Source organism: Sorex fumeus, unplaced genomic scaffold, assembly GCF_029834395.1.
Source record: "Sorex fumeus unplaced genomic scaffold, SorFum_2.1 ptg000064l, whole genome shotgun sequence".
Taxonomy (NCBI): Eukaryota; Metazoa; Chordata; class Mammalia; order Eulipotyphla; family Soricidae; genus Sorex; species Sorex fumeus.
In genome coordinates this window covers 2,548,889-2,688,927 of record NW_026606121.1, presented here as the reverse complement: position 1 = coordinate 2,688,927, position 140,039 = coordinate 2,548,889, and the positions used below count along the sequence as shown (strand labels likewise).

General features: G+C 54.8%; 3 protein-coding genes across 5 annotated transcripts; 2 read left to right on the top strand and 1 right to left on the bottom strand.

Annotated features, from left to right (window-relative positions):
* Positions 1-3,431: 3,431 nt before the first annotated feature.
* Positions 3,432-11,323, top strand: LOC130036654 (small integral membrane protein 10-like protein 2A). Its single transcript, XM_056128553.1, has 2 exons — positions 3,432-3,736; positions 9,905-11,323. Exons 1-2 carry the CDS (start codon positions 3,551-3,553, stop codon positions 9,923-9,925), a joined length of 207 nt encoding a protein of 68 aa, XP_055984528.1. The 5' UTR covers positions 3,432-3,550; the 3' UTR covers positions 9,926-11,323.
* Positions 11,324-41,550: 30,227 nt separating this feature from the next.
* Positions 41,551-74,123, top strand: CYTH3 (cytohesin 3). Of its 2 annotated transcripts, XM_056128527.1 has the most exons (13): positions 41,551-41,599; positions 63,351-63,433; positions 64,412-64,476; positions 64,599-64,665; positions 68,351-68,469; positions 69,377-69,457; positions 69,572-69,684; positions 69,766-69,914; positions 70,028-70,139; positions 71,452-71,528; positions 71,608-71,679; positions 71,787-71,941; positions 72,237-74,123. In XM_056128527.1, exons 1-13 carry the CDS (start codon positions 41,566-41,568, stop codon positions 72,307-72,309), a joined length of 1,200 nt encoding a protein of 399 aa, XP_055984502.1. In that variant the 5' UTR covers positions 41,551-41,565; the 3' UTR covers positions 72,310-74,123. The 2 variants fall into 2 exon arrangements, with proteins under 2 accessions (XP_055984502.1, XP_055984503.1); XM_056128528.1 differs by lacking the exon at positions 41,551-41,599 and having other exon boundaries at positions 63,358-63,433; positions 64,414-64,476.
* Positions 74,124-74,182: 59 nt separating this feature from the next.
* USP42 (ubiquitin specific peptidase 42) lies at positions 74,183-115,606 on the bottom strand. 2 transcript variants are annotated; one of them, XM_056128494.1, is made up of 19 exons: positions 115,481-115,606; positions 114,218-114,307; positions 110,970-111,219; positions 105,140-105,340; positions 94,964-95,074; positions 91,727-91,829; positions 90,768-90,835; positions 90,105-90,175; positions 88,214-88,296; positions 85,995-86,106; positions 85,221-85,361; positions 84,959-85,059; positions 84,180-84,333; positions 82,429-83,127; positions 82,244-82,338; positions 77,592-78,938; positions 76,101-76,381; positions 75,423-75,465; positions 74,183-75,167 (listed from the first exon to the last, which is right to left on the bottom strand). In XM_056128494.1, exons 3-18 carry the CDS (start codon positions 111,208-111,210, stop codon positions 75,458-75,460), a joined length of 3,816 nt encoding a protein of 1,271 aa, XP_055984469.1. In that variant the 5' UTR covers positions 111,211-111,219; positions 114,218-114,307; positions 115,481-115,606; the 3' UTR covers positions 74,183-75,167; positions 75,423-75,457. The 2 variants fall into 2 exon arrangements, with proteins under 2 accessions (XP_055984469.1, XP_055984470.1); XM_056128495.1 differs by lacking the exon at positions 114,218-114,307.
* Positions 115,607-140,039: the final 24,433 nt, after the last annotated feature.

The window sequence follows — 140,039 nt, the reverse complement described above, 5'->3', positions numbered from 1 at the left end:
CTGCCCAGGGCTGCCCCTCTGCCCCTCTTCCGCCTCTGGGAGCCTCCCCCCCTTCCCCCACCGCCTTTCACCCTGACAGTCACTTCTGTCTGTTTGTTTGAAGAGTGATAACTAGAGCAAGATGCCTTCCCTGAGCGGTGGCTGGGGAACTGGGACTGAGTTCAACTCTTGTTATTATTATCTTCTTTTTGAAATTTTTGAGCTGCACCCAAAGGTGTTCAAGGCTTACTCCTGGTTTGCACTCAGGAATTACTCCTGGCGGTACTTGGGGGACTCTATGGGATGCCGGGGCTCAAACCCAGGCCAACTGCATGCAAGGCAAGTGCCCAGCCCAGTGTCCTATTGCTCCTGTCCCAGCTGTCCCACAGTGAGCCGCACTGACCACCTAGCTCCGATGCTTTCAGCTTCTTTCCCCTGAGGCAGATGATGCCTTTGAGCACCAGCACCTCCCTAAGCGCCCTCCAGGCCTCCTGGAGTCTCACTGCAATAGACGTTCTGCTCAGTGCAATTCTGTGCTGATTCAGTTGGTGATTGATTATGGCAACCAGAGAGCTTGTGTAATTGCAATTGGCCTCAATGGCATTTAGAAACAAAGCTATGAGTAACCAGGGAGGGGACGGGCCTGCACAGACACACACACACACACACACACACACACGCACACACACATGCACACACATGCACACACACACACACATATGCGCATGCCTCGAGGGACCATCTGGTCTTTCCGAAGAGTTCTAAGCAACAGGACTGCCAATTCTCCACCAGTGAAAATCCTTCCAAGCCTAAGAATAAATTCAGTGGCTCTACAAATCTGTTCACACGCTGTCAACTAGATTTTGGGTAAAATCTCCATAGACGGTTCTAGCCTTTCCAAGCTCTGTTTTCTGAAATAATGCATCAGGAAGTGTTCCTTTCGCTCTTTAGGGAGCATGGCCTGAAAATCAGTGACAACTAGGGAGTGCTTGTTTGTGCTGCAGAAACAGCATCCGCTGCCAGGCAAAAATTAGTTTCCCCCCAAAAGGAGAAGTGGTAGAGGCTGGAGAGAGGGATACTACAGCAGGTATGGGGCTTGCTTTGCACGCAGGCCACCTGTATTGGATCCCCGGCATCCCATATGGTTCCCCTAGAACCACCAGGAGTAACCCCCTGAGCTTCACTAGGTGTATCCCAAAAATAAACAAAAAGGGGCCAGAGAAACAGTATAGTGGGTAGAGCACTTGTCTTGGGTGCGACCAACCCATGTTCAATCCTAGGCATACCAGATGGTCCCCTGAGCACCGCTAGGAGTAACCCCTGAGCACTGCCAGGTGTGACCTAAACACAAACAAAAAAAGTATGTTGATAATGTGAAATAATAAGTATGCATAGCCCCTAAGCACTTCTGGGCATGACTCAGAAAGAAACAAGCAAAATATTTTGAATGTGAATTCAGTTTGTGGCGAAGAATTTCGACACAGGGTGCTGGAGAGATAACAAACACAGGGGTTAAGGTGCCTGCCTTACAGACTGCCGACCCCACTTGCTCCCTGGGCACTGTTGGAGGTGACCCCAATTCTCCTCCTCCAATAATTTTTTACACTTAGATCCCAAGTTTAGCTCTGCAGATTTCTCAGTGGCACGGCACCTGCTTTGCGAGCGCGAGGCTGTACGTTCCATTCTCAGCAGCATCCCACATGCTCCAAGCTTAGCTCAGGCAGCTCTGCCGTCTGGGACCCCCGAACCCACGGGACAAAGTGTGTAGTGTCTGGGGGCGCCAATCCCTGCTGTCCCAGGCTGCAAGCGAGTGTGAGGACAAGACCCCACCACCATGGGGAGGGAAGGGAACTAAGAATTTAAACAATTCGGGGCCAAAGTCGGGTCAATCCCTGGCGCCCATATGGTCTAGGAGTCATCCCTGAGCACAGAACCAGAAGGAGACCCTGAGCATCACAGGTGTGGCCAAAACCTAAAAACAACAAAGCGGGGGGGGGGGGGGGGGGGGGATGGGGGGGAAGGGAGGGAGAAGCCCAATTATTTTATGAAAAATTTGTATTTATACATTTTTATGAGACTGGTGGGATACCTCCTGCTATATTGACTTTTGAATTATTTTTGATTACCTTGATTTATAGTTACAAAGTTATTTACTACTCCCTTTCAGGCATAAGATGTTCCCAGAGGGGCTGGGGTGATAGCACAGCTGGTAGGGCGTTTTCCTTGCACATGGCCAACCTGGGTTCGATTCTCAGCATCCCATATGGTTCCCTGAGCACCGCCAGGGGTAATTCTTGAGTGTAGAGCCAGGAATAACCCCTGTGCATCGCCAGGTGTGACCCAAAAAGCAAAAAAATAAAGATGTTCCCAGATCTCTCCCATTGCCAGTGTGCACTCCTCAGTCTTCTTCCCTCCCTCAATGTCTCCACTTTCAGCCCCCCAGCCTGCCTCTGAGGTGCCCCAGCTCCTGGGTAGCCTTCCCTAACTGCACCTCCCTCTGTGCCCAGTGCCAGGTCTCTTGCAGAGGAACACTTCTGCTCTTTCTGCTATTGCCCTGGGGGCTTTGCTATTCCCTTAGGAAGCTCTCTTTGTCCCAGAAAGAAAGCGCATTCTGCTTGTCCCTCTTCTCCAGAAACTACTTTTTCCTTTCTTTTTTGCTTTCAGGCCACACCCTGGAGTGCTCGCAGCTTATTTCTGGCTATGTGCTCAGGGGTCACTCCCGGAGGGATCGAGGTCTGGGGGGCGGGTCCGGGATTCAAACTCAGGCCGACCACGTGCAAAACGACCACGTGCAAAACCCGCGGACGATCTTCCAGGCTCACCAGAAACTTCAATTTTTTTAAATGATTGTTTTAAATCAAATCACCAAGAGATACAAAGTCACAAAGCTTTGTATCTTTGTATACAATCGTGTAAAGCTGGGGCCGGAGTGATAGCACAGTGGAAGAGGGCGTTTGCCTTGCAAGCAGCCAACCTGGGTTCAATCCCCGGCATCTCCTGGGGTCCCCTGAGCACCGCCAAGGGTAATTCCTGAGTGCAGAGTCAGGAGCAACCCCTGAGCATCGCCGGGTGTGACCCAAAAAAGCAAAAGAAGAGAAAAACAATCGTGAAAAGCTCCCGTCGTACGATGTTCCCGCCCCCCATCCCTCCAACAGGGTCAAGGTCCCCTCACCCACGTGGCGGGCGGTCCCCGAGCCTAGGGCGCCCCACCTGCCTCCCTCCCAGCGCGCCCCCCGCCCCGCGGGCAAAGTGACCAAGCTCCCCGCTAGGGGGCGGGCGCGCACGGCACCGCGGGCCGCGGCCCACGCACGCGCACAGGCGGCGGCGGCAGCGGCGGCGGCGGCGGCGGCGGGCGCCGGGGCGGGGCCTGCGCGCGCAGGCGCGGCTCGGGCTTTGTGACGTCAGCGGCGCGGCGCGGCCGGAGCGGCGGCGGCTCGCCCAGCGCTGCCCGAGCGTGAGCGCGACTGCCCTGGCCGCGGCGCCCGGCGCCCGCCGGCCTCCCTCGCTCCTGACGCCGGCGCGGGCCGGGGGCGCCGCGACGCGGGCGGGCGGGCGGCGGGCGCCGGGCTATATGGCGGCGGCTCTGTCGGGCCTGGCTGTCCGGCTGTCGCGCTCGGCCGCCGCGCGCTCCTATGGGGTCTTCTGCAAGGGGCTGACCCGCACGCTGCTCATCTTCTTCGACCTGGCCTGGCGGCTGCGCATCAACTTCCCCTACCTCTACATCGTGGCCTCCATGATGCTCAACGTCCGCCTGCAGGTGGGTGCGCGCCCGGCGGGCCGGGCCGGGCGGGGCGCGGGCCCTGCAGCGGGGCGCGGCGCGGGGGCTCCCCGCCGGCGGGGCCACATCGCCTTCGCGTCGGCCCCTGCTGGACAGGGCTGCGGGGGGCTGCGTCCGCACCTGGCGTCCAGGGATCGCTCCTGGCCCGCGCCCTATGCCCCCTGCCCCGTCCCTTCTCAGCGTCAGCATTGGGGGATGCCCGTGGGATGGGGGTCGGAGCGCGAAGGACAGCGGGGGAGGGCGTTTGCCTTGCATGCGGCCGATCCAGGTTCCATCCTCGGCCTCGCATAGGGTCCCCCAAGCACGACCAGGAGCAATTCCTGAGCGCAGAGTCAGGAGGAACCTCTGAGCGTCTAAAAAAAAGGAAGCGGGGGCGCTTCCGCCTGGACCTCGGTGTGCGCTGTCTGTGGTGATGAAGCTCACGCGGACTGTTGGTCCGAATTGCGTGGACGACAGCCAGAACTCCAGGCCGCAGCTGATGTGGATGGGGAGGGTGGGGTGTGGGGAGGCTGTGCCACATCTGGTGGTGTTGGGGACTCCTCTTATCTCCGAGTTTGGGGGTCACCCCTGGAGGGGATCGGGGTCTGGACCTGAGTCTCTGGCCTTGGAGGTTTCTCTTGCCCCGCCCCCTCCCCATCTGCAGATTCTGTCATTTGGGCTGGCAGGTGCCCGCTGGGGTCAGCAGGTGTGAGCACTCGTGTCCTGCCGCATCAGATCTCCTAACCCTTATCTGCCTGGGCTCCATGTGTGTTTTCGGGGTTCCCTTTCTCCTCTCTGCCGGCCCCAGCACTGCCCCCCCCCCCCCAGTCTCTGGGCTGCCAGCAGGGTGTGGACGCCTGTCCCCAAGCCGGTCGGTGGGGAGATGGAGAAGGGGCATTGTGGGTCAGTTCAGGGGTGACGGGCACACACGAGGTGGTGCCCTGGGGGAGGTGGATTTGGGGGATATCTGCGCTGCCGTATCAACACCCCTCCCATGTTTTTGGCTGTGCTTGGGGCCACCCCACCCCCCCAGCCCCTGTCCCTGGCTTTCAACCCCTGCCGCTCTAGTTTCCGCTCACTGGTGCCATATCCAGGACTCATCTGCTTTTTTTATTTATTTTTCTGGGTTTTTGAGCCATATCTAGCGATGCTCAGGGGATATTCCTGGCTCCGCACTCAGGATTCACTCCTGGCAGTGCTCGGGGGACCAGATGGGGTGTCAGAGATGGAACCTGGGTCGACGGCGTGCAAGGCAAGTGCTCTCCCCGTGTGCTAGCACTCTGGCCCCACAGCTGCTTTTTTTTGGGGGGGGGCCACACCGCTATGGTCAGGGGTTACTCCTAATTCTGCACTCTGGAATCTCTCCTGGCAGTCCTCTGGGGTGCCGGGGGTCGAGCCCGTGTTAGGCTCAGTGCCAGGCACACCCCCCTCCCCGCTGTACCCCTGCTGCGGCCCCGCCTCACATTCAGAGTCAGAGACTCCTAGGTCTGAGGCGTGAATACTGGAGAAAAGGGCAGAAAGGCCTTCGCCAAGCGGTTCTGACAGAAACGGTTGTGACGAGAATCGGTCCCAGCAGCCTGTGTCTGAGACTTATTTACTTAACAGCTTTCTGGACCACAGTGCTCAGGGGTTACTCCTGGCTCTGCACTCAGGAATTACTCCTGGTGGTGCTCGGGGGACCATATGGGATGCCAGGGATCGAACTGGGGTTGGCCGCGTGCAAGGCAAACGCCCTCCACGCCACATTACTGCTCCAGCCCCTGCATCTAGTCTGCGGCATCCTGTGGTCTGCGCTCGTCCTGCAGGAGTGTCCATGCTGAGGGGCCCAGATGAGGGGGACCCGAGAAGGGCAGGCAAGGCTCTGAGACCCCAAGGGCCCACCTGTCAGTGGAGACAACCCCCCCTTCCCTGGGCATAGGGGTGCGGGGGAGGGGCTAGCTGGGAGTAGCAGTTTTGTGTGTGACCCCTAAAAAACAAAGGAAGAGACCAGATTGGTATGGACCTGGACAAGGGCCTCTGAGTGGGTGTGGGGAGTGAGGCTCAGGGGGCAGCGCAGGGGACAGAGCGTACGTGGCTGTTTGTCTGTGTCCCCCAATTTACTTCTTTTGGGGGGGTCTGGGCTACGTGCGAGGTAAGAGCTTGGCCTCTGTCCTATCTATAGCCTGATTGACTTCTGAAGCATCATTTTTTTTTTTTACTGAACTATTTTTGTTGTTGTTGTTGTTGAATCACCGTGAGAACAGTCACAAAGCCTTTCAGTTCAAGTCTCAGTCGGTCATACAGTGATCAAACCCCTGTCCCTTCACCAGTGCACATTTTCCACTACCAAGAACCTCAGTATACCCACCCCCCACTCACCCCCGACCTGTGTGGCAGATTTCCACTTTACTCTCTCTCTCTAGGTTGATCACATTCAATATTACGACAAAAGACCCATCATTGTTATTTGGAATTTTCCCCAACATTGACTTGCCACAAAGACATCATTAGAAAATTTGTTTTCTATTGTTGATTATGAAGAGCATATGATGTCATGTGGCCACAATAGCGGCCACACAAATTTGGATTTCTCATATTTTAGAAATACACCCAGAGGGATTACTGCCAGAAGCCCCTGGGTTCCAAGATTGGTATGTGTGCCTCTGGGTTCATGGTAGGTCAGAAGCCAGAGGAGGCATTTGAGGGAAGCAACCCAGAGCATTGTCATGACAGGGAGCAGGACCGATTCCACCCCCTCATCACATGCAGCCCCATGTACCTCGTCAATGCAGTCTCATACCTGGCAAGCATCATTTCTTAAGAAGTGTGCTGATGGGGGGCTGGAGCAATAGCACAGTGGGGAGGGTGTTAGCCTTGCATGCAGCCGACCCGGGTTCGATTCCCAGCATCCCATATGGTCCCCTGAGCACTGCCAGGAGTAATTCCTGAGTGCATGAGCCAGGAGTAACTCCTGTGCATAGCTGGGTGTGACCCAAAAAAAAGCAAAAAAAAAAAAGTCTGCTCATGGGAATATCAAAATACACAAAATAATCGAGGGGTGTGATGAGCCCTCCTCAGTAGGAGCAGTTTTCGCGTGTCTTCTCTCTCTTTCTGGCCCCAGGACTGTTTCAGACTAACCCTAACCGTAAGCGGTCACTTTGTCCTTATACTTTTCACTATTGGGCTGGGGTGAACTTTGGTCCTGGGGCCACGCTGGCGCTTGGGGTACCAGGGACTGACTCAGGGTCCGCCACAGGCAAGGCAAGTGCTTCCTGCCCAGACCCTTCACTTTGCATCATCGGAGCAACAGAAATGTCACAAAACAGGTCCTGAGTGCTGTCCCTCCTCACTGTCCTCTGTCCTCTGTGTGACCTCTCGGGGCCATGACCCCAGCGGAGCCAGGGAAAGTGGCTCAGCAGGGTCCCTGCTGTCTGCCAGCCCCTCAGGTGGCCCTTGGCACTGAGCCCTTTGTAGCCCGCTCTGCTGCGTGGCCTGCAGGTGGGTCTGAGAGGGACCCAGGCCGGCTTGGATGGCCCTGCTGAGCCCTTGTGGGGGCCTGTTGTAGGTGGGGGGCGCGGGGCAGGAGGGCCGGTCCCCCGCCTGGGCTGACTTGTGCTCAGGCTCTGAGAGGAAGATCACCTGGTCCCGGTTGGTTCTTGCATCACTCCGACCTGGGTTGGTCAACCTGCATCATTGGTTCCAGGTTTGGCCACATGCACGCGTGTGCACGCACACACACACGCACGCACGCACACACACACACACACACACAAACACACACACACATCAGGACTGATAGTTCTAAGGGCTGGTGTGCTGAGACCCTGGTTTGATTCTTACATCACATGGTCCCCCCGAACACTGCCAGAGGTGGTCCTGGAGGCCCCAGCGTGGCCGGCTCCTAGCAGCAGTTGGGTGGACTCCCAGGCGCCTGGACACTGCTCTGGAGACAACCCCCCCCAGACGGTCACTTCAGCGCCATTGGGGACACAGCATCTCTACGGTAGCCGAGTCCTCGCCCAAGGACACAGCGGGGGTCGGAGACTGAGCTCCTGCCTTGGCCGTGCGCGTGACCCGGTTTCCTTAGGAATTTCCCTAGAGCCTGCGTGAACGCATATTAGAAGATGCTCAGAGGTGCTATTTCAGGCTAGTGTTCATCACGTTTCCGCAAGTGTCGGTCTGAGCCCGCGCTGCAGTGGGAGCCCCTGAGAGACGTTATTTCGGTCTGGCCTGGTGACCTCCGAAAGGGCTTGTTCGTGCTATCAGCTCCAACGCCAGTGGCACCAGCTGCGGTTTAGGCGGCCGTGTGGGCGAACACGTGGTTCTGCTGATGAGACAGGCGTTCTCTTGAGTGTGGGGGGCGTGGGTGGCTGCTTCTGGCAGTGTGGGGACCACACTGGGAGCGCCAGGTACACCCGCCTTGGGACCCCAGCCTGCTGGCCAGAGGCTCCTGCGGGGCCTGGGGTCCTGCCTGGGGTGTCCTGTGTGCACCCACTCATTGGGCCTTCACCGCCGGCCTCTCCTGCGTTCTCCTGAGCTCGAGACCCACCAGGTCCAGGGGTCCTAGCCCAACTCCTGCCCTTGCTTCTGACACCTTTTGTAGCCCAGAATGGAGTTAGGAAGTGCCCACACTAGTTTCCTGCTGGGGACAGGACCCCCGCCTGCCCCCGCCCCCGTGAGCTCACTGGCTGGTCATTTCCTCCCCAGGTTCTTGCCTTAGTCAGAACTCTGCACCATTGCATGACCTGGCCTCCCTGGACTTGTTGGGAGCATCCCTTGGGCCTCGCCCGTGTCCCAGCGCCCGCCATGAGGTCACTTCCTCCTTGAAACTGCTGTGTCCTTGCATCATGTTCTTGCAGCTGGACTGTATTTTTGCCACACCTGGTGGTGCTCAGGGCTCACTCCTGGCTCTGTTCAGGCATCACCCCTTGTGGTGTGGGAGATTGGACCTGAGTCGGCCACAGGCAAAACAATTGCCCTACCCGCTGTGCTTTCTCTCTGGCCTCAACTTTTTCTTTTGTTTCTGTTTTTGAGACACACCTGGTGATGCTCAGGAGTTACTCCAGGCTCTGTACTCAGGAATCACTTCTGGCGGTGCTCGGGGGATCATATGGGATGCTGGGAATCGAACCCGGGTCGGCCACGTGCATGGCAAACGCCCTCCCTGCTGTGCTGTTGTTCCAGCCCCACTGACTCTCCAGGGTTTGGCTTGTGTGCATGGTGCCAGGGTCTCCGGGTGTGAGGCCAGTGCTTGCCCGTGGGGCCATCACCCGGGCCTGGTCTTAGTGTCCAGGCTCTGTCTTCGCCTTGGTGCCCGCATGTCCACCCTGTCCTCCCGCAGTGGACGCAATGGAGGCTGCAGCTGCAGGGAAGATCACTGAGCACCACGTTACCACTGTCCTGGGCTCACAGCCGTTTCTGTTTCTGGCTTTTGGTGTCTGGGTCTCACTGGGCAGTGCAGCTTCTGGGACTTTGGGCACCAGTGACCAGACTGAGGCGTGCCGTGTGCAAAGCCGGTGCCCAGCCGGCCAGCTCTCTCGAGCCTGGGGTTTGGGTTTGTTTGGTTCTGGGGCCATCCTGCCCGTGTAGTGACGGTGCCTGGGCTGTCCCTCCGGCATGTACCTGGCAGCTGCCTCTGGCCACCCGTGCGTGTCAGGAGGGGCCAGCAGGAGAGGAGTGCATTAGAGGATTCAGCCGCACCCTCTCTGCAGGGGCAGTAGCCAGCACAAGCGTCTGGACTATGGGGGAGCGGGGGGATTGGGGGGGTTATCTCCAGAAGCTCTGGGGGCTGATGCAAGCAAGAGACCGGGCCCATCCCTGCACTCCACTGAAATGACTCCCAAACACTGTTCTAGGTTGTAGTCCCCACGTTCCGCCGTGTGCAGCCCAAGACCAGAGAGAGAAGGAGCGAGTGGAAAGCTGGGCACCTCCGGCGAGGCCTTGCATCCCCGCTGCTGGGGATGTGTGTAGCAAGGGCCGGTCAGTTGCTGCCCGCCCAGCCCAGTCCAGTGGGGGGCCCCCTGAGCCCTCCTGGGGCGTGTCCTGGCTGGCCCACGACCCCACAGCCTGAGAATGAGTCTGAGTCTGGCCACGCTTTGGGGATCGTGTGCCCGTCGCTGCCCTGCTGTTGCCCCACTGCGGTGTGCGCTGCCTCCACGTCCCGGCACGCTAACGGATGCTCTTTTCCAGGTCCACATTGAGATCCACTGAAGGCTCCACCCACCGACCAACCGACAGACAGACAGACACCGCGCTCGGCCCCGCCCAATGCTGCGGACACACGACATGAGGGACGGACACCGGGGAGTGTGGCCCCGGGAGGAGCTGTTGCCGGGAGCGGCCACTGCCCCGCGGGAGCCCGGCCACCAGGCGGCGAGACACTGGGCGGGCACCGCGCCCCACTGCGAGACTCGGGGTCCGGCCTCCGTGCTGGCCGAAGAGAGACTGGCAGGGGTGTCTCGGGGGGCCGGAGACCCCGTGGGGAGGGGCCGGCCGGGAGGAGGCCACCGGGGACCGGGCCCTTCTGGACAACCGTGGGGCTGGGGGTCGCCTTCCGACGCGGGCTTTGCCCAGGCCCCCTTCCCGGCGGCCCCTGCGGAGGGGGGTGGCCCCACACCCTGCACCCTGCCCTCGCTGAGGCGCGGGCACCCTGAGGTGTCCCCAAAGGCGGTGGCGCCCGAAAGCACTGCTGGCCTCGCCCAGCCCGTGGGTGCAGAGCAGACTGTGACTTTGCAGGGTGCTCCCGGGGGCTGGGGAAGGGGCACCCCCCACCCAGCCACAGTGCACGCAGAGAATAAACACAGATTCCTTCCGAGCCGCCCGTGGCCCTGGTCTCTTCCCGCTGCTCCGGCCCGTGGACAGTGACTCGAGTGGACAGAGGTGCGGGCTTGGCAGGAGGCCATGGGTCGCGCGCACACGCGCACGGCAGAACCAGTTCCACCAGGCCCAAAGGAGTGGCCGGCCGGCGGGGCCGTGGGAGGAGCTGCCCGTCACTGTCAGAATGTGGACGTGCTCGGGCCCAGGCCTCTCCCCGAGCTGGATGAAGTGGAAGTGGACACGGGGCTTCCCGCCCTGCTGGCCTAGCGGGGAGCTGCGGCCGCCCAGCGTGGCTAGGGCGCCTTCGGTCTGTAGCAAAACTGTTTCTTTTCTCCTTTCCTGCTGCTTGAAATGCAACCGAAAGGCACGCCTGGTGGCGGAAGTTGCAATATCAGACTTACCCGTAGGACCACCCTTTCTTAAACTAGGAACCCTGGCACATTGCAGAGAGGAGTGAAGACAGCTTGGCCCTTGGCGTGGCTTGAGAGGGCCGAGCAGGCGTTTCAGGAGAAAGTCTCTGGGAATGAGAGATGGAGAGATCTTTTACACCGAATTTTTTTTTCCCCTGAGGTATAAACCCCTTTTGTCGTTTGTTTTTGATAATTTTGATAAAGGTTCCTTCAGAGCTTCAGCTAAAGCTGTCCCAAATTAAGACTTAGGCAATTTCAGGATCATTAATTGGGAATATCAGTTTACATTGTGTGCTAAATCACTCTGCCGTGTGCTTATTTTAGTGTTTTGGGAAACTGAAAAATAAAACTCTTCTTTAGCATAATAAATGTCTTACTGGCGCGTGTGGGCTCTTTCTCCTGTTCTTGGGGAGGCTGATTCCACTCCTGGGAGTGGATCTTGGCAAAATGAGAGTGATGCTGTGTGACCCCCGAGTCTCCTTCCTCCGGGACCCAGGAGAGAGCGTCCCCTCATCCTGGGAGGGTGCACCTGAGAGGAAGCATGGTGTGCAGGGGCCTTTCCTTGCACATGGCCTTTGTGATCCCAGTTTGATCCCCAGCACCCCACAGGACCTCCCAAATACGACCAAGAGTGATCCCTTGAACACCACCTGTTCTGCCAAAAATGCCAAATAGAATAAGGCTGCTGCCATATGGAAAGGCCCTTTGGGTAGGGGACCCACCATTTGGGGCCAGCGATGGGCTGTGGGTGAGAGATACTATATTTGTTTTGACAGTGCTCAGGCCCGAATTCACAAGTCACTCCTAGTGGTATCTGGGGAGAGTCGTGGGGTGCTGGGCTGACACCCAGTTTGGCCACCCGCAAGGCATGTGCTCTGTCTGCCCCAGGGGGAGATGTTGGAAGGTTTGAAAACAGGAATTTTTCTTTCCTCTCATACCCCTGACCTTTTGGTTTTAAACCAAGTCCAGGGGCTGGAGCAATAGCACAGCGGGTAGGGCGTTTGCCTGGCACGCAGCCAACATGGCCGACACAGGTTCGATTCCCAGCATCCCATATGGTCCCCCGAGCACCGCCAGGGGTAATTCCTGAGTGCAGAGCCAGGAGTGACCCCTGTGCATCGCCGGGTGTGACCCAAAAAGAAAAAAAAATTAAACCAAGTCCAGACCTTTGGGATATCAACTAGTCAACTGGGGTTTGGGGGCCACTCTGGACAGTGCTAGGAGAAGCATTTGGTGCCAGGGATTAAATTGGGACCTTTGCCCTCTGGGCCACCCCCTATTCTCTGAGCCCCCTCCCGCCCCCTGCCCTGAGCAGATCCCTGCCCTCTGTGCTCCCCACACCCCCCCCCCCCGCCGTTTTGTAACTGCAAGTAGGAACTTTGCCAACCAACTGCAAAGAACAAGTGCAGAATTCCCCTTGTACCAAATGCCACACCAACCAATCTGAAATGTTTGCATGTGATGAGATGAGGGTGTATTCTTTCTAAAGAAGCTTTGGGGGGGTCAGAGTGATAGTATAGCACAGCGGGGCCTTGCACGTGACCAACCCAGGTTTGATCTCCGACATCCCATATGATCCCCTGAACATCTCCAGACTTGGGTCAGGGAGGTTGTACAGCGATAGGCACTTTAGGGCCTCACATATGTGTAACATATATGCTTTGCCACGGAGCCATGGCCCTACTCAGTGGCCCCACTCCATAGTGTCTTTTTTTTTTTTTTCCTTTTTGGGTCACACCTAGCGATGCACAGGGGTTACTCCTGGCTCTGCACTCAGGAATTACCCCTAGTGGTGCTGATGTGGCCATATGGGATGCTGGGAATCGAACCTGGGTTGGCTGCATGCAAGGCAAATGCCCTACCCACTGTGCTATTGCTCCAGCCCCCACAGTGGCTTTTTATATGTATGAACTTGGCCGAAAGTGTTCCCTCGGGTGCCAGGTTGCGTGCCTTCACAGTGTGCAGCTGGCCTGCCCCAGCAGAGTTCAAAAATGGAGGTAATGACTGTTTAGTCCTGAGCGGCTGAATTCGAACCTTTGAATTCCACCTTTGATTTTTATTTTTTTTTGCTTTTTGGGTCAAACCTGGCGATGCACAGGGGTTTACTCCTGACTCTGCACTCAGGAGTTAGTCCTGGCAGTGCTCAGGGGACCATATGGGATGCTGGGAGTGCGTGCAAGGCAAACGCCCTACCCACTGTGTTATCTCTCCAGCCTCTCCACCTTTATGATTTTGCTTCGGGGCCAAACCTGGCTTTGCTCAGGGATCACTCCTGGCAGTGCTCAGGAACAAACAAGGTGCTAGGGATTGAACTGGGCTTGGCCAAATGCAGGCAAGTGCCGTATCCACTAGACAATCTGCAGCCCCTGGTCTTAAGTGTCGCTCAGGAGGCCCTGCGACCCCCACCTGATTCTCAGCCTGTGGGGTCCAAAGATGTGCTGCTGGAACCCTTGGAGCAGGAGTGACCCCAGCCCCTTGGCAGTGCCCCTGAGACATGGTGCTGAAACTCTAGCCGTGGTGCGGCCTCCCAGCCTCTGACTTAATTTTTCCTTCTGTTTTCAGGCCACACCTGAGTGGTGCTCAGGATTTGCCCCAGAGATGCTGGGGATCATACCGTACTAGGGACTGAGCTTCAGACTGCAGCCTCAAAGCACTCACTTAGCCCTTTCCCTGGCCTGTGACAATTAGATTTTTTGGTGTGTGTGTGTGTGTGTGTGTGGGTGTGTGTATTTTTATTGTAGCACTGACCTCCCGTTGTTCATTGATTTGCTCGAGTGGGCCCAGTAACATCTCCATTGTGAGACTTGTTACTGTGTTTGGCATATTGAATATGACACAGGTAGCTTGCCAGGCTCTGCCATGCGAGCGAGATATTCTCAGTAGCTTGCCGGGCTCTCCGAGAGGGGCGGAGGAATCGAACCCGGATCGGCCGGGCCAGCTGCGTGCAAAGCAAACGCTCTACCGCTGTGCTATCGCTCCAGCGATATTATTTATTAATAAATAAATATGGTCACGGTCACGGCCCTCCCGTTGTTCATCGATTTGCTCGAGCGGGCCCAGTAACGTCTCCATTGGAGACTTTGTTGTTACTGTGTCTGGCATATCGAATACGTCACGGGGAGCTTGCCAGGCTCTGCCATGCGGGCGAGATACTCTCGGTAGCTTGCCGGGCTCTCCGAGAGGGGCGGAGGAATCGAACTCGGGTCGGCCATGTTGGCCGCTTGTAAGGCAAACACCCTACCGCTGTGCTATCGCTCCAGCCCAAATAAATATGAGTTATTTTTAATGTAGGAGTATTGCTATTTATTCAGCCACTGATTAGGCTTATTGAATTGGGCATGAATGCCACGATTTTTGCTTTTTGTTTTTTGTTTTCGTTTTGGGCCACACTTGGCTGTGCAAGGCAAGCGCCTTACCTACTAAACTCTCTCTCCAGCCTGACTGTTGGTTTTGTTTGGGGCCATAGCTGGTGGTGCTCAGGGCTTACTGCACTCAGGGATCGCTCCTGACTGAACTTGTTTTGCTGGGGATTGAAGCCGGTCAGCCGTGTGCAAGGCAGAGGCTTCATCCACTATACTCTCTCTGGCCTGGCTGTTGGTTTTACAAATAGGAAACAATGACTCTGGAACAAGCTGTCAATCTGCTGGATTCTGGAGCTGATACAGACCTTTCACTGCACGCATTTTGCAGCATGACACATGCTTCTCGAATGCATTCTGTTCGATGGGCTCACCCTCTCACACAGAGAATTCACTCAGTGTCTAACAATGTGAGCTCGGCCTGGCTTTTCAACACCCATCAGGTGGCACTATGTACAGTGGAAAGTTTTGAATTTAGAGACATAGATTTTTATAGGACTGTTGCTATTTATTTTTTATTTGGGGGCCACACCTGGTTGTGCTGGGGGGAACCATGAGGTGCTAGGGTGGGTCCTCTCTGACACACCAATTTTATTTTGTTTTATTTTTTGGTAAAGGGGCTGGAGCGATAGCACAGCGGTAGGGTGTTTGCCTTGCATGCAGCCAACATGGCCGACCCGAGTTCGATTCCTCTGCCCCTCTCGGAGAGCCCGGCAAGCTACCGAGAGTATCTCGCCCACATGGCAGAGCCTGGCAAGCTCCCCGTGACGTATTCGATATGCCAGACACAGTAACAACAAAGTCTCCAATGCAGACGTTACTGGGCCCGCTCGAGCAAATCGATGAACAACGGGAGGGCCTTTATCTTTTTACCTTTATCTTATTTTTTGGTTTTTGGGCCATACTCGGCGGTGTTCAGAGCTTACTCCTGGCTCTGTGCTCAGGAATCACTCATGGCGGTGCTCGGGGGGATCCTATGGGATGCTGGGGATGGAACTCAGGTTGGCTGCGTGCAAGGCAGACGTCCTCCCCACTATGCTATCGCTCCAACCCCTGTTTTGTGTCTTTTAGGTCACACTTGGCTGTGATTCCCTGGCTCTGAGCTCAGGGCCCAGCTGGTGCCAGAGATGGGCAGGGCCAGCTGTGGCCAGGGCGTCGAACCCCTGTACGATCTCCCGGCCCAGGAAGAGATTTCTTAGTCACCTTTTATGCATCTGGGGCCAACTTCGAGGGGTGCCCCAGGCTGCACAATGATCGTCAGGGCGATTGATGAACAGACCTGGTCCATGGGGAGAGGAGCCCCGCCCCCCCCTCACCTCTGACCTGTGACGCTCACTCCTGCCACAAGAGGGAGCCACTCGCCCACTTAGGTTGCGCTGGCAGAGCCGGGAATTAGAGTTTCTGCTCATGAACGTTTTTGTGTTTTGTGTTTTTTGTGTTGTTTGTTTTTGTTCTTTTCGTCCACACTTGGCAGTGCTTGGGATGGGCATCTCCCAGCTCTGTGCTCAGGCAGTGAGTGGGCGGAAGACGGGGATTGCCAAGCTCTCAGCTCCTGAGTCCAGTGCTCTCTTACAAACCCTCCCAGGGAATGAACAATGCAGGCTGGGCCTGACGCAGGAGGCTGATGTATAGCAGGGCCAGGGGCTGGGCTCAGGGCTGCAGCGCGGTGACCGCCACCACCCGGGTCCTGGGCGCCACTGGGACCAGTTCCCCAAGGAGAACCTCACGACGGAACCAGAACCCTGGGCCTTTCTTTCATTTTTAGTTTTGGGGCCACACCCGGTGTGCTCAGAGCTTATTCTTTTTTTTTTTTTCATTTTGGGTCACACCCAGCGATGCACAGGAGTCACTCCTGGCTCGTGCATTCAGGAATTAACTCCTGGCAGTGCTGGGGGGGGGGGGGGGGGACCATATAGGATGCTGGGAATCTGGGAATTGAACCCAGGTCAACTTCGTGCAGGGCAAACGCTCTACCTGCTGTGCTATCGCTCCAGCCCCTCAGGGCTTATTCTTGCCTCTGCTCAGGACTGTATTTGGTGCTGGGAATCAGAGTCAGGGTGGCGGCATGCAAGGCAAGCGCCCTTCACACCATGCTTTTGCCAATGTGTGTGTGTGTGTGTGTGTGTGTGTGTGTGTGTGTGTGTGTGCCATGCCCTGAAGTGCTCAGGGCCTACTCCCCACCCTGCACTCAGGGATCACCCTGGCAGGCTGGCACAGATGCTGGAGCACTGTTCCTGCTGTCTCTGGCTCTGGGCTCCAGATGGCCTTTTGGGCAGGGAGACGTGTGAGGGAGGCCTGGATGGGCCATTCTCCTTCCATGGGAGACTGACCTCCGTGTGGAAGCTCAGCCGCGGTCCAGCCCATAACAGATGGCGGCTGGGGGCAGGAAATGGCCTGAAAGGCTCCAACACCCCCCAAAGTTAAATTTTTTGGTTTCTGGGTCACACCCATTGGGGCTCGAATTTCTCCTGGCTCTGAACTCAGGGATCACTCCTTGGGGTGCTCAGGGGACCCATATGGGGTGTCGGGGATTAACCCAGGTCAGCCACGTGCAAGGCAAGTGCCCTCCCCACACTCTGCCCCCCAACCCAAAAAGTTTAGTTAAAATAAAATGCCAGGTTCTACCCTTGCGGGGTACAGCAGCTCTTGGGCCAGGACTGCTTCCAGCTAGGACAGGGCTGAGGCTGGCCCGCGGGTGCTGGGGGGGGGGGGTGCTGTTCGTGACTCTCCTCTTCCCGTCACAGCCTCGCTTGGGCCCCGCGATCTGGGCGATAAGGGGTGTGTGACTTTCTGCTTCTATCTCCCCATTATGGTCAGACAAAGACGCCTTTCTCCGGGTGGGAGGCGGGGGTCACGAGCGCACCCCGGCTCTTGGGGTTCCCCCCCTCACACCATTGGGCTCAGCTGAAACCGAGCCAGGAGGGGCCCTGAGAACAGAGCCTCAGGCTGGGGGTGGAGGGCCCAGGCCGCCCCGCTTTGGAGGCCCAAATGCCCGCCCTCTGCCCGCGGCTGGGACTGCGTGCAGGCTTGATGGGTGGGTGCCCGGCTCCCGGCCCTGCCCCCACTCCTGTCCGGTCCTCTGACCCCTGACTCTGCCCCCCTCCCACCCCTTGTCCCTGTCACCCTCCCTCCCCTGCCCCCATCCCAACCCTGCCCCTGTCCCCTGTCCCCTATCCCAGCCCAGCCGGCAGTCGATGGCCCCAGCTCAGGACCAGGATGCTGCCTCCTGTCTCCTTTGTTCTTCCCCTGGGTGTCCGGGCAGAGCAGGGCACAGAGGAATCGGGCTGTCCCCTCTTGTCCTGGAGCCAGGCCCAGTGTGTCTGAGAGGCTCCTGCAGCTCAGTGTTCGGGTGGGGCCGAAGCTGCATCTGTTTGCTTTGTGGGCCTGGCGGGTGTTTTTTTGGGTGGGGTGGGGAGACTCCGGCAGCTGGCTCTGCTGACCTGGTAATGTCGAACCTGCTCGAACCTTTGGAGCCAGGATTAGAACTCAGGTCTCTCTCTGCTCTTGAAAGCTTGGGCCTGGCCCTGAGCCTCTCCCGGCCCCAACACACTAGTTCCGTACGGACCTGGTGCCGGTCCACCCTCCCCTGGGTGCCCACGCATGGATACTTGAGGGGACAGACAGATGGCACGTGACACACAGTGCCCTCTCAGGAAGTGTCTCCCTGTCCTGGACGGGGGAACCACCCTCAGCAGTTTGCCTGTTTCATATTTGTGCCTTTCAGGTAGCAACCAACATTGTTAATTCTTTATGGGTTTTTTTTTTTCTTTTTTGAGTCGCACCCAGCGGCGATGCTCAGAGGTTACTCCTTGTGGGCTCAGGGATTAGGCCCTGCACCAGGTTCTGCCATCCTCCTGCCACTCAGGGATCACTGGTATTTTTTTGTTTGCTTTTTTGGGTCACACCCAGCGATGCTCAAGAGGTTAGTCCTGGCTCTGCACTCAGGAATCACTCAGGACCATATGGGATTCCGGGGATTGAACCCGGGTTGACTGCGTGCAAGGCAAAGGCCCTCCCTGCTTACTATCGCTCTGGCCCCTCAGGGATCACTCTTAGCAAGTTTCAGGGGACCATGTGGGATGCCAAGGATGGAACCTGGGCTGGCCAGGTGCAAGGCAAGCGCCCACCCACCATACTATCTCTTTGCATCTATTTTGTTTTTGTTTGGGGGTCACACCCGGCTGTGCTCAGGGCTTCCTCCTGGCAGCTTAGAGGACCCCATGGGTGCTAGTGCTCAACCCAGGTTGCTTGTGTACATACAGGACAAGTACCTAACCCGCTAGTTCTGCTCACACTTACTTTGTATTTTGGTTTGGGGGCCACACCCAGCAGTGCTGAGGGCTGACTCCTGACTCTGTGCTCAGGGGTCACTCCTGGAGGTGTTCAGGGGACCAGATGTGGTGCTGGGGGTTGAACCCAGGTCGGCCATGTGCAAGGCTAGTGCCTTCCCCACTGTACGAGCACCCCAGCCTCAGCACTTTATTAATTTAATTTAATTTTTTGATTTTTGATTTTTTTGCTTTTTGGGTCATACCCAGTGATGCACAGGGGTTACTCCTGGCTCTGCACTCAGGAGTTACTCCTGGCGGTGCTCGGGGGACCATATGGGATGCTGGGAATCGAACCTGGGTTGGCCGCATGCAAGGCAAACGCCCTACCCGCTGTGCTATTTTTCCAGCCCATTTATTAATTTGGGGTTTTTTTTTTTTTTTTTGCTTTTTTGGATCACACCCGGCAACACACAGGAGTTACTCCTGGTTCATGCACTCAGGAATTACTCCTGGTGGTGCTCGGGGGACCATATGGGATGCTGGGAATCGAACCCAGATCGGCCACATGCAAGGCAAACGCCCTACCCACTGTGCTATTACTCCAGCCCTGCATTTGTTAATTTTAATTCAAACTTTTTTGGTGGGGAGTGACTGCGTGTTCCAGTGCTGGGGCCACTCCTGGCAGTATGGGGCAGGGGTGGACGCCCGGTACAGGGCCTGATCCAGGACCCCTGGATTTACTCCAACCTGTGTGCCCCCCAACAGATGCTGTAAACAGCCCTGGGTCTCTCCAACAAATCCCAAACCCTTTGCAGTTCAGCAGGCAACTAATTGGTTGCTAAATCTCAGACTTTTGCCTTCTGGAAACCAGCCTCTCTCCTCCACTGGGGCCCCAGCGTGTAGCTGGATGGGACAGAGAGGGTAGTGGGACCTTCTGCGTGCCCCCAAGGAAGCACTCATTCAGGTTGAAGCTTGGCGTGGCTCTGGCGACGGATGGTTCGTGAAACTCCTCATGATTCATGAGAACATCCTGTTCCGCCCCCCCATCGCTGCTGGAGCCATGAGGGGCCCGCGCTCCTGCGAACCGTGGCAGGGTTGGAGGCGTCCAGAAGCTCAGGGGACCTTCCAGCTGGAGGCTGGACTTGGCCGTTGCTGATGCTCCCAAAAATAGAACTTGGAGCTTGTGCGCCATGTGACATGACGTGCTCCTGGCCGGCCCGGGCAGGAAGAGATGCTTTCCGGCCTGGCCGCAGTGTCCAGGGGTGCCGGGCGGGGGAGGAAATTCCTCCTTCTGGGGCACCAGGGAGAGTGGGTGCGCCTGCAGCTGGGGCTCTGGCCGGTGGTCCTGGGCGTTGGGGTGTTGGGGCTGCAGAAAGCGTCTGGTCTGTGGGTGACGCCCTCCCCACCCTGGAGACAGGCCCCATCCACTGGGTGTGGACGAGAGCCGGGTGAGAAAGAGCCGGGGATGCCTCCCCCCCGGAAGCAGGGAGCCCCGTCGTCCCTGCATGCCGCGACAGAGAAGGTGGTAACCCGGTGCCGACTCGGGGCGCCTCTGCCTGGCCCTCTGGCTCCTGAGGCTTGACTGGCAGCTGGTCAGCTTGCCAGACCCATCCTAGAGTTGGTGCAGTTCCCAGGGCACAAGCAGATTCATGCCAGGGCACAGGGCAAGAAGGGAGGAGCTGGTGCTGCCATAGGGCCCAGGACCCCCACCCCCACCCCGGCTGTACTTAGGAGTGCCAGGGCCACTTCTGGTGGTGCCCATGGTGCTTCTGGGCATCTGCATATTGTGCTGGGATGAAGCTGAGAGGGCACAAATCCAAGGCTTAGATGGTCTCCTGGTCCCCAAGAGCTGTGTTTGTGTTTGGGTCACATCCAGCGATGCTCAGAGGTTACTACTGGCTCTATGCTCAGGAATCCCTCCTGGTGGACTCTGGAGTCCATATGGGATGCCAGGGATGGAATCCTGGTCAGCTGCGTGCAAGGCCAGTGCCCTCTTGCTGGGCTTCGGCCCCCGTGCCCTGTGTTTTGCATTTTTTTAGGGGGGTCCCACCCAGTGATGCACAGGGCACAGGGGTTACTCCTGGCTCATGCGCTCAGGAATTACTCCTGGCGGTGCTCAGGGGACCATATGGGATGCTGGGAATCGACCCAGGTCAGCTGCGTGCAAGACAAGCGCCCTCACCGTTGTGCTATTCCAGCCCCACACCCTGTGAGGTGGGTCCTGACCTGGGGAATGTGTCTCCACCTTCCTCCAGTCTGGCAGATGCTGCAGGACCCTGCTTGTCCCTCCAGTTCGTAAAGGTCCAGAGCCCCCGTCTCAGACAGACCCCACCATTCAGACACTCTGTTTGAGAGACACAGGCAGCACTCTGTTTGAGAGACACAGGCAGGTGGACAAACGGGCCCTTCCTGTCCTGGTAGCCGCGTGGCATCACCCAGCTTGCCCTCCTCCTCCCTCCCCACTACAAGTTGGTTAAACACACGCGGCGCCGTCGCGGCAAACGCGCCTGCTCGAGCAAGAGACAGAGAGAGAGAGTTGGGTCCCCAGAGCCGCCCAGGGTAGAGAGGAGTCCAGGAGCCCCTTTGGTGTTTGGGACCCCCAGCACTGCCACTGAATTGTGCGGCCCTAAAGAGCGCCACGGCCGAGGGTGAGATCAGCACAGGCAAGCGGCCGCCGCCCTGGATGTCACAGCGGCAGCCCAGAGATGGGAAGGGCAGGGGGAGAGCGGAGCGGGCGGGGACCAAGCCAGCGCTGCTCTGCTGCTGGCTCAGGTTCCTCGTGAGCAAATGGGAGCAGAGCCCCAGTTTCTTAAGATGACAAACAGGGACAAGCTGCTTAATTGGACGTGCTATTAAGTGGGTGTGTTGCCGCCAAATCCTAGAGCAAATTGCCGGGAGGGCTCGAGAGAAGGAAGCTCTCTGAGCCCCGCTTCCGCTGCAGCCCCCTACTTGGCTGCAGGTCTCGGGGCCCTGCTGTTCCCGGGACGCAGGCGCCCCTCCCCACCCCATCCCACCTCCAGCCTGGTCTCTCCCCGCCTGGGCTGGTTGCTGAGTTCTCCATCGGGCACCAAGTGCTCGATTGATGGGGTGAGCGTGGGGGAAGGGGTGGGTGCAGGTCTGGGGGGTTCTACGCACCGGTTAAGATGGTTTTCCTTAGAGGAGAATGAGGGGCCGGAAAGAGAGCAGCCTCAGGGACTGACTGCTATGCCTGTACCCAGAGGGACCCAGGGCTCAGCTCCGACCCCAAATAAAGAAAGAAATAGGAGAACAAGCAGGGGCTAGAGAGTGTGGGGGTTCAGGTGCCCGCCCTGTAGCCCCCTGGGGTCAATCCCCAGCACAACTCCCCAGGTTCACCAGGTGCAGTCCCAAACACCGCCCAGGGAGCCCAGGCTGCCCCAGCGCATCAGTCTCTGGCCTGGCATCGATTGAAATTTTATTGGGGCCACACTCACCCCAGTGACAGCCCCAAGCCTCTGCCTGTTGCTGGGGGACCTGGGGGAGGTTAGTTGTTCGGTGGTAGCGTGAGGTTGGCTTTCTTGTTTGTGGTGTTGGTCTTTGGGGTGTTATTTGTATTGGTGGTGTTTTTGTTGCTGTTGTTTGATTTTTGTGTTGGTGGCAGTGTGGGGGCTGTTGTTTGTGGTGGTGGTGGTGTATGGGCTGTTTGTGTTGGTGTGTGTATGGGTTGTTACTTGTGTGTTGTTGGTGTGAGAGCTGTTGTTTGAGTTGGTGTTTGGTGGTATGTGGGGTGTAGTTTGATGTTTGGATTGGGTTTTTGGTGGTTGTCGGTGTTGGTGTCTGGTGGTGTGTGGGCTGTTGTTGGTATTATGTGGGGCGTTGTTGGTGTTGTAAGGGTGTTGGTGGTATTGGTGGTGTTTGTTGTTTTCTGTGTTGGTGTTTGTTGGGGTGTGGGGTGTTGTTTGATGTTTGTGTTTTGTTGTTGTCTGTGTTGCTTCCATGGGCTGCACAGCCCCCTGTCCCTGTGACAGCCCCTCATTCCATCTTTATGTCCATCGGGGTGCCCAGCTGGCCTCGTCGGCTGTGGTGAAGGAAGAGGCCCTGAGATGGGGACTCTTCTGGCTCCCCTGTCCCTGGGTCTAGGCTCTGGAGGCAGGTGGTCTTCTGGGAAGGTTTGGAGCCCTCCCCCCACCCCATGCTCTTCATTCAGGACTGCACCCATTTTGCATCCCCAGCCCTGAGCACAGCCCTGTCTGGCGGGCACTGCATGGGGGCTCGGCCTTCCCCGGAACTTCACTCCCCATCGGCCCCCAATTTCCATAGATCCTTTGCATTTTGCCGGTTGAGCTGGGTGGGTCCTTATCTGGTCGGGATGTCAAAGCCTTATCACACCCTTGATTTGCAAAGGCCCTCCCTCCCCTCTGCCTCTCAGTTCCTTTTGTGTGTGGGGAGGTGTCTCTGTGGCACTGTGCCCTGGGGCCCCAGGGATCACCTGGGTGCTGGTGTGGGCATAGTGGCCATGCGTGTTGGGGTCCATCTGGAACTCCCCATCCCGCAGAGCCAAGCGCCGCACACCCAACACCTACCCCTCCCCTCCAGGGCGCACGCCCCCCCTTCAGCCTGCCTCACCCATTTGTTTCTGTTGTTTTTTGGCGATGCTCAGGGCTGACTCCTAGTTGTGCTCAGGGATCGCTTCTGGAAGCTCTGGGGACCATGTGGGGTGGCAGGGATTAAACCTGGGTGAGCCACATGCAAGGTGAGAGCCCTCCCCCCTGTTCTATCACTCCGTCCCAGCCTGGGGGTTCAGAACCTCTCTGCCAGCCAGACCCATCCGGACGCCTGTCTCTGGGGCTTTCCGCAGTATGATTCCCCCTTTTCTTCCTTTCTGTAACTGTGACTATTTTCAACGGAGTCTGTTCGGAGGCAGAAACATTTCCTTTTTAAGAGGCCGTTCTGCTGGCGGTTACAGACACTAATCCAAAAGATTAGTAAAAATAGCCCTTGGTGAAATGGCTTGAAAATGGGGATCCAGACGCCACTTCCGCCCCCACCCAAGTGTCTTGGTGAGAGGAGAGGGCGGGGAGAGCACATCCTCCCCCCCCCCCCCCCCCCCGCCAGCAGACTCACCCCATCCAGAAGGCTTCGCCCCCCACCCGACCCACACACTCCCATTTTAGTGAAAGAAACGGGACCCGGGGCTCCTCGCCTCTGCTTGTTGCATGTGCTCCCCTCTGATCTTTGGGGATCTTCTGACTGGGGATTCCCCCTACAGCATTGGGGGGCACCCGGCCTTTTCTTCTGGGGACCACTGGGAGAGCAGGTGCCCAGTGCCCCGGAAGGTTGTGGAGTGTGTTGAACCCCACAGTGGACAGACCCCACACAGCCCCAGGGAAACAGCAGCACGCCAAGCCCCCACCAGCCAGGGGCCGCTCTGGGGTGGAGAACTGGGGGGAATCTGGGGGCAGACTTGGGGTCATTCATCCTGACCTGTGACCTGTGACCCTGGTCTCCTCCCCCATGAAGCACTGTAGCACTGTACTATTCTCCCGCTGTTCATCGATTTGCTTGAGAGGGCACCAGTAACATCTCACAACAAATTGTGTGACTTGTTGTTACTGTTTTTTGGCATATCGAATATGCCACGGGGAGCTTGCCAAGCTTTGCCGTGCGGGTGAGATACTCTTGGTAGCTTGCTGGGCTCTCCGAGAGGGGTGGAGGAATTGAACCTAGGTCGGCTGCGTGCAAGGCAAACGCCCTTCCTGCTGTGCGATGTTTTATTTTGGTTTGGATTTTGGGTCACCCTGGTGATGCTCAGGGCTAACTCCTGGCTCTGTGCTCAGGGCTCTCTCCTCTCTCTCTCTGTCCCCTCTCTCTCCCTCCTCTCTCTCCCTCCTCTCTCTTTCTTCTCTTTCTCTCTCTCTCTCTCTCCCTCCCTCCCTCCAAGTTTCTAGCCAGTAGTGTACGTAAAGTGAAGATTAAAATCTGATGGAGCAAAATAAATAAATACATAAATAAAACAAAATCTGATGGAGCAATAGTACAGCAGGTTATGTCCTTGCCTTGACTATGACCGCACAGAGTTTGATCCTCAGCACCCCATAGGGCCCCCAAAGCCCGCCAGGAGTGATTCCTGAGTACAGAGTCAGGAGAAACCCCTGAGCACCACCGGGTGTTCCCCCCCAAGAAACCCCCCAAATGAAACAACTAGAAGAAGGGGGGAGATGGAGGTAAGCTGAGTGTCCCTGCGGGTTTGCCTTGTGCGTTGACTGTGTCGGCGAGGGTCAGCCCAGGCAGCCCCTTCCCCAGAGTCTTCTTCCTGGAGGGTCTTCCCAGTCAGCATGGGGCTTAGACTCAGTTGCTTCCCCAATGATGTTCCCTCCAGTGTTGATCTTAAAGGTTTTTGTTTGTTTGTTTGTTTGTTTATTAAGGTGAAATTTGCATGACATGAAGTAACCTGCTCATTGGCTGCCTGGACCCTAATACCAAGCGGTGTGGGGGTCGCTCTTGGCGTGCCTGGGGGGGGATCGTGGGGTGAATCAGGCCTCCTGCGTGCCAGTACCCAACCCTGAGTGGCCTCTCCATGGTGCTGGAGAGGCCTCCCAGTGGGGCGCAGAGGGGATTCTGTGTTGCTAACGGGGCTGCCTTGCCCGGGGTGTGAGGGCTGGCAGCCACACCCAGCCACGCTTGGAGGAGCCGTGTGGTGCTCACCCAGCCGAGCCACTCTGCTGCCCTGCCTTCTTTTACATGACTGAGTAATATTCCTTCAGGGGGCAATCTCAGTGCTCAAGGCTCCTGGGGCCCCAGCCTGCAGTTCTTTGCTGCCAATGTGTCCACTGGGAGGCCATCTAGGAAGGACAGATGTCAGATGGCAGCAGGTTTTCAGTCTTTATAGGTCTTCTGTGTCATTATCCTCTGAGGAGTGTGGAGAAAGGAAGTGAATTTCCTGGACACGCCTGTACCTGGAGCTTGTCTCTCAGGGACATTCATTCTCCTTGGTGTGACACCTGGCAGTCTCTGTGCTCTTTCTAACGTCACAAAATCTCACCTAATGAGCCACTGTCACTTTTTTGTTGCCGTCATTTGTTTGGTTTTTGGGTCACACCTGGCAGTGCTCAGGGCTTAATCCTGGTTCTTCACCCAGGGATCACTCTTAGCGGGGTTAGGGGACCATATGGGGTGCCAGGGACGTAACCTGGGCTGGCTGCACTCAAGGCAAGTGCCCACCCAGCTGTCCTATCGCTCCAGCCCCGCCACTGTCACTTCTGTCAGCTCCTGGTCCCGACTGCAGCGCTGGGATCAAAGCCCACCTCCTGCCCTGGAGCCCTCTCCAGGCCTAAAGAGTTTACTAGCGTTCCAAGGAATCCAGCGCCATAAAATACACATCGGAAAGAACTGTTGAACATTTTTGATGAGGGGCCAGAAAGCTAGCTCAAGGGACTGAGTGCATGTTTGATTACAGAAGGCCTGGGTTCAGTCCGGGGCACTGCCAGGTAGGGCCCAAACACAAAATAAAATGAAAAGATTCGTGTGTTGTGTGTGTGTGTGAATGTGTATGTATTTGTGTGTACGTGAATGTGTGTGTTTATGTGTGTTTCTATCTGTGTATTTTGACCCACAACCAGTGGTGCTCGGGGCTTACTCCTTTAGAAACATTTTTTTGGGGGTCACACCTGGCTGTGCTCAGGGATCACTCCTGGTAGGGCCCAGGGGATTCTACACGGTGCTGGGAATCAAACTCGGGTCAGTGCATACGAGGTAAGCAACCTACCTGCTGTACTATCTTCCCAGTCCCCCCCCCCCCAGCAATTTTGGATGAAAGCAAGATTTTTTTTCTTCCTTTTTTTTTTTTTTTTTTTAGTGAAGCAAGATAGTTTTTATTGAATCAAACTAGGATGTGAGAAGAGAGAAGGAAGGAGAGGAAATACATGTTTAGAGGAGAACACGGGCTTCTCCAGAGTAAACAGCAGGGACAAAGGCGGACGGCGGGCCTGGATAGATAGTACAGTATGGCTGACCCGGGTTCGATCCCATATGGTCCCCCAAGCACCGCCACGAGTAATTCCTGAGTGCAGAACCAGGAGTAACCCCTGAGCATTGCTGGATGTGGCCCCAAAAGCAAATAAATTAATAATAATAATAATAATAATAAGAGGGGGGGAGTGAGGCTCTTGTCCGGGAGAGCCGGGTCTGCATGGTGAACTGGCTTCAATATGTAGGAAACTTCTTCCTGGCCTGTGGGCTTGGTTTTCCTTTCTTCTCCTCCCTTGGTCGCTGTTGGTGTGACCACAGAGGACCCACATCTGAGGTCCCACACCTCTGCGGGTGCTGAGCTCACAGTTTTCCCGGGGGCGGGGGGGGGGGGGCGGTGGAGGAAGGCTGGCCCCAGCCTCTTCAGAGTTCTCACTTGTTCTTCCGTTGGCCACTTGTCTCCCCGAACTTTCCCTCCTCTGCCCTCTGCCTGCCCTCACAGTCATGAGCTCCCAAGTCCTGTGGCCCCCCCCACGACCACCCTCACCTCTTCTTCTTGTCTGTGTGCTGGCGGCATTACTGGGGCCCTTGTACCCCAGGCACGCAGGGAGGTGGTGGTGCCTGCTCTGCCAAGTGCACCCCCTCGGTGTTCCGGGTGTGGCTCCCACACAAAAACAAAAAGAAGAAACAACCAGGCGGGTGCAGCACAGCCCCTGAAGCTTTATCCTCTGGAGAAATGCGAACAAATGAGAAATCCTTTACCTGCCTTCACCCAGGCCGGGGCCCTGAGCCTGGGGTAGAGTGTAAGAACACTCAGGGCCCTTTTTTTTGGGGGGGGGGCACACCCAGTGATGCTTAGGGCTTACTCCTGGCTCTGCACTCAGGGATCACTCCTGGCGGTGCTCGGGGGGCCAACTGGGGTGCTGGAGATCAAATGTGTGTCGGTGTGTGCAAGGCAAATGCCCTCCCACTGTCCGATTGACCTGACCCCTGGGGGGGGGGTCTTTTATGCAGAACCTAGTTTGTTTACACGGGGACCCTGCGCCCAATCTGAGTCCCCCTGCCTGGAAGCGCTTGGGCACTGAGAACTCTGGGTACCAGCCTGTCCTGAGTCAGTCCCCTGCTTGCACGGGGGAGGGGAGATGTCGTTACCTGAACTTCCCGGCTGCTTCCGAAGCTGCTGGCTAGAGACCTCGGGGTCTTGCCCCAGGGGCTATCCAAACCGCTACCCCCCCAGAGTTCCTTCCTAAGTGCCTAGCAAGATAAAAATCAGATAAAACAGAAGGGAAGAAACTCTAGATTTCTGGCAGATCCCCCCAAAGCCTGTGGCTTGCTCCCTGGGCCCCGTGATGCTCACCGCATTGAGGGCTCAGAAATCCTCATGGCTAAACCTCATCCCACTGTGAGAGGCAGTGAAACTTCTATTAAATTGAGGGAATCAAAAAAAGTCTTCTGAGGGGCCAGAGAGAGAGAGAGAGAGAGAGAGAGAGAGAGAGAGTACAGTGGGGAGGACGCTTACCTGCGGCTGACCTGGGTTCAATCTCTGGCACTCCATAGGTCTGAATCCTGCCAGGAGTGACCCCTGAGCACCACTGGGTGTCCTCCCACTCCCAGTCGTCTTTGGGGTCTGGAGAAACAACTCAAAGCGCTAGAGCAGCAACTTAGCATGCTGGGGGACAGGTAACAACCCTGGTACTGCGCGGTAATGCACCTGTGAATGGCCTCCACCACAAAGATGGGTGTAGCCTTCGGACATTGCCAGGTGTGGCCCCCAAACAAAATAAAAACCAGCAAGAAAGTCTTTTGTCCTGTAACTATGGTTTTTTTCCCCCCCCCTCTGAAGTTTTGCATTAAACACGGCTCCGGGAGCTGGGTCAGCCTTCCGAGGTAAGGTTCTTGTATGAAGCTGAAAATTCTTCTGTTGAAAGGCACTTCCTTCTGCTGTGTTATCACCTTCCTGGTTTTGTCTGCTCTCACCCAGATTGCCGCCGTATTTCTTGGCCCCTCTCATGTTCTTATGAAAATCTCAAACACAGACCCTTTGTTCGAAGGCGCAGGTCCCCAGTGCTCTGACGTGCTGGGCGTCCTACAAAGAATGTTTTGCTGCGAAAAATATTCCGATGTCTCTAGGCCGGCTTTATCACGCTCTGGTTCTCAGATCATGGCGGCATATTTTATTTAGAGAGCATTTTGGTTTCTTGAAGCTCATCTTAGGAGACATTTGGTTTTTGCCAAGAATGTGCCTGCTCCCTTACACATCCGCGATATTTATAACATTCATAAAAGGAGTTATTAGCAAGAGCAAAAAATGTGGCTGTGTGTCTTCCAAGTTGGCGGAGATTTGAGGGAAGAGGCAGAGACTCAGCCCAGCCTGTTGGCCGGTCGGGAGCTGGACAAGCCGGCGCTTCAGTCCCAGTAATTTTGTTCTTAGAGGGCGGGTTTATAATTTGTGTGCATTGGTGGGTGTTTGTCCTTTTTTTTTTTTTTAATTCTTTTTGGGTCATACCCAGTGATGCTCAGGGGTTGCTCCTGGCTCTGCACTCAGGAATCACTCCTGGCAGTGCTTGGGGGACCATAAGGGATGCTGGGGATCAAACCTGGGTTGGCCGCATGCAAGGCAAACGCCCTCCCCACTCCTGCGCGGGTGTTTGTACTTTTGTTTGTTTGTTTGGTTTTGGTGTGGCTACACCCAGCACTGCTACAACTCACCCCTGCCCTGTGCTCAGGGCCCATAGGGGTGCTGGGGATTGAACCCAGTTGGCCCCATGCAAGGCCAGTGCCCTACCTGCTGGCCTGTCTCTCTGGCCACTTGATTTAATTTTTTTGGTTATGTTCCCCCCCCCTCTGGTTTGGCGGCTACTCCAGCAGTTCCCAGGAGGCCAAACAGTGGCCCTCAGGCCTCCACATGCAAAGCACCGTCCAGACCTTTGAGCCAGGTCTGGCCAGAGGAAAGCTGCAGAAATTGCAGACGAGCCTGTTTTAATTACATTAATCAGTATTTTTGATCTCCTGGGAAGTGCTCAGTGAATCAGGCGGTGGGGCGTCACCTACCAGCCCTCAGCAAAGCTGTCTGCATCTGGCACAGCCTGGACCACTCCAGTGTGTTTGGGGGGCCCCTGAGTTACTCGAGTATCCAACCCAAGGTCTCTCACCCACAGAGCACGTGCTCTGCCCTTAGAGCCATCCCCCTCAAAGGAAGGGGCGGGGCCCAGCACACAGCGCAGCGGAGAGGACACTTGCGTGTGTGCTTGCGTCTGTACGGCTGGCCAGGTTCCACCCATGCAGTCCCCTGAGCCCAGTGAGCCCGGCAGAGTGGTGCTGAGTGTGGGCCACGCATTACCCCTGAAAACTGCCGGGTATGGTCCCCCTCAAAAAATAAAAGCACTGTAGCACTGTCCTCCCATTGTTCATAGATTTGCTGGAGTGGGCCCAGTAACATTGTGAGACTTATTACTGTGTTTTGGCATATCAAATATGTCACAGGTAGCTTGCCAGGCTTTGCCATGTGGGCAAGATACTCTTGGTAGCTTGCCGGGCTCTCCAAGAGGACCGACCGGGTTGGCCGCATGCAAGGCAAACACCTTACCTGCTGTGCTATCGTTCCAGCCCCCAAAAAGATAAAATAAAAATTAAGATGAGGGACTGGAGCGATAGCACAGCGGGTAGGGCGTTTGCCTTGCACGCACCCGACCTGGCTCCGATTTCCAGCATCCCATATGGTCCCCTGAGCACCGCCAGGAGCAATTCCTGAGTGCATGAGCCAGGAGTAATCCCTGTACATTTCTGGGTGTTACCCAAAAAGCAAAAAAAAAAAAAAAAAATTAAGATGACCCGAGTTCGATTCCTCCGCCCCTCTCGGAGAGCCCGGCAAGCTACCGAGAGTATTCGATATGCCAGACACAGTAACAACAAAGTCTCCAGTGGAGACGTTACTGGGCCCGCTCGAGCAAATCGACGATCAACGGGAGGGCCTTTACCTTTACCTTTTAAGATGATAGGCTCTAGTGGTGGTGCTCGCTGGGTGGGCTCCATGCTTACAGTGCTCATCAGAGATCAACCTTCTTAGCTGTGGAGCCGGAAACTATTTTTCAGTTGTGCTTGCTAGGGGCTACACTGTTTTGGTGGTGCTTACACACACCTGGCTGAGGTGTGCTGGGGTTCACAGACCACAGAGCTGCCAGGATTGAGCTTGGCACACGTGGGGTGCCAGGGGCTCAAACTCATGACCATATGCTCGGAAGGTAGAAGCTCTAAACCCCTATGCTCTTTCCATGGGCCCACATCAGTGCTGGGGGATGGAATCAGAGAAGGGAAACTTCCAGGTGAAAGGGTGTGACCCTGACGAGCTTCTTGGTATTCTGTGACTGTCCTCTGTCATGTGAGGCTGACAGTCTCTGCTTCAGGGAACCTTCCCTCTGTTTTCGATTTTGCTGATTGAATTGGGGGTGAGATTGGCTTTTTGTCCACACTTGCGTGATGACTTTTATCAGCATCTATCATCATAACGATCTCCCTTGGTTAGTAGAGTTATTTTCTATTTTTTTTTTTTGGCACCATACCTGGTGATGCCCCAGGGTTAATCCTGGCTCTGCACTATCATCACTCCCGCAGGTGCTCAGGGAACCACACGGGATGGCAGGGATCAAACCCAGGTCAGTCGTGTATAAGGCAAATGCCATACCCTTGGTACTATTTCTTCGACCACAGTGTATGGTCTAAATTCAATCTCAGAGAAGGAGGAACTAGTAGTGTGTGGCATGCAGGATTACTCTGGGGGCTAGTTTCCCACCTAGAAATTCCGGTTTCCCAACTAGAAAATGTTGAAATGGGGGCTGGAAAGAAAGCACAGTGGTCAGTGCACATGCTTTCTGTGCGTCAGACCTGAGTTCGATTCCTGGCACCACCTGGTCTCCTGAGCACCTCCAGGTGCTCTGGTTTCCCTGGCAACGCGGGCCCCGAGCAGCCCGACCTCTGGCCTGTGCTCTGAACTATCAGCCTGCTTGGGGAGAAGTTCCCGGCCTCCTGGGGAAAAAGAAAACAACAGCCTGGGGACGGAGGAGAGCTGGTTGGACTGAGGTAGGAAGCGTCACTCGCTGTCAGTGCTGGCTCTGTGGCCCTGTGCTGCTGGGCCCTTTCCTCTGCCTCCCTGAAGCTGGCCCCCAGCTCTGGCCTCTTTGCCCTGATTCTGTTTGGGTTTTGTTTTGGGGCCACATCTAGTGGTACTCCTGGCTCTGCACTCAGGGACCACTTCGGCTGGCTCGGGGGACCATGTGGGGTGCCGGGGATCGAACCCAGGTCAGCTGTGTGCAAGGTCAACGCAGTCCCTGCTGTATCTGGGCTCCGGCCCCTCTTCACCCTGATCTGAAGACAGACTTGTTCTCCTTCAGAGGTGGGTTCAGGGAGGCGGATGCCGTGTCCAGAGTGCTGGGTTACTGGCCTCCTCATCCTGGGCCCCGTGGGGGAACAGCACCTCTCAGCCGCAAGCGGCCAGCAGCCCTCTCCTCGCGCCCAGGTGGCCCTGGGTTTCCCCCCAGCACACAAAGCACGGTGTGTGAGTGAGCAACTCAGGCATGGAGCCACTCACTGTCCTGGCAGTGGCCAGCCAGCCCCCCGGAAGGAACCCCCGCCCCTTAGGCTCCTGCCCCCCAGCAGCCCCTCCACGTCTTCCCAGAGTCACACAACATGTGATTCCTGTCTTGTTCCTCTCACAGAGCGAAAGTTCCAGGCCCCTCCGCAAAGCACGTCAGCCCCTTGTTCCTTTTTATAGCTGAAGGCACAAGTGAAACACAAGTGCATGCGTGTGCACACATAGGCATACATACACACAGAGACACGCACAGACACCCAGACACACACAGACACACACACACAGACAGACACAAACAGAGACAGACGCACACACAGACACACAGAGACATGCACACGCACACACACATACACACACGTACAGAGACACACACAGACACAAACACAGACACAGATACACACAGACACACAGAGACACCCAGACACACAGACTCAAACACAAACACACAGACTCAAACACAGACACACAGACACTCAAACACAGACACACAGACACACGTAGACACACAGACGCACATAGACACACACAAAGACACACATACATACAAAGACACACATAGACACACAGACACACGGACACACATAGACACACATATATACAGACACACACAGACTCAGACACACAGACACACACAGAGCCCTGCACACATATATGCACATGCATACGCAGACACAGACACACACACATGCACACAGACACACACATGCAGAGACCCAGACACACAGACACACAGACACGCACACACACGCCATGCACATGCACACACACATAGACACACACAGACACATGCCATGCACACACACATATGCATACACAGACACACACAGACACTCAGACACACACATGTACACACACGCCAAACCTGCTGTGGATGGCCCTTCGGGATGTGCTGGTTTCAGTGGCGTCCCATTCTTTGTTGTTGTTTGTTTTGGGACCACACCCGGTGGTCCTCAGGGCTTCCTCCTGCTCTGTGCTCAGGGGTCACACTTGGTAGGGCCCTGGGATGCCAGAGATGGGAGCCAGCTTGACACTGTGTAAGCCGGTGCCCTGCCCGCCTGCTGCTGCCCTGCCCAAGCTGCCTTCCTCTCTGGGGTCCCTCCCAGTGATCCTGGCCCCTCCCCAGGTCAGTGATTGGCCCCCAGATGTAGTGCTGCATGAGGGCCCCACCAAGTCGCTGTCTGGCGCTGTGGGACTCAGCCCCCCAGCACCTCCCTGGCCCCTGTTTCCTCCTCCCAGTTACGTCCTATCTACCGGAGGGCGGGAGAGCTGGGTCCTTTGGTCATTCTGTTGAATGATTTTTGGGGGCCACCCTTGGCAGTGCTCAGGGCTTATTTCTGGGTCTTCACTCCTGGACATGGGATTCTGGGGATCGAACCTGCACGGCCACGTGCAGGGCAGATGCCCTTCTGCCCCTCGGACCCCTCAGATCGCTGCTTCTGGAATGGGCCAGTTCACCCTGTCCCTCATATCAGCTCTGGAGTCTCTCTGGCATGGCATCAGGGGAGGAGTGGGTGCAGGCATTTGCCTTGCTTGCAGCCAGCTTAATGCCCTGAGTCCATCAGGAGTGAGCATAGAGCAAGGAGAGTGAGTCCTGAGCACAGAGTCAGGAGTCAGCCCTGAGCACGGAGCAAGGAGTGAGCCCTGAGCATACATACCAGGAGTGAGCCCTGAGCACAGAGCCGGGAATGAGTCCTGAGCACAGAGCCAGGAGTCAGCCTGAGCACAGAGCCAGGAGTGAGTCCTGAGTACAGAATCGGGAGTGATCCCTCAGCACAGAGCCAGGAGTGAGTCCTGAGCACAGAGTCAGGAGTCAGCCCTGAGCATGGAGCAAGGAGTGAACCCCGAGCATAACCAGGAGTGAGCCTTGAGCACAGAGCCAGGAATGAGTCCTGAGCACAGAGCCAGGAGTCAGCCTGAGCACAGAGCCAGGAGTGAGTCCTGAGCACAGAATCAGGAGTGATCCCTTAGCACAGAGCCAGGAGTGAGCCCTGAGCACAGAGCCGGGAATGAGTCCTGAGCACAGAGTCAGGAGTCAGCCCTGAGTACTACTGGGTGTGGCCCGCCCTCAGGTGACTGTGGCTGTCTGGACAGGGCAGTGGGCTGGAGGGCGAGGGTGGACAGGGCTCAGCGGAGTAGCCAGTAGATCCTGGCGGAGGGCAGAGATGCATACGGTGCCTAAACCCTTTTTGTATATTTGCCTTTGCCAACACCTGGTGGGTGTTCGAGGGTCACACCTGGCGGTGCCAGGATTTGAAACATCATTGGATTCAAACCATCATCACCATCTGACAGCACTGTAACCTCTATTCTCTTGCTCTGGCCCCAAACTGCATACTTGAAAGTGGTTAAAAAAATTCCACAAATTCCTGGATGTTTATTTTGCTACAAAATATTCACACAAGGAGTAAAATCAACCCTTTGAAAATGGCGGTTTGGCCACAGAGAGAGCATTTGTGATGGGGGTGGGGGGCACTCTCCTCTCATGAGCCCTCAAACATTTTCATCACCCTGGAGGGCAACTGAGACCCTTCAAGCCATCGTCCCCCCCCCCCCCCGGCCTGCTCTCTGCCCCTCCACCTGACACTGTGGCCCAGCGAGTGTGTTTGGGGGTGCGTTGGCTCTGCGCTTGGGGACAGCCCCGTCTGGTTTTCCTCTGGTCAGGGCAGGCGTGTTCCCTCCTTGGTCCTTGTGACTCACGCAGCCGCTCGGTGGGGTGTGAGGGTTTGGGGCTCGCCCTTGCATGGGAGGGGCCTGGCTCACAGCTGCCCTTCCTGCCTGAGACCCTACTGGGCATGTGTCAGAGTCCTGTGGCAGGCGGGCTGCAATTAGGAGATCAGGGAGGGCCAGGCCGGCTGGGGGCTCCTAGTCCCAGGTCTCTGCTCCCCACTCAGGCCTGTGCTGGGGTGGGGAAGCGGGGTAGGCCGGAGCTCCCGCACACCTGTCCTCAGGAAGGTTCCTGAAGGCTGCAGCAGCCTCAGCTCTGCCTGGTCAGATCCCAGGCTCAGTGCTGCTGGGAGACCCTGTGGCGTTACTAGGGTTAGGGGTCTCTGGGCTGTCTCCCCAGCCCAGAGGTACCCATATTATTTGTTTTTGCTTTGTTCTGTTTTGGGCCACTCCCAGCGGTGCTCAGGGCTGACTCCTGGCTCTGCACTTAAGAATTGCTCCTGGCAGCTCTCGGTACAGTCGTGGGTGCTGGGGATGGAACCTAGGTCTGCTTGCATGCAAGGCCAGCACCCTCCCCGCTGTGCAGCTGCTCCTGTTCGTGTTTAATTGTTTATATTTGAGCCACACCCGGTGATGCTCTGGGCTGACTCCTGACTCTGTCCCCTGGGTGGGTTCGGGGATCAGACCCGGGTCAGTCTCCTGCAAGGCAAGTGCCCGCCTGCTGCCCTATTGCTCCGCCCCTAGACTCCTGTTTTACAGTGACTTTGAGTCCTTGGTGGATTTACAGGCTGCCTGGGCCTCACCCGGGCATCTGCGTCATGGGGAAGGAAATGCCCCTCCCCCCCTCAGCTGACACTCCCCACCTGACCCTAGAGAGCCTGTCCTGGTGTGAATTTGGACCCCACATCAGGGGAGGGGACCCGGGCAGGGCCTCTCTATCAGCCCCAGGACACTGGGATGCTCCCTCCATCTGTGTTTCCGCAGTCTCAGGGTGTTGTGGGTGAATGAAGAGCTGCCCTGCCCTGTCCTGCTGTGTGGTCCCTCTGCCCGTGCTGGTGCTATTGGTGCAGGTACCAGGCCCCAGGACTCCTGGTCTCGGAGAGAAGAGGGTGGGTGGGGTCCTGTGCCCTGCTCTGGGTGCACGTGGGAGGTCTGGGTATAAGACCCAGCCCTGCATGGACTCCGGCACTGAGCCGGAAGTAGCCCCAGAACTGCCAGGGGTGGCCCCAAAACAGAGAAGGAGAAAGAAAAAGAAATGAGGGACTGGAGTGATAACACAGCAGGTAGGGTGTTTACCTTGCATGCGGCCCAACCCGGGTTCGATTCCCAGCATCCCACATGGTCCCCTGAGCATGGCCAGAGTAATTCCCAAGTGTGTGAACCAGGAATAATCCCTGTGCATCGCTGGGTGTGACCCAAAAAAGAAAAAAAAAAGAAAGAACGAAACGACACCAGGCACAGCCTGACTCCCAAGTGGTCTGCTGCTGTGTTTGTGGCCTGGCCAGAGGGTCTGTGGGTCCCGGCACCCGCTGCCCCAGCCCCCGCTGCCCCAGTGCCCGCCCGCCTGGCAGAGTGGGAAGGAGTCTGACTTGCACTGAGACAGTCTCATCTTTGCTTCCCAGTGCCATCTGGAATTCATCGTCCTTGTGCAAGTCTGCCTGGGAGGGACCCCTGCCAAATCCCATGCTCAGGTACCCCCCCAGCAGACTCCAGAGAGATTGGATTCCCAGGACTGTGGTGACAGATCACCCACGGATGGCGGCCGGAAACCCCCAGATCTGAAGCCAGAGTCCTGGTCTAGGTGTTAGCTGGGCGCCTCTGTGGGACACCCCTCCTCCTCCATCCCTCCCCTTCCCCGCTCCCCGGGTGCCTCCCACCCCCCCCCCAGCTCCTGACTGGCTCCCATGTGCTCCCCTCATGCTCCCCCCCTTCCCCGGGCTTCGGGACTCAGACTGTCTCCTGGCAACTGCAAAAGACCCCACTTCCCGGGGAGATAGCTCAGGGGGCCAGGCAGATGCCTTGGTTGCTACTGATACCACTTAGATCCCTGAGTCCTGGTACTGCTGGGTCTCCGGAGCATCACTGGGCACAACACTGGGGGCCCCTAACACCACCAGGTACAGCCCTCGAGAGCCCCCCAGCACTGCCAGGGATCCCCGGCAGCTTGCATTGGATCCAGTTGGCTGAGAACCCAGGAGGGGCCCTCCTGACCTCTGAGCACCCCTTTATTATTATGAAATAAAAACAGACATGTCCACAGCCCTTCCACTATCCCTATTATCAAGACTTTCCCTCCTGTTTTGTTTTGGGGGTCATATCTGGCAATGCTCAGGGCTGACTCTTGGCTCTGCACTGCTAGTCATGCAGGGTGAAGAGGGGGGCTCTGGGGTGCCGGGGGTGGAACCTGGGTAGCATCCTCCCCTGCGCTACCTCCAGCCCCCTTTTCCTTCTTTCCCTTCACTCTCTCCTGCTCCTTGCCTACTGTGGAATTCTTTGGTTTATCACGCGGGGATTTGCTCTGCTTCTCGACTCTGCAGGTTCGTATCACTGGCAGGTTGGGGACATTTCAGACTTTGGGCAGGGTCCCCTTTGTCTTCTGCCGCTGGACACAGGCAGGTCAGCACTTCGGCGGGAGGTTGTGCTTTGCTTCCTCCTAGTGAGAGGGGATGGTGTCTGTCCTGCCTCGGGCTTGCTGATCCCCTGCCTGTGGGTCCCTTTCCGCACGGAGCCTCCCTCTGTCCCTAAATGCTCTGATGCCATGTGCCCTGCTCTCTTCCCCTTCACAGCCGCCAATTCTGGCCTGTGATACCCTGCGGCTTGGTGGAAAGTGCTCGGAGGCCCTGTGCTCAGCGGCGTTTGCAGCGGCTCTCCTACCATTCTCTTGATGCTGCGGGTGCCCTTCCCTGCCCACCCCACGTGATGGCCCCCTCCTGAACCTCTGGAATCATTCTGCGTGCAGCGTTGGCACTTGTCTTTGCTCTCACCTTCAGCAAAGTCAGGGCACTGCCTCCAGTTCCTGCCAGGTGGGTACAAACCCAGCTTCTTGGGGCCCGAGCGATAGTACAGTGGGTTCGATCCCTGACATTCCATGGGGTCACCTGAGCATGGCCAGGAGTGATTCCCAAGTGCAGAGCCAGGACTTACCCCTGAGCATCGTCAGGTGTGACCCAAAAAGCCAAAAGAAACCACCCCAAACCCCCCACAGCTTCTTGCTGTGGCACCATGGGCTTGGGGGAGGGCACCTCGTCTGTAGTGTGGGGTCTGGTTCAGCTCCCTCCATGTCTGCTACCACACCCGTGGGGTGTTCATTCTGCTCTCCAGCTGTCACCTCTGCTGCCACAGGGTGCGGGTACTGCTCTGAGGACAAATGAGTCCTGGAATGGTTTATCCCTTGGTGCTGAGATGCTAAGAGCACATTTTGTTCTCCTTTTTTTAGTTTCTGGGCCATGTCCGGCAGTGCTCAGGGCTCACTCCTGACTCTGTGCTCAGGGATCTCTCCTGGAGGGCCTATGGGTGCCGGGGATTGGACTTGGGGTGTTCGCGTACAGAGCAAACCCCTTAACCACTGCACTATTGCTCTGGGCCCCCACACTTCCCTTTCAGAGGCCCCTATCTCTGAAGTTTGTCATCGTCACCCACCCACTGTCCTTCCCATGACCCCTCTCCTTTTCCCACGGCCTTTCTCAAAATCAGGACCCAGTGCCTGCCCCTGGGTCGACTTGGAAAGACCCTTAAGTAAAAAAATGAAACACAAATTTGTTTTTGTGTCACACCCGGCAATGCTCAAGGATTACTCCTTGCTCTGCACTCAGGGATCACTCCGAGCAGTGCTCAAGGGACTCTATGGGGTGTCGGGAATTGAACCTGGGTCGGCCACATGCAAGGCAAACACCCTGCGGCTGTACTATCGCTCCAGTCCCTCAACATTTCTTTGTTTTTTTTTTTTTTTTAGTAGGTCAGGGACATACTGAACAAATGAAGGCCCAGATAAGATAATTCTGGCTCTAAAACAGCTTGTGGGCGACCGTGGAGTCTCCCTCATGGCCAGGCCTGGTCCTCTGATGACCACAGTCTCTTGCATGGAGACGTGTGCAGGGCCCGAGCTTCGGAGCAGCGGCACTGGGCTGGGACTGATGTTAATTGTGGGGGATGCGGGGGGGGGGGGGGGGGGGGGGGGAGGGGGGGGATGAGGAGGGGGGTGTTGCGGAGCCAGTTGCAGCCAGGGATCAAAGGGCAGAGGCCTCTGCAGAGGCGCGGTGGGGGCGGTGCCCTGGACCCTGCTGCGGCCCAGTGAAAGCTAATCTAGCACAGATCTGTAGCCCAGTGAGATGACTTCCTTCCTTGATAAAATTAGATTTGGGAAAACATGACTTTCCTCTCAGGACGGGGACTGACAGCGAGCTGGCCGGGCCCTAGCTGACACTGTGCATTCACGGGAGGGTCCAAAGGCCCCCTGGCTCTCTGGGGGACCCAAGGGAAGGGGCCTCAGGGGTCTGGGGCCCTCTGGGCTGGAGGAGAGCTGGAGGAGAGATGTGCTGCTTGTCCTTCAGCTGCCCCTCCCAGCTCTCTGGGGGGTGATACACAAAGGGGGTGTCTGTGCGGTGTGTGTTTGTTCTTGATTTGGCTACAGGGTTTCTGCCACGGGCTGAGAAGTGGGTGTCCACGTTTTTGTACCCCCCTCCCCCAATTTTGTGGTCCAGCAGCAGTGAAGACTGGGTTGCTCCTTAGATGGAAGGAACTCCAGTGATAGTCCTGGTCTGAATGAGGCGATGAGGCACCAAAAATACACGGGCTAGAACAGCAAACACCTCAGAAAAGTTTTTCAGAATGACATTTTTTTTTTGCAGGGGGATGCACACCCAGCAGTGTTCAGGGCTGACTCCTGGCACTGTGCTCAGTGATCACTCCTGGCAGGCCTCAGAGGACCTGACATCCCTCAGAGGGATGCTGGAGATTGAACTGGATTAGGCCGTGTGCAAGGCAGATGCCCTCCTCACTGTGCTATCATCTGGCCCCACAAGAGTGACATTCCACTGAACCTCAGTGTTAGCAGGGTTGTCACAGTGCTTTGAAGACCTGGGGCGGGGGGTTGTCTATGGTTTCAGTGTTGGACCCCCAGCACCCGGGACAGGTCCTGATCTAACAGCTTCTGCATCTGTCCTGTGATTCCTGCCCCAGGGCCTGAACCAAGGGTTTGGGATTTAGACTTTGTTATTTTTATCACTTATAAAATCATCAACATCCGAGTAAACACACCAGCTAGACAGAGCCAGAACCCATCCTGATGGGCCAGACCAGTTCATGTCGCGCCGTGGCGGGCCAGTCCTTGTGGGAGCAGAGATAAAGTACCCTGAGTGCATCTGAGAGGGGCTGGAGGCATCCCCCTAACATGTGAGTTTCACCCACGAAGCATGAGGTTTTGGAGTCTCCTGGGTCCCGGTTCAGGTGCAGGGGTGCTATCCTGAAGTCTTCAGCCCTGCCCTCCAGATATTTGCAGTTTGCGTCAAAACAGAGGCCTAGACTAAACTGTGGGGGAAATAGAATCTGTTGCCTGCAAAACAACTGGGTTTGCTCTGTCTGGATGGAAATGAGTTTAGGAGCAAAAGCCAAAGCCCCCTAAGGGTGAGTCTAATACCTGTGGAATCCGGAGTGACGGCTCAGAAGCTTCCTAACTGCATCTGTGTTCAGAGCTCTGTGCAGACATCAGTACGACCAGAATATGCCACCATCCTTCTCTGCAAGTTGCTGTTATCGTGGGGACCAGACCGCAGTGTCCACATCAGGAAGCGGGGCCTGTGGTCTGGGACTCGGATCTCCCAGAGGTCTCTGTTGGCTACATGCGTGCAACATGGGACCTGCCATCCAGGAGCTGCACTACCCCCTGACCCTCCCCACACCCCACCGCGCCGCCCTTTTCCTTCAGACTCAACCCCAGGGCTGGGTGTTTATTGCTGGAAATTATGAGGAGGTCAAACTCTTTGGAGTCACCCCCACAACCTTTGGCAGCGAGGTGAAACGCATCTGCCGTGATAGATGACAGCGGAAGAGCCCTTTGATTCAACAGGCCTTCGGCAAATAGAAAACAGTTGCTGGAAAATTATATTAGAGATGAATAATCTCCTCCATTACAATGTTTCCTTTTCTTTAATGCAATTTGGTTCCAGCCAAATGAACAGAAAAGGCCTGGGCGGGGCCTGGCGGTCGGTGGTGATGGTGGGGGGTTACTGGAAGCAGCGGGTGAGAAGTCTGGGGTGGGCACGGGCGGAGGCCCGCGCCCAGGGCCCTGGCCGGGCCCACGGGAAATTGAATTCCGAGCCCCGCCTGCCCCGTGAATCCAGGGCAGCTGGCAGCTGTCCAGCGCGGGCGGCGAGGGCATGTGAGGCCAGGAGAGGCCGCGCCGACCGTGCGGCCCCAGGTGTGCGGCTGGTGCTCGCTCGGCTGCCTCCGTCGGGCGCGGCGCGCAGGCCGGACGAAGCAGCGATTCTCTGGGTGCGGGTGCTGGGGGGCCCGACTCCGGAGCGACCCCCGCCGGAGAGCACGTGCGGGCAGCGTGCACGTCTGGGGGGGGTCCCCGCGCCCGGGTGCGGCCCCCGCGGCCCCGCGCGCTCCGGCCCCGCCCGGCGCAGGCGGCGGCCGGGGGCGGGGCCCGCGGCGGCCCCGCCCACCCGCGCGGGGCGGGGTCCTACCCACGTGACGCGCGCCCCGCCCGGCGGCGGCGGAGGCCCGGGGCCCCAGCCGCGCGCGCTGCAGGAGCCGCGGCGCTCGGTGCTCCCGGTGCTCCCCGCCGGCCCCGGGCTGCCGGCCGCGGCGTGACCCCGAGATGGACGACGGCGGCGGCGGCGAGGGCGGCGGCGGTGAGTGCGGCTGGAGGTGTGGCCGGTCCCGCGGCGGCCTGGGGTGGAGGGTCGCTGGCGGCGCCGGCCCCGAGCGGGCGGCGGGCGGCAGGCTCCGGGGTCTCGGGGCGGCACTGGGGGCTGCTCCGAGGGCTCCGGCACGCCGGGGCCGGCCGACCCCGCCCGGTCTCTGAGCGCGTCCACGCCCTCCGCGGCCCCGCGGGTGGGCGACCTTCCCTGGGGTGCGGCGGGCGAAGTTGGCCCCGGGGGCTGGTCCCGGCGGCTGCGGGCGGGACCCGAGGAAGGTCTCTGGGCCAGTGGGTCGGGGCTGGGGGCACCCGGGGAAGGTCTCTGGGCAGCAGGTCGGAGCTGGGGGCACCCAGGGAGGGTCTCTGGGTAGCAGGTCGCGGGCCCGGGGCCGAGGGTCGGGCGGGTCCGGCGCCCCCAGTCCGGCTGTGCAGGGGTCGGGGAGACAGGGCCCCCCCGAAGTTGAGGCTCCGCGCTCTCGCTCGCTCTCCTTTTTTTGCTGACAGCCCGAATCAGACCCCCTTGAAATAAGGAGCGATTTTTTGGGGGAAAAAAAAATCTTAATTACAGGCTGCGGGAGCAGCTGTCGGTCGGCGGCGGCCTTGGGCGGGTGAGTGGCTCTCGGAGGCGCCTCTGGAATCTAAGTGCAGGGCCGGACCGGATCCAGCACCCCGGCCGGCCTGCGCCCGCCGTGGCCGTGACCGTGATCGTGGCCGTGAGGAATTGACCGGTCCCAATGGGGCGGGGGTTGAGGTCGTGCGGGACGCGCTGTTGGTGAAGGGGCAGAGCCGGTGTGTGTGTGTGTGTGTGTGTGTGCGCGCGCGCGTGTGCGTGTGTGTGCGCGTGTGTGACCCAGAGATGCGGGCACTGGATTCTCGGGGACACCCGACTTCGGCCAGCACTGTCCGGGCCCTCCGGACACTGCACTTTTTCCTTTTTTTTCCTGCTAGTAGGGACAATAGATGGTGGCTGGCTTCAGTGCTGGGCGCTGGGGCTAGGGTGCTGGTTGGGCAGTTTTGTTTGGGAGTTGCTTCCTGCTTTTCTCTCTGGGGTGGATGTGGGAGACTTGAAGGCAAAGGCAGGTCTGGAGAGAGCAGAGAGGCGTCCAGTGTTCCCCGGTGCATCAACAAAGGCGGAGATGAAGGAGCAAAAGTCTTGGAACTTTCTTTGAGCTATTAATATCTCTTCTGGGAATGGTTTTGAAATGTGTCTTCTGAGGGCAGATGTGCACTGCACGTCTGTAGAGAACATGGGAAACGGCGGTGCCTGGCCGAGGGGGGTGGGAGGGGACTTATGCTACAGCCCTTAAAGGGGAATTCTCAGGGCTCCAGGAGCGGGTCCTGAGAACTGCAGGTGTGGCTCCTCCACAACCAAACAAAAACACAAATGTATTATTTTTTTCTTCTTCTTCTTTTTTTTTTTTTTTGGTCACACCTGGCAATGTTCAGGGATTGCTTCTGGCTCCGCACTCAGGAATCACTCTTGGACCCTATGGGATGCTGGAGATTGAACCCGGGTCTGCCGCATGCAAGGCAAACACTCTACCCATTGTACTATTGCTCCAGCCCCCAAACGCATCATTCTTAAACTTCATGATCCAAACAGTGAAGAACTGTTTGGACAGTGAGAAATAATGTGGTTTTCACTTAGTCTTTTTCTCTCCTTTCTTCTGTCGGGTGTTTGGAATAACCCAGTCCAGGGCTTTCCCCACGCGAGCTGCGTACTGCAGCTGAACCACTCCCCGAGGTTTTCTTTCTTTTTGTGTTAATTTTTTTTTCTTTTTGGGCTACACTGGTGGTGCTCAGGACTAAGCCCTGGCTCTGCACCCAGGAATCCCTGCTAGCGGGCTTGGGAGGCCATCGGGAGATCAGGCTGCCTGCAAGACTGGCACCCTCCCTGCTGTGCTCTCATGCTGGCACCCGGGTCTTTCCTAAAGTTTATGGAATGATTGTGTGTTGATGTAAATCGAAAAAAAGAGAAGAAGAAAATCTTTAAGAACTGTTCTGGGCTTGGGGGGCCAGAGTGATAGTCCAGCAGGGAGGGTGTTTGCCTTGTATGCGGCCAACCAGGGTTCAATCTCCGGCATCCCATGTGGTCCCCTGACCACCCCAGGAGTAATTCGTAAGTGCAGGGGCAGGTGTAACTCCTGAGCATTGTCCAAAGCAAAACAAACAAGCAAATAAAAAAAAAAAAACCTGGAAACTGTTTCAGGCTAGGTGGCAGCAACCCCCTGGGCATCTCTGGCTGTAGCCTCCAAAACCAAACCAAATAAAATAATGAAAACGCCCTACAGTGAAGAGGTATTTTTTTTTCTTTTGGTGTTTGGGCCCCACCTGTCATGCTCAGGGCTTTTTCCTGGTTCAAGGATTGTTCCTCGTGGGGCTCAGAGGACCATATGGGGTGCTGGGGATCATACCCGAATTTATCAGTGTCTATATATAAAACACCCAGCGTTGCTCAGGGCTTACTCCTGGCTCTGCACTCAGGAATCTGTCCTGGCAGTGCTTGGGGGATTATAAGGGATGCCGGGGATCGAACCCGGGTCAGCTGCATGCAAGGCAAGTGCCCTCCCCGCTGTCCTAACACTCCAGCCCCTATCACTGTATAAATATTGTTGTGCAGGGCAAGTACCTTAACTTCCCTATTAACTCTCCAGCCCCATGGTTGCTTTTGTGTGTGTTGGGGTCGGGGGGCTCCCCAATAGTGGTGGCGGTCACCAGGGCTGCACTGCCATGCTTGGGAGCCATGCAGGCCTGCCACTCTCTCTCCAGGCTGACTGGGACTGAGACGGTCGATTAAAATCCTTCCTGGCGTCTGTGCCGGGGATCGGACCCGCAACCACACTGAGCATGCGCTCCGCCATTGAGGCACAAGCCCGGCCAAAAGCTTCTTCCCTGGCGTATAGAATACACTCATAAATGTGTTTGGCAGCCGTAGAGTTTTATTTTTAAATAAATTAAATCCTTTCTCCATTTCAAAGCGAGTCGTTATGCAATAATCAGTGTCTCAATTTGACGTGCTTGTGCTGAGCTCTTGGTCATTCTGTCTGTCACTCCGCGGTTGTGGTGGGAGCCAGAGGGCCTCCTGGTATGAAGCCTGAGCTCTCCCTGGCCGTCACCCACTCCTCTTGAGACGGATTTCCTAAACGGGGGGATGTGGGGCCAGAATGATAGGACAGCGGGAGGGCGCTTGCCTGTCAACGCATTCAATCCGGGTTTGATCCCCGGCATCCCATATGATCCCCTGAGCACTGCCAGGAGGGATTCCTGAGTGCAGAGCCAGGAGGAACCCCGAGCCTTGCCAGGTGTGGCCCAAACAGCCCCCCAAAAGGAAGGGGGGTCCCAGAGAGATAAGGCTCATGCTTGCTGCATGGAGCCAATCTTGGTGTGATCTGACACCACCAAGAGGGACTCTTGAGTATGTAGTTTGTGGCGGGGAGTAGCCCTGAGCACCTCCAGGTGAGGCCCAACCCCTGCCCCCTAAAAAGTAGCTTTGTGCTGGGGCTCAGTGGCAGTGTGCGTGCCTCCTTGGAGACCCCGGGATTCGGGTCTGGCACCGCGCCATTCCCCAGCATGGTCCCTGCTCAAGTACCCACTGGGTGTGTCCTGGCCACCCCTCCCACCTCAGAGAGAAACGCTTTGCATTAAAGCTCCTGTTTCCAGTCCCCGCCTTTGAGACAGGGTGACCAGTGGCCAGCTGTGAAGCATTACTTTCTGGGCGTATTTTTAGTGCCGAGTCCCGAACTTTGAAGTGGAAGTGGCAGTGAGTTTCGGCTTGTTTACAAGACGCGGTAAATAATCTGCTGGAGCAGGAGTTACAGCGGAGGCCGGCGATAAGGGAGGAGCTCCTCGTGCTGGGCAGCTGGGGCCCGGCCAGGGCGCTGTAGTACGGGGGAGGGTGTTTGCTCCCCACGCACCCTACACGGCCTCCGAGCACCACCAGGGGTGATTCCTGAGTGCAGAGCCAGGAGATGCCGCGGACTGTGCTCCTCCAAGCTGGCACTGCCTGGGGGAGGCTGGGGGGCACCTGGGAGTGGCCCCCCCAGCATCTCTCAACAGAGTTTGGAAATGGTTCTTGTTGGGGGTTCTGGGGTGTGGGCCTTTCTCGCTCTTCCCAGGCCTGCTCAGCAGACGGAGAACTGGCAGCAGGGGCCGTGGCTGCCCTCTCTGGGCGCTGCCCGTCCCCCCCACGTTGCGCCCCTGCTTGGCGGGTGAGCGTCTGTCAGGCCTTAGGCACCCTCCACCCTCTGTCTCCCTCATGCTCAGCTGGGAGTGTCTGTTCCCATGCTGGAGGGGGCAGGATGATGCCCCTCAGGTATGTGTAGGGTGGAACCTTCCCTAGCAAGCTCTTTTTTTTTTTTTTTTTTGGCTTTTTGGGTCACACCTGGCGATGCACAGAGGTTACTCCTGGCTTTGCACTCAGGAATTACTCCTGGCGGTTGCTCAGGGGACCATATGGGATGCTGGGAATCGAACCTGGGTGCAAGGCAAATGCCTTTCCTGCTGTGCTATCGCTCCAATACGCCCCAGCTAAGCTTTTGCACCTCCCCCAGCAGTTTGGAACCTTCTGTGGCCCCAGGCGCCCCATGGCCTGCTCCCAGGCATCCCCCTTCCCGCCCCCCTCCCCCCCCCAGGTACTTCTGAAGGCAGCCAGCACTGTGGTCACCTTCCCTCAGCCCTGGCTCCTCACGGGGACTTGGGTCTCAGTTTTTATAAAAATTAAAAAAAAAAAGTTAAAAATTTGTGTTTTTCCTGGCAGTGCTTGGGGGACTACATGGGATGCTGGGAATCGAACCCGTCAGCCGTGTCAAGTCAGCCTTAAGGAAATGGGGCATTTAAAATCGCAAGGGCATGAGTCCTTGGATGCTGTTTTCTGGGAGGGGATCTTTTGAGCTCTGTCCGCCCGTCTGTTATTCCCTGTGGGCGCCAGCTCTGCCCAGGCCTCAGTGGAAGGAAGGTGTGTGACCCTGGCTGGGTGGACCTAGGGTGTCAGGAATGAGGGGGTGTCACAGTGAGGAATCAGGGTCCCCGGAGGGCTTGTTCAGTTGCAGCAAATAGGAGAAGGTGCCGCTCGGGCTGACTCCTGCCTCTGCTCACGGGGCACCGTGTGTGGGCCAGGATCGGCTTCACCCTTGTCCAGACTTTCCAGCCTCCTTAAAGAGACTGAGGAAGCGGTGTGAGAATGGGACTCTCCGAAGGCCAGAGTCCCCTGACCGAGTCCCCTGCCTGAAGGGAAGAAGAAGGAGCCTGCAATGCTTTTAGGGCAGGGCCCTTCGTTTTTCAAATGTTAGGAAAGTTGATTCTGCTGCTTCCACCTTGGGGAACCAGAGGGCTGGGGAAACACCCTTTTTTTTGGTTTGTTTGTAGGGTCATACCCAGGCTCACTCCTGGCTCTGTGTTCAGGGATCACTTTTTTTTTTTTCTTTTTGGGTCATTCCCAGTGATGCTCAGGGGTTACTCCTGGCTCTGCACTGCACTCAGGAATTACTCCTGGTGGTGCTGGGGACCCATATGGGATGCCGGGGATCAAACCCAAGTCAGCCACATGCAAGGCAGATGCCATCCCCCCATGCTATCGCTTCACCCTTCTTGGCGGTGTTTGGGGGCTCATATGGGGTTCTGAGAATCGAACCCAGGTTGGCCATATGTAAGGCCAGCGCCCTACCCTGTCACTCTGGCCCAGGAAATAGCATTTTTGAGGAACTTTTTTTTTTCCTTTTTCTTTTTGGGTCACACCCGGCAATGCTCAGGGGTCACTCCTGGCTCTGCACTCAGGAATCACTCCTGGCAGTGCTCAGGGGACCATATGGGATGCTGGGAATTGAACCCGGGTCGACCACGTGCAAGGCAAACGCCCTACCCACTGTGCTATTGCTCCAGCCCCCTTTTTGAGGAACTTTTCATTGACCAGAAATTCATAGTGCGAGAAGTAGAAGTTCACGGCTTGGCGCCTCCTCTCAGCTGCGCACAGAGTAGCAGTCACTTGTTCTTGTGAATTGTTTAAAAAGTGACACGCCTCTGTTGGGGCCCCGAGCTGGGAGGCTGGCGCCACAGAAAAGTAAAGAAGGGAAGCAGGTGGGCTGCCCCCCACCCTTCCCCAGTGGGGTGCGGGCAGATGAGGCCATGCGTGTGCATGCGAGGGAGTCAGGCGTGGGGCACTCAGGCTGCAGGCGACGGAGGCCAAGAGGACCTGGCAGGGTGGGGTCGGGGAGGCCAGGAAGGGGCCGAGGGGCCCGGACCGGGCAGCTCCCAGCCACGGGACACCATGGGGAGTGGCAGTGGAGCCTGTGTTCTTGGACGCTGAGCCTCCTGCCTCCTGACAGTGCCTCCTCCTGCCCCAGGACCCCCCCACTCCCCATCTTCCTGCCCCGCCTACAGCCTGTGTTCTCAGCTCGGGGTGCAGGGCTGGGGGTAGCATGCCAGGCTGAGGGCAGGTGGCCCTGCACTCAGGCTGCCCCTTGGGCCTGCTGGCCCTTCTCCCTGCCACGCCCCGCCCGGTCCAGTGGTGCCTGCTGGCCCAGCCACTTCCACAGACCGTTGGTCTCTCTCACCTGCTTCACGTGGATTTTATGTGATTGTCACAAGTGGGGCCGAGGTGGGCTCCCCGGGGCCACAGGGGGGCTGCGGGTGGACAGTGGGCGTCCCTCTCCACTGACTCGGAGGCTCGGGAGTGTTGGCACAGGCGGCCAGCACCATGTGGGGGGGCCAGGCTCCCCAGAACCAAGTGGGCTTGGCCACGGCGTGGCTGAGAAAACGGCCTGCGGGCCTGAGGTGATGTCTGGGTATCTGGCTGGGAGGCACCCTGGGAGGCAGGGTTGGGGAGACTTGTGAGGGTTTATTCACTTTCTGGGCTGGGGGACACTGTACTCTGCCTGGCCTGTTCCCACCTGTGTCCATCTTCCTGACACGTCCCAGGCGTCTGCGGCCAGCAAAACAGGCAGGCAGAAGGTCTGGCTCTGTCCCACGAGCCTCCGGGATCTTGGGGCTCTGTCTGTCCCCGTCCTGTGCACCTCTCTGCTCTTTTCTCTCTGACCCATGCCAGCCGCTTCTCACCAGGTCCCGCCCGTCTGGCAGGTTCTGCTTCTGGACTGTCTGTCTGCCCTCGCCAGCATTCTAACCAGGTGTACTGTGAGGCAAGTTTTGTTTTGGGGCCACACCTGCAGTGCTCAGGGCTGACTCCTCTCTCTGTGCTCAGTGGACCACATGGGGTACTGGGGATTGAACCTGGGTCTTCCACGTGCAGGGCAGGTGCCTTCCCCCACTATTCTCTCAGCCTGGCCCCAACGATGGGCTTCTTGAGCCCCAGCTTTAGTCCTTGTACCACTATGGCACCACAGGGTGTATGGCCTCTTTACTCCCTAGGAGACATCTCTTGAGGGTCCTTGCTGAAACCTGGGGCATCCCCCAGGACCTCCTCGCCAGCCCCGAGCAGGCTTTTGTGTCCTGCTGCCTGCCGAGGCCCCGTCTTGACTTGTTTCTGCCACCTCCAGAGTCTGCTGAGAGTCAGCGAGTGTCTCGGGGAAGGGGATGCCTCAGAGCTCATTCCCCCCCGCCCCCTCGCCTGCTCCTGTGCCTGGCCCTTTGGCAGAGACTGTTTCGCATCACAGAGCCCGACTAGGCTATGAAGTGGGACTTTTTCACCCCCAGCTATTCCAGGGGTGACGGTGGGAAGGGAGTGGGCTGCAGGTCTCGGGCGGCTGGTGCAGGGAGATGCACCAGGAGGCAGCGGGCAGGGGTGAGGGGGAGCGGGGGGTGTGGAAGGAGTCTTGGTCTTTTTTTTTTTTCTTTGTTGAGTCACACCCAGCAATTGCACAGGGGTTACTCCTGGTTCATGCACTCAGGAATCATTCCTGGTGGTGCTCGGGGGACCATATGGGATGCTGGGAATCGAACCTTGGTTGGCCGCATGCAAGGCAAATGCCCTACCCGCTGTGCTATTGCTCCAGCCCCAGAGGTTTGGCCTTTGAGGCCCAGGAAGAACAGGTCGCCATCAGGGGCCCGGGGGTGGCACTCAGGAAGGCTGGTGCCTGGCTGGCAGACCAGGGCCACACGGAGCAGGGAATCATGGAGCAGGCTTGGGCCCAATCCACCGAAAAGCCAGAAGAGAAATACAAGGGAAAGACGTTTCCTCCCGCCCCCTCGGAGCTGCTTCACGTCTGTGGCACATGAGCCGAGTGTGCCTTCCTGGTCACTGGTCTTGTCCAACTCTCGGCCGATGGGACAAGCGAGGACAGACCTGAGTGTGTGGGCAGGAGTCTCCGGGGTATCTGCCTCCCAGAACCCCGTGAGTCGGGACAGGAACTGCCCGGCCCCTCCCCGGCCCTCTGGAGTCTGCACCCACTTTCGGCCTTTTCTGACGGCTCCTGTGCTCTGGACGGAGGTCGCTGGCTGCCCGTGCAGCGCCTGTTTCCCAGCCGCCCTGCTCAGGTCCAGATGTTTGGCAGCGCCGGCCGCGCCTTCCTGCAGCCGCTGACTCACCGCCTGGGAACATGCGCGCTCGCGTTTCGCGTTTACTCTGACGGCGGCGTTTCCTCTCCCGTGGACAGCCTGAGGGACACGCGCTGGCGACGGGTCCCTGCAGACAGCACAGGGCCGAGCTAGCTGGTCGCTGGGATGTTGAAAACAGGCTTGTTTTCATTTTCAAGTGAACATCTGGGTTGCATTTACTCTGCTACATTCTGGAGCTTCTTTCAAACCGCAGTTTGGTAATGTAGGGTGGAGGGGGGGGATGGACTGTGTCTGCAGCTGCCTCCGCCGGGGTGGCCCAGAGACCGCCAGCAATGGCCAATGGCTTTTTTTTTTTTTCTTTTTATAGAATGTAACTTTTTTTTTTTTTTTTCAGAATGTAACTTTCGAAGCAATCCCTTGAATGTATTTATTTGTCAGTGGTTTCCCGGGCCACATCAGGCCGGTGGCAGGGGTCGCTCCTGTTGCTGTGGGGAAGTCATTGAACATGCTGGGGGCCCCGTCACCCGCATGTGCAGCCTGAGCCCCAGCCCTCTGAGGGGTCTCCTGGCCTTTGAAGAACGTGTTCACTGTGTTTTGGAGCCACTCCTAGGGAAGCTGAGGGCTGACTCCTGGCTCTGTGCTCAGGGATCACGCCCACTGGGGCTCCGGGGGCCAGATGGGGAGTGTGCGAGGTAAGCGCCCTCCCCTCTGGACTAATGCTCTGGCCTTAGCCCCCTGATTTTATTTTATTTATTTATTTATTTTTGCTTTTTGGGTCACACCCAGCGATGCTCAGGGGTCATTCCTGGCTCTGTACTCAGGAACCACTCCTGGCTGTGCTTGGGGGACCATATGGGATGCTGGGGACCGTACCCAGGTCGGCCTCGTGCAAGGCACATGCCCCACCCGCCGTGCTATCGCTCAGGCCCCAGCCCCAGCTCCTTGATTTTAAACCAAGGTTCTAGATGCTGGGGGTGTGGGGACAGGCCTGATAGGCGTTGCCTGTTGCCTCAGGCAGTGGCCATCACGCTCACTCCCCGGAAGGACCCTTGGGGTCCAGATACACGTCCACGGACATGGGACCTTCTTAGACACGAGCTGTGTCACTGTGTAGGGGATGGCGGTGCTCAGAAAAGCCGGCCAGTATGGGGGGGCTGCCCTTGGCACTGCCCTCCACGTGTGGACGGGCAGGCTGGGGCTGCTGGTGGGCACCCTGCCCCCACCCTCCTTGTCCCACTTCCGGCTGTGCAGGACACTGAATGGCCTCCTTGTTTATTACTGTTGGGGTGCTGGGAGCTGGGTTCTGGGTCAGCGCAGGCAGCTTGGTCCTGGGGTCCCACCTGGGTTCCGAGGCCCTGGGGGATAGGCGGAAGGGGACCGTCCCAGTCTGAAAGCAGAGCAGCTCCGCGCCATGCCCCCAACGACTCTGGGCCAGCATCTCGCCCTCCGCAGAGGCCAGGAGAGGCGGGGAGGGGTGTGGCTCTCCCCTTTGCGGCTTCATGACGCTCTGGCCGTGGTGGCAGTGGACCCACAGCTGGGGCAGGCCTGGCCCTGCACACTTTCCCACGCTGGCTCCGGTCACCAGTGGCCGGCTATCCTGCACGGAGGTCAAAAGGGTGGGGGGTCACGATGCTTGTGGGCCTTGCTGCTGCCCAGACTGGCCTGGCCCTCGCTCGTTCAGGCTCCTCTGCCCCTCAGAGCACGCGGAGTCCCGTGCTCCCGCTTCCGAGTGTGCGGCAGAGTCCCCATGCCGGCAGCCGGCCCTGTCTCCTCACAAGTGTCCAGGTCGGGCTGAACATGCCGAACATGACTCAGTTCCCCCTGCTCCCTCCCCTGAATCTAGAATGAGGGGGACGTTCTCCTGCCTTCCACCCCGGCTCTGCTGCTACATCCCAGGCCTGGCTCTGCTGCTGACCGGACTCGGGACCCTGTCAAGGGCCCTTTCCAGGATTCCCATCTGCTCTGTCCCTCTCTTCTGGGCTGAGGTTGGGGTGCAGGATGGGTCCTGGGCCAGGCCCTCACTTTGGAGGGGGCCAGGAGTGGATGTTGGGGAGCTGACTCTTCACCCCAGAATTAAGTCGGGGCCCAATTGGGGGCCAGGGGGTCTGTGCACTGTGTGGCCGCATGGGACCCCTACCCTGGGCCTTGGTGTCGGGGCAGGGGGTGTCTATCCTCAGTGTTGGGGGGCATGGGTGTCTGTCCGCGGTGTTGGGGAGTTGGGGGTTGTCTGTCCTCAGTGTCAGGATGGGGAGGTGTCTGCCCTCAGTGTTGGGGGTGTTTTGACTATTGGTCTCTGAGCTGGGCTATGGGCCTTTTCTGCCCTTTCTCTTGGGGAACCCATGGCGGGGGTGGGCTGGCACCCTGGGCCTGTGGGGGGTGCCGCAGAATGCAGGGCATTTCTGGTCATTGTCTGTGAGACCCCAGCCCCTGTTCTTGTACCCCTCACTGACTTATGGAAGTGGGGCCCATGTCTTGCCAGGACCTGCTGGGGTCTGGCTGGGTTGCCTGGAGCCCCCCGGGTCACCATGTTGCCTGGGACTGTAGCCTCTCGTCTCTGCACAGGATTTGATTCTGTGGAGATTTTGTTTGTTTTTACTTGGGTGCCGCCTGGTGGTTTGGGTGCTCACTCGGCCTGGTTCTGGGGCTTCTGTGGCGACGGTCCAGCCTGGATCTCCCTTTGGCGTGACCCCAGTGACCCACTGACATTTAGAACTCCTCAGCAACTGACAAGCCCGTTTGTTTTGTCGGTTTGGGGGTCCCTTCCGCCCTGCGCTTTTGAGGGGGGACATACTCGATTGGCCCCATGAGGTTCCCTCCAGCATCATGTGGTCCCAGAGCGGGCAGCCCCAGTGTGGGTGGCGGGGGGCCTTCCAGGGCGGTGCCTGGCTGGCGTGTTCGCGTTGCTGCACACCCAGGAATGTGGCCTCTTTGCTCCGGTCCCACTTGCTGTGGCTCTTCTCGGGGGAGTGCCCAGGAGCCTGGCACCACCTGAAGCCTGTCAAAGTGCCCACTGTGGAGGCCGAGGGCATCCGACTTAGCAGAACCCGGTGCTTGCCTACTGTCCTCACACAGGAGGAGCCGAGGCTCACGCCGAAATGTTCCCTGAGACAGACAGATCTCCGGCGCGGCCAGCGGGCGCAGGACTGAGTCTTTCTCTCTTTCTACGGGCTGAAGCCCCCGGGTCCCGGGATGCAGAAGGCCGTGCTCTGCCCTGCCCCCTGCCGTCGCCTGCCCAGGCCAGCTCTCAGGCCCCTGCCACCAAGGCTGACTGTTGATGCTGGGACTTCCGGTGATGGCCTCACACACACATTGTTTGGGGTTTCGAGAAAGGAAAGGGCAGGGTGGGAAAAGAAAATGACACTCCGCACGCCAGAAGGCATTTGAGACAGCCATGGCTGCTCGCCGTGACTCACCCTTCCAGCATGGCGTGTCCCCTGGGCTCTGTGTGTGTGCGTGTGGGTGCAGCATACATGTGCATGGGGTGCATATGTGTGCTTGGGATGTGGCCATGTGAGCTGGGGGGTTGGGAGGCCCTCTGGTGGTGTGAACTGGCGGTGGGGGTGAAGAGGGGGGGTCTCTGCTCGGCTCTCTTCAGCCCTGCCGTCTTGGTGTCTGGTCACGTGTCCATGCAGGCCTGTCCCTTGGTTGCTGGCCCTGCTGTGCATGTCCTCTGACCGGCTCTCTGCGGGTCCGGGAGCCCGTCGTGGTCCTGCGGCGGGACCGGAAGCCCTGTGGCTTTCCCAGCCTCGTGTGTCTCCCACGGTTTGTCTTCCTCTTCCCCCCCCTCCGGCTCGGATTCCCTCTAATTGCAGCCAGGCATCCCGTCTGGGCCTGCGTGGGTGCGGCTCTGGCCCCCGTGTTCTCTCTCCTCAGAGGGATTCACAGCAGCTTTCCTGGGATCCCCTGGCGCTATTTTTAGTCTTCCGGGTCTGACACCCGGCACCAGCATGGAGCTCTGTGGCAGGGGCACCCGTGTGGCTTTGGGGGCGGCTTCTTCCCACGGTGCCGAGGAGGGTGCCCAGCTTGGAGGCCCATCGTGTTGCTATGTTATTGGTTCACGGGGGTCTTCCCAGTGTTGCTTGGGGTTCCCTCCCAGTGGCCCTGGGCACTGTATGCTCTCCCACTCATCCTGGTGCTGCTGCCCAGAACTGGGGGCCTGGGGACACAGGGACTAACTGTGCTGGGGACAGAATCCACTTGGCCTCACCGTCACCACATGATGCTGGAGGGAACCTCATGGGGCCAATCCACGTGGTCTCGAGGCTCTCAGCTGCCCTGACGGGGAGTGGAGGGAAGGAGCTGCCTGTTCTTTCAGGGGCCGAGGCTTGGGGTCCCGGCAGCCCCAGAGCTGAGTGGCCGTCACTGCCTCTTGCCGCTCGAATGTGCCCATGGCCCGAGCAGAAGCCACCCTGGACCCACTTGTCCACTTTCTCTGTCTGCGACAGCCGGCCTTCAGGGCCTGTGTGAGGGGCTGACACCGGGGGCTTCGCTTGCTACCGGCTCGTGGCTGCATCTCTCTGGCCTGTGGGTCTTGCTGGCGCGGAGAGATGGGTGGGCCTGGGCAGGACGGTTGTCCCCAGGCTGCGGCCGGCCGCTCTGCTTCCACCGAGGTTCCCCGGGAGTTGGACCCGCTGGTCCTTGTCAGGAACCCCCAGAGGGCCCGTGGGAGGTGGGCACCGCAGCCCCTGCATCCTGAGATCCTGGCAGAGAGGGGGTACCCCCCATCCCGCCGCAGAGGCACCCACGGGGAAGGGTCAGAGCTGGACAAACTTACGGAAGGAGCACTGTTGGCGGCGGGGGAGGGAGGCAAGTGCTTTCTGCTGAGCCCAGAATCTCCCAGCCCTGGGTCCAGCAGCAGAGGCCCGACCCTGTCGCTGGGGTCCCGGGAAACAGGTAACAAACCATGTCACAGGCGCCATGTGGGCGAGGAGACCCCAGGGCTGTCGTCGTCCTGAGCCCTGCTCACGCGCAAGGACACGTGCTGTTTGCTGCCCTGTGTGTGGGGGGCGGGGCAGAGCATATCTCGGGACCTGGGGGACAGGCCCCTGGGCAGAGCCTTTGTGACCAGAGGTCGCCCCCCTGGGGTGGGCCCCAGCCGGATGGGGGCGGAGCCACTCGGGCTCTGTGGGGGCAGAGAAGGACATTGCCCGGAAGTGGGGCCACCCTGGCGTGGGAGGTGCCGCCCCCACCCCGGCATCCGCTCGCTGCCTTCCAGCTGGAGCCGGAGAACCCGCCAAGCATGAGGAGAGCCAGCTGCTTCGTCCCGCCCCCGGCCCAGTCCCTGACTCGGTCCCCATTCCCACCCCCCCATTCCCGGGGACCATAGTTCTGCTCAGCCCTACAGGGAAAGTGGCCTCACAGCACTGAGATGGGAGACCCCAGGGTCCACCTAACTCCCACCTGTGGCCTCTGGGCCATCCCTGGGGTCCTGTCCCATGGCCAGACCCTGTGGTCACAGACAGGCCAAGCAGGTAGAAACCGCCTGTGGGTAGGCCCACGAGTGCCCCTCAGACTGCCAGGGTGGGGTGAAGACACTCCCAACAGGAGGCTCGGGGAGACCCCCGGGGCTGGAACCCTGCAGACTTCTGGCCCGTAGGATGCAGATGGGCAGGGCTGGTCCGCTTTGCACTCTCGGGGATGCTCTGGAGACAGCCTTGCTCCCCGCTGCAGGGGTTGGTCTCCCCCCCCCAGAGATGCAGGGAGTCAGGCCATACTGTCACACTTGCGGGGAGAGGACCCTACCCAGAGACACTGGGAGAGAACACGGGGACCCGGGTGGGGGCCGGGCCCGGACCTGTGAGCAGGTGGTTTTGTAGGGGGCCACAGTTGGGCTGGCACTGCCCGGCCCTCTGAGCGCCCGTGGCATCCTCTGTCTGCGCCCCCCTCTGGGTGTTCTGGGCTTCACCTTCCCCTGCACTCAGCTTCATTTTTTTAGGTTTGGGGCCACATCTGGCTGTGCTCAAGCCCTCTTGGCTTTGCACTTAGGGATCACTCCTGGGGAGCTTGGGGGACCCTGTGGGATGCTGGGGATGGAACCCGGGTCGGCCACGTGTCAGGCAGACGCCCTCTCTGTGGTGCCACGGCTCAGCCCGTCCCCACCCCGGCCATGCCGAGGTGGGTTGGAATAATCCTGGTGTGGGCAAGTTTCTTATAGAGCCCCGAGGATGGAACTTCACACGTGATGCTGAACCTAGGGGTGATTTGGTCGCCCCCCCCCCCCACCAAGTGTCATGAATGATTCCTAAGAGTACGGGTGTGCAGGGAGTGGGGGGGGGTGAGTTGGTGGCCGCTGCTGCCACACTCGGTGAGTTGGTCACCAGGTGGAAGCTGCTGGAACCATGGGAAGAGGATGTGGGTGTTGCTGCCACCAGGAGGAAAACAAAACCTGAACTTGATCCTGGATCAGGTTGGGGCAGGGGCAGGGCTGGGGAGGAGCGGAGTGAGGCTGAGTTCAGTCTCCCTGGGCAGTGCTGAGCAGGACGGGGACCCCGATTATGCAGTTAGAACCGGGGTTTGGAGTCTCCTTGTTGGGCCTCAGGAAGCCACGTGTCGTCCCTCGCCCACCCTGCACCACTCCCGTCCCACCTTCCTGTCCGGCAGGGTCTCTTTGGGGCAGTGCTCAGACTTTTTTTTTTTTCTTTTTGGTTTACACCCGGAGATGCTCAGGGGTTCCTTCTGGCTCTGCACTCAGGAATTACTCCTGGCAGTGCTCTGGGATCATATGGGATGCTGGGACTCAAAGCCGGGTCGGCCACGTGAAGGCAAATGCCCTCCCTGTTGTATTATCGCTCCAGCCCCAGTGCTCAGACTTTTAGAGATAGAGATGAGGGATTGCAGCATTCCCAGACTGTATCTTGCCTGGTGGGAGCAGGGCGGGACATGGTCCCTGACTCGCACAGACCTGTGATCTCACCCAGGCCCCTGGGGTCCCTGCCACTCCTCGGCCTGCCAACAGGGGGTGCTGCTGAGCTGACCAGGGGCAGCCTGTGGGGCGGGCCTGGCGGGGCGGTGCCCGCTTGTCCCCTCCTCCTGCAGCCAGAGGTGCTGCCCAGTGTCGCTCAGCACGGAGTCTCCGGAGCTGGCCCAGGCGGGCGGTTGCCTCCTTCTTAGGCGTCTTGTTCATTTCCGGCCCTGGATCTCTGAGTTTATTCCCCAGGTGTCAGGGTCGCACCCGAGGCCACGTAGTCTGGGCCAGGTAAGTGCCACCAGGGTTCTGTGCTCCGTGCTCCACTCTCCTCGTGGCCGTGTGTGGCCTCCACAGCCCGGGGGCGTCTGCGTGGCCTCTTCCACTTCTGCTGCGTTTCCCAGCCTCTCTTGTTTGCCTGGTCTCCTGTGATCCTCAAGATCGCCATCCAGAATTCAGGGTCTGGCCGGGGAGCCTTTCCCTGGGGCTGGGGTGGTCAAGCACCTGTGCGGGTCCTTCCAGCCTAAGTCTGTTTTGTTTTTTTTTGCTTTTTTTTGGGTCACAGCCCGCGATGCTCAGGGGTTATTTCTGGCTTTGCACTCAGGAATTACTCCTGGCTGTGCTCAGGGGACCATATAGGATGCCAGGGATCGAACCTGGGTCATCAGCAAACGTCCTACCTGCTGTGCTATGGCTCCGGCCCCCTAAGTTTTATTTATTTATTTATTTATTGCCACACCTGGCAGTGCTTAGGGCTTACCCCTGGCTCGGTACTCAGGAATCACTCCTGGCAGTGCTCGGGGGACCCTCCGGGGTGCCAGGTATCGATCCTGGATTGGTCACTTGCAAGGCAAAGGCCTGCTGACTGTGCTGTTCCTAGCCCCCAGCCTGTCTTGAGCCCGGTTGCAGTGCTGTATTCCCGGCCACTTGCAGCTTCTCTGTTGGGGTGAGGCTGATCACGCTGCATGCTCCGCATGTGTGTCTGGCGTTCACATGGTCCAGGGATGAAGGAGCTGGTTTCTGTGGGTTCCCAGTGCCTTTTCGGTGTTCTGAGACGACACTTTCCCCTGGCTCTGTTGGGCGTGTCCACCACCCAGACGGCGTCCAGGCCGCATGCTCAGAGGCATTTTGTGGACGTGGCCCCCTCAGCTCCTCCTCACCCCCTCTACTTGTGAGCACTGTAGAGCGTCTATCTGAGGGATCTGCGGGTGGAGACGGGCCTGGTAACCCGCCAACAGGCTCCAGCCACTGGGAACCGGGTCGCCTTCCCTTCCCTTCCCGCAAGCAGCTTGTCGGCTTGTCTTCTGTGAGCTCCTGCCTTAGCTCTGGGTCCGAGTGACACAGGAGCAGAGGTCTCCCAGTCAGTGGAGCCTGTGGGGAGAGGCTCCTGGGAGCCGTGACCAGGAGAACCAGGGAGAGCCCCTGGTTCTCCTGGTCACGCCCCCAAATGGGCTGCTCCAGAGACGCATGGGACTCTGGTGGAGGGGGTGGTCCCAGCCCTGGCCCTTGGCTGGAGGGTGCCTCAGGAGGCGGGGCGAAGGGCTCATGCCTCCTTCCTGTCAGTGGGGGTGACTGGGGGTGGGATTGTGCACCCACACAGGGGAAGGAGAGCCGGAGCTTAATGCCTCCCCTGCCTTTCCCTACCCTCGCCTCTGCTCTCCCCGTCCCCTAGCTGACCTATGCCCTGTTTCCTGGGAAAGTGAACATCACCCCTAAGTCGCCCAGTCCCATGGGCCGATTGCACACACAGGGACAGAACTTTCTGGTTGGCTGGCGCGAGGCAGGATTGTGTGGGCACGAGGGTTGAAGAGTTGGAGGCGGGGCCTGGCCAGTGGCTCACTCAGCTGCCCTGGGGCCAGCACTCTGCACTGTGCCCTGTCCCCCTCTGCCCTCCCCTCCCCTCCCCATCCCCCTTCCCGATCACCGGTGTCTTTGGGCTGCCAATCTCCAGAAGACTTCCGCCTGCCTGAACCTTCTCACTCACTCACGCTTTGTTCATTGGTAGTTGGGCCACCCAAGGGCCCAGCTGGCCCACCTCTGCTCGCCCCTGCACGGCCAGCAGCCTGAGACCTCTGTCTGTGTGTGGCACCGAGACTCCGGGTGGCCTGTGGGTCAGTGGCCGTGTGCTCTGCCATCTCCGCTGCCCTTGCTGAGACCCAGTGCTGGGTGGGGAAGCTCCAGCGGCCGCTGCCAAAAGCTTCCCATTGTGCGTGTGTGCTTGTGTGTGCATGTGTGCTTGTGTGTGTGTGTGTACGTGTGTGAGTCCATGCATGTGTGTGCATGTGCATGTATGCATGTGTGTGTGTGCGTTTGTGCATGTGTGCGCGTGCACGTGTGTGAGAGAGTGAGCGAGAGTGAGAGTGCGAGCACACGTGACCTTCCACCGGTACCCTTTATTTAGGGTGGCTGTGATATGGCTGATTTTGTTTCCATACAAAGGTACAAAGGTACAAAGACTCCTGTGGCAGGCACTATAGGGCAGCAGAGAGGGCACTGGCCTTGTGTGTGTGGTCTGCTCCGGTTCCATCCCTGGCACCACCAGGGCCCCCTCGAACTTCACCAGGAGTAGCCCTGAGCACTGCCAGGTGCGCCCCCCAAAAGTTTTGAGAAAATTATGTGGTGGAGGAAACTCCCATCTCCTGCACTCGTCTCCATTTGGCTTTCTGTGCCTGACGCTTTGTGTTCTGTCTGGGGGCCGTGCCCGTCGGTGCTGGGGACCAGTTTCAGGCTCAGTGCTTAGGAGTGGCCCCTACAGTGCTCACTTGGAGCAGGCTGGCAGGTGCTCTGCACCCATGGCGGTTTGGTTTACTTAACAGAATTTAGATTTCCCTTCCCCTTTGTTTTCATTAGGGCTGGAGCGATAGCACAGTGGGTAGGGCGTTTGCCTCACGTGCGGGTCGGCTGACCCGAGTTTGATTCCTCTGCCCCTCTCAGAGAGCCCGGCAAGCCCGGAGAGTATCTCGTCCGCATGGCAAAGCCTGGCAAGCTCCCCGTGACGTATTTGATATTCCAAACACAGTAACAAGTGTCACAATGGAGATGTTACTAGGCCAGCTCGAGCAAATCGATGAACAATGGGAGGACAGTGATAGTGACAGTTGTTTCCATCATCCTCTCTCCAGGGCCTGGGGTGTGGCTGGGGCTGAGCCTTAGTTGGCTGTGTGCGCTGTCCCCCCTGCTCTGATCTTGCTCTGGCCCCTGTTGTTATGGTTTTTGGGGCCACACCAAATGATGCTCAGGACTTGCTCTTGTCTCTGTGCTTAAGAATCACTCCTGGGTTGAAATAATAGCACAGCGGGTAGGGCGTTTGCCTTGCATGCGGCCGACCTGGATTCGATTCCCAGCATCCCATATGGTCCCCCAAGCACCGCCAGGAGTGATTCCTGAGTGTAGAGCCAGGAGTAACCCCTGAGCATCGCTGGGTGCGACCCAAAAAGAAAAAAAAAAAGAAGAATCACTCCTGGCAGTGCTTGGGGACCATATGGGGTGCCAGGGATGGAGCCTGGGTCAGCCACAGGCCAGCAAGCGCCCTCCGTCCTATTGTTCCAGGCCCACCATTCGTGGTTTTGCTATACAGTGATGCCCGCTGCACCCCCAGGGTGCCCGGACCACCCCCTTGCCCAGGGCTTCCAGCCGCCTCCTCCCTCCCCGCCCCTCGACTCCAGCTTCTTGGTGAAGATGGGGACAGTGATGGCAAGAGTCGGGGTGCTCGGGTGTGGCTGCCTCCCTCCCTGCCTCCCCGGCCTTCCCCAGTGGCTCGAACTCACCCCCTGTCCCCAGTCCCCATCCCTTGGTGCTTTGACTGTCTGCTCGGGGACAGCTGTTTTCTCACTGGCCATGGAGCACATGCAAGCTGCAGCCAGCTCTGAGGGAGGGCGGCTGTTGCCCACAAGAGCGTCTCCTGCAGGTCCTTAGCCCGCGCCGAAGGAAGGGCTGATGGCGCTCCAACAAACACATGCCCACGGGGGTTGAAACAGGAAGTCCCTCCCCAGTGTCTGGCCACTGCTCCCTGTCCAGCAAGGGCCTTGGGGGTTCCCGTGCTCCCCAGCCGAACCTTCGAGATGGCCTTGCCCAGCCCCGGGGGCGACAAGCCTGTCCTACTGTGCCCCCATCACTTGGTCCCCAGCGATGGGTCCTTGGGGACAAACCCTCTCTGGAGACACTGGGTGGCGGCACCTGGGGCCCCTCTCACGGCATGGGGTGCTCCAAGGCTAGTGCTCTCCTCCAGAGGCCAGTGCTCTGGGAGCAGCCTGGCCTGTGTGCCGGGCAGCAGGGGTGTGGAGTTAGGGCCACTTCCTGCCACAGCTGCAAGGGCCTCCTTGGGCCCCCCACGGCTCTCTCCCTCCTTGAAGGAAGCATGATCCCCACCAGCTCTGCAGTGAGTCACTCCCACCAGGAACATTTCTGGGGTTTAGGGGTCACACTTGGTGGTACTCGGAAGCTGTCAGCTAGTGCTCAGAGTGCCCAGCCTGACTTCCCTGGCCCAGATCTCAGTCAACTCACGACAAGCACCCCCTGAGCTTGGGCCCGTCTCGCTAGTCTCCGTGCCTGGGCAGGTCCCACTTGGCCCCGAGCTGAGGGGAGCGAGGAGCCGACTGTGGGGGCTGGGGTCTGCCTGTGAAACGCTGTCGCTGCAGTGTGAAGTGTGGCAGCTTCCAGAACAGTAAAAATAGAGTTCCCACGTGGTCGCCAGCTCCCTCCCTCAGCCTGTGCCTGGAGATGCCAGCATCTTCCCTGGCCAGTGGGCACATGGCGTTGGCGGGGCCCATCAGCTGTGTCTGGTCAGCTTGTGTCTGGTCAGCCTGTGTCTGGGTTGTCTCCATGTCCACTCAGCTCTTTGTCCACTCAGCTCTTTGTCCACTCTGTTCTGTGTCCACTCAGTTCTGTGTCCACTCAGCTCTGTGTCCACTCAACTATGTGTCCACTCAGGTCTGCATCCTCTCAGCTCTGTGTCCACTCAACTATGTGTCCACTCAGGTCTTTGTCCACTCAGCTCTTTGTCCACTCAGCTCTGTGTCCACTCAGTTCTGTGTCCATTCAGCTCTGTGTCTACTCAGCTCTGTCTCCAGTCAGCCTGTGTCCCGTCAGGCTGTGTTTGGTTTGCCTCCATGTCCAGTCAGCTCTGTGTCTGGTCAGCTTTATATCCAGTCGGCTCTGTGTCCACTCAGCTCTGTGTCCGGGTCAGCTTTGTGGCCTGGTCATCTCTGTGTCCAGTTAGTTCTGTGTCCAATCAGCTCTGTGTTCAGTCGGCTATGTCCGGGTCAGCTGTGTTCAGTTAGCTCTGTGTCCACTCAGTTCCTGTGTCCACTCAGCTCTGTGTCCGGTCGGTTCTATGTCTGATTGGCTCTGTGTCATCTCTGTGTCCGGGTCAGCTCTATGGTCAGGTCAGCTAGATCCACTCAGCTCTGTGTCTGGGTCAGCTCTGTGTCTGGTTGGTTCTATGTCCGGTTGACTCTGTCCAGTTGGCTCTGTGTCCACTCAGCTCTGTGTCCAGTTGCTTATTTTCGGTCATCTGTGTCCAGTCAGCTCTGTCCAATCAGGTTTGTCTGTTCAAGTATGTCTGGTGTCCCATTAGCTCTGTGTCGGGTCAGCTCTATGTCCAGTTGGCTCTGTGTCCAGCTGCTCTGTTTTTGGTAATTTGTTGTTCAGTCAGCTCTGCCTAGTCAGGTCTGTGTCCACGCCCTCAGGGGGACAGAGTTGTGTAAGTTGTGTAAGTGCAGGAGTCGACCCCTCACGCGGAGTAACGAGGCGGCCAGCAGAGTTGGGGCTTGAGAGTCTGGAAGGAGCCTGAGGAGGGAGCCCGCTGGGGACCCTCGGTCCTGGCCGACCTGCGCGTTGGACATATCTGGGCACATGGGAAACGCACACACTGTTGCTGAGCAAGGACACGGCGGCCTTTCCTGGGCAGTGCTGCCAGCACTGAGGCCGCGGGTGGTGTGAGGAAATACTGGCGTTGCATGTGGCACCCGGCGTCACTCTGCAGACAGGCTGAGGCCGCGTCTCAGCTGCTGAGCCGGCCCATGGGTCCTTGAGAGCAGCATAGCACTTCTCCCCATGGACCCGTGAGGTGCTGTCAGGGCTTCTTCAGAATTCATGTGTGCAAGATGGTTGTAGAAGGACAGGCAGACTGATAGCATTCTCTGTTCAGGGTTGTTTGGCGGTGAGAGAAATTCCAGCTGATGTTGAAGCAAGTGAACCCGTGAGCCTGTGCTGGGGTCCGCAATGTGTCCCCGTGTTCCCAGATCCTGGAACTTGAGCCTTCTCTGACCCGTCACTTCCTGTGTGCCCAGAGCTCGAGTCTGTAGACTGACACTCGCTGGAGTGATGCCATGCGCTCCGTCCAGAACATTCTGCGGCTTCACCAGCCTGCCTCATGGGTCACCTTTTCTTTCAGTGCCCGAAGACCTGTCATTGGAAGAGAGAGAAGAACTTCTGGACATCCGTCGGAGGAAAAAGGAACTAATTGATGACATTGAGGTAGGAGGGGCTATGCATTTTTAAAAATTTTTTATTTATTTTTATTTTTGGGTCACACCCAGTGATGCACAGGGGTCATTCCTGACTATACTCAGGAATTACCCCCGGAGGTGCTCAGGGGACCATATGGGATGCTGGGAATCGAACCCGGGTTGGCTGAGTGCAAGGCAAACGCCCCACCCGCTGTGCTGTCGCTCCAGCCCTGGGGCCGCGCATTCTTGCTCTGGTCTGAAGGCCCGCGCACGTGTGTATGTGTGCACACGTGTATGCAAGTGCGTGTGTGCACATATGCATACGTGTGTGTACATGCCTGTGTGTGCGTGTGTGCATGTGTATGTGCATGAATGTGTGTGTGTGTGCACGTGCCATGTGCAGAGGCGCCTGAGTCACAGAATGGAGATGATGAGGCCGGGCTGGCGTCAGTGGACAGTTTCGGGGCTCCCAGTCCCCCACGCTGTGGTCCTGGCACCTGCCTTGCAAGAGCTTTGCGAGGCGTGAAGGCGCTTCCCTGACCACACTGGGCAGTGTTGCCCCAGGCCTCATGTCCTAGAGCAGGTGTCCAGACAGGCGGTCGCTCCTTCCTGGGCAGGCCCCGGGGCTGGGGTTTCCTGGCGCGCTGTCCTTGTGTCCTTCCGAAGTGTCCTTCCCCCTGGCGGGGCTGGCTGGCGTGGTGGAGCCTTGGGGGAAATGCTCAGATGGAGCAGCTCAGAGGGGGCCTGAGCTGTGGGGTCCTGGTTTCCCTGCCTGACTCTGGCCAGGAGCGTGGGGCCGGCTTGGCACCTGCTCTGTGCTGGGGGGACCGACATGGGGGCCACGGACAGACAGCCCTGCTTCGGGGTGGGGGTGGGGGCGCTCCCTCTGGCTGTTCTTGTCTTTCGAGTGTGTGTGGCTCCCCGAGGCTGCCCCAGGCTTCCTCATGGCCCCTCGGCCCCGCCGACGAGCTCAGCTGAGCCCTTAGCTCATGTGCTTCTCCCTCAGAGACTGAAGTACGAGATCGCGGAGGTGATGACGGAGATCGACAACCTGACTTCGGTGGAGGAGAGGTACAAGAGGGCCGAGGGCAGAGGGCAGAGGGCATGGGGCTGGTGGTTGATGGGCCGGGAAGGTTGCGGCCTTGCTGTGCTGTGAGCATGGAGGTGACATTCTTGTTCACTTCACTGCGCAGTAAAACATCCCAGAGGAACAAGCAGATCGCCATGGGCAGGAAGAAGTTCAACATGGACCCCAAAAAGGTAGGCTGGTGCGGGGGTTGCTGCTGGGGTCTGGTGGCTCTGCCTTTTGGCTCTGGGCCCTTACTCCTGAGGTCATGTCAGGCTTTGTGAGTCAGGACTGGCCCTTTGAGTGGCCTCATGGGCCCCCGGTGGTGGCCGGGCTGGGGCCTGTTGGGGCGTCGCTGTTCTTGGGTGGGGCAGCGGAGTGGGTCCAGGTTCACTTTCTGGGCTTCCTGGTCGTGGGGCCTCAAGGGTGAGTCAGACAGAGGAGCCAGAGGTGGAAGCGCCCACGGAGCTGGAGGGACACCGTGCTCAGGGGCACTGGCCAGACTGATGCGGGTCTGGACACATATACGCACCCCCCATAGACACACACACAGACACACACACCACAGACATACCACACACAGACACATCACAGACACACAGCCCCTCACAAACACATACACATACACACAGACACAGACACCCACACCACAGACACATAAACACACACACAGACCACATAGACACACAAACAGACACACACCACACACACAGACATACGACACATACCACACACGGATACACACATGTACATACACACAGAGATAAAGATATGCAGACACACAACAGACACAAACAGACATGCACACAGACACAGACACAAACACAAAGACACAGACACATGCAGACACACACAGACACAAACACAAAGGCACACAGATACACAGACACAGATACACAGACAACCCTTACAGACACACACACGTATGCATGCACACCCCACACACAGACGCACATACCCCCCCCCACATACACTGCACACACAAACACACACACACACAGATACACCTCACACAGTCAGACACACACCATGCTTCTGCCAGCCCTGTGGGGAGCCCGAAGTGAGCGTTTGCAGCTGGGCTGGGTCCAGATTCCTTCTGGATCTTTCCATGGCCCAGTGCCACCCCATGGCCTTGGGAAGAATGGACATTTGGCGCTAAGGTGTGTCCGTGCCTACCCCAGCGGCCAGTGCCCGCGTGCTGGGAGCAGCCTCGGCCCCTCATTCCCGCTGCCCGAGTGCCTGCTTGCCCCCCCCCCCCTCCCCCGCTACTCGGCTGTCACGTGCGGGTCATGCTGCGCCCCCTCCCCCGCCCCCTCCCTCCATGCTCATGGTCCTGGCCAGCTGGGCAGCGGCTCTGTGAGGCCTGGGGCCGGGTGCGGCCCTCCCGTCACAGCCATGCTGTCTCCATCCTTGGGCCCCAGCGGCGACCTCAGAGCTTACTCCAGCGGTTCCTGCAGGCCCTGTGCCATGCTGGGAATCTGCCTTTCCTGCTACCCTCTCTCTCTGGCCACCAAAATTTTGGTCTTTGCGCTCGGTAACCCTCGGCCCCTCGAAGCACAGTGCTTGGGAGTCACTCCTGGAGGTGCCGGAGGCCCTGCTCCTGCGGCTCTGGCCAGAACCTCGCATTGAGGCTTGGAACCCCCAAAGCCACTCTGGGGCAGTTCTCCGGATTCACATCTGCTCGAAGAACTTTGGAGTGTCCCCGAATCCAGCCCCCACGCAGGTTTCCTGAAAACTGCCAGGGAGCATGGGAACATTTCTTTAGAACCTTCTAGGGCTTCCATTCCTGCTCTCGTGTCAAGGCTGGGGACAGTGAGTCCAGGACATGCTGTATCGGCAAACCCCCACCCTGAGTGGTGTGTAGGCGGAAGGCATGGACGGATGGACGGATGGGCAGATGGGTGGACAGACAGACGGGCGAAGGAGGCTCCACAGACTGTTTGCGTTCCTCACCCTTCAGTGATGCCTAAAATATCCCTGCCAGTTCTGCCCGGCGGCGTCCTTGCCGTTCTGTCTCTGATCAGAGCAGATGGCACCTGCCGTCGACACGTGCGTCGCGTGCGGGTGGCGGAGGCGCCTGTCTTGGCGCGGGTGGTGGCTTCACCCCCGCAGGGAGCCACCTCACTCACTGAGGTGATCTGGGCTGCATGGCAGGGTTCTGTGCGTGCACGCGTGATGCGTCCGTCTGTGTGCTGTGTGTGGTGTATGTGTGCATGCACGCATGATATGTACGTGTGCACTTAAAGGGCACCTGTCTTTTCTGACAAGGGCTCCCCCCTCATGACCTCCAGGTGCCCTGCTTGAGTTTGGGGGCACCCTGTGAGCGAGTCCTGTCTCATACCTGCTTTCCCAGCGTGCGCTCAGCAGACCTGCCTGGGAAACTGAGGCACCATGCCATGGCGACATCGCAGCCAGGGTCCTGCGGCCTCCAGGGCCTCTCGGGCCGCTGACCTCTTGGTCAGGGACTTGGGTCTCCCCTGCCCGGCTCCTCAGCAGTTTGCCTCCAGGCTTATACACCAGTGCCCCCCCCCGAACTCGGGGTCCAGGCTGGCACTGGGCAAAGGCGCTACTGTGTCATGGGCAGAGCTGCCTGCGTGTGACCGCACCCACTGCAGTTCCTTCCAGAAATAGACAGATTTGGGGCCGTCAGACTCTTCGCTCAGGGGAGGATGTTTCCATTGAAAGTCCAGCATCCGGCATGTGGGTGTCAGCTGGACCGTATGACTTCACAAATTCAGACGTGCCTGCTCCGCACACACCCTGCTGGCCATCAGCGCCGCCCGCCGCTGTCCAGGCTCCTTCCAGCTCTGCCTGGAGAATGTTCCAGAAGCACTTGTCACCTTCCTAGGGTGGATCTTCCCAGTCTGGGGGGAATTGCCCTGTAGTCACTGTGGGTGTTCCCGTGTTTGGGAGGAAAACAGGACGGCTCAGAGAGGCGGATTCCCTCCCCAGGCCCGCTGGCACCTCCGGCCAGACTGCCCATGCCGGAGGCCAGGTGGCCTCTCCAGGTAGGGCTGTTGGCTGCCCCTGAGGTCTTCCGGGCTTTGGCAGTCTGGAGAACCCCCTGATAGCTCCCAGCACGGGCTCTGCAGGGGTGGCCAGGGGGCTGGGCTGGCCTCTCTTTCACAGGATGGCTGTCAGGGATCCTGGGGTCATACCTGCAGTCCAGGTCAGAGGACGGTCATAGTCAGAAGCCAGAGGCTCCTCCACGCCCCTCTGCAGATTGTGTTCAGGGCGGACCCTCCACCCAGGGTGCCATGCGGGAGGCAGGGAAGACAGTTCTTGGGTGAAGGCAGGCAAAAGTGACCCCCTCCCATCGACACTGGTGGGAACCTGCCCTGACCTGGGGGTCGGGCTCTTGCCCCTGAGGAGGAGTGCCGCGTGGTGTTGGGGTCTGGGGTGGACCCCGAGATTCCTCTAACTGCCCTGGTATGTGTGGGGGTTCAGGGTGGACCCTGAGACCTTTAACTGCCCTTGTGTGTGTAAGGGGGTTGGGGGCTGACCATGAGACCCCCTAACTGCCCTCGTGTGTGTATGGGTCGGGGTGGACCCTGAGATCTCTAACTGCCCTCATGTGTGTGGGGGGGTTGGGGGTGGACCATGAGACCCCTAACTGCCCTCGTGTGTGTGAGGGAGTCGGGGATAGACCATGAGACCCCTAACTGCCCTCCTGTGTGGGGGGGTCTGGGTGGATCTCGAGACCCCTAACTGCCCTCCTGTGTGTGTGGGGGGGTCAGGGTGGACCACGAAACTGCTAACTGCCCTCATGTGTGGGGTGGGTTGGGGGCGGACCCTGAGACCCCTGACTGCCCTGGTGTGTGTGTGGTATCTGGGGCAGACCCCGAGACCCCCTAACTGCCCTCCCTGCCCACCTTCCAGGGGATCCAGTTCCTCATCGAGAATGACCTGCTGCAGACGGCACCCGAGGATGTGGCCCAGTTCCTGTACAAAGGGGAAGGTCTCAACAAGACGGCCATCGGGGGCTACCTGGGGGAGAGGTGTGCAGGGCTTAGGGCTGGGGCACGGCCTCCCTGTTCTGGGGAAACCGGTCACCCCTTGTGATGCTGCACCTAGAATCCATCCCAGGCACTTCGGGGCTAGTGGGGCTGGCGTGGGTTCTGGCAGAGGGACACTTGGCCCCTCTCTTGGGAGGGGCAAGTGTGGCTTCCCTGGCCCAGTGGTCAGCAGTGAGGGGGGCCTGAGGGTGGCGCCCAGTGGTGGGAGGAGGGGTGAGCCAGGCACTGGGCTAACCCAGAGGGGAGCCATGGCGGTCTCGGTGCAGACGGGGCTGCGGGGACACCAGGGACCTTCCTGCTCTCATATTGGTCTGGTTTGTGGAGGCCACTGACATGTCCTAGATGGTCCCCACAGTGACCCTGATGCAATCTGAGCACTGGTCCTAGGGTCCAGCCTGCCAGCCCTGTGGGACGGGGGTGGGGGTGGGGGGGTGGAATGGGTGCAGGGTGTGTGAGTGTGTGTGTGTGAGTGGGCGGGCGTAGGGTGTATGTGTATGTCTGTGGGAGTGAATGGGCTTGGGGTGTGAGTGCATATTGAGTGGATGAGGAGGGTGTGAGTGCGTGTGTGTGAGTGGCGCAGGGGGTGAGTGTACGTGTGCATGTGAATGGGCATGGGGTGTGAGTGCATGTGTGTGAGTGTGTGTGTGTGAGTGGATGAGGGGGTGTGAGCGCGTGTGTGTGAGTGGATCAGTGTGTGTATGTATGTGGTGTGAATGGGTGTGGGTGTGTGCGTGTGTATGTGTGTGTGTGAGCGCGTGTGTGAGTGGATAAGGGGGGTGTGCGTGCATGTGTGTGCGCGTGTGTGAGTGCATGTGTGTGTGTGGGCGCAGGGTGTGCGCCTCTGTGCATCTGTCTCGGAGCTGACAGACCCTCCTTCCTTCCCTCTCAGGGACGAGTTCAACATTAAGGTGCTTCAGGCCTTCGTGGAGCTGCACGAATTTGCCGACCTGAACCTTGTCCAGGCTCTGAGGTGGGGGGGCTGGGGGCCCCCAGATACGCTCAAATGGGGCGTGGCAGCCTCGCGGGCGGGAAGGCCTCTGCGTCCCTTGCGTCCCACCTCCCCACGTGGCCCCGTGTCCCACAGGCAGTTCCTGTGGAGCTTCCGGCTGCCGGGGGAGGCGCAGAAGATCGACCGCATGATGGAGACCTTTGCTGCCCGCTACTGCCTGTGCAACCCCGGGGTCTTCCAGTCCACGGGTGAGTGCCGACCCCACGCCTGTCCCGTGCCCTCCCCCCACACCCCGTTCCGCCCCTGACGCCCTGCCCGCCTGCCCGCAGACACGTGCTACGTGTTGTCATTTGCCATCATCATGCTGAACACGAGCCTCCACAACCACAACGTGCGCGACAAGCCCACGGCCGAGCGCTTTGTCACCATGAACCGCGGCATCAACGAAGGCGGGGACCTCCCTGAGGAGCTGCTGCGGGTGAGCGGCGCCCTGCCCCGGCCCTGGGCCCTGGCTGCCCTCTCCCTCCCTGCCGCAGAACCCCTGGTGTGCCCCCATGCACCCTCGCTTCCTCTCTTCCTCCCAACTTTCAGAACTTGTATGAGAGCATCAAGAATGAGCCCTTCAAGATCCCGGAGGACGACGGCAACGACCTGACCCACACCTTCTTCAACCCCGACCGCGAGGGCTGGCTGCTGAAGCTGGGTGAGGCGGACACGCGCGCACACGGGGAACATCTCCAGCCCCCTGTGAGGCGGGGGGAGGTGGGCACACGGGGAGCATCTCCAGCGCATACAGGGAGCATCTCCAGCCCCCGCGCAAGGCGGGCACACGGGGAGCACCTCCAGTGCACACGGGGAGCATCTCCTGCCCCCGTGTGAGGCGGGAAAATGGGGAGCACCTCCAGCCCCTGCACAAGGTGGGGGGAGGCTGGCATTTGGGGAGCACCTCCAGCCCCCACGCGAGGCGGGCACACGAGGACCACCTCCAGCGCACACGGGGAGCATCTCCAGGCCCTGCGTGAGGCAGGCATGTGGGCACAGGGAGCACCCCCAGCCCCCGCGGGGAGCATCTACAGCCCCTGTGCGAGGCGGGTAAGCACACACACTGGGAGCACCTCCAGTCCCCGCGCGAGGCGGACACACGGAAAGTACCTCCAACCCCTCTGCAAGGTGGGGGGGAGGTGGGCACACGGGGAGCATCTCTAGCCCCAGCACCGAGGCGTGAGGGCACATGGGACATGGGGGGAGACCTTCAGCCCCAGTGGGGAGGCGGGGGGAGGCAGGGCTGGCAGCCAGGCCCTTTGGCCCTTCGGCCCTTCCTGAAGCCCATGTCTCCCTGCTGGCCCTTGGCCCAGTATGCCCCCACGCTAACCTGGAGAGCCCCTTGCCCACCCCCAGGTGCCCAGGACCCCAAGTGTGCTGCGGGATTGGGATTTCAGTTTGTTTTATTCTGAAAATTCATGTCAGAATTTGGTCCTGTGCTCGGCGCTTCCTGGCCTGGAATAGTTTTCCTTTCTCTTCCACTTTCCAATAAGGCTTTTTCCTTTTTTGCTTTCTGGTTTCTCCCCCCCACCCCCCACACGGTGGTGCTCAGGATCACTGTGGAGGGCTTGGGGGACACTATGGGGTACCTGGGACTGAACCTGGGTTGGCCACAGGCAAGGCAAGAACTGCACTGTCGCCCAGGCTCCAGCTTTTCCCGTTTCTAAAAACAAACCGGACGGGGCGCTGCCCGGTGTTTGGTGGGGCGGAGGTGGCTCTCGGCACCCGGCTGTCAACCCTGGCTGGCTGCACAGCCCTGGCTGGCCGCACACCCGCCATCCGACCCAGTTCTTGCCTCCCTGCATCACCGCTGGCTCCAAAAGCCGGTCTGGACCCCCGTATGAGCTGGCCTCCAGGGTTCCCAGAACCCCCTGGACATTCGGGGCGGAGTGGGAGGGCCGGACCGTGCCGAGTGCTTCCCCCAGGAAGGGCTGTGGAGGTCCAGCGGGCTCAGCCCGAGCTTCTCCCGCCAGGTGGGCGCGTGAAGACGTGGAAGCGGCGGTGGTTCATCCTCACCGACAACTGCCTCTACTACTTCGAGTACACCACGGTGCGTCGCGGGGCAGGCGGGCGCTTCGCAGTCAAGGGGCCCTGCCCGGGGTCGCGGACTAAAGCGCTTTTCTCTCTAGGACAAGGAGCCCCGGGGAATCATCCCACTGGAGAACCTCAGTATCCGGGAGGTGGAAGACCCCCGAAAGCCCGTAAGCCAGCAGCCTCCTCCTCCCCTGCCATCTCCCCGCCTCCCTGCGTGGGCCAAACCCCTTGCCCCTTGCCCGGCGAAGGGTGACGCCTTTTCTGTACACTCCAGAACTGCTTCGAGCTGTACAATCCAAGCCACAAAGGGCAGGTGATCAAAGCCTGTAAGACCGAGGCGGACGGGCGCGTGGTGGAGGGCAACCACGTGGTGTACCGCATCTCCGCCCCCAGCCCCGAGGAGAAGGACGAGTGGATGAAATCCATCAGGTGTGAGACCGCTAGGCGCGCGCACGTGCTGGTTCTGTGCGTCAAGTGCAGGGATGCGTGCGTGTGCCAGCTGCGAGTTGGGTGCAGGGGTGCGTGCGCGTGCAGGCCTCCTGCGCCGGGTGCAGGGGTGCTTGTGCGTGTTGGCACTGTGTGTTGAGTGCAGGGCTGCGTGTGCGTGCAGGCCTCATGTGTTGGGTGCAGGGGTGTGTGCGTGTTCTGGCGCTTCCCTTGCGGGGTAGGAGGAGCCTGGGGGGGTTGGGTCCCACCTCCGTAACTTGTGATCTCTGTTGGCCAGAGCGAGTATCAGTCGCGACCCCTTCTACGACATGTTGGCAACAAGGAAAAGGAGAATTGCCAACAAAAAATAACATTCCCGGTCCGGACGGGTCAAATGGCAACCAAAGCCCCACAGCAAAAAGTGACTGCAGCGCCCTCCTGGGGCCGACGGGGACCACAACGGGGGCCTATGGACGCCTCTTCCAGAAGGTTCCAGAAGGCAAGAGCCCCGCTGCGCACTCGGGCCCTGGGGAGTGGGTGCCAGGGCCGCCGTGCCCAGACTTGACCTCCTGTCCACTGCGCGCGAGGAGGGGGCTGCCCGGCCCTTCTAGAAGATTCCCCCGGTGCAGCGCCCGCACTGGGCCGGGAAGGGCTGCGAGGTGGCCGCGTGCGCCCGGGGACCACCTCGGCCCGGCGCGGGGGACCCTTCTAGACACCGCAGGAAAGGAAGTTTTTTATTCAGAATTTTTTTCTCAGATATATAGGATTATAGCTTTTATATGCTTTTTATATTCCGAAATTATAATGAAAGATACTTTCTAACAGTAGTATTTTTAGAACGGCAGCTATAAATTTAATTCCGGACACGCGCTCACTGTGCGCCGCCCGGCCCTGGCGCCCGGGTTCGGGGAGGGCGTGCACCGCGCCCCCTGGCGCCGCGCGGCGGAACAGCAGCCTCTGCTGCGGATTCCTCTGGCCAAACGGCAGGATCAGCGCGACCCGAAATCCCCCCCCACCCGGCCTGCCCGGTGCTGCAGAGTGGACGTAGCTGGAAACGGGCCGTCTTTGGGGGGTCCTGCCCCCCTAGGAGGGGGCAGGCGCAGGCTGGGGCGGCCGTGAGGCACTCAGGGTCCCTTTCCTGCGGGGCACAGCCCAGCGCACGGGTGCTTGCACGTTTGCCAAAGGGAGGCGGGCCCTGTGCTGCTCGGCCCGAGGGAGCCCGTGCGGGGGCCCGGGCCGACCTGCTGTGAGGTGCCTCTGGCTGCTTTACTGGGAGCTTTATTTCGCCCCTGGCCCCTTGCCCAGGTGGGCTCCATGTGGGCTCTTCCCGCAGAGCCGCCCGGCGCCACCCTTCGGGTGAGGGTGAGGGGCTTTCCCCTCTGGAACCCCTGGGCAGGATGTCATGTTGACGCGCCCAGGGGTCGGCCCCTCTCTGCAGCAGACCCCCTTTCCGGCTCATTCCAAGCTATCTAGCTAAGGACTGCACTGATACCTCGAATTCTACTGTCCAGTTTCTAAGAGAGACGGTCAGTCGCAGGATGTCTGACTGGCTATATGCAACTCCGCCTCCAGCCTTCCAGGGACACCCCGCGGCACCCCTCTCTTCTCTGCCCAGGTAGGCCCCGGGGATGCAGGGCTTCCGGTGCACGGCACCGGTTGGTCCCAGAGACGATGCAGACGGCCACGGTGCTCACACGTTCCCTGCCATCGAGTCTTCCGTGATGCCACTGACTCCTGGTTTTGTCGTGACAGTATTAAGATGACAGGCACACAGCCATTTCCCCCTCCCCCAATGGCCCACCGGGGCATGTCACTGCCCTAGTGCTCTTGTCTGGCCACATCTGAGCTCACTGCTCCATTCCTGACCCAACGATCCCTGGAAATGGGGGTTAATGGGCGCCCCCTCCCAGGGAGCACCCAGAGGTCACATGGTGGTTTCTCATTGTCTTATTCCTAGAAAACCTTTTTACTTCCAGTAAGTCTAGTTTCCGTGTAAATAGAGTGTGTACATAGAGAGTGGTTTCTGAGGTGTGTTATTCATGTATATACGCCCGTAACTTGCATGATGGAATATCCTGTATCTATTGCTATTTTATTGTAAAGTGAAGTCAGAGCGGAGGGCGTATGGCTGTCAAACTGCAAATACTGTGCTCATGAAATAAAAATCATATGCGTTGTTAAAGAACCAAGGCTCAAGCAGTCTTGCTTGGAACAGCGCGTGGGTCCAGGAAGGAAGGACACAGGTGCGTTTGCTGCCATTTATATTCTAGAGAAATTTTACATGCCGTCTATTTACAGTGGGGCAAGTGCTTTTTTAATCTTTAAAAAAACAAAGATCAAACTTTAGACATCTCTGAACAACACAAACTGTATAAACCATACAGATTATTCAGATACAAACTGTATCAAATACAGTTTTCCCCACTCCATCTCCTGATGCAGGACCCGTGAATATAAGTGTATCACAGTTTGATAGCATATCATATTAAAAATAAAATCACAGTATGATTCTGTCTGGAACTAGAAACTGACAACTCAGACTCCGATATCATAGTCAAGACAAGAGACGCCGTATAAAAGTGTTATGTAATAAAAACATACTGTAGGCTTTACAAAGAATGTCGGGATTATACATTCATAATGTAAATACTCATCATAACTGGTAAATTGATTGGAATAGTTCCACAAAGTTCAAAAACAGAACTTGTCTATAAAATACATCTTCAAATCTTGAATACAACTAAAATATGAAGCAAATTAGTTGCTAGTATCAGACATTACAGAAAACAGATTGCTCTCAAAAGTCTAGTTGAGAGCGTGTGAATCTTTAAATAAGTCTTTAAATTAAATCTACACACTGTCAGTTTGTTTGTACTTTTAGTCATTCCATGCTCTGCCGGTCGGGCTGGCACCGGCTGTCTCACTTGGAGGACATGGAATTGGCGGGATCAACCTGAGTCTGTGATTAAGCAGCATTGAGGTGTCCTAGTCCAGGGCGTCACTCAGTGGGATTCTATACACGGACTTTACAACGGTCAGCAGTTGTAGAAAGTGTTCATCCATTTGGAATAAGGGCAATTAAGAAAAGGTAAAAACTAAAAAAAAAGTTCTCCATGGTAAAATCTGTACAGTATTTACTAAAGAAGCACCACGCAGATTTGAACAAAGTTATTTTCTATATTTATAATTTAAGCTGGGTTGGGGATGGCTTCTGTTGAACATGTTGAACCTGAAAAGCAAGAGGGGCCGCATTAGTGCCCTGGTGCGGGGGTCCTGCGGGACCCTAGAGACATGGGCGGGCTCTCCCCCAGGCCTGCCGCCTCCCCCTAAGGTCTCGCCGCCACATCCTGTCACCTGAGCAGGCCCGACACGGAGGCAGAGCAGCAGGGGCGCCCCTTCTCCCCAGACAGTGCCTGACCCCCCAAACTCCTTGTGTGTCCCTCTGTGAAGACAATCATGGAACAGGCAGTGGGAAACAGCTTACCATAACTAGTGAAAATTTTGTTTGAGGCCAAGTTTTCAGTCACCTGGAAAGTAGAAGATGAGGAAAGAGGTTTTACTGCAGGTTTTGCACGTGGGCAGGGCCCAGTGCGGTGCTCACCTCAGGAGACTCGGGCTTACTGCTGGGGCGCTGCCGGTCCCCCACCTGGTGTCTGACTGGAAACCGTGGAGTGGGGGCAGGACTGCCTGGGCCCCTCCCCAGACTGAAGCCCTCCTGGGGACCCCGCCGGGGATGCACACGCTTCCTCAGGCCCTCGCCTTGTTACCTGCCCCTGGGACTCTGGGCGGGCCTGAAGCAGCGGCCGAGGCGGGCACAGGCTGGGCATCCCCTGGCCCCACCCCTCTTCTCCGGAGATGCAGCGGCCAGGCCGGGTCCGCTCGGCCTGACTCCTCGCCTGGTCCCCGGGGCCAGGAGACTGGGGAGCAGCCCCTCCTGTGGCCCCCAGGGCGGGGCGATGGAACTCTCGCAGTAAGTGGAGCCATGCAGCTGGGTGCAGCCCGACGCCCCTAAATCCAGGCCACACTGAGTTTGGCTCTTTCTCAAAGTGCTCCAGTTAAGGACAGAGAGGCCGCTGGGAAACTGCAGGCCAGTGCTGGCGGCCGGTTCTGTGGGAGCAGCGCCCATCCCCGGGCTCCCCAACTCCCACCTCTGCCCTCTTACCCTGGCCGCACTCGGACAGAGGACACCTGTCGGCCCTGCTCTCCAGCCGGAAGTGTTTGGTTTTCTCGAGGGCCAGGCTGTCAGCGGGGGGGAGCCCGCCCTCAGTTCTCCGGAAGGGGTGAGCGGGCTTGGGGCCAGAGGCCTGAGGGGGGTGCAGTCCCGAGCTCGGAGGAAAGTCCTCTGATCGCCTGGAGTGTCGCTTCTTTTTCTTCTTCTTCTTCTTGTGTCTGTGGAGGTCCGCATCCGAGTAAGCGCCCGAGAGGTCGGAGTCTGGGGGGTGCCTGCAGGGGGAGTGGCCAGGGCTCAGACTGGAGGGGAAGTGGGTGCCATTCGCACAGTGGGCCCTGGGCCCATGGAGACTCGCGGGGCCTGGGGGGCCGCCCGCTGCCTCAGGCTTAAGGAGAGCAGCTCGGAAGCACTGGGGCTCCAGGGCCGCGTGCTGAGCCGCACACAGCCCTCGTCAGTGCCCAGGTCTTCTCAGACCAAACAGTGAGAGTGCAGGATTGGCCTGTCTCTGACCCCCAGCACCTCCCAAAAGGCAGTAAGAGCAAACTTTCAATTAGATTATAAACTGAGAATAGGGAAGACAAGCAAAGACCAGTGCCACTGCAGTGTCACTGGATGTTGCATAGGTAAACCTGGTTCTAGACTAGAACATTCAAGTCTGGGGTATCTTAGGGGATGGAAGGATAGTCACCAGGCAGGGCAGAGTTCAGTCCCTGACACTCCATTTGGTCCCTGGAGCACTGTCAGGAGTGATTCCTGAGTGCAGAGCCAGGAGTCAGCCTGAGGATCACTGGGTGTGGCCAAGAAGCAAGTAGGGCATTTTAGCTCACATTATTCTAGACCCTGAAAGTTGTATTATTTTGTGAACAGTGAGAAAGAAAATGGAATAGAATATAGAATGTATTCAATTGAAGACAATTCAGCCAATAAGCTACAACTTTTTGTCTGTCATGGAAAGGTTTTTTTGGACCACACTGGCAATGCTCGGGTATTCCTCTTGGTGATGCTCAGGGGCCCATATGGGATGTCAGTGAGCAAGAGGCTGGCCTTGCTCTACTGTTGCTTCATTAGCTACGACTTCTTTGTGGGGTGGGGGGTGGGGGGGAGGCCAATATGGCTGAGATGCAAGGATATCGGGTGGGGCCTCACCAGGCCGCCTGGGCAGCCCCGGAAAGGCAATGCATTTCAGAAGCTGTGTCGTCAGGCACGTGGGAGCCTCTGAGATCAGATAGTCTTAAAACAGCTACAGTTTACACACATGTCAAAGCAGTGCAATTGCCAAACTCAAAAAGAAAACCACAGCAGGGGCCGGAACCCTAGTCCATCAGGAGGGTGCTTGCCTTGCCCACAGCTGACCCACATTCGATCCTCAGCCTCCCCTGGGGTCCCCTGAGCACCGCTGGGTGTGGACCTAAAACCAAAAACACCAAAACCCTCACCGGAGCCCTGACTTGCCTCCGTGGCCGGCCCCTGCCCCCGCCTCACCTGGAATCTCGGGTCCGGTGCTTGTCTTTGGATTTCTTTTTCTTCTTTGACTTTTTGTGCTTCTTCGCCTTGGGCTCTTCCAAAGGGCCCTTGGGCGCACTCCTCCAGGCGGGCTTTTCCCCGTGCCCGTCCACGTTCTCGACGCTGTCGTGTCTCCGTTTCCGTGGCTTCGAGTTCTCGGGTCCACGGAAACGGCCTGAGAGGTCACAGCCGCCTTCAGCCCCAAGTGCCATTTTCTCATGGGAGTACTTCTCGGGGTACAGGGGGAGGCTGTGGGCCGGGCCGGCGCGGGCATGGTGCCGCTCCTTCTCATAGGCCTTCCTGCCTTTGTAGTAGTCATAGGGCCGGCCGTGGTCACGGGCCCCGGGGAAGGCCTTCCAGTCGCGCGCCTCCCGTGGCAGGTACAGGGCCGAGCGGCTGTGGTAGTGCCGGCACTTGCCCCACCGCACCTGCTCGGGGTAGTACTTCTCCCGGCCCCATGCGTGTTCGCTCTCTGAATGGTGGTGGCGGCTCCACTCCTGCTGGTGGCCGTACCTGCCCAGGGAGCGCCGCTCGCTCGGGCTGCCCCTGTCGCCGTGGCTCCCGCTGCAGTGCTCGCGCCGGTGGCACTCCTGCTTGGCCCGCTCCCGCTCAGACGGGTGCCGCTTTTTGTGGTAATGGTCCTCCGTTTTGCTCCGGCTTTCCCGCGCGCGCTCGCCACTGGAAGAAGCGTCTCTTCGGTTCCGGTAGTGGCCGCGGTCCACTTTCCGGAGGCTGCTGATCTTCTCCTTGCCTGGAGATGGGTCCGGGACCCTGTGCCCCGCCTTGCTCTCCTCACTGGCCTGCCCGGGACTCGCTGCCGGGCCCCCTTCCGCAGGGCCTTCCGCGGCTTTGTCTGTGGGTGCTGCGGGTGGCCCCTCGGCAGCCGTGGCCACGTCCCGGCTGATGTGAACCAAGAGTTCGTGGGTGCCGTCGGCCTCGGGGCGAGCCGAGGGGGCCGGGCTCAGCTCCCCCATGGTGCTGCCCTGGGCCGGGGACCGCTGCGGGCTGGCCGTGTCCGGGGAGGCCCTGCCCTGCTCCTCCGCGGTGCTCCCGGGGTCACGCACGGATGGGAGTTGACCGGCCTCGCACGTGGCCCTGTTGGCCTCCCCAGGGCTGGTGCAGGCCGGAGACTCGGCAGGCATGGCAGCCACGTTCTCCGACGCTTCTTTGGTGGCAGGGACGCTGGGGTCGCAGGGCAGCAGAGCTGCCTTCAGGTGGCTGAGACCAGAGGCCGCCTCGGGGAGCTGCTGGCAGGCGGGAGGGGGGCTGCCAGCCTCAAGTTCCGCGTAGGGGCCCCCCAGTGGGCTTTCCTCTGCTTGCGCGGGGCTGCAACAGCACCAGAGAGAAACCTGTCAGCTGGCACTTGTGGCCAATGGCCTCAGCCCCCTGCCTCAGCCGTGCTCACCCGCCTCCCCTCCCCGCCCACACCTACCCTAGCACCCAACAGAGCCACTGGCTGTGGGTATTCGGGGCCTCGCGCAGCCCTTGGCCTCGGTGGGCAAACCTGAAGGGGCAGTGCCTGGGCCTCAGCGGGGGGTGTAGGTAGTGCCAGATTTGTACCACTCCCACCGCCACAGCCTTGCCCTCCATGCCAACTCTCTGGCTTTCATTCCAGTAACTAAGTCACTCTCCAAATCCAAATGAGCCTAAAGAACTTCGGGATTAACTCTTTAAAAATGTTAAGTGATGACTGATGACTGGAACCCTTAGCTTTTCCTCTAGATCCCTTTCCTCCAGATTTCTCTCCTAGTAACTCCAAAAAGACCCAGGTCATTTAGACACGCTGAGGAATCTCTGAGGGTTTGGGCAGGTCTCTGCAGTGAGTGAACTTTGCCCCTGATTGCTGCAAAGCTTTGCCTGTGTGTTTACAAGGTTTAACCAAAGCTGCTGGGCCAGAGTCCAGAGCCACGGTGAACCCTCAGCTCTGACCCGGCCGGTCGTGGAGACTGTGGGGGTGGGGTGAAACACAGTGGCACGGGAGAGCAGAGATGGGGAGACATGCAGTGGTCGTGGAGAACAGAGAGGGGACACACGGCTGTGGAGAGCAGAGATGGGACACGCAATGGCCATGGAGAGCCGAAATGGGGGGACACGCAGTGGCTGTGGGACAGCAGGGACGGGGACACAGAGCCGCTTTGGAGAGCAGAGACAGGGACGTGCGGCCACTGTGGGACAGCAGAGAGCCAGAGACCAGCGTGGTCCTGCTGTTCCCTGGCATGGCGCTGAGGGTGGGACTGCCTAGTCCTCCCAGGACTGGCCCAGCCGTGCAGCACTTGTCTCATGTTTGTGAAGCCCAGGGGTGGATCCGAGGCACAGACAGGCGGAAACGTGGGACAGGGAAGCAGTGGGCACCCGCCGCACTCACTCTGCCCCCTCTGAATCCGCTCGGTGGCATTCAGTGCGGCATCTGCAAGAGCCATTCTGAAAGCGGGGTGCAGATGGGGGCTGCCGCAGTGATGGAGCCCTACTAGCCCCTGAGGGCGGGGGACAGGGTGGCCATGTCACAGCCTGCAGCCACACGGCAAAATCTGTCACCCTCGTCTTCACAAACACTCGCTCTTCCAAAACTACAACTGGGCGCGCAGGTGGGATGGCACGGAACTCCAGCCTGTCTGTGCTCCTGGCCTGCCCTCCCACTGTGCCGTCACTCCTCAGCTGATGCTCACTAACACAGCGGGCACACGATCCCGAGCCCTGACGGACCAGGCAAAGCTCCTCCATAAACTCGGGGGATCACAGGCAGCAAGACAGCAAAGAATCCAACCCCAGGACTAAGAGGGTTGGTCTGGGGGTGCTTGAGGCCCATAAGTCAGTGGATGTAGTAGGCCACACCGTATCCCAGGTGAAAGCCACAGGCTGTGGCCCAGGTGTCAGAGCTATTGCCTTAGGGACAAGGCTGAGCACTCGGTCCCTGGAACCACCAGGTGTAAACCCCAAGGTCTTGGTTTTGTTCTTGGGCCATACCTGGCAGTGCTCGGGGAGCACTCCTGGCGAGGCTTGGAGGAACATATGCGGTGCGGGGTCAAGCCCGGGTCAGGAGTGTGCAGGCAAGGTGTCGCTGGTCCAAAGCCCCATTTTTAAAAACAAAAATCTCATGATCATACCAAGAGATGCTGAAAACGCATTTACAAGATTCTAATTATGATAAACCATACCAGTGACTGGGGCCGAGTTGCAGTTCCACACGGTCCCCTAAACATTCCTGGCACAGCACTTAGCCCGAGTACCTCTGGCCACGGCCCTGTAGGCTCCCGAGCACTGAGCGGCTGAGAATTGCTGCGATACCCTCTACCCATCCCGTCTCCTGAGTACCACCTGGGAGTCCAAAAGCAGAAATGGGGGAGGGAGGGTGCCTGTGATGAAGTCAGTCAAAGGGACATGCCAACCCAGCAAAGGTCGGGCCTACGATGCCCCAGGCTGCGGCCCTGGCTCAGAAATGGAGAACCAGGATTAAGATGCTATAACTGACCCTGGGGCCAGAGCCAGACAACAGCTGAGAGGGGCTGCCCCACACACAGCCACCCTGGTCTCATCCCCAGACATCACAGGGTCCCTCAGAGCCAACCCTTAGCGCAGAGCTGGGAGCAAGCTGGGATGCCCAAAAACAAACGCTCCGCCAGCACCTTCCAAAGATTTTGGGAGTCCCAGTCAAAACCAGGAAAAAAATGAAGGAATCCAGATGGAAAATAATCAATTTGTTCATCGATTTGCTCAAGCGAGCCTGGTAACGTCTCCATTTTGAGACTTGTTGTTTCTGTGTTTGGCATATTGAATACGTCACGGGCAGCTTGCCAGGCTTTGCCGTGCGGGCGAGATACTCTCAGTAGCTCACCAGAGGGCCGGAGGAATCGAACCCGGCTCAGCCAGGCTGGCTGCGCGCAAGGCAAACGCCCTACTGATGTGCTATCGCTCCAGCCCTATGGAAAATAATAACTATTGCTATTTGTGGGTGACAAAGGCTCCCCATTTCAGAAACTGAAAATGAAAAAATTATCAAAAGAAACGAATTGATAAGCATGATTGTAATTCTATACACAATGAATAAGAGGAAATAAAAATTAGGGAAATTAGGAAATCCCACTTACAATTTTATCAAGAAGAATAAACATGGGGCCGGACTGATAGTACAGCAGGTAGGTCATTTGCCTTGCATGTGGCCAACCTCAGTTCAATCCCTGGCATCCCATACAGTCCCCCCAAGCACCGCCAGTAACTCATGTTATTCTTGAGTGCAGAGCCAGGAGTAACCCAACCATAGCTAGGTGTGACCCCAAAAAGCAAAAAAAAAAAAAAAAAAAAAGAATAAACATGTTACTAAACTAGTAAGAATAACAACTGTCAAAAAAAAAAAAAGAATAACTGTAAACCTTCTAGGGTCTGGAATGATAATACGGTGGATAGGAGATTTGCCTTGTATGCGGCTGACCTGGGTTCCATCCCCAGCATCCCATATGGTCCCCTGAGCACCATCAGGAGTGATTCCTGAGCACAGAGCCAGGAGTAAGCCCTGAGTATGGCTTGACATGGCCCAAAAACCAAAACCAAAGTAACTGTAAGACTTCCAGAGAAAGAGGGGCCCCAAGCCCGTGCTGTCCCGGCACGCGGGTGTGTGTGAGTTCATTCCCATTTACCTTGCTTCCTCTGCCGAGCCTTTTGCTTTGCTGCTGAGTTTGAAGGTCTCTAAGATCTTATCTTCCGGGAGAGGCGGCAGCGGAGCAGGCATTAGCTGGAACAGAGACGGCGGTGTTCCACTCGGGGCTCCTGACTGCCAGCCAGGGGGGCACCAGCCCCCAGCCCACCCGGTCCTGCTCCTCACCTTCCCAGGTAAACCATTTGCCTTAGCAAAGGGGTTTTCTGCATGCAGTGGGGGCTGCCCTTGGCCCGTGGTGCCGTCCGGCGAGGGCCCATGTGCCGTGGGGTCACCATCTGCACTGTCAGCACCATTCAGCGCTGTGGGTTCCCGAAGCAGCTCGTGCGGAGCGGCCTCATCGCCCGCCGCGCCCTGCGCCACCCCCAGGCCGTTCTCCCTGCCGAGGCCCTTGGCCTCTTCATCAGACTCCTCGGACGACTCGGCCCCGTAGGGGACCAGGACACTGGCGTGCAGCCTGGCCTTGCCATTCACCACGGGTGCGGCGCAGGGCTCGCTCGGGGCGGGCGGCTTCGGGGCCTTACTGGACGCCACGGGGGCAGCAGTGCTCGAGGTAGACTGTATTGCGGAGGGGTTGGTGACGGTGGAGGACGGGGCGGGCTTGGCCGGGGTCTCCAGGGGGCTGCTCAGGAGGCCGGGCTGAGGTGGGCCTGGGCGCACGGGTAACTTGTTGTGAATACTGATGGTGATCTTCTGCTTCTTGGGGTGCTCTGGGAGGACAGCAGGCCTGCTGACCGACCAGTTCGGAACAGAAGTAGGAGCACCAACGGGAGCGGCCCGATTGACGCTGGGATTCCCGTTAGGGCTTGACAGGGAGCTGCTGGGCGTCTCCTTAAGTGGGCCCGTCCCGTTCAGGTGCGGTGGGTTCTGGAAGGAGGGAGCGGGTGATGAGGGCCCTGCCATGTGGGCCCCAGTCTTCTCCTACACCACCCTCCTGCCATAGGGCAACTAATCAATAAACAGGTGACTGGCTCTGTCACTACCCCAAGACTAAGTTCTTTTGTGTGCTTGCGGGCCATGCGGCGGGACTCGGGGCTCTTGTGCTCTGGGTTCACTCCTGGCAGGGCTTGGGGAGGGACACCTAGGAGTTGGTGAGCAGAGCCAGCACTGATGTGCCGTGCTGTTCGGCCGAACTAGTGTCTCTCTGCTTTGATCAGAAGCAAAGGAGAGAGTCACTGGGAAAAGCCTGGGATGTCCTCTCCGGGGGGTTCCTGGGACCGTCAGCTCCAGGGGGAAGAATTGAGATGGGGTGCCCAGGCTCTCGTGCCCAGCCCTCTCCTCCCGGCATTCCATCTCCAGAAGCCCCTGCCTCACTGCTGGCCTATGTTGGGGTCACCAACTGGGGGTCTTGGGCAGGATCTGAGTGACAGTTGCCTTGTTTGGCCTTTTCAAAATCTCCTCGGTTACGTGCAAGGGTTGCCGTCTTGCCTCCAGGTCTCGGTAAAAACCGAACAAAGAAACCCCAGGCAAAATCAGTAAGCTGCTCCTTCCAGCACGCATGCTCCCAGGCACAGTCCGACGCCCTTTGACCCAGCACATCAGAACCCACTGGGTGCCAGTCTCCCGGCCGCCTGGCCCCGGCCATCAGAACCCACTGGGTGCCAGGCCCCCGGCCTTATACTGAGAGGAGCCTGCTGCGCTCAGACTGGCTCTGCCGGGACCAGGCCCTGGGCTCAGCATTCTGTGGGAGCAGGAACCCCAGTCTTGGTGAAAGGGGTCCTTGTGCCCTGGGTGACTCACGTCGATGACACTCCTCTGTCAGACTGAGACTCCATGCCAGTGCTCACAGCCAGGCGTGGGTGCAGCCGGTCCCTGCCCCTGGGGGCTGAGGGACGTGTTCTCAGGGGTGCCAGGGCCTGGAGCCACGGGGCGCGACGGGCAGCCACCAAGCGTCCCTGCTCCCCCCATTGTCCCCTCACCTTGATCATGTGCGAAGGCAGCTGCGGGCCAATGAACCCGGCCGCAGCCTGCTTGCTGCTGACCACGCGCTGACTGATGACCGGCCGGGGCGAGGACTGACCGGGGCTGTGGGGGGAGTGAGTGAGCTCGCCTCCGTTCTTCACATCATGTGACCTGGGGACACAGACACGACATGCAGGTCACCCGAACGGCAGTGCATAAGGGCAGGAGGCGGTGCCAGTCCAGGGCCCCCGGCACACTGAGAGCTCATCCCCATCTGCGGTGACAGCATTTCCCCTGCTCCAGACACGACCGTTACAGAGCCCACAGTGTTCCACAGCTGCCCCGAGACAGACTTCCCGGCTCCAATGAGGGGCTACAGACTGCTTGTCCCCTCCATCTCCTCGGACCTGCTGTCTTCAGAGACCCTGAACTGCAGGCTGCAGCCCGGGGACAACCCCACCCAAATGCGGTCCTGCTGGCACTGGGGGACATTTCTGGTGATTCTTCATTTTCAGCCTGTGACAGCTGAGTGCCCCAGGCACAGCCAGAACCGGGTGCTTCCAGAACGCAGCGGGATGTGACGAAGGGCTGCGGCCGAGCAGGGGGCTGGGGCCTGCGCCCTCCGCCTCAGTCCTCGGCCCCCTCCCCAACCCCGCAGGCCTCCTTGCTACCAAAGGCTGGTGGGAACGCGATGCAGAATCCACACGTGCTCTATCGCTGAGCTGCCATCTTATAACTCCGTATTCAGAAAGGACGATGAGTGGAGGGACAGTGACAGGACTAGCATCTGTAGTACCTGATGTAGAACAGGACATATGCTTGCTGGCTGAGTACCGATCTGATGTCACTGGTGGAGACGATGGAGTCATTCATCTGATACCAGAGGCCATTGCTCGCCTAGAGAGTCCGTTGAAGAGATATCAGAGGGGAGCGCAATCCAGAGAAATGGAAGCAAAGTGGACTTTCACATTTTAAGGGAAGCCCCCGCCCCCCGCCCCGGAGGCAGCGCTACTGTCCAGGGCTGCAGAGGTGAGTGACGTGCGAACCCTGCAGCTTACTTTGATGTAGCAGAAGTAGTGGCCAGCGTGGCAGTTAAAGCCCGTGTGTACCAGTACCGCGTACAGGACATAAATAATCGGCTCCCCATTTGGCTGTGACATGTATGGTCGGATATCCAGGTACTCAGGGTATTTCACATCCTAAGGAGAAGTGAGAAAGGGAAGGAAGAGCATCCTGAGTGCATAGCCACCCTGAGGGGCAGAGGGACCTGCAGAGTTTCCCGCCGTGCAGTCTGGAGGCAGTTCCAGGGCGAGCTGGTGTGTCCCAGCACCTCACACCCACGCAGCCTCACCTCCTCTCCCCCTACACGGAGGTCCGTGTGAACAGTGGGGCAGGCACCTCGTACATGCCGGGCCCTTACTTTAAGGGGCGCTTAGGGAGAGAGGCAGGGTGCGGTACCCGGGAGCAGACTCAGGGCCCAGGAGAGGGTTCAAGGGCTGCAGCAGAACCCGTCCATGTGGGGGCAACAGGGCGGGCTGATGAGACAGGAGGCCTCTCTGGATGGAGGGCACGAGCCCCCCACAGCCACGCGTCCCCTCCCTGAGCACAAAGCAGAGGCTAACGCGAGCCTCTCCAGGAGACTCAATAGCTGAGGGCTGAGGAAGCAGTGGCACTGGGCACACACCCCCCACCCCCCGCAGCCTCCTGGCACACCCTCTAAGTGCTACAAGAAACTCAGGTAAAAAAACGGCACAACTTGGTCCTTTAGATCCTTACCAACTACTGCTGGAAAGGCGTGGCATGAAAGCATAGTACTGACGTTACCTACTTACCTTAGCAATTTTTCCACCAGTAAAATTGGCAAAGCGTTTCAGAGAAAGCGTGAGGACATTGGAGGACCTATGTATGGTGAACCTCTTGGAAGCTGGAACCATCTTTTTACACCTTGAAATGAACAGAAACAGGAGTAAGAGGTTTAGAAGCGTGAGGTAATGTGTGTGTGTGGGTTTGTTGGTTCTGTTTGTTTGCCTTTAGGCTTCCTGACCCCCTGAGTCATCCTGACTGGTTTTTAAAGAAGGCCACTTGGGCCACGGATGCGACTCAGTGGTAGAGACCAAGCTGCCGTGTGGCCTTGATCTAACCTCCAGCACATGTACACGCGTACACACACACACACACACACACACACACACACACACACGGATGCTCCACAGCAAACCCCACCTTTGTTCTCTTTTTTTGTCTTTGGACCTCATTCAGGGCTAACTGCAGGCTCTGTAGTGAAGTCTCACCCCTGGTGGGCTCAGGGGACCATCTGTGTGTGGTACTGGGGATTGGACGCGGGTCGGCCATGTACCTCACCACTGACAATCTCTCCAGTCCCCTAACACCGCCCTTTCAAATCAGAGAAATATTAAAACTTTGGGGGGGGGGGGGAATTGCTCAATTGGCAGGAAAGAGGATGCTAGGGAGACTCTGAAATGCCAAGTCCCACAGATAATTTTTAAATTAGGTTAATCAACATTTCTCTCACTTAAGAACAAACCAAAACTAAGGGTCTTCATGCTGGTCCAGTTCTGCGAGAACCAAGTCTGACCCAATACCACCGCAGGAACTCCAGGACCTTCTGGATTGGCTCTGGCTTGGGGAGCCCCGAAACCAAGCAAGGGACAGATGTTTCACAGGCCCAAGCTCAGGCGGTATACGGGGGAGATTCAGCCCCCAGTACTGGTTTCTGGAGACCACCAGGAGCGACCCCCAAGCTAGGTAGGCCCACAAACTAATAGTCCCATATATGTATAATTTATAGTAATATGCACATAATATGTAATTACAAGAATATAATGAGTATAAATAATAAAAGATTAATGATATATATGTGTATATTACAAATGTCTGCAAAGTTAGAACAAAGGCAAAACCCCATCATCTTAGAAAGCTGCCTTCTTTCCTATGGAATATTCCATATGGCAACAGGCCTGGGGAACTAGACTAGAAAAGGAAAATCTACTTAAAATAGGTGAGATAGCCTTCCTTTTCTGAGGGGGGCCGCTCAGCAGTGCTCAGGGTTAGTCCGACCACTCCTGGCAGCTCGGGGGGACCATATGTGGTGCTGGGGATCGAAATCGGGTTAGCCACACGCAGGGAAAGTCCCCTACTCACTGTACTACCACTCTCTCCAAAAACTTTTATAAGGGATCTTTCTGGGGGTCAGAGATAGAGTAAAGCAGGTAAGGTGTTTGCCTTGCACGCAGCCAACCCAGGTTCCATCCCTGACCCCCCTACTGTTCCCTGAGCTCCACCAGGAGTAAGCCCTGTAAGTAAGTATAGGCAGAAGTGGCCCCCAAAGCCCCAAATAAATGAAATAAAACAGACTTTTGTCTCAGTGTCAGGGGCCAGAGTGACAGTACACTTGCCTTATACACAGATGACCCAGGTTCGATTCCCAGCCCCCCAGGAGAGAACTCTGAACACTGCTGGGTATGGTCCAAAGCCGAAACCAAACCAAAAATCAACATCATGAAGTAAGATCACAAAAGGAGCAGGTTCAACCCAGAGTCCCGGGGAAGTGCCTTTGAGAGGTCTCTAAAGGCCTGGGGAGGGGCTGGCGCGATAGCACAGTAAGTAGGGTGTGTTTGCCTTGCACACAGCCGACCGGGTTCGATTCCCAGCAACCCATATGGTCCCCTGAGCACCACCAGGAGTAATTCCTGAGCGCATGAGCCAGGAGTAACCCCTATGCATGGCTGGGTATGACCCAAAAAGCAAAAAACAAAAAAATAAAAAATAAAGGCCTGGGGAAAGCGGCCCCACCCCAGCAGCACTGCCCAGCAGCTCTGCCAAGTGGTGTCAGGGAGATGCTTCCACTCCCCCCTCCATGACGAAGCACCAAGTCCCTGTGGGCACGGAGGGCCCCGCGTTCAGGAGCGGAAGCATTTGGGTCCGTGGAGAACCAAGACCCAGGTGTCCTCCCAGATAAGGCAGGAGGTGAGGGTCGCGGCCACACTCCAACCTTCCACCCCAGCCCCGCAGGCCCTCAGCACCCTCCTACTTGCTGCACTTGTACGAGTTCTCTCCGTCCAGCTGCTCTGGCTTCACAAACTGCTCCAGCGCCTTGTTCACACTCTGAGCGGCCTGGGAGAGACGGGCAAACGCGTGAGCACTCAGTGCCATGTGTCAGTGCTATGGTTGAGCGCAAGAATACAATGTCCTACTATGTTCACATTTACGTGCACACACGCCGAGTCACTTTCCCAACCTTTGAATTAAAACCCAGAAGATGAGGGGCGGGAGGGCAAGCACAGAGGAAATGCTGCCGCCAGGCAAGCAGGCAGCCCTGGCCCATCCCTGGCACCACACAAGGTCCCTGAGCACTGCTGGGTGGGGCCCAAACCTCTCCAACCTCCCAGACAAAATGTCCAGCAGACCAAAGAGAACCAAGACATGTCAGGTTCCCTGAAACATGATTATAAAGCGCAGTGACCTGGAAACAAACCGAGTATCATCTGGAAGGATGCAGATCTATAAGCTGGTGAAACCACAGCTCATCACACCACACCACACCACACCACACAGCCATAGCACATGCGCGCATGGACGCGCGCGCACACACACACGCACACACATGTATGTGAAAGGCCTAAGCAGGACCTTATGGAAACAAAGTGGCCAAACGGACAAAAAGAGAAATCGATTTTGTAAACCAGTAAATGATTCAAGATAGAAACTGTCTGTATCACTGTTCCACGTGTTTCTTCTTTTTAAAATAAAGCCTGTTAGAAAAAAAAGTGGGCCAGAGACAGCCAGGAGTGCCCCCTCTCCCAAGTAAAGACAAAACAAAAAACAAATGAGAACAACAAAAGATTGGAAAATACAAGAGCAAAGGTTTCTAAAGAAGGGGCCGGGGAGAGCACAGTGGGCAGAGCATTTGCCCGAGAGCCTGAGTGCAGGGCCGGGACTGAGGGCTGAGCATTGCTGGGTGTGGCCCAAACACCAAAGTGAAAAAAAAATTTCTAAAGAAAAAGCATCATAGGGGTGCTGGAGCGATAGCACATTGGGTAGGGCATTTGCCTTGGATTTGGCCGACCCAGGTTCGATTCCCAGCATCCTATATGGTCCCCCGAGCACTGCCAGGAGTAATTCCTGAATGCAAAGCCAGGAGTAACCCCTGTGCATCGCTGGGTGTGACCCAAAAAAAGCCAAAAAAAAAAAAAAGAATAAAAAGCATCATGGGGCTAGAGTGACAGCACAGCGGGTAGGGCTTTTGCCTTGCACGTGGCTGACCCGGGTTCGATTCCCAGCATCTCATATGGTCCCCTGAGCACCACCAAGAGTAATTCCTGAGTGCAGAGCCAGGAGTAACACCTGAGCATCGCTAGGTGTGACGTAAGAAGGGATTTTTTTAAAAAAAAAGCATCTAAAACTGATTCCTATAGGCACCTGAATCTAATTTTATTAAGATCCTTAAAGGGAAGGTTAAAGATTGTGCTGAGATATTTTATGGTGACTAAAAACACTTCTTTCTATTTGTTTTCTGGGGCCACACCCAATGCAAATGTTGCTGGGGTGACCCCTAGTGTGACTTGGGGGGTCCTCTGGGGCATGGGGATGAAGCCTGGTGAGCCGCACACAAGGCCAGCTGCATCCCACCAGCATCCCACCGGCTGCACTATCACTGCCTACAGCACTCAAGAGAGTCTCAGAGTAGGGAATGTGCTCACTCACGCCTCGTGTGATCTAGGCCCTGGGTCTGATCCCAGCTCACCACCCTTCCTAGCACTGCCTAGTGTAATCCCCACAATCTCAAACAGTTTTAGATAAAAAAAAGTCAACATATTAAAATTTTCAATTCATGTTCTCCAACAAGTATATTCTAAACTACAAACTATGGTTATATAAAATATGGATGATTCTTCAAATTTTAGCCCAATCCTCAAACTCACCTTTATCTCCAATGTTATGTCAAGGTACGGATCAAACGTATCTGAAACACCTTTGCAATTTAAACACTTGACTGTAATAAAAATAAAATGCAAAGATAAGCAAAATGCAGTCACTATGGCAGCCCGACTGTTGAAAACGAAAGAACACAAAATTACTGCTATCAGATTAAAAAAAAAATGAAAACAAGGTACATTCTGCTTATATAGTATTGGGGAAAAGATTAACAGTACACTGTGTTGGTCCAAGGTCATAAATTTGGCCCCAACATATTGCTGGTGGGAATGTAAGCTGGGATGGCTACGTGGAAAGACAACATGGTAGGACCCACTTTGATTCAGAAACTCTAAATATTTGCCCACAAATGTCAGAACGTAAAGGCAAATTACAGGATATTCACCGAGGAACTGATGGTGATAAAAACAAACCAGAAAGTCCCTGAGAGCTTCCAGTCGGGAACTAAACTCAAGGGCCTATGGCCACCGAAAACCTGGGTGTGGAAATGCTGAAAGACTTCAAGTTTGAGGACATGGACAGCATGTGGCCAGGACAACTGGATGGACAGAGGCACCCTGGGCAAGAGCCCTGGAGGGGAGGCCCAGAGAGCAGGGCCCCTTGACCCACACGCCCGTCTCACTTCATTAAGTGGGGAAACCCACACTTACCTCTTGATCGCAAGTATCCGCCAAATATCTGACAGACGAGTGTGGTAGCCTGGGTGTGTCTGTCTAACCTGAAAGACAGGCAAGCAGTGATAAGAGTCCAGCAGGAGTCAGGATGCTACGGACGCCAAATGCCTGCACATCTCAGGAATTTGCCCGGCACAGCCTCCGGTAAAAAGGCACTAGAGTCTTATCCTGACAGGGAGTGAGGTGTGGGGCAGTGGGGCAGTCGGCGGGGGTGAGGCCTGCAGCCAGAAGTGAGTGGGCTGGGCACATCTGGGAGTGCCAGAGTCTGCCTGATGCCCCTGCGCTGGAACTGGGCAGGAGACTGACCAGGAGGGTCAGGTCTGGTTATGTTTGCTTCTCGGATCTTCCTCTTGAGTTTGCATTTAGGTTTTAGGGAAGAAATCGCAGAAACTGGGAACTGACCAGGAGGAAGATTCAGGGAGCAAACAGAGATTTTGGAGGCTAGAGGTGGAAGGAGAGACAGCCAGGTATGGCCAGAAAGGATAGTCATCTCCAAGTCTGGGGACGGGTGCTGATCTAGTGGGACCGAGATAATGAACAGGGTCATTCTATTCGACCTTCTTTACAATCATGTTTGTAAGAATGTTGAGGGGAAAACAGCCAACCAACACAGAACAAAATCCCACCCTGCAGGGGTCCAGTGTAGCTCTCCAGCTATCTGCTTAAGTTAGCATCTGCTCCAGCTAGCATTGACAGACGTGGCCCACAACGTTAAGTGAGGTCTAACTGTACTCAGGAACTAAACAGTATCAACAGCATGTTCGTGTTTATTTCCCTGACATCTACAATAAAATTCAAACTGCTAGACCATGGAAAGTTTCCCTTGCTTTCAAATAATGCTGATCATTATTTGAAAAGAATGCCTGTCCAAAGCAGTGGGCGACGCGCAGCGAGGCCCCGGGAGCCCTGCCCCGACCCTGAGCCCCTGTGCTTACTTGTTGCTGCCGTTCAGGCAAGCTTTCTGCATAGCATCGACAGTGTACTGCAGGAATTCGTGGGCATCTTCTTGGTTTCCAAAACGGAAGTGCCTGGCTATCCCTGTAAAGACAATGCTTTGTTATAGCGAGCGAGTCCAAGCCGCACCTCAGACCACAGGGACGCTAGAACATGCTCGCTTTAGACAAAATAGCACTCAGACAAATGAGCTCCAGGACAGCCAGAACTAGGCTCTGGAGGTGACCAGGCGCCCAGAGGCCGCAGTCCCTGCAAGCCACAGAACAGCCCTGACACTGGAGTGATTCCAAGGGCTGGATTTAATGCCTCAATAATATGTTCAACACATCTTAAATCTGGAGCTAGATTCCTCAAGACAACCCATGCGGATCAACAGGCCCGAATCTCAGTCATACCCAGATCACCTGGGGACCACTCTCTGACACATCGTAACTTCCCCTTGTTCTGTTTGTTGCCAAACCTGGCTGTGCTCAGGAGCTATTCCCAGGATTTAAACCCAGGTCTCATGCCTCCAAAGCCTGCTCTCCACCTTGCTCTCTCCAGCCCCCATTTTCTCTTTTCTTGCTGGCAGTGCCCAGGAGGGAGCATGTAGCCACACACACCCAAGGTAAGCATCCTGCCCTGGCTTCTTCCCTGGCCCTCGGCACATCTTGTTTTAGTTTGGTTGGTTGGTATTTCGGGTCAGATCTGGTGGTTCTCAGGGCTTACTCCTGGCTCTGTGCCCAGGGATCACTCCTGCTGCAGCTTGGAGGACGATCTGTGGTGCCAGAGATGGGGCCTGGGTCAGCTGCATGCAAGGCAAGTGCCCTGCCATATTATTGCTCCAGCCCACAGCCCTACTTTGAATGGACTAAATGGTTTCAAGACAAATGGCATAAACACACAGAAATAAAATCTCCCTTTCCCTTCTGGAGACGTGTGTGTTCGCTCTTGAACCGTTATCTCTCTTCCACTCCCCTCACATCTCTAAAGTTCTTTCAATAAAAAATATTTTGCTTTGGGGCTGGAGCAATAGTACAGTGTGTAAGGCATTTGCCTTGCACATGGCAGACCCGGTTTCAATCCGTGGCACCCGTTATGGTCCCATGAGCCTGCCAGGAATGATCCTTAATTGCAGAGTCAGGAGCCAGCCCTGAGCACTGCCAGGTGTGGCCCAAAAACAAACAAACAAAAATACTATTTTGCTTCACACACACACATAGTAAAATATTGTAATAATATACAAAAAAATATGGTAAATATTTGCATATGTATATATTTCAGCTTGAATCACTTGAAATCACCAATATTTTAATTATTCAGATCTAGAAACATGGCAATGCTATGATTCAACTGAATATAAATGCTTGTTCATATGCATACGCAAACCCAGAGCAAAGACATTTTTTTGAAGACCATCTGAGATAGTAATCCCAGGTGGGGGAGATGCGCAAAGGCCTGGGTGCATTTGCAGCTGGAGCCCGTTCGGCGGGAACGACCTAATTCTGGGCTGGGTATAGTGGAGGACCACCATCTGTGACTCAAAAGCAAATGATAAAGGGAAAAAAATTAATCATATCCACAGTAGCACTATCGCACTGTCCTCCCGTTGGTCATCGATTTGTTCGAGTGGGCCCAGTAACGTCTCCATTGTGAGACTTGTTACTGTGTTTGGCATACTGAATACATCATGGGTAGCTTGCCAGGCTTTGCCGTGCGGGAGAGATACTCTCGGTAGCTTGCTGGGCTCTCCAAGAGGGGCGGAGGAATTGAACTCATATCCGCACAGTATTTAAAATTAAATAAATACCAGCTAAATTTTGCTAGAATCCAATAGTTTGAGGATGGTTTTTTTGTTTGTTTTTTATTATGACCAACCCAGTGGTGCTCAGGGCTTACTCCCGGCTCCTTGCTCAGGAATCACTTCTAGAGGGCCTGGGGGACCATACGGGGTGCTGGGGCTCAGCGACGTGCAAGGCAAGTGCCCAACCTATGCTGTACTATTGCTGCGGCCCAGGATTCAATAGCTTAAATTTTTTTTCAGTGCCAGAGTGATAGTACAGTAGGTAAAGCATTTGCCCTGCAGGCATACAACCCAGGTTCAATCCCCAGCACCACACATGATCTCCAAAGTACCCCCTGGAGTGAGTGATCCATGAGTGCAGAGCCAGGAGCAAGCCCAGAGCACACCCAAAAAAGAAACAAGATTTCCAGCAGAGATATGTCTCAAACATTAAAACATATGCTCTGGATGTACAAGTCTCTGGAATCAATCGCTGGCATGTTGTGGTCCCCTGAATACTTCCAGGTGTGACCATCTTCACCATAAAAAAACAAAAAAGCCCTCACCACCACAAACAAAAAAAACCCCAAAATTCTTGCATTGTCTACTATAGTCTGCTAATAATGCTGAGGGCCAATATAACACCTCTTTAATCTTTAGCAGCTTTTTAAGCAAAAGGATTATAGTTTGTCACTCTATAATTATCCACCACTATAATTACCCAGCTAGATACCAGATTGAGGACATTTTTTTGCATGCGTTTTTTTCATTTCAACTTCGTTCATTAAGATGATGCAGTTCATTGCAAAACATATGCAAAACATGTGTAAGAAAATTTCATGCAACGTAACAGGAGTACTACAACAGGAAATATTTTAAGTAATTTAAAACAGTACTAATTTTTCTTCAAGAGTATACTTAACTTTATTTTGGTAATTCCTGCTACTATGTATTCGTTCACTGGCCTAAAACCAATTCAAAGCTATTTAAAGAAACCCGTGGGACAATATTAAGAGTTACTATTACTCGGTACACAAATCCAGTGTGGTCGGGGAGGGGTGGCGCTTGTGGGCACGTGCTCTGTGCACCCCAGCCCGAGAGTGAGTCCCGCGCCAGCAGAGCCCCGGAGCCTGTCCTCAGGCCCGGCCGGGCAGCCGACACAGCCAGCCCAGCACTGATCATCAATTACCAGTTACGTGACTAACAAATTGAGATTCGAAAAAAATGTTAATTGATTATGTGAAACTCACGTCTTTTCTATTATAGAGTCTTGTGCTTTATGTTTCAAATTGTACACAGAGTAAATGTTTTCCTAAAAATTGATTATTAATCAAAGACATAAGCACTTAGGACAAACTGCTTCTGTAGGACACAAGGGGCTCATCTTTTACCAGCTGAGCCATTAAGATCAATTAGCTAATAAATGCTCATGTAAACTCCTATTGCTGGTACTTACGCCGCATCTCGTTAATGACGAACATGGGTTTGATAACGTCCCCAGGATTACTGAGTGCCTGGGTGATGTGCGCCTGCATTGTACACATCATGCAGAATCCTTCTGCGTGGCCTGAAAGAGAACAGATGACAATTCCCCGGATTAGCTGTCTGCATGTCATCAATAGAGAGCACACGGCTGAAGCAAGAAGGATGGGCACCGTACTGGACACTCAACCCTGCACTTGTGTTTACTTTTAAAGGTAAAAGGTAAAGGTAAAGGCCCTCCCGTTGATCATCGATTTGCTCGAGTGGGCCCAGTAACGTCTCCATTGGAGACTTTGTTGTTACTGTGTTTGGCATATCGAATACTCTCGGTAGCTTGCCGGGCTCTCCCAGAGGGGCAGAGGAATCGAACTCTGGTCGGCCATGTTGGCCGCTTGTAAGGCGAACGCCCTACCGCTGTGCTATCACTCCAGCGTTTACTTTTAATTTTGCTAATAGACCCAAAAGCTGAGTCTGCAGTGCATGCGCTTTCCAGGCAGGAGATGGGCCAGAACTCGCGATCCACGTGGTGCCAAGAGGCGTCGGTGGCTCACCCAAGACTGCTCTGTTTCACACCAAAGCCTAGACTCTCGACGGTTCTGTGGGAAAAGACACTTCCCCTTATACGGCACCAGAAAGACTGGAACAGTTAAAACAAGTCTTTCCAGAGACACTGGGTATATAGGGAAAGCACAGTGCATCAAGACAAGGATACTCAAGCTCAAAGAGAAGCTGAAGACAAAATAATAGCAAAGATGCAAATGGAAGCAAAGGAAAAAGACAAAAAAATGAAGAACGTCTAGAAGGATCCAATTCCACTGGAAGATGATTTTTTTCTTTTTTGGGTGATGCCTGGCAATGCTAAGGGTTTACTTCTGGCTCCACACTCATGAATTACTCCTGACGGTGCTCTGGGGACCATATGGGATGCAGGGAATTGAACCTGGGTCAGCTGCATGCAAGGCAAACGCATCCCCACAGTACTATCACTCCAGCCCCCTCCACTGCAAGGTCAAGCGGGTCAGGACAGCCGAGGGAGCAGAGTCTGAGGTCAGGCCGGCAGTGACACCAGGCATACTCGTTGGTGGGGGTGTGGGCTGGAATGACAGACCCATAAAACGTAGGGTTGAGTTTTTTTGGGTTTTATCTTGGTTTGGGGGCTACAAACCCAGCAGTGCTCAGGCATCATTCCTGAGGAGCTAGGGGAACTATGTGAGATACGCCAAGAATTGAATCTGGTTGGCCGCGTGCAAGGCAAACGCCCTCCCTGCTGTTCTATCACTGTACTTTAAATATGATTGATAATATTGTAAATCTCAGGAGTCGGAAAGATAGTACAGCAGGAAGACTGTTTGCCTTGCATGCGGCCAATGGGTTCAATCCCAGGCACCCCATATGGCCCCTTGAGCCCTGCCAGGAGGGATCCTTGAGCACAGAGCTAGGAAAAGAATCCTAAATCCTGCCAGGTGTGGCCTAACAACAACAACAAAATGGGAGTGCCGGAGAGACAGAACAGCAGGTAAGGTGCTTGCCCTGTGTGCAGCCGACCTGGATTCCATCCCTGACACCCCATATGGTCCCTGCGCACTGCCAGGAGTGATCCCTGAGAACAGAGGCAGGAGCAAGCCTTGAGCACAGTTGGGTGTGACCCAAAAACAAAACAAACAAAAATATTGTAAATCCAGTACAACCCACATTGTACAAGAACCAACCATAGATGTCCAAAAAGCTCAGAATGTCCACATTTCTTTCCTCAAAATTACCTATATCAAGACAAATCAAGGTTATAAGGCATTTGCCTTGCATGAAGCCAACCCAGATTCGATCCCCAGCATCCCACATGGTCCCCTGATCACTGCCAGGAGTAATTCCAGAGTGCAGAGTCAGAAGTAACCCCTGACATCAACAGGTGTGACCAAAAGAGTCAATAAATAATTAAGACAAATCAAGGTGAAATGACCAAAACTCAAAACAAAGCAGTGAAACGGCTGGGGGCAAGTCCCTTTCACCAAGCTTCGGAGGAGAAACTACAGACTAGGAAAAGAGTGGAATGGAAGGTTCATTGTACTAAAGAAAAAAAAGTCAGCCAAGAATTTCTTTTTTTTTCCTTATTTTTTTTTGGGGGGGTGTCAAACCCGGCAATGCACAGGGGTTACTCCTGGCTCATGAGCTCAGGAATTACTCTTGGCGGTGCTTGGGGGATCATATGGGATGCTGGGAATCGAACCTGGGTCGGCTGTGTGCAAGGCAAATGCCCTACCTGCTGTGCTATCATTCCAGTCCCCAAGAATTTCTTTACCTATCAAAATCAACATCATTCAAATGACTTTTAGAGGAAATTTTTTCAAAAGGCAATCATGTCTGGCCATCAGACAAAGGTCACGAATCTCAAGCAAGGGTACTAGCGGCAAAACAGCAGCAGCAGCAGAACAAGTGCTTCGAGAGATGGCGATCAGAGGGGAGGAACGTGTAGAGCCTGCGCGCAGGGGACACGCCCGGATGGCAGCAAAGACTGTATTTAGACGAGTGTGACACAGCGACAGGCTGAGCACATGCCCCATACGTGCCAAGTCCTGAGTCTGATCCCTGAGACCACAGGGCTTCTTGCCTGTTGGGTGTGGCCCAGTGCCCCCAACCACTGAGCTGAGACTCAAGTGTCTGGTTTATACCACCACGTCCAGAATTGCCAGGTACGGCTGCAGGCACCTCCTATGCAGAAAGCAACTTTTTTTTTTCTTTTTGGGTCACACCCGTGTTACTCCTGGCTCTTCACTCAGGAATTACCCCTGGCAGTGCTCAGGGGACCATATGGACCATATGGGATGCTGGGAATTGAACTCGGGTCGGCCGCGTGCAAGGCGCTCCAGCCCGCAACTTTTTTTTAAGTATGAAATGAGGGGGTCAGAGGGACAGTACAGCAGGGAGGGCACTTGCCTGGCAGCAGCTGAGCCAGGTTTATCCCCGGCATCCCATATAGTCCTGCAAGCACACCAAGAGTAATTCCAAGTGCAGAGCCAGGAGTAAACCCCTGCATATTGTGGGCAGTGCCCCCCAAACGACAACAACAACGAAAACTATAAAATGATGGGGGGGTACCCCTCAAATGATAACCACAAAATTAAATTCTGGAGGAGAAAATTTTACAGAAAAAAAAGAATGAAAGAATCATCAAGGAAGGGCCAGAGAAAGGGCTCACGGGACTGGGGCACATTCGCGCTTTGCGTGCAAGAGGCTCAGGTCCTGTCTCTAGCACCACGATTCCCTGGGCACTGCCAGAAACCACCCCGGAGCACTGCACCAGGAGTAGTCCCTAAACGCAGCAGGGTGGCCCACCCCCTCAAAAAAAGAATCACCAGGAAAAGTGATCCATAAGACAAGACAGAAGCAAACAGGGAGAGGGAACACAGACAGACACACACAGACACACACACAAACACACAAACACATGGAAAGTCATTAAACGAAGTATTTAGAGAGATGGGCTTAACACATATGCAGAGAAGCTTCCACTCCAAAGAGGATCTCTGGGGTTGGAGTGATAGCACAGCGGGGAGGCCATTTGCCTTGCATGCAGCCAACCCGGGTTCAATTCCCAGCATCCCATATGGTCTTCCGAGCACCGCCAGGAATAATTCCTGAGTGTAGAGCCAGGAATAACTCTTGAACATCGCTGGGTATGACCCAAAAAGAAAAAAAAAAAGAAAAGAGGATCTCTGCTCTCCGCACAGAACACTCGAATAGAGCAGGGCTGGGGTACGTGCCTCCTGCTGTGGAGGGGCAGGATGTGACCAGGGCAGAGCACAGGCCGTGTGTAGGTGAGGTCCTGGCTTCATTCTCCAGGATGATGTGGGCCCCCAAATACTGTTTCGGCCCTGGTGACCCCCCAAATATTACCAGGAATGGTCCTGATTGCCTGCCCTAATTTATTTTGCTTTTTGGGTCACACCTGGTGATGCTCAGGGGTAAGTTAGTTACCCCTGACTCTGCACTCAGGAACTACTCAAATCAAACCCGGGTTGGCGCGTGCAAGGCAAACGCACTCCCCGCTGTCCTATCGCTTCAGCCCCTGCCTGCCCTTATTTTTAAAGAAAAGAAAAAAACCTTACTAGGTTCATCAAAGAGAAAACTGATAAGAAATCATCAGAAGCATGGGCTGGAAAGCTAGCAGAAGAGGCTGAGTGCAGGCTCTGCGTGCCAAAGCGTCCCCAGTACCATCTAGTCCTCCATGCTCCAGAATGACCCCGAGCACAGGCAGGTGTGGGCCCCAAACAAAAGGGAAATGAAATCAGAAACAAGAGTCCAAGGCCGGAGACACAGTACAGTGGGTAGGGCTCCTGCCTGGCATGCGGCTGACCTGGGAGGAATCCCCAGCATCCCATAGGGTACCTCAAGCCCATCACGAGTATCTCTGAGTACAGAGCCACGAGTAACCTCCAAGCATTGCCAGGTGTGCCCCCCAAAAAACAAAAAACAAAACAAAAAAGGTCCAGAGAGTGCAGTAAGGGATGTGCCTTACATGTGGCAGACCCAGGTTCAATCCACATATGGTGGCCCCTAAGCTCCTCGAGGAGTGACCCCGGAGCACAGAGGGTATGGCCCCAAAGCAAAACAAAAAATTACAAGTATAAGAAAGTTACAACAGAAAACTGATACAAAGGATCACAAAACACCTGATACAAAGAATCCTAAAACACTGCTATCCACAGAGAGATGCAAACTGAGCAGCCTAGAGGAACAGACACATTTCTGTAATCATACACCCCCCAAAAACTGACGGGAGAGAAAGCTTGGAGCATCCGAAGCACAGACACTGCAACAATAGCCAAAGCCCCTAAGGGTAGAAGAAGCACAAGAGCCACAGCCCTGGCTCCACAGGCCCGAGCAAGCACGACCAAGGTCTTAACAGTGCCCCAGCCACCAGGAGCACAGGGCCAGGAGCTGCCTGAGGGCCCAGAACACCACCCCGGGAACAAACAGAAGCAAAAAAGTCCAGCTGGGCCCAGAACACTGATGACTAAGTACTGGAAACCATCTGAAGAATAATACCCATCTTGTTTAAATGCTTCCAAATTATCAGAGAGAGAAAAACATTTCCGAAATCGGTCTATGAAGTCAGAATTATCGACTGACCAGAGTTGAACCCAGCACCACATGTGGCCCTAGGAGCCCACCAGGAATGATCCCTCGGGAGTGATTCCTGAGTGCAGCCAGGAGTAACCCTGAGTACTGCTGAGGGTAACAAAAGAGAGGGGGTGGGGGGGCAAAGAAAAAAAGAAATGAAGTTAGTTCAATAACACGTCAAGATACAGGGCCAGAGAGACAGTACAGTGGGTAGAGCATCTGCCTTGCACGTGTCCAACCCAAGTTCAATCCCCGGCACCCCATATGGTTCCCTGAGCCCCACCAGGAGTGACCCCTGAGCACAGAGCCAGGAGTCAGCCCTGAGCACCACAAGATGGAGCCCAAACAACCCCCTAAAAAGGTGCCAGCAAACATAAATCAACATATAAACTATGTTTTCATATGCAAACTATGAGGAGAAATTAAGAGAACAATCCCATTCATAAGTAAAGCCCAAACAGCAAGGGAAACAGTGGCAAGATTAAGAAGCAGGACATCACTGCTTCTTAATTAGGGAAATGCATGTTAAAAAGGCAGCGAGGGGGTATGGTGCCGCCAGCAGGTCAATCTGTACCTGTGAGGCGAGTGCATCAGCAGCCTGATGGCGCCTTCAGACTTCCAGATACCCCAAAATTGCTTCTGTGCCTTTGGCCAGACCCCAAAAACTTGGGGCAAAGTTTACCAATAAAGTAAATGGCCAAAAGTTAGGTATGTGGGAGACACACCCACAAACCACCGCCGGCTCAGCTATATAATTGGAGGCATGGCCTCTCTGGTTCCTGATTGAAGTGCTCCGGGGTCACTCCTGGAGGAGCTTAATGGCCGACCATGATCCCAGAGACTCAGAAACAAATCTCGAAACCCAGCAGCCTTTTCTTTTCTTTTTTTTCTTTTATTTTTATTAGTGAGACATCATGAGGTACAGTTGTAGACTTACAAATTTTTGTGCTTGGGTTTCAATTATACAATGATCAAATACCCATCCCTCCACCAGTGCCCATTTCCCACCACCACGGATCCCAGTATCCCTCCCATGCCCCCCCATCCCACCTCGCCTCTGTGGCAGGGCATTCCCTTTTGTTTTCTCTCTTTTATTGGAAACCCAGCAGCTTTTGGCAGAAATGCTTCCGGTCCCTGCAGTAGGTTACCAGTGCTGGGCCAACCCAGGTGGGAATAGGTTTCGTGCCTTGGCCTGTTCCCCCTGGCAGCCCGGTGGCCGCCATCCTCCAGAGGCCACTGGACAGTCAGGTTTGGGGCTGCAGTGACGAGACACGTGGGACCTCACGGGATGGGGGTGGAGCCGCCCTGTCCTCCCCACCCCAACGAGACCCGAAGTCATCACCCACGAACGGCCTCTCTGGCTCCTGATCAAGCTGCTTAACGGCCAGGGTAAGTACTGGCCAGAGACTCAGAAACAAATCTTGAAACCCAGCGGCTTTTGGCAGAAATGCATCCGGACTCCACAGTAGGTTACTGTTGCCGGGTCACCCCAGGGGGGAAAGGGTGTTGTCACTCCACCTGCTCCTCCTTGGCGGCTCAGTGGCCGTCATTCTCCAGAGGCCATTGGACAGTCAGGCTTGGGCCCGCAGTGACGAAACTTGTTGGGCCTCACGGGATGGGGGTGGAGCTGGTCCTGTCCTCCCTGTCCCAACGAGACCCCAAGTCATCGCCCACAAACGGCCTCTCTGGCTCCTGATCAAGCTGCTTACTGGCCATAATCCCAGAGACTCAGAAACAAATCTCAAAACCCAGCAGCTTTTGGCAGAAATGCGTCCAGACCACGCAGTAAGTTACTGTCGCCAGGCCAACCCAGGGGGGAAAGGGTGTTGTCCCTCCGCCTGCTTCCACTGGTGGCTCGGTGGCCACCATCCTCCAGAGGCCATCAGACAGTCAGGTTTGGGCCTGCAGTGATGAGACATTTTGGGCTTCACAGGATGGGGGTGGAGCCGGTCCTGTCCTCCCCACCCCAACAAGACCCCAAGTCATCATCCACGAATGACCTTTCTGGCTCCTGATCAAGCTCTTAATGGCCATGATCCCAGAGACTCAGGAGCAAATCTCGGAACCCAGCAGGTTTTGGCAGAAATCCCTCCAGATTTAAGTGTTAAAATTTCAGAATTTCAAAATTGCGTGGCCACTACTGCAGCCACGTGACATCATATGTTATTCATAACCAGCAATAGAAAACAATTGTCTACTGTTGCCTTTTCAGCAGATCTGAGTGTTGGGGTAAAATCTCAAATAATAATGGTGGGTCTGGTGTCAAAATATTGAATGTGATCAAAGTAGAGAGAGTAATGTGGAAATCATCTGCTCCACAGGTAGGGGGAGGGTGTGGGATGGGGGTATACTGGGGTTGTTGGGGGTGGAGAATGGGCACTGATGAAGGTATGGGTGTTTCATTGTATGACCAAGACTTAGACCCAAAAGCTTTGTAACTGCTCTCATGGTGATTCAATAAATAAAATTATAAAAAATGAAAAAAAAAATAAGGTGGAGTTCATGCACAATTCAATCAGCCAATCAGTGGCTGAATAAATAGCAGTACTCCTACATAAAAAAAAAAGAAAGAAAGAAAAAGGCAGTGAGGGTCCAGAGAGGGTAGGGCGTGTTCTACAGGCAGCCAACCCAGGTTCAATCCCCGGCATCCCATGCCGGAAGTGATCCCTGAGCACAGAGGGAGAGGCAGGGGCAAAACAGAAACAAAAACCCTTGTTGACAAACACCCACAACAACTTTATTTGTCCAAATGAAAACCAACCAACCTGTCTATCAACAGGTGGGGGGCTGAGGGAACACCCTGGCAACCACAACAGATACGTGTCACCTACATGGATAATCCTGAACTGTCTGGGTGACTGAAAGAAGGGAGATAATATGAGAATGTGCACATATACTTCCACCTAGATGATATTCTACAAAACATAAGTCAAACTAACCTAGTGTGGACAGAAAGTGTATCAGAGGTAGTCAAAGCAGAAGGGATAAGAGTGGCTTCTAAAGAGCTCTGACAAACTTCAATGGGAGGATCAACATATTCACTTTGTTTCTTGGGCCGCACCAGGATGTGTTCAGGGCTGACTCCTGGCTCTGCACTCTGATCAGGGACCACACAGGGTGCTGGGGATTGAACCTGGGTGGGCCACAAGCAGGGCAAACGCACTACTCTGTACTATTGCTCTAGCCAATATACTCACTTTATTAAGTGTAACTGTTTCGTAAGTAAACACAAATGTCAGAATGAACCAAATTGTATATTTTAAATAAGTACAGTTTATGGTATATCAAATTAACCTCAATCAAGCTTGAAAAACAGAAACTACCAATGGCATAAGCTAGGCCCCTAATCCTAAACAGTAGTACATCTGAATTTGTTTCTTGTTTTGTTCTTCGGCCATACCGGCCATGCTCAAGGGTTTACTTCTGACTCTATCCTCAGGGATCACTCATAAGGGGCTTGGGGGACCATACATGATACAGAAGATTGAACCAGGACCCCACATGCAAGGCCAGCACCTTGCCCAAGTACTTATCTCCACCCCCATGGGTTCTCTTCTTGTCATCAGGTGCTACTGCTGTCTCTATTCACACCCTCCTCTCATTAAGCACAGAAGTGAGAAAAGGCTGTCTGTCGGGGAGGAGCCATGGGCTCAGAAATGGAGAGAATATTTAAAACTACTTTGTTTGTTTAGGCTATACCTGGTGATGCTCAGGCTCTGCACTCAGGAATTACTCCTGGCAGCACTCAGGGAACCATATGGGAAGCTGGGATCGAAGCTGTATCGGCCACGTGCAAGGCAAATGCCCTCCCCACTATACTATTGCTCCAGCCCCTATAATTTAAAACTACTACATATAAAAATAAATACCTCTAGGCAGTGAGATTCTAAGTGATTTTCCTGTTTTCTTTAAAATTTCTATACTTTCCAAATTTTTCACAAGTATTATTTTAAAACTAGGGAGAGTTTTAAAAGAACCATAGTAAATTCTCCATCAATTAAACAACTATTCAAAAATAAAACACAAGGCTGGTAATTACTAAATAGCACCTGAACACACACACACGCGCGCGCGCACACACATGCATGCATGTACACATGTACACACGCACACGCGCACACACACACACACACACACACACACAACCGTTAATGACCCTTCTGGTTGAAAACTGAGCTCTTCCTAGCTGAAGGAAAAGTCCGCGATGGTTTCCAGAGATGGGACAGCAAGGCCCACAAGCCCGGCCACATGGGGCTATAAGGAGGGGCAGAGGGTTTTATTTTTTCCCTTTTTTGGGGTCACACCCAGCTATGCTCAGGGATTACTCCTGGCTCTGTGCTCAGGAATTACTCCTGGTGGTGCTTGGGGGACCATATGGGGTGCTGGGGATCAAACCCAGGTTGGCCACATGCAAGGCAAATGCTCTACCCGCTGTACTATCACTCTGGCTCCTGAGAGGGTTTTTTTAAACTTTTCTCTTTTGGTGTTTGGCTCACAAGTGGCGGTGCTCAGGGCTTACTCCTGGCTCAGGGTTCAGTTCTAGCCGGCTCGGGGGACGGACAGTGTGCAAAGCCAGCATGCTCCCCACCGTACTACCTCTCCGACCTCTGGGACTCTTCATCCAGCGAGGCCCAAGACACTGGCCGGCAGCACCCGTCATTTACGTAGAAAGTCAGAAAGGGAGCTCAGAAATGCCAGGTGCTGACAAAACCTTTTTAAATAACTTCACAAATCAACTTAGGTACAAAATTGTATTTTGTTGTTCTGTGGCAATGTCCCGTGCTGCTCAGGATTTATTTTGGCTCTGCACTCAGGGATCGTATCTGGGGATGCCAGGGACTGAACTTGGATCAAGGCAAACGCCTGCCCAGCTGTACTACTGATCCAGCCCCTGAAGTATAAATTTTTTTGTAGGAAATTCGAATAGAACTCAGAGTCTGACTTTGCTGTTTCCTTGGCTTAAGTCTTCACTTTCATCTCAAAGGGAAGGGGAAGGGGAGTGGTCAGCCGCGGCTGAGTGCAGGGCACTTACAGGTCTTGGAGTGTTCGTGTGAGAGCATGTAGTTGGCGAGGGGTGGCGTGTACGTCAGACACTGCAAGGCTGCGTTGGCGAAGCAGGTATTGCCCAGGTTCTGGAGCCCGGCTCCGACTCTGTGGGTTTGCTGCCACTTAAGACAAATCTTCTCAGATGGGAAAAGAACTTTCTGTGGAGGAGCAATGCCATCACCTAGGGCTAGAGAAAGAAGACTAGAGTTAAAAAAAAGAAAACCATGCACGTTTCTGAGGCTGACCAGCAACTCATCCAGCGTGAATCTGATCAAAGCCCTAAAGATGGTCACCCCAAAATACAAAGACAGTCTACAGAATGGGAAAGGATATTCGCCGGATACACATCTGACAAGGGGTTGATATCAAGAATATATAAAGTACTGGTTGAATTCCACAAGAAGAAAACATCCAACCCCATCAAAAAATGGTGCAATGAAATGAACAGAAACTTTCTCAAAGAAATCGAATGGCAGAAAAGCACATGAGAAAATGCTCTACATCATTAATCATCAGGGAGATGCAGATCAAAACCACAATGAGATACCATCTTACACCTCAGAGACTGGCCCACATCCAAAAGAACAAAAGCAACCGATGCTGGCGCGGATGTGGTGAGAAAGGGACAGTCCTTCACTGTTGGTGGGAATGCCGACTAGTTCAACCCTTTTGGAAAACAGTATGGACAATTCTCAAAAAATTAGAAATTGAGCTCCCATTTGACCCAGCAATATCACTCCTCGGAATATATCTCAGAGAGGCAAAAATGTATAGTCGAAGTGACATCTGCACTTGTTTGTTCATTGCAGCACTCTTTACAATGGCCAGAATCTGGAAAAAACCTGAATGCCCTGGAACAGATGACCAGTTAAAGAAACTTTGGTACATCTACACAATGAAGTACTATGTAGCTGTTAGAAAAGATGAAGTCATGAAATTTACATACAAGTGGTACTACATGGAAAGTATCATGCTAAGCGAAATAAGTCAGAAAGAGAGGGATAGACATAAAAAGATTGCATTCATCTGGGAGACATAAAGTAACAAAATAGGAGATTAATACCCAAGAATAGCCGAGACCAGTACCAGGAAGATTACTCCATGGCTTAGAGGCCAGCCGGGCATTCTAGGGGAAAGGGCAGCTCAGATAGAGAAGGGAGCACCAAATAAAGGGTTTGGAGGATCCTCCCAGGATGGGAGATGCATGTTGAAAGTAGAGTATGGACTGAACATGATTGCCACTCAATGCCTCTTTTGCAGACCACAACACCCAAAAGGAGAGAGAGAACAAAAGGGAATGCCCTGCCACAGAGGCAGGGTGGGATGGGGGGGATGGGGGTGGGAGGGATACTGGGATCCATGGTGGTAGAAAATGGGCACTGGTGGAGAGATGGGTATTTGATCATTGTATAATCGAAACCCAATCACAAAAATTTGTAAGTCGACAACTGTACCTCATGGTGTTTCACTAATAAAAATTAATAAAAATAAATAAATAAATAAAAAGATGGTCACTAGAGACCAGAATGGGCCAGAAGAACAAGGTTCGGATCCAGAAGATGGGGCGCTAAGCCATCAGTTTCCCTATTAAATCGACATAAAGACAAAAAAGGTTCCAAGATGAAAGAAACTTTAGGGCAACAGAAGAGGGTGTGGAGGACATGCCCTGCTCAGGACTGACCTTAGCTCCTCATGGTGGCCTGAGCACCACCAGAGTGACTCCCCAACACAAAGCCAGGTCGAGCCCCTAAGCACTGCCAGACATGGTCAAGAGAATAAAATAAATAAAAGAGGCTAAGTTGGGGTTTTTTGGTTTTTTGTTTTTTTTGCTTTTTGGGTCACACCCGGTGATGCACAGGGGTTACTCCTGGCTTTGCACTCAGGAATCACTCCTGGCGGTGCTCAGGGGACCATATGGGATGCTGGGAATCGAACCCGGGCTGCCCGCGTGCAAGGCAAACACCCTACTCGCTGTGCTATCACTCCAGCCCCAAAAAGAGGCTAAGTTTTTAACTTTTAGAATCAGAGGTGTGGTGTACATATATATCTAAATCATAAGATCCAAACTACAACTAAACTTAAACATGTGTCTGTTGGGCCGGAGACTGAATGCTTGTGGTGGGCACTTGTGTTGCGGCTGAGCCGGGTTCCATCCTGAGCACCACACATGGTCCCCTCAGCTCCACCAGGCATGGCCCAGGTGTCCCTGGGGCCAGAGCAATAGTAGAGCAGGAAGAGTATCCGCTCAGCTCGAGGTCCACCCAGGCTTCATCTAGTATCCCGTCCGGTCCCTCAACCTCTGCAGGAGGGATTCCTATGTGCAAAGCTAGACCTAACCCCTGAACATCTCTGGGTATGGCCCCCAAACCAAAACAAATAATCAAACCAAAAAAATCCCTGTGAAAGATGCAGGCTGTGTGGAGGGGGCGGAAGGGAAGGGGACACCGGTGATGAGGTAGGTCCATTTCGGAACTCAACTGTGAATAACTCTGTAACCCACAACACCTTCATAAGAAAGAAAAAAGAAAAGCTTATAGATAAAATGTCACAGGAAAAAAACACATATTAAATTCTTTAGCTATACATCAAAACACTCATAGATGAAATCTGAAGTCTTGGCTTTGGGACACAGAGAGTGGGGCACTAAGGAGCAAAAAGGTGGAGGCCATAGTCGGTGCGTGCGTGTGCCTGCGTGCGTGTGTGCATGCATGTGTGCATGTGTGCGTGCATGCGTGTATATGAGAGTACACAGCAACAGATGGCAGGATTCACTGTCAAACTGTCGCCTTCATATCTCCCCAGTGCTGCTGGGACACACCCTTCCCCTGCGCCCCAAAAAAGGTTTGAAAAGAAAGAACACGCTTAAGAGAATGTACAGAAGCCAGTCCCTTCCCCCGACACACATGCTTCTCCTGTGTGTGAACCCCATCCAGAGCCCTGCCATCACCTCCCTCCCTGCCCTCACATGCCGTAGGAGCACCACATGTGGGCCGGGGCAACAGTACAGCGGGGAAGGCGTTTGCCTTGCATGCAGCCGACCCAGGTTCAATCCCCGGCATTCCATATGGTCCTGCAAACACCACCAGGAGTAATTCCTGAGTGTAGAGCTAGGAGTAACCCCTGAGCGTCACTGGGGTGACCCAAAAAGGAAAAAAAAAGAGCACCACACTGAAGGGGCAGGAGGGTGTCACTCCTGTGCCATAGTAAGAAGATGGGCTTAAGGCTCAGGCTACGGTGCTACCAGACACATTCCTAAGCATGGACCCTATGCTCTCAAGGACTTTTCCAATGGGGCTGAAGAGACAGGACAGGGGTAAGTCACTTACCCTGCAAGCAGTACCCTTAGTTCCATCCTGGGCACCCCATATAGTCCCCCAAATACCACCAGGAGTGATCCCTAAGCATGGATCCAGGAGTAAGCCCTAAAAACCTCTGAGAGTGGCCCTAAAACTCAAAAAATAAAAAAAGGTTCCTATTTTAATATGTATAAGCCAATCACTAGTGACACTTATGTCAACAGAATTCAGGTGAAGCTCAAAAAACACTTATCGGAGCCAGAATGATAGTACAGCAGGTGGAGCATTCGCCTTATAAGCAGGCAACCCAGGTTCGATCCCCAGCATCCCACAGGGTCCCCCAAGCATTCCCAGGAGTGAGTCCTAAGTGCAGAGTCAAGAGTAAGCCCTTAGCATCCCTAGGGTGTGGTCCCAAAAGAAAAAAAATAAAATAAAACAAAGAAAGAAACTACTTATTTTGGAAAGTTCCAAATCAGTGTTTGAAGAGGTAGTACAGTGGTAAGGCATTTCCCTTGCACGTGGCTGACCTAAGTTCAATCCCTGGCACCCTGTAGGGTCCCCTAAGTCCCACCAGTTAAGCCTGAGCAGGAGTAAGCCTTGAGCAACACCAGGTGGGACCTCAAAACCAAAAAAAAAAAGAAAAGAAAAAGAAAAAGAAAAAGAAAAGTTTCAAATCATCCATGATTTTCTACTGAGCTGATATCAACGAGTGTTTAATGTGAAAAAGGGTGCTTGGATCTGGCGGGAAACAAGAGTGCAAAGCCAGAAATAGGAAACGAGTTTGTCAGGGGGGGGCGCAGGCAAGAGCCCCCAAAAATTCCTGTGGGGAACTCGCGCTCAGCCCAGTGGGACCTGGTGCGGACTCACTCTCAATGGTTCACAGTCAGGTGTTTTGTGCTGAGATGCAGAACCCTCATATATGCAGTCAGCAAAGCATGTACTCCCCACATCACAGCCATCCTACCCGACTTCCTCTGCTCTGCTCCAGGTGGGAGCTAACTCCATCCACCCTGGCTTCTCAAAGCTTCAGGATCCAAAGTCTCAGAAGCACCCGGGAAAAGTAGCAAAAGGCTGGGCTGGGGATGGCTTTGGGGGCTGGAATGGCAGGTTCATGCCTTAGCACAAGGTCCCCAAGCTTGTCCCTGAGTGCGCCTCCACCACACAGAATGTCAATGGCTTTTTTTCCCCCTTGGCCACACCTAGCAATGCTCAGGGCTTACTCTTGGCCCTCAGGCTTACTCAGGAATCACTCCCAGTGGGATGCCAGGGAACGAACCTAGGTCAACTGCATACAAGACAAGCGCCTTATCCACTGTACTATCCTTCTGTCCTTCAGTGGCTTATTTTATCTGGATGACTTATTACCATACCAATGTTATCGCTTTGAGAGAGTTTTGAAGAAATATAACACTTCTATTATCAGCCCTCTTTCAACTAAGATCAACTACAGATGATCTTAAATAGGCAATGAAAAGCTACAACAGCAAATGCTCCCAAAAAAAAACAGGCTGGAGAGAGTACGGCAGATAGGGTACTTGCCTTGAGGCTAGGTTGCCAAGCAAGTTTTTATCCCTTATACCACACATGGTTCCCTGAGCATCCCAAGAAGTGATCCCTGATTTTCATAGAGCCAAAAGTTAGCCCTGAGAATGGCAGGATGTACCCCCAAGAAAAATCAATGCAAAGCAGCATTCCTTGGATGACAGAGACGGTGAGGTGGTTGAGGTACTTGCCCTTGTATGAGGCAGACCGTGTTTGGTTCCAAGGACCATGTGGTCCCTTCGAGTATGGCTAACCAAACCCTGGCCCTCCCCCTCACAAAAAACACTGATAACCACCTGCAGGGCCAGAGCGACAGCTCCACAGGCTAAGTGCATGTTCTGCATGTGGCAAGCCCTGATTTGATCCCTGGCACTCCATGTGATCCTCCAGCACTGCCAGGAGTGACCCCTAAGTGCAGAGCCAGGAGTAACCCAATTATGCATTACTGGATATGTGCCCCCCCCCCCAAAAAAAATCAGGAGACATAGGGCAGGGGCGATATATGGAGGGTAGGGCACGTGCCTTGCACCTGGCTAACCTGGGTTCAATTCTTGACACCCCTCAGGGTCCCCCCAAGCCCCATCAGGAGTGATCGAGTGATCATGATCTCCAAGTGCAGAGCGAGAAGCCCTGAACACCACTGGGTGTGAGCCAAAAACAAAAACCAAAAACAAAAAGGGCCAGGAGGATAGTCGAGTGTCTTGGAAGACCACCTGCCTTGCATGCGTGAGTTCCTGGACTTAATCCCTGAAGCCAAGGTGGGGAAAGGGGATCAGAAAATACAGGAAACTACAAACTTTTGAGTAACTAGAAGACACCATGGTGGTATTAATCGCCAAGATGCAGCCAAGGAAGCTCATGAAACACTGCTGATGCCGCTGGCCACTCAGGTGGAACCTTGTGCTGCAGGGAAGCCCTCGGAGGAACCGCAGACAGGAGTTCCTGCAGTAATTCTGTCTCTTACGAAGTCTTACATACCTTGATCCTTCTGTGGTGATGGCTTTGATTTATCGGATACAGATGAATTGGAATAAACTACAGCACCAGGTACTGGTCCTAAAGCAAGTGTGTGATTTGAGACATCGTTTAAGGAAGACACAGCACCCCAGCTGGCAGAGCCTGCATCCATGTCTCCAGGTGAGACAGCCTCAGAACTGCCAGGCTGATTCTGATAGGCTGAGGGGTCTGAAGATTCAGAAGCTTTGTCAACTATGGTCATTGTTCAACTCTGCAAAAGACGGAAAGCACACATTTGTTCAGGAAGGTAAGAAAAGGAACTGGCTTGATATTACTGTCAGATTCTCAAGATCGTTCTAATTATTCATATTTTCAAGCAGTGACCGAAAATACAACAAAGAGTGTTTTCGAACACTTTGCAATCTTTTTATTACAAAACCTTCAATGAGGTATCTGATATGAACTTCTCACTCTACGTCATGCCCACTATCAGATACTTTAGTTTTTACCCGGGTACCTTGATTAATAACATTACCCCTCTAGTTCTAAGCAACTAGAATGTTAAAGCACTCAGATTCTGATTTTCAATTCATACACAATTCCTTAGAGAGAATTCAGCTTTAATTTTGAGTATAAAGTGCAAAAAAATGACATTAAACTTTCTTCTCCAATAGGGAAGTTTCAGCTCTGAAGTGCGCTTCTCTGAATGGGCACATTTCTGCGGTTTTTCAAATGAAAGTACTAAGCGGTTACTGGCATCAAATGAACATACATGTTCTGAAAGTACTTAATTATAAGTTTCTCAGGATCCTTTCCTAAAGTCTTAGAAGGCCCACAACTGAGCATTTTCGCATGCTAGGCATTTTCGATCTGACCCACTCTACCTTTTTTCCCATGATGGACCTACAGTAAGAGATCAAAGGACTCATGGGACCTGCTCAGGGGCCAGCCGGAGTGGGCATGCTGGCCCCATTAGAGTCCTCTGAGGAATGTGTCCAAAACTTGCCCATGACTGTGGCTGGGCCACCTCCATGCATGCAGTCGGCCTGGGTTCCATCCCCAGCATTCCATGTGCCCCCCCAACCCCCAAATAAACTGCTCGGTGGCCATCATGTAGAGACGCCACTCCTCAGGGAAGCCCCCAGGCATGCCCACACACCCTGACACTGCTTGGCACCAGCTGACCTGGCAATGTCCTGCACAGTCCTAACCCCACTCTACATGCTGTCCCTGAGCTCTGATGCTTCTGGACTTCCACCTTCTTCCATTCCTTCAACCTCCTACCAGTCTCCATTCCCACCACTCAATTTAAAATCTGTTTGCTCCAAAGAACTGAAGCGGGAGTGAAAGGGGATTCCAGTCCTTCGCAAGCCCTCTGCAAATAGGAGCCCCGAATCTGGTACCTGGCACTGTAGGTCCCCTCCAGAACAATGCCAGAGCACTGAGCAAGAAGTAACCCCCAAGCAGAAGCCGGTATGTTCCCAATGTCAGTCAGTCAGTCTGTCTGTCTCTCTCTCACACACACAATTTTATTTCTGGGTCCTTTCCTAGACAACTCCTGCATCCCCTGAGCCCCTGGTTTCCGTGGCAGTCCAGCAGCCCTTCCACTTGTTGCTCTGCACAATCCCCCACCTGGCCAGGAGAAGGCTTTCCCTACAGGCCTCAGCAGCTGGAGGAAGGAAGGAATTCCGGAGCTACAAAGGAACTCGAGTTTACTTTTAGGACCAATTTCTATAGTCTCTCATTGGGTCCTTAAACAATTATCAATTAGGAATAACCTAAAAGGTGTTGCATTAAAAAAATCTTTTTCAATTTAGTAAAAACACTGCTGGCACTGCATGCTCACAGTGAGGGTTTTGTTTTGGGGGTGACACCCGCTGTGCTCCGGGGACCACATAGGGTGCTGGGGATTGTTCAAGGCAAGCGTCCTTTCCACCATACTCTCTCTTCAGCTCCCCCACAGTAAGGTTTTTATTCATTTCTTTCTTTCATATTTTTGTTTGTTTGGAGTCCACACCAGGAGGTGCTCAGGGCTTACTCCTAGCTTGAGCTCAGGAATCACTCCTGGAGGACTCAGGGGACCAGATGGGGTGCTGGGGATCAAACTCAGGCCGGCCGCATGCAAGGCAAGTGCCCTATCCGCTCAACAACCACTGTGGCCCCACACTAAGATTTTTAAATTCTAAATTTTGTTGTCGATGTTTAACTAACATGGTTTCACTTCTCAGAAAGATCAATCTTGAAATTTTGGTGGCATTCAGGTCCAAACAGAAAAAAAGGTTAACTGGAGCTTAATAAGCCTGACAAAACTGAAGTCTGAAGTCAACCTAAGATGCATGAAAGCTCAAGCTTTCATTCGGGGAAGAAAGTTTGAGCTATATAGCTATATTACCCAAATAAAGTTTATACTTCCCTCCTCTGATAGTCAAGAGAAAACACAGCACTCCAGCTGGGAGAGGAGGAAAGGATAGAAACCCCCCAAAATAGAGGAATAAGGAACCGTTAAAGGGTTCAGGATAACCTTAAATCACAAGAACCTGATTTTCCCAAAATAAACATTCTTTCAGGACAACAGGACAATCATTAACAACTGACCAAATAAAACCATTTGACTGGTTCTAGTTACCTTTTTTTGGGGGGGGGGAAGAATCTTAAGTGAAAAAAATTAACAAGAAGATACAGCATTAAAGTTTTGGGAAAACAAACCAAAAACCCCATTTTTCATCTTTACAGTCAAAGCACTGAGTTGTGCTTTGCTCCCCCCCCCCCCCCCCCCCCCCCCCCCCCCCCCCCCCCCCGTGCCGGGATCAAACCTAGCTTGGGCCACATCTCACCCCTGCGTGGGCTCAGGACGCACCCAGGACCTAGCTGCATTTGGAGGGAGACGGTGACCCAGAGGCCACAGTGCTGTCCCTTCTCTCAGATTGTCTAAACAGCCCTGTTGTTAACCTCGGGGCAGTTAGCCAACTACTTCAATGTAAATTAAAACTCCTTTCAACATCTTCTGGTGATATGTGGAAAAGTTACAAAAGCACGTTGGAAAAAGAAAGAACCCCAGCAGGGAAATCAAGGTTGGCTGTGTGTGAAGGAATGAGATGAACTGAGTTGACAAATGTCTCCTGTGCTGCAAGCACAATCTTTCATTCAAAAGTCTGAACCCTCTCAGTCCCTCACACGGCGTCTCCCCCGAGACCAAATGCCGCACCGCACCATTCTTTTTCATATTTAGAAGAAAATCACTAGTTTAAACACTGTGGCACTCCACATACCTTGAGGTTAAAAATAGCAAAACAAGTAAAAAAGTGTTACACTCTTTCTTCTTTATAAACAATGTAATCCGCGTTCTCGTAGCATCGCCACTTGGAAGAGAAAAAAAAGAAAAAGAAAAAGAAAGCCTTGAAAAAGAGACCACCTTTAAAAACAGAGAGAAGAAAAAAACCAACAAAAAACAAAAAGACACTCCGTTGACTTTCGGGACTTTCAGGGCGGCCCAAACCACACCACCTGGGCTCCAACCTTTGCGGACCCGGGCGCTGCTGACTCCAATGACAGGGAAGAGAAAGTGAAACTGACCCCAAATAAAAACAATTAAGCGAAACTGATTATTCGTCTCCCCGGGTGCGCTTTGAATGAGCGCCGCGGGCAGGAGCGCGCCGCCGCCGCCGCCGCCGCTCTGGAACTCGCCGCCCGGCCCCCCGGCCGGCGCGGCGCCCCCCGAAGAGGGGGCCGCTCCCCGGGTCTCCGCTCTCCGCCCCCCGGCGTGTCCCCCGTCCGCAGCCGGCCCCGCGGCCTCCCCGGGCATGAAAGGGCCATTCAACAAAAGTCACCGCGCCGCCTTCACGAGCGCGGGGTGAAAGTCCCCGATCGGAAAACTTCGCCCGCGCCCGCCCGCGCCCCCGCCCCCCGCCCGGGACCCCGGCCGCCGCGCCCCGCCGCCCCCCGGCCGCGCCCCCCGGCCCGCCCCACCTCCGGCAGGTACGCGGCTCGGGCCCCGGCGCCGGCGGCCGGCGTGGGCGCTCGGACAGCGGGCGGCGCGGCCGGGGGCGGGGGCCGGGCCCGCGCGGGCGCCCGTGGGGGGGCTCCGGGGGGCGGGCGCGGCGGCCACGCGGGGGGCGGCGGGCACCGCGGCCCGGCACACGCCCACCCGGGCCGCCCCGGAGCCGCCCGGCCGGGCCGGCCCGCAGCCCGAGGGGGCGGGCGGGGGCCGGTGGGGGCGGGAGGCCGGTGTCCATGGCAACCCGGGGGGTCCGGCCTCCCCGCGCCGCCCCGCGCGCGCGCGCCGCCCGGCCGCCGCGGCCGCCGCCCCCTCCCCAGCGGCCTGGCCCGGCCGGGCGGGCGGCGGCGGGACCCGGGCGCCGCGGGGTCCCCGGGCGGCCCCGGGCTGCGGAGGGGGCGGCGGGCGGGGGGCCGCGCCGGCCCCCGGCGGGCCGCGCCGGCTGCGGGGCGGCCGGGCCGGCGGCGGCCGAGGCGGGCGCGGCGCTCGGCGGGGCCCCGGCCGGCCGGCGGCGGGCGGGAGGGAGGCGGGCGCTTACCTGAGCCGGCTCGGCGCTCGCTCCATCCCCTTCGGCCGCCGCCGCCGCCGCCGCCGCCGCACACAGCCCAGCCGCCCGGCGGGGGACAATGACGTGCCTCCATCCGGGCACCCCCGCCGCCGCCTCCGGGTCAGCGCCGCGCCCGCAGCGCCCCGCCGGGCCGCCAGGGGGCGCACCAGGGCCGCGCCCGCACGCGCCGCCGCCCAGGGGCCGTCGCGCAGAGGCGCGGGCGCAGCTAACGGGCCGGGCCCGCGCGGGAGGGGCCGGCGCCCCAGCGCCGCGGGCTCGGGCGGGCGCGCGCGTCACTGGAGCGCCGGGCGCCGACGCAGGCCGCGCGCTGATTGGCCGAGCCTTGCGGCCGAGGTCCCGCCCCGCCGGGCGCGCGGGCCGCGCCGCGCCGCGTGTCTGCGCTCGCGCCGCTGCGGCCGCTTCCTCGGCCGCGCCGGGCCCGGGCCGGGCTCGGGGGCGTGAAGCAGCTTCCTCCGGACCCGGCCTGCGCCCGGCTGGCCTCCACCAGAGTGTCCGGGCTCGCCAGCGTCCGTGAGCGTCTTCGGGGTGGCAGAAGGGCGCTGGCCGGGCGTCTCCACCGCGGGCCTCCGGGAGAGCGGGTTGGAGCCGCGGCCGCACCGCCACCCTCTCTCGTCCCGCTCAGAGGTCCCGCGGGGTTCCAGGACCGCCGTCCCGCCCGCGCGCTCCCCGCGGTCCATTGCCGCTGACGCCCTCCGGAGGGACTCCGGAAAGGGCCTGCCTTTCCCTAGGGTTCTCCGGGAGGACCCACAGCCGCATCCGTCAGAGCCACCTTAGCATCGGACTCTTTCAAAAACGCTTGTGGCAGAGGCAGGGTGGGATGGGGGGGTATAAGGGGTGGGAGGGATGCTGGGACCCGTGGTGGTGGAAAATGGGCGCTGGTGGAGGCATGGGTACTTGATCATTGTATAACTGAAACCCAAGCACAAAAATGTGTAAGTCTATAACTGTATCTCGTGGTATTTCACTAATAAAAAATAAATTTAAAAAACCACTTGTGGCATCTAATGTCACATTCTGTTGACCAAATGTCCCCGCCTTTACTTATTCTTCTTTTTTTTTGTGGGGGAGGAAGGGGTGCGGTTGCCGGGAGAGCCACCGCGTGCAGTTCAGGGACTACTCTGGGTTTGGTGCTCAGGGGCCGTTCCAGGCAGCGTTGGCGGAGGGGCGGGAGGGTGGTCCATGCCGTGCGGAGAATCAAATCCAGGTGTCCCGCATCCAGGGAATGTGCTTAGCCCGTGAAGCTCTCTCCGCCCCGCACAGTCGCTTGGGCAGAAAAGGGAATTATAAGCAATAAAAACTTGGCCCAGAGGGAGGTGGCCAAGTGACCAAGCGCTTGCCTTGCGCGCGTCATGAGCCCTGAGTTGAATCTCCAGCATCAAACAAACCCCACCTGTTCCCTGGAGTTCTCCCCCTCCCCTGGCAATCCTGCAAACTGCGTTCAGACGATGGGGTTTGAGGGCGAGATGAGAAGCAAACCAGAACCAGAAATGCCTGGTTCCTCGCACAGGGCTCCATCCTCCTGAGTGTGGCTTGTCCAAGACTGGACTCTGACCCCCGCTGCAAAGCCACGAGAGCCGCGGGTAACAGCCGCGCGCCCTTGAGCCAAACGGCCCTCAGAAAAGAAGCCAGCGGATTCCTGGCGCTCCACCTCCCTCCCCAGGCGAACATAATCACAGAGCAGAAGACTGACCACATAAATTGGTTCTTCCTCCGCCTCCGGGCACTTAGGGAGCCCTAGTGGATGTGGCCACGCCCCTTCCCCTGTCCCAGCACCCGGGGTGCGCCCCGCCCCCGGTCCCCACTCCAACGGCCGTGAGTAGCGGCGCCTGATAACTCCCAGCTGCCCCCTTGCTTCAGACAGCTGTGGGCTGGGGGGATGAAGGACCCGGGCTACCGTTGGGCCCAGCTTGGTGCTCCTGATCGGCCTAGACGTGGGACTCCAGGCCCCACGCGGCACCGACAGCAAAATGCCTGATCAGTGCGACCCAGCGCAATAATAAAAGAGCTGGGGAATCACAGCGGCATCATTAAGTTGAGGTGGGGGTGGGGGTTCTGGAAGGGCTCTGAGTCTGAGCAGGCCCCGGACACAGGTGGGCAATGTGGAAACTCCCATCTGGGAACCGGACGGTAAAAAGAGGCTCCATTGCGTCCTACTAGGAATTCTTTTAACTTGTCTCTTTTGCTCAGGGGCGGTGCAGCCAAGGCTGATTAGGTATCACTCCTGGCAGTGCCAGGGAGGCCCTGTGCGGTGATGTAGATCAAACCAGGGTCAGCCATGAGCAAGGCCCTACCCACTGGGGGGGTGTCTGTCCTAGCTGTGAGGAGAGCTGCACTGCAAGCCGGGCCCTCACTGATCTTGGAGCTCTGGGGCATTTCCCTGGGGCAGATCCTTCACACAGTTGTCCTCTGCTGGGGTGGAGCTCGGTCAGGAATGGCCCCTGCCTGCGGGCCTGTTACTATAGAGCTTCTGATCCAATCTGGTGGCCTGCAAACTCACCCTGACTCACCCAGGTGCGGGTCAAGAGCCATTCCCTAGCACCGCCATGCCTCCTGCATCTGAGGTGGGTCGGGGTGCAGGGTTTGCTGTGTGTACTTGCTTCCCCAAGGAAAATTTCTATAGTTTGGAAATCTCGAAGTTGCAACCTGCTGCCCCAAAAAAAGGGTTTCTTTCTTTGGCGGTTGGCTTTCCTACCTGGAGAATGCCCCCTGGCCTTGCTCTGGAAGAATGAATTTATTTATTTATTATTTATTTATTTACTTGGGCTGGAGCGATAGCACGCGGTAGGGCGTTTGCCTTGCGCGCAGCCAGCTCAGCCAAGTCGGGTTCGATTCCTCCGCCCCTCTTGGAGAGCCCAGCAAGCTACCGAAAGTATCTCGCCCTCATGGGAAAGCCTGGCCAGCTACCCATGATGTATTCAATATGCCAAACACAGTAACAACAATTCTCAAAATGGAGATGTTACTGGGTCCGCTCAAGCAAATGATGAACAACGGGAGGACAGTGACAGTGATTTATTTATTTATTTATTTATTTATTTTGAGGTGGTGGTGGTTTGGGCCCGGAGCTTGCTTCTACCCTTGGTGGGGCTCAAGGGACCGCATATGGTGCTGGTGATCTACCCCTGCCGTGCGCTGGCTGCTGTACCTGCTCCAGCACCTGGAAGCCTTGCTTATTGGGGTTCCAGACCAGAAACTGCTTCAATACAAGTTTTGGGGCAAATTTGCTATGTTGGTAGGGGATGGGAAGAAACCAGTCCTTCCTGTTCAGCTTTCCTGGCCTCATTCCTCTAATTCCAGATTTTTCCTCTCGGTGGGAGGGCAGGGGGCGGACATACCAGATGTTTCTCCCAGCATTGGTGCTCAGGGAACCATGTGGAACTAGATCTTCAACCCAGGCCTCCAGCGTGAGAAGCTCCCTGAACTAACTCATCTCTCAGTCCCAATATTTTTAAGGTTTAATAAAGCATAATTTATTTCTTCTGTTTTTGATTTTTGGTTGGTGTTCTATGAGAAACCAATGCCGGGGAGCAAGTGTGTGCTTACTTGTGGCTGTATTCCACAACTGATATTCCAAGAGGCCACAGGTGAAAATGCATAAATGGGGTGCCGGAGCGATAATACAGTGGGTAGAACATTTGCCTTGCACGTGGCTAACCTGGGTTCGATCCCCGGTATCCCACATGATCCCCCAAGCACCGCCAGAAATAATTCCTAAGTGCAGAGCCAGGAGTAACCCCTGGGTAACCCAAAAAGAAAAACAAAACACATAAATGGGCAGTTATGGCACAAGACTAGAGGGGCAACTTGTAGGATGGGGGCGCTGGAAGAAAACATTGGAAAGAGGTTGAGAAACACATGGCACACCGAGCACTCTCACAGGAGCAGCTCCTGAGCACAGGAGGAAGAAACTCAGATTCAAAACAGAGAATGACCAAGGCCAAATTATCTTGTGAAGAAATAAAAACTTGCTCCTGTGTTTTCTCCTCGGAGCTATGTAATTTTAGCTCTATTTTTTTGTTGTTTGTTTTGTTTTTGAGGCCACAACCTGGTGGTGCTCAGGGCTTACTCCTGGCTCTGCACTCAGGGCTCACCTCTGATAAAGCAAGTGCCTTCCCTGACCCCTATGGTGTCACCAGTCAGATTTTACCAAATACCTTTTCTGTAGACATTGACATGAATGTGAGGTTGGAGTTCTTTTCCTCTCTTCGACCTACTGATGTGGCTTATTGCACTGATAAGTCTGTCCTATATTGAGCCCTACTGCACTCATTCAGTGACCTCACAAATGAGAAAAAATATTATATGGGGCCAAAGTGATAACACGGCAGAGAGAGCTCTTGCCTGGTTCATGGCCAACCCAGGTTTGATCTCTGGCACCCCATATGGTCTCTCGAGTCCACCAGGAGTGATCTGTAAGCCCAGAACCAAGAGGAAGCCCTGAGCACCGCTGGGTGTGTCACAAAAAGCAAAAACAAACAACAAAAATAATTTACAACGTTGGACCAGATAGTAGAGCAGGCAAGTAGCAGGCTTCGGTTCCCAGCACCCTATAAGTTCCCCTGAGCCCCACCAGGAATGTTCCTTGAACACTGTTGGTTGTGGCCCAAAAGAACAATAAAAAAATTACAACTTCAATGGGGGTAAGGTCTTAAGAGGAATTCCTGAAGTTCTATTATATTTTAAATAATAAGTTGGTAAAAAAATAGATTTTTAAAATGTAAAGAAGAGGGGCTGGAGCGATAGTACAGCAGGTAGGGCGTTTGCCTTGCATGCGGCCAACCTGGGTTTGATCCCCAGCATCCCATATGGTCCCCCGAGCACCGCAAGGAGTGATTCCTGAGTGCATGACCCACAAGTAACCCCTGTGCATTGCCAGGTGTGACCCTCCCCCAAAAAATGGGGCCCAGAAGCTCAGAGGATGGCAGGTGAGTCTCCCTCCCCGCCCCACCAGAGCCCCAGTAGCCAAAAACCTCCAGAACTCCATCGCCACCATGCTCATGGCCACCCTCCACAGGCTCGTTCGAGCCTTCCCCATGAGGAATCTGCTGTAGAATCATTCTAAATTTTAGAATTCCTGGAGTGCACAGCTGCTATTGTGGCTGTGACCTCTCGTACCCTACACCACTGATGTACTAAGAGCAGCACATACAAGGGCTTAACGGCTCCAGGATGGAATACAATAATCTTTACACACTTTCCTCTAAGGAAACCTTATTGGACCATTTTTGGCAGATTATTCATAACATGCAATATAAAATTAATTGCTTTGGGAGGCACGGCTTGGGATGTAGGGTGGAAATATTCGAAATATGGTGGTGGGATGGTGCGATGGTGGTGGGATTGGTGCTTGAATATTCAATGTAATGAAATTTTGTGAAAAACTATAAAAATTAAATTAAAAAAAAAGAAGGGGCCAGAGTGATGGTACTGAGCAGGGTGGGCACTTGCCTTGCACGCAGCCAGTCCGGCTTCAACCCCTGGCACCACATGGTCCTTCAAGCCCCACCAGGAGTGATCCCTGAGTGTAGATTCAAGAGTAAGCCCTGAGCATGACCAGGAGTGGCCCAAAAAGGAAACAAGAAAGAGGAAGGGTCTGGGAGATGGCTCAAAGGTGAGGCGGGTGCTTCGGCTTCAAGAGCCCAGTTCAGACCCTGCCACAGCTAGTAGTGATCCCCAAGGACTGTGATGGGAGTGATGCTCAGATACTGCTGGGTGTGGCCAAAGGCAAAATTGGGAAAGTCATGCTAATAATTAATTGAAAATATGGGGGCTGGAGCGATAGCACAGAGGGTAGGGCATTTGCCTTGCACGCGGCCGACCCAGGTTCCATTCCCAGCATCCCATATGGTCCCCTGAGCACTGCCAGGGGTAATTTCTGAGCGCAGAGCCAGGAGTGACCCCTGTGCATTGCCAGGTGTAACCCAAAAAGCAAAAAAAGAAAGAAAGAAAGAAAGAAAATATATGATAGCCCAGAGTAAGCCCTGAATAACATCTGGCTCCCAAAAAATAACAAAGAAATAAATGCAACATAGTAAATAATATTAGTATCTAGTGTGATGTTTTTGCTGTAGTTTTAGTTTTAGTTTTTAGTTACTGGGCTCTAATTTAAAATTTTTATTTTTATGGTTTTGTTTATATATATTTTTTCTTTTTTGCTTTTTTTGGGGGGCTGGAGCGATAGCACAGTGGTAGGGTGTTTGCCTTGCACACAGCCAACATGGCCGACCCGAGTTTGATTCCTCTGCCCCTCTCGGAGAGCCCGGCAAGCTACCGAGAGTATCTCGCCCACACGGCAGAGCCTGGCAAGCTCCCCGTGACGTATTCGATATGCCAGACACAGTAACAACAAAGTCTCCAATGGAGACGTTACTGGGCCCGCACGAGCAAATCGATGAACAACGGGAGGGCCTTTACTTTACTTTACTTACTTTTACTTTTGCTTTTTGGGTCATACTCGGCGATTCACAGGGGTTACTCTTTTACTCCTGGCTCTGCACTCAAGAATTGCTCCTGGCAGTGCTCAGGGGACCATATGGGATGCTGGGAATTGAACCCAGGTTGGTCCCCATGCAAGGCAAATGCCCTACCCACTCCAGCCCTTTGTTTATCTTTTTGGTTCACACCTAGCAATGGTCAATGGAGATAGCATGCAAGGCAAGCGCCCCACCCACTATACTATCGCTCCACACACCCAACCCCATTAATGGTTCTGTTATAATACCAAATGTCCTAAAAAAGCCCCACATGGGACTGGAGCAATTGTCTTGCGTGAAGCTGACCAGGGTTCAATCTCCAGCAGCCCATACGCTGCCAGAAATAATTCCTGAGTGCAGAGCCAGGAATAAGCCCTGAGCACTGCTGGGTGTGGCCCTCCGAAAAAGAAAAAATAAAATCAAAATCCCTACCATAGAGCTGAAGAGGGAGGCCAGTGGGATTTGTGTGTGGCGCCCCTAGTTCCATCCCATCCATGGTCCCCTAAAAAGAGCCAGAAAGCAACCCGGCTACCAGGTGTGGCCCCAAAACAAACAAAGACACAAGCACAAGGTCCCAGCCACCGTGCCTACTTTGTAATTGTAGCACCACATAGATTTGGTGAAATCAGTTTAAATGTCATGTTTACATGAGTTCTCAGTTCCCCAACACAGAATAGTATTTACTGTAACGATGCTTGTTAACGAAGCATTTATCCCTTGACTCTCTAGTTGAACATACAGCTAGTGAAAAGTGAATAAAATTGCTTATTTTTTTTCTATCACTTATTTGATTATCATGTTTGTGGTTCTGGGAATGGAACCCAGCTTCCCGCCCCCCATGCAAGGAGCCTCATCTCAGCTGCTTCTCTTGTTTCAAAAAAAAATTTAAAAAAGCAATAACACTGAGGTTTTCTGGTTCCTTTGCAATTAGTTTTGGGAATTTGTATGTTTCTAGTAGTTCGTTCATAATATTCCTGCAGAATCCTTTCTTGGGGTGAGGTTCCCATTTTAATTTCTTTTTGTTGTTGTTTTGGGGTCACACCTGGCAATGCTCAGGGCTCAGGGATTACTCCTGGCCCTGCACTCAGGAATTCCTCCTGTGGTGGTGCTTGGGGATCCAAACTTGGTCAGCCTTTTTTTTTTTTTTTCTTTTTGGTCACACCTGGTGATGCACAGGAGTTACTCCTGGCTTTGCACTCAGAAATCACTCCTGGCGGTGCTCGGGGAACCATATGGGATGCTGCGAATTGAACCCAGGTTGGCCGCATGCAAGGCAAATGCCCTCCCTGCTGTACTATTGCTCTGCCCTGCCCCCATTTAAAATTTCTGGTTCTATTAATGGGCCTTTTGTTTTTTCTGAGTTGATCTAACTAAAAGCTTATCAGATTTATTAATCTTTAAAAAAAACTAACTTCTGGGTTTCATTGACTTCCTCTCTTCCTTTTTATTTCACCACTCTAATCTTTGGTTGATTTATTTTTTGATTTTTGGTTTGGGGCCACACCCAGCAGCTGCACTTCAGGGCTCAGGGCTCACTTGTGATGGGGCTCACGGGAACATTTGTGGTGCTGGATATTGGGGACCAGGATCATTAGAACCCTGAAATGGAGTGCTGTCCCTGAGCAGATCTCCTAGAAAAATTCACCTGGGAGGATGTGTTTCACATCTGTTTTATGTTCAACCATACCCATACTTACGTTTATACTTAACTAAACTTTTTTATATTAATATTTGACCAACACCCTCAGATATGTAAAAGTCTAATCCAACTGAAGAATGATTGTATTCTAATATTTACTGGTTCCGAGCAATAAATACAGCAAGCTGAAAACCGTCAGAGCTCCCAGTCCAAGAGGCCGCCATCCCCTGACCCTGTGCTCCTCCCGGGGCTCCTGCCTCAGATCTATTCACCAGGGCAGGCCTCAGCAACTGGGAGTCAGACCCAGGTGGGCGTGTGCTTGGGGACAATGTGGGATGCCAAGGATAGAACCCAGACCTCCTGCATGCAAAGCAGTTCTGGCCCATCAAACTTTTCTCCAGTCCTACAGTACACTTTCAAGAGTGAATAGATAATGGGCCTGAAGCAATAGCACAGTGGGTAGGGCATTTGCCTTGCACGCAACCGACCTGGATTCAATTCCCAGCATCCCATATGGGCCCTGAGCACCGCCAGGGGTAATTCCTGAGTGCAGAGCCAGAAGTAACCCCTGTGCATCGCCAGGTATGACCCAAAAAGCAAAAATAAATAAATAATAAAAATTTTAAAAATCAGTGAATAGATAAGAACAATTTACAAAATATATTAGAAAATACTTTGAGAGGACCCAGAGTGATAGTACAGAGAGTAGGGCATTTGCCTTGCACACAGCCAACCCAGTTTCAATCCCAAGCATCCCATGTGACATGTGACCCTCCTGGCACTGCCAGGAGTAATTCCTGAGTGCAGAGCCAGGAATAACCTCTGAGCATCAACGGGTATGACTCTCCCCTCAAAAAAGCAAAAAAAAAAAAAAAAAGACTTTGAGATAAAAGCAACATTTCTTTAATGAGGGCTGGGGAGAGAGTTCTAGGGCTGAGCAAATGTTGCCAGACAGGTTACATCTCGGCACTCACTGCCAATTGTTCAGCACCACCAAGAGCAACCCTGGAGCACAGAGCCAGGAGTAGCCCCTGAGTACCACAGGTGTGGCCCAAAAAAAGTACACTGTACACTATTTAATTTTTGTGGGTTTTTCTTTTTCTTTTTTTTGCTTTTTTTTTTTTTTTTTTGCTTTTTTGAGTCATACCCGGCGATGCACAGGGGTTACTCCTGGCTCTGCACTCAGGAATTACTCCTGGTGGTGCTCAGGGGATCATATGAGATTCTGGGAATCGAACCCAGGTTAACCATGTGCAAGGCAAATGCCCTACTCTCTGCGTGATTGCTCCAGCCGATAATTTTTGTGTTTTATCCTTTTTTTGTTTGGTTAGTTTTGTTTTGGAGTCACCCCAGTAATACTCAGGAGTTACTTCTGGCTCTGCACTCAAATGACTTCTAGCGGTGCTCAGAGGACCATAAGGGATTCCAGAGCTCAAACTCGGACTCGCCAAGTGCAATCATCCCACCCGCTGTCCTCTCCCTCCCACCCAACACTTTGCCCGTTTCCTAGCTTTCCTAGCTTCTCTGCACTGTGTTTTGAACAGATGCTTTTTCTGATCATATCCTGCCAAGTGTGTTGTAGCTTGTTTTGTGGCCCAGCATGTGAGGGGGGAGCATTCTGGCCTGCCCTGTGGTCCGGTGCGAGGGGGGAGCGTGCCGGCCTGTCCTACAAACTCTTCCCCTTCCTCCCCTCATTGCTCCAGTGAGAGAGCGGGACTGGGACCTCCAGATGTTTCTCCGTTCATCTCAGTACCTGTTCTGGTGCTCTTTTTTTAGGTAGAGATGTGGTTTTTGGTGGTGGTGGTTGTTGTTATTGGCTGGTTGGTTTGTGCCGCAACAGTCATCAGAGGGTCTTCCTGGCGCCCTGGGCCTGTACTCAGGGTAGCAAACTAGTGTTGGAGGGATCGGGACAAGCACCTCAACCACTGTGCTATCTCTCCAGCCTTTGTTTATATATGTTTCCAGCAGTTGTATTGCAGTGCTCACATATGCAAGGCAAGTGCTCTAGCACCGAGCTCTGCTGACTGGGTGTGGATTTGTTTATAATTATTGTAACTTCTCAATGGATTGCTCCTTTCCTCAATGTATAAAGCTCCTCTATCTCTTGCAACAATTCCTACTTTATGGGCTGGAGCTACAGTACAGCAGGGAGGAAACTGTCTTGCACACAGCAGACCAGCGTTTGATCCTACAGTCCCTTAAGCATCACCAGGAGTAATACCTGAGTGCAGAGCCAGGAGAAACCCCTGAGCATCACTAGATGTGGCAAAAAAAGGCAAACAAAAAACCCAATTCCTACTTAACATCTAATTTATAGGTTATAAATTAGCCAACTTGCTTTGCTTACTATTATCATGTATCTCTCTGGCTCCTCTGTGTGTCTTGATTTTTTATTTTTATTTTATTTTATTTTTTGCTTTTTGGGTCACACCGGGAAATGCACAGGGTCTACTCCTGGCTCTGTACTTAGGAACCACTCGCGGCAGTGCTCAGGGGACCACATGGGATGCTGGGAATCGAACTCGTGTTGGCCGCTTGCAAAGCAAATGCCCTACCCGCTGTGCTATTGCTCCAGCCCCATCTTCTGTGTGTCTTTAAATGTAAAAATAAGTTGGGGCTGGAGAGCGAGCACAGCAGGCAGGCACTTGCCTTGCAGTGAACCCAGAGTCAGGCGGATTCCTGAGTGCAGAGCCAGCAGTAAGCCATGAGCACCACCAGAGGTGGCACGAAACCCAATATGAATTAAAAAAATAAGTAAATAAAAATATATAAATAATGAAATAAAAATCATGTGCCCTCATTTGTCCTCTTTGTGTTAAGAAGAACAACTTAAGAAAAGTTCTGAGAGGCTGGAGCGATAGCACAGCAGGGAGGGCATTTGCCTTGCACGCAACCCGCCCGGGTTCGATTCCTCCCACCATCCCAGATGGTCCCTCAAGCACCACCAGGAGTAGTTCCTGAGTGCATAAACCAGGAGTAACCCCTATGCAACGCTGGGTGTGACCCAAAAAGCAAAAAAAAAAAAAAAAAGAAAAAGAAAGAAATGTTCTGAGGGGGGAAAACATAAAAAGAAAGAAAGAAAAGAAATGTTCTCAGCAGGAACTCTCAGCACACAAGAAGGAAAATAGAAACTAATGAATGAGGATCTGCTTGCTCGCTAGGCCTGTTTCCCCCTTAAACTGCTTGTTTGTCTCTCTGTTCCTTTGCTGTCCTGTTCTCTTTTGAATACATCATCCTTCTTTCTCTCCCCTTCACATCTTTTTTTTTTTTATTTTATTGAATCACCGTGAGATACAGTTACAAAGCTTTCATATTTGAGTTTCAGTCATACAATGATCGAACACCCATCCCTCCACCAGTGCACATTCTCCTCCACCAATATTCCCCCGCCTTTGCACCCCTCCCCCTGCCTCTATGGCAGACAATTTCCCCCATATTCTCTACTTTTGGGCATTATGGTTTGCAATATAGACACTGAGAGGCTCTCACATTTGTTCCTTTATCTACTTTCAGCACACATCTCCCATCCCGTCCTGTCCCTCCGACCATCACTGACTTAGTGATTCCTTCTCCATCCCAGCTGCCGTCTCCCCTAGCTCATGAGGTAGGCTTCACGTCTTTCTTTTTTGCTTGTTTGTTTTTGGGTCACACCCAGCCGTGCTCAGGGGTTCCTCTTGGCTCTGCTCTCAGGAATCACTCTTGGCGGTGCTTCGGAACCATATGGGGTGCTGAGAATAAAATCCAGGTCAGCCGCGGGCAAGGCAAATGCCCTGTTCAATGTTTTATTGCTCTGTGTGCACCAAACCACCATCTTTCTAAGTAAGTTTCAATAAAAATTGTGTTGCTTCACTTAAAAAGAGAGAGAGAGAGAGAGAGAGAAACAGAAATAACTGTCCAAACTGAAGTGAATCACGTGATTATAGATAACTGACACGGGCTTGCTGGTTGGGGAGCCTGGCTGAGTAATGAATAGACACCATGTGTCCCCAAATTAGACTCAAGCTGTGAGGAAATTGATTTCAAAGGATTTCTTTCATGAATGTAATAAATTGCTTGTAGGGTAAATATATAATACCTTTTAATTAAGTTACAAGTATAACATGATGAATCTCAAGAGGGTTCCCCCTAGAAAGTAGTAAAAAAAAAATGATGTTTGAAATGCTCTGTAGGAAATAAACAGCATTAAATCATGAGTCCAGTTATGTGCTTGGGCCTTCCCCACCTCCACAAAGAAATCTCATTCGCAGCTTTCTGCGAAACATCCACTGAGTCTAAAGAGGGTATTCAGACAGAGATGAGCAAGAGGGAGGGAGAGAGACAGACAGGCAGACAGAAAGAGAGAGAGAGAGAGAGAGAGAGAGAGGAATGGAGGGAGGGAAGAGAGAGGGGAGGGAGAGAGAGAAGAACAGAAGAGACAGAGGGAGAGAAAGGGAGAGAAGGAAGGAGGGAGGAAGAAAAGGGAGAGGGGGAAAGAGAGCGGGAGAGAGGAAGAGAGAGGGAGAGCGGGAGAAATGGAGGGAGAGAGAGACAGCGAGCGTACATGAGAGAGATCGAGAGAGGGAGAGAGAGGGAGAAGGGGGGGAGAGAGAGAGAAAGCTTAGAGCTGGGCCCCTGCCAAGGAATGAAGCCTCAGGTGGGTGAGCGCTCTAGGGCTGAGTGCCTGGTCTGCATCTGGGGGCCTGGGTTTGATTCCCAGTAACACACGACTGCCAGCCCCGCCCCCGACACTGACAGAAGTGACCCCTGAGCCAGGAGTAATATCTCAGTACCTCCTGGGTGTGTCCCAAAAAAAAAAAACAAAAATAAAATGAGGCAGACTGGATGAAATAGGGCAGCTGGTAGGACATTCGCCTTGCAAGCACCCAACCTGGGTTCGAACCCCGGCACCTCTCATGGTCCCATCTGAGCACAGAAGTGACACTGAGCACAGAGCCAGGAGTAAGCCGAGTAACCCCTGAGCACTGCCAGGTGTGGCTCAAAAACAAAACAAAATGAAACAAGTCCTTGGAGTGGTCTTAATCTGTGGACGGTCTCTGGGAAAGGGTCCTGGACACCTAGGTGAACAGTGCAGGGAATTAGCCGCTGGGCTGACCCTCCACCATAGGCCGGAATGATCAGGTTCTCCAGTGACAGAGAAGCAGAGTCACACAGTCCTGAGGCACAAGTCACAGCAGGTCTGGTGACCTGTGGGCTGGGCAGGGGAGCGCTCAGGCAGGAGGAATTTGCGTTTGTTTTGTTCCCCTTTGTTTTGCCTTTTGGGCCTCCTCACGGTGGCCAGGATCCACTCTGGGCCTCCCTCATGCAAAAAAAAAAAAAAAAAAAAAAACCTCCTAGACTCAATCGTGTTTATTTTAAATTGTATGTAGTGATTTATGTGTTTGTTTTTGTTCCACACCCACTCTGCACTGGGATGACTCCTGGCTCTGTGCTCAGAGGTCATTCATGGTGTACTCCTGGGGCCATATGCAGTGCTGGGGACCGAACCTGGGCTGGCCACATATAAAGCGAGTGCCTTACCCACTGTGCTATCCCTCTGGCCTCATGTCGTCTTGTTTTGACCATTTAAGAGTGGTTGGGAGGGACTGGAGCGACAGCACAGTGGGCAGGGCGTTTGCCTTGCACGCGGCCAACCCGGGTTCGATTCCCAGCATCCCATATGGTCCTCCGAGCAATGCCAGGAGTAATTCCTGAGTGCATGAGCCAGGAGTAATCCCTGTGCAGTGCGGGGTGTGACCCAAAAAGCAAAATAAATAAATAAATAAATAAATAAGTAAAAATAATAAAATAAAAAAGAATGGTTGGGAGAGGAGGGTGAGTGCAGGGGTGAAGCCGCTGGCCTGACATGCAGCTGGGTGGAGCCTTGGAGAGGGCCAGGGGAAGCCCTGAGCACCTGTGAGTGTGGCCTAGGTCCTGCCACACACCCACCAAACCTTAGACCCCCCCCCAAGTAAAAATTCTCTGGTTGGAGTTGCTGCCGTGGCTCAGAGGTAGAGCACTTGCCCTGTACATTGAGGTCCTGGGTACGATTTCTCAGCGAGCTAGTTGGCAGAGCATCAAGCCTTCCTTCTTGGAGGGGACGGAAGGGTTTGGGTCACTTTCTTTTTTTTTTTTTTCCCCTTTTTTTGTAGGAGTACTGCTATTTATTCAGCCACTGATTAGCTGATTGAATTGTGCATGAACTCCACCTTACTTTTTTTTTCTTTTTCCATTTTTTATAATTTTATTTATTGAATCACTGTGAGAGCAGTTACAAAGCTTTTGGGTCTAAGTCTCAGTCATACAATGAAACACCCGTACCTTCACCAGTGCCCATTCTCCACCACCAAAAATCCCAGTATACCCCCATCCCACACCCTCCCCCTGCCCATGGGGCAGATGATTTCTACATTACTCTCTCTCTACTTTGATCACATTCACTATTTCGACACCAGACTCACCATTATTTGAGATTTTACCCGAACACTCAGATCTGCTGAAAAGGCAACAATAGACAATTTGTGTTCTATTGCTGGTTATGAATAACATATGATGTCATGTGGCTGCAGTAGGGCCATGTGGTTTTGAAATTCTGAAATTCTAACACTTAAATCTGGAGGGATTTCTGCCAAAAGCCACTGGGTTTAGAGATCTGCTCCTGAGTTCTGGGATCATGGCCGTTGAGCAGCTTGATGAGGAGCCAAAGAGGCCGTTCGTGGGCGATGACTTGGGGTCTCATTGGGGTGGGGAAGACAGGCCCGGCTCCACCTCCCCCCCATCCCTTGAGACCCAACAAGTTTTGTCACTGCGGGCCCAAGCCTGACTGTCCAATGGCCTCTGGAGGATGACAGCCACCAAGTCGCCAAGAGGGAGCAGGCGGAGGGATAGCACCCATTCCCCCCTGGGGTGGCCCGGCGACAGTAACCTACTGCAGGGTCCGGACACATTTCTGACAAAAGCCGCTGGGTTTCGAGATTTGTTTCTGAGTCTCTGGGATCAAGGCCGTTGAGCAGCTTGATGAGAAGCCAGAGAGGCCGTTTGTGGGCGATGACTTGGGGTCTCGTTAGGGTGGGGAAGACAGGCCCGGCTCCACCTCCCCCCCCATCCCGTGAGATCCAACAAGTTTCGTCACTGCGGGCCCAAGCCTGACTGTCCAATGGCCTCTGGAGGATGACAGCCACCAAGTTGCCAAGAGGGAGCAGGCGGAGGGACAGCACCCATTTCCCCCTGGGGTGGCCCGGCGACAGTAACGTACTGTGGAGTCCGGATGCATTTTTGCCAAACACCACTGGGTTTTGAGATTTGTTTCTGAGTCTCTGGGATCCTGGCCATTAAGCAGCTTGATCAGGAGCCAGAGAGGCCATTCGTGGGCGATGACTTGGGGTCTCGTTGGGGTGGGGAGGACAAGCCCGGCTCCACCCTCATCCCGTGAGGCCCTGTGTGTCTCGTCACTGGGGGCCCAAATGTGACTATCCAGTGGCCTCAGACGGATGGCGGCCACTGGGCCGCCAGGGGGAACAGGCCAAGGCATGAAACCTATTCCCACCTGGGTTGGCCCAGCACCGGTAGCCTACTGCAGAGACCAGACGCATTTCTACCTAAAGCTACTGGGTTCTGAGATTCATTTCTGAGTCTCTGGGATCATGTCCATTAAGCAGTTCAATCAGGAACCAAAGAGATCTTGCCTCCAATTATATAGCTGAGCCGGAGGTGGTTTGTGGGTGTGTTTCCCACATACCTAACTTTTGACCATTTACTTTCTTGGTAAACTTTGCCCCAAGTTTTTGGGGTCTGACCAAAGGCACAGCAGCAATTTTGGGGTATCTAGAAGTCTGAAGGAGCAATGAGGCTGCTGATGCACTCGCCTCACAGGTACAGTTGGACCTGCTGGCGGCACCATACCCCCATGGGTCACTTTCGACTGTGCTCAGGACTTGCTCCTGGCTCTGGGGTCATGAATCACTCCTGGCGGGGCTGGTGGGGGGACACCTATGGGGTATCAGGTATATGGCACATTCCAGCCGTACAGTCTTCTTTTCTTGGCGGGGGGCAGGAGACCCACACCTGGTGATGCTCAGGGGTCACTCCTGGTTCTGCTCTCAAGAGTAATTCCTGGCAGTGCTTGGGGGACCATATGGGATGCCGTGGATGGAGCCTCACTGTACTATCGCTCCAGCCCCTCCTTCTTAATTCCTAGTGATAGTGAAGGACTTTACAAACAACGCCAACCAGTTACCCCAAGTCTGTAGACCCAGCCCCACCCCCACCTTATCTCAGGGCTACACACAAATGAATATTTCCTCTGGCCCAAATTTGCTGGCCTGGAGCCTCACATGCTAGGGGAAAAGGCAACTCAGATAGAGAAGGGAGCACCAAATAAAGGGTGTTAGGAGGATCCTCCCAGGATGGGAGATGCATGCTGAAAGTAGACTATAGACCGAACATGATTGCCACTCAATGCCTCTTTTGCAAACCACAGCACCCAAAAGGAGAGAGAACCAAAGGGAATGCCCTGCCACAGAGGCGGGGTAGGATGAGGAGGATGGGGGGTGGGAGGGATACTGGGATCAGTGGTGGTGAAAAATGGGCACTGGTGGAGGGATGAGTACTCGATCATTGTATAATTGAAACCCAAGCATAAAAATTTGTAAGTCCAAATCTGCCGGCCTGGGCCACCATCTTGTCCAGGCCTGCTGCAATGTTTCCAGCCTGTTAACTTGTAACCATTCACTTCCCTTTCCTGCCTTCTCACGGAAAGGTCTAGAAGGTTCCAGTTTGATGTTCCTTCCCTCCAGTCTCTGGCTCTTGGCCCAAATCTGGTGCAATCGCGGGGACCCCTTCCGATCTCCCCCCGCAGCACTGGCTCTCCCTTTTGTCTATCCTGCCCAGATCTGCCCCTCTGGGTTCCAGTAGAACGGAGATAGGAAGGAAGCCAAGACACAACTCACCACAGTCAGTGGGGAAAACACAGAACAACATGTTTCCTGAGAAAATCTTTCTGGTGAGGGAGATGCTGATGGTGGACAGGTGAGGGGACGTTTGGTTTCTGGGGTCAGCAGGCAGGGAAGAATCCAGCTGCTAGGAGCAAAAGGCAAGGAGGAGGGCACCTGAGAGAATGCTCGGACCCGCCACTGGGTGGGAGCTGGCCCAGGGTTCTCTCCCCTGATCCGGCTGGCGCAGAGACTGTGAGTACAGTTCTTTCCTGCAGAAGAAAGTCTATTACTTTTTTTGTTTTGGTTTGGTTTGGTTTGGGGCCACACCTGGGGGTGCTCAGGGCTTATTCCCGGCTCTGTGCTCAGGGATCACTCCTGGCAGGCTCCGGGAACTATGTGGGGTGCTGGGGGTTGCACCCAGATTGGCTGAGTGTAAGGCAAGTGCCTTCCCCACTGTACTATTGTCTAGCCATTCCCACCAGTGTTTCAAATTCCCTCTCCCATATTCCACGGTCCTCTCCTGCCTCTTATGCCCGCAGTCCCCAGTTCTGTCAATCACATCATCTCAGGGTTGTTTGTGTTAAGAATTGTCTAATCCTTTTCTTCTTTCTTTTTTGTTTTTGTTTGTTTGCTGTCCATATCCCACGGAGCTCAAGGCTTACTCCTGGCTCTGAGCACAGGGATCGCTCCTGGTGGACTCAAGAGTTCTTATGGGATGTCGGGGTTTGAACCCAGTCAGCGGTGCGCAAGGCAAGTGTTCTGCTGTACTAATGCTCTGGTCCCTCAGATCCAGCTCTTTGTTTCTCCATACTCCGTATATGAGAGAGATTATCTGGTATTTATCTTTTAATTAGCTGTTGCTGTTGTTTTGAGGGCCATGTCCTGATCAGGGGTTGCTTCTGGCGTGGTGCTCGAGGGTTACTCCTGTGTTCTTGTGGAACCATATATAGTGCTGAGGATTGAGTCAATGTTGGCTGCATGCAAGAGAAGTGTCTTATTCCTGTATTTTGCACTCTCAGGCTACCTATGCATTCAAATTATTAGCATGATGCTCTAGAGTGTCAGAATAAAGGAAACATTACCCACAGAGTGTGCTTTATTCTTCCCCTACAGAATTTACCTCTCCTCAAGTCATGACAGTTTTCTGTTGCTAACTGATGGTATTGTTTTAGCTTTTACTTGATTCATCTTAGGCTAGCCTGTAGAAGACATATATGTGAAAAGAAATGTACCAGTGTCAGAGCGATAATACAGCAGGTAGGGTGCTTGCCTGGCATGCAGCTGACGTAGGTTCAATTCTCAGCATCATATAGAGTCTCCAGAGTCTACCAGGAGTGATCCCTGAGTGAGGAGCCAGGAGCAAGTCCCAAGCTTCGACTGGTATGGCCCCCAAACAAACAAACAAAAAGACAAAAAACCAAAATCTCAACAAAGCCAATTTATAGAGTCAGCTCTAGGATCCCTGGGTGGTAAAATCTGTTCTTTTGGCTCCCAGAATAGTTCTTTATTTAGCAATTGGGAATAGGGAGATACTAAGTAATGGAATTAATGATGCTGATTTTTTCCATCAATATGTCTTTGTTTCTACTAATAATCTTCTTAAAAGACTCCAGCTGACTCATTAAAATGGAGAGAGTGCTCCTCTGAGCAGCAGAGTTCTTCACTTATGCACGTAACTGAAGAACTTTGTTTCTGTGCTTCCAGAGAACCAGTGCAGGATCCCTCAAGGACCGCCTAGACCATCTTCCAGCATAGTTAGGGGCGAATGGGGTAGAAGGAGATCTCAGGAAGGTGTGCAGCAAGAACCAGCAAAGATCCTGGGGTGGGTGGGACAGTGTGGAAGCATCAGAAGAGCAGCTGACTGGCAGAGTCTGCTGACACAACTCGGGGAAGGTGCACTAAACAAGCAGCTCTCTGGTCTGGAGTCCATCCTTTCAGGTCTCCTGAACCAACCAGAACTGATCACTGAGCACAAATCCAGCAGTAAGTCCTGAGCACTGCCGGGTGTGATCCCCTACAACAAAACAAAACTCCCTGTTTCCAAATATTTCTTACTGGTTCCTGTCATCACTGTCATCACTGTCATCCTGTTGGTCATCAAATTACTCGAGCAGGCGCCAGTAACGTCTCTATTCCTTCTAGCCCTGAGATTTTTTTTATTTTTTAATTTTTTTCATTTTTTATAATTTTATTTATTGAATCACTGTGAGAGCAGTTACAAAGCTTTCGGGTCTAAGTCTCGGTCATACAATGAAACACCCATACCTTCACCAGTGCCCATTCTCCACCACCAAAAACCTCAGTATACCCCCATCCCACACCCTCCCCCCACCTGTGGGGCAGATGATTTTCACATTACTCTCTCTCTCCTTTGATCACATTCATTATTTCGACACCAGACCCACCATTATTATTTGAGATTTTTACCCCAACACTCAGATCTGCTGAAAAGGCAACAGTAGACAATTTGTGTTCTATTGCTGGTTATGAATAACATATCATGTCGCATGGCTGCAGTAGGGCCGTGTGATTTTGAAATTCCAAAATTTTAACACTTAAATCTGGAGGGATTTCTGCCAAAAGCCACTGGGTTTCGAGATTTGCTCCTGAGTCTCTGGGATCATGACCGTTGAGCAGCTTGATCAGGAGCCAGAGAGGCCATTTGTGGGCGATGACTTGGGGTCTTGTTGAGACGGGGAGGACAGGCCCGGCTCCACCTCCACCCCCATCCCATGAGGGTCAACAGGTTTCATCACTGCGGGCCCAGACCTGACTGTCCAATGGCCTCTGGAGGATGATGGCCACTGAGCCGCCAAGGGGAAGCAGGCGGAGGGACAACACCCTTTCCCCCCTGGGGTGGCCTGGCGACAGTAACCTACTGCATGGTCCGGATGCATTTCTGCCAAAAGCCGCTGGGTTTCGAGATTTGTTTCTAAGTCTCTGGGATCATGGCTGTTAACCAGCTTGATCAGGAGCCAGAGAGGCCGTTAGTATAGCCCTGAGATTTTAGCAGCCTCATCTTATTAGTCTTTTCCCCATGGTTGGAGGCTCTTTCAGGGTCAGGTGAATGAGACCTATTGTCGTTACTGTATTTGGCATATCGAATATGCCACGGGGAGCTTGCCAGGCTCTGCCCATGCGGGACTGATTTTTCTTGCCTGGGTTAATATTTCAAGTGACTGCTGCTAAATTGTACTTTACCTGTTAAGTCATCCAGTAAATATTATTTATTTTAAAATAAGGAAGAATATTCCTTTTCTTTCATTTGTTTATGCATTTGTTTAATTTTATGTTAGTATCCACTCACAGATTCTTAGATTATGCAATGTTTTAAAATCTCATGTTCTCATTTTTTAAAATTACCAAATGGTCCTAGATTTCACTGGGGTTAGTGGGGGATGGCTGGTGGAGAAAATCAGGCTGGTTACTAGATACTGTGAACATATTCCTTCCATACTTTGGATAGTTTCTGATACAAGATCTTCCTTGCTTCTTTGGCACTGAGGCCACATGGACCCAGAAATCAGTTACTCTTCCAATATACCTTGGTCCCGTAGAGTGGAGAATTATATTAAGAAATCAGGTGGTGTGTATGAAGAATGTTCACTGTTTCTGGGCTAAAATTGCTTCTAGACCATCTCGGTAAAGACAGCTAAGAAACTAGGAATCCAATGAACATGTAGATGTATTTTTCACACATCCTATAACATATTTCAGTGCATAATCGCCGCACGCATCATAATCATCACACCCTGTTTCTTCCAGTCCAAACATTTTATAATCACTATCAAACCTTCACAATGATGGTTGAAACCAGCATTTTTGAAGAATATAAAACTAAAAGACAAAATTTGCAATGATTATATGGTAAAATATGGCTAATTACACAATACACCATCTTAGCACACTCAATATGACAGATAATCAAATCCATGAGAATTAGGATGAGTTGAGTTTACTAAACCTTGGATGCAATGAGAGATCTCAGACTCATCTTGTTGTTGTTGTTTGGGCCACAACCAATGGAGCTTACTCCTGGCTCTGCTTTCAGGCATCACTCCTGGTGGGGCTCAGGGGATCACTCAAGGTGCCAGGGATTGAACTCAGGTCAGTCACACATAAGGGAATATCACTCTGGCCCCAGGATTTACATATATTAATTAAATTAAATTTAAAAATAAAATCGAATCAATAAAAAAATAGTATCTTTCTACTGGTTCCTAACTATCCATAATTCATTTTTTGCGAATCCACCAGCTGGTGCAGAGATTGGGGATGGAACATTAGACGCCAGCTCCCAGAAAGAATCAGCCTCATAGGATAAAGGTGAAACACTGCTGAGACATAGGCTGAGTTTAAGGCATGTGTCTTGCATTCTAACAACCCCAGTTCAATTTCTAGCACTGCATATGGTCCCCTGAGCACACCAAGGAAGAGCACTGAACACAGAGCCAGGAACAGTGAGCACCACAGTTTGGCCCCCAAACAAAAAACAAAAACAAAAGTGAAAACATCAGCTTGCAACACATGAGTCATGAGGATTAAGGCCACTGAAACTCTTTTGGACCAAGTGCCTCTTCTTCACGATGCTTATGCCACAGTTCACCAAAATCTACAAACGACTTGGCAGTTGGGTACCAGTAACTTCATCTTACAGATAGGAAAGTGAGGTTTGTTATGCTTCATGTTTCAGTACAAGTCCATACATTTATTGAAGATCCCAAAATACTTATTTCTTTTTGTCGCTGTTGGTTTTGGGGCTGCACCAGGCTGACTCTGGGTCTTTCCTAATTGTGCTCAGGAGTGACCCCTAGTGGTCTCAATGGACTATACATGGTCGTGGGGGTTTGAACCCTGGTCAGCCACAAGGAAGGTGCCTTAAGTCTTACACTATCTTGGGACTAGAGCAATGATACAGTGGGTAAGTTGTTTGTCTTGCACACAGCTGACTCAGGTTCATTCCCTGGTACCCCATAGGATCTCCTGAACGAACTAGAAGTGATCTCTGAGCACAGAGCCAGGAGTAAGTCCTGAGCACTGCTGAGTATGATCCCCACAACAAAACAAAACAAACTCCCTGTGTCCAATATTTCTTACTGGTTCCTAACTACTCCATCATCTTCTCTGAATAAAGTGGAATTAACTGGGAATGTGGCCCAGTGGTGGAGCACACGCCCTTCATGTGTGAGGCCCTGTGTGTGATCTTAAGCACAGGGAAACAAAAAAAAGAACTGAGATACCAGGAAACTAGGGGGAAAACGATAAGATAATTGTACCTGCTTTAAGAGGACCAGAAATCTGTAAAACTGAGGAGGAAAAGCAAATGCAGAGAAAAGTACAAAGTAGTATAAAATAGCACAAACAACCCCCACATAATTAATAAGTTGTATTTTCTCTAGGAATATGTGTGAAAGCTTACATATATATGAACTATATTATTTTGTTCATAAACATTTATGTAGCTTCATATACACATGCTCATGTGTATTTACAGATAACATGTGAGGGGCATACAGAAATGTAAAAGCAAATATACTCTAGGGGTTTGTTTTATTACATAGCATATATACGTGTATACACAGACATAAACGACCCCACAGGAAATATAAAATAGTACTCGGAGTTTGTGCTTTTAATGTCTATTGTTCTGCAACGCGTGTGTGCGCAAGAGCGTCCGTTTGTGAGTCTGTGTCCCTTGCCCAGGTGTTTCATCCCCCAAGCCCCGCCCCGCCCTGGCCCCGCCCCAGAATCCCCGCCCTGGCCCCGCCCCCAGCGGCTCCGATTGCTGCTTCAGGACAATTCCAGCAGGGCGTGAACGCAGTGGTGCGCCTGCGCCGAACCAGCCTATCCTTTCTCCTGGAAGGGTGAATGGGCGGGGCGTTAGTCGGACCCGCCCCTGGGAGCCGCGCGCGAGCGGCAGCCGGCGCCTCTTCCGCCTGGGGAGGAGCCACTTCCGGGTTCGTTGCGAGCTGATGGTCGCGTGCAGGATTCTCGGACGGATTCCATTAGGTCGGGTTGGGGGCAACTGGGCCAGGGCGGGGACAGGCTGTGTCGACACCGCCGGCCAAGGGCTCAAACCCCCCCTAGGCCAGAGGAAAAGAAATAGAATTATCACTAATCCGTGATGGTGAGGCTTGGGGCGGATTTAGGGTAAAATACATCTTGATCCCAGTATTAAGAACTGAGAACTGTGGTCAGAAAATATGCAATTTCTGTTTTATTTATTTTTGGGTTCTGGGCCAAACCTCGTGGTGCGGCTCCTGACTCTGTGCTTAGGGATCACTTCCTAGTGGGCATCAGAGACCATATGGGGTGCCGGGAATTGAACCCAGATAGTCAGCGTGCAAAGCAGAAACCTTACCTGCGCCAGAAAATATGCAATATCTTTGTAGCAAAATAAATTTTAGGGACTGGAGCGATAGTACAGTGGGTAAGGGCGGTGACTACCTGGGTTTGATCGCCTTAACCCCGTAGGATCCCCCAAATCCTTCCAGGAGCGATCTCTGAGCACACAGCTAGGAGTAAGACCTGAGCACTGCTGGGTGTGGCCCAGAATCTAATATATAAAATTGAATGAGAGGTGAAGGTATGAGGATTATGAGGATATAAACATTAAAATATTGGGGTTGTACTTCATGGAAAACAATATGGACATTCCTCAAAAAATTAGAAATAAAGTTCCCATTTGACACAGCAATACCACTTTTGGAAATGTATCCTGGGGACCCAGAAATGCCATCTGCACTGCTATGTTTATTGCAGCACTATTCACAATAGCCAGAATCTAGAAACAATCCAAGTACATGAGAACAGACAAGTGGATAGAGAAACTATGGTATATCTACATAATGGACTACTATACAACTGTTAGGAGAAATAAAGTCATGAAATCTGCTTATAAATGGATGAATATGGAGAGTGTCATGCTGAGTGAAATGAGTCAGAAGGAGAGGGACAGATAAAGAATGGTCACTCATTTGTGGGATATAAAAAAATAAAAGTACGAGACTAATACCCAAGATCAGGGAAAACAGGATCCAGGAGGACTTGTAAATGATTGGAAGCTTGCCCCAACTGTGTGGGGGGCAAAGGGCAGTTAGGATAGAGAAGGGACCAGTATGACAATAATAATAGTTTGAAATGATCACTCTGGACAAGAACTGAGTGTTGAAAGCCGGTAAAGGGATATACATGATATTCCATCAGCAGGAGAGAGAGTGCCTGTCACAGAGGCAGGGGTAGGTGTGGGAGGGAAACTAGAACATTATGGTGGGAAATGTACACTGCCCAAGAGACGGGTATTGGAACATTATATGACTGAAACCCAATCATGAACATCCTTATAACTGTGTATCTCACGTGATTCAATTAAAAAAATTTAAAAAAATTCAATTATTAGGGGCAGGAGCAAGAGCACAGCGGGTAAGGCTTTGCTTTGCATGCGGCCAACCCAGGTTCGATTCCCAGCATCCCATATGGTCCCCTGAGCACCGCCAGTGGTAATTCCT

Excerpts from the sequence above, each read along its gene's own strand:
- LOC130036654 (XM_056128553.1), top strand. The coding sequence starts at position 3,551 with ATGGCGGCGGCTCTGTCGGGCCTGGCTGTCCGGCTGTCGCGCTCGGCC. Across the intron at positions 3,737-9,904 it reads TGCTCAACGTCCGCCTGCAG|GTCCACATTGAGATCCACTG; the intron begins GTGGGTGCGCGC and ends GCTCTTTTCCAG.
- CYTH3 (XM_056128527.1), top strand. The coding sequence starts at position 41,566 with ATGGACGACGGCGGCGGCGGCGAGGGCGGCGGCG. Across the intron at positions 64,666-68,350 it reads TCAACATGGACCCCAAAAAG|GGGATCCAGTTCCTCATCGA; the intron begins GTAGGCTGGTGC and ends CCCACCTTCCAG. Across the intron at positions 71,942-72,236 it reads GAGTGGATGAAATCCATCAG|AGCGAGTATCAGTCGCGACC; the intron begins GTGTGAGACCGC and ends TCTGTTGGCCAG.
- USP42 (XM_056128494.1), bottom strand. The coding sequence starts at position 111,210 with ATGACCATAGTTGACAAAGCTTCTGAATCTTCAGACCCCTCAGCCTAT. Across the intron at positions 105,341-110,969 it reads ATCACCACAGAAGGATCAAG|CCCTAGGTGATGGCATTGCT; the intron begins GTATGTAAGACT and ends TTCTTTCTCTAG. Across the intron at positions 86,107-88,213 it reads AACTCGTACAAGTGCAGCAA|GTGTAAAAAGATGGTTCCAG; the intron begins GTAGGAGGGTGC and ends GTTCATTTCAAG.